This window comes from Ochotona princeps, chromosome 4 (assembly GCF_030435755.1).
Source record: "Ochotona princeps isolate mOchPri1 chromosome 4, mOchPri1.hap1, whole genome shotgun sequence".
Lineage (NCBI taxonomy): Eukaryota > Metazoa > Chordata > Mammalia > Lagomorpha > Ochotonidae > Ochotona > Ochotona princeps.
This window is the reverse complement of record NC_080835.1, coordinates 64,991,610-65,135,788: the sequence shown is the minus strand read 5'-3', so window position 1 is coordinate 65,135,788 and position 144,179 is coordinate 64,991,610. Positions and strand designations below refer to the sequence as shown.

Sequence of the window (144,179 nt, the reverse complement as noted above, 5' to 3'; positions counted from 1 at the left end):
TGGAAAGAAGGAAATATGGTTATCTTCTTAGAATTGTACCCATTTGGGACTGACGCAGTGGTGTAGCAACTTAATCTGCCTATAGCATCAGCATCCCTAGGGTGCCGGTTCTGTTCCCAGCTGCTCCACTTCCAAACCAACTCCATGCTTATGGCCTGGGAAAGCAGCAGAGGATGGCCCACATCCTTGGGCCCATGCATCCGTTCAGAAGAAGCTCCTGGACCCTGGTTTTGGATGGGATCATGTCCGGCTGTCCTGACATTTTTGGGATTGATGCGGCAGTTGAAGATTCTCTCTTTCTCTCTGTATAACTTCTGAATAAATATACAGTTCTAAAAGAATTGCACCTATGAAATATATGCTACCAATTCTCTTTTATATTAAACATTTTAAATTTGACAATAATTAACAATTACAATGAATCTCAAACCTTTGTTTGGCATATTCAAGTAAGTGGGGTCAGCAAAGCAGCCATCTCCAGTTGAACTTGTTTCAGTGAAAGCATTTATTTGCTTCACGCACCCAGACTCAATCTACATATTTGGTTTTACTGATTTTTGTAATAGCATCATGGTGGAACTATCATATCTGTTTAGGAAATGAAGGGTGTAAGACTTACTCATTTGCTTATTCTGACCCTCCTAATATTAAGCATGCCTTTGTAACCTGCTGTTTTTAATGAAATGGGAACAGAAAAGCTGTTGCTTCGCTTTGGTTTCCTCCCTTGCCACAGACAGCAGTGATATACCAAATGGTAGCTGTGTGCCACTCTGTGCCCCGAATGAAGACCACCTGATCTAGAACCTGCTATAGCCAGACATGGGCATGTACTGAGGTTAAAGGGAATCCTTTTAAAATCACTACTATCCAGTTTTTTTAACACCAGGGAATGATCTAATTTGATAAAGACATAAATTTTGACTAAAGATTATATTATTTTAAAATCTAAGATGCAATAGGATAATATGTCCACATAGATACAATTAAATTTGAAAGTCAGATTTAGTAATTATTGTTTAATGACCTTGGATTTTGATTTCTTCTTCTTAGTCTTCATTGATTCCCCTATAAAATAACACTAACAATATTTTTGTTACAGCATTGATGTGACTCAAGTTAATATAATAAGAACTATATCTCTTAGCAAATTGCCAGATACATACAAAGCATTAAGTAAGTATCTTACGGAGTGCGATCCTCTGACATTTTGAATTAGAATCTTGGGACATGAGCTGCAGTCTTAGCAATCGCTTTGGGGAATTCTTCATTGGGTTGGGAAGATGAATAAACAAATGTTAAATACCTCTGTTAAGACATAAATGACTTATACGTGCAGAAAGCCTGTACAAGGTCCTAAGGTTCTTGAAATGGCCTCCAGATGGTCAGAAGAAGTCTCCCACTGCACCATGAATACATCAAAATTGGACTCAGTGGGGGAATTTACAATGCAGTGCACATTTCACAGCAGTGACATCTAATAGAAAAATGTTTGTGTCTCTAAGCATCACATGAGCAGCAGTCTAAGGTAATCTTAGCTGATGAAGATCAGGCGGATCTGGGACATGGAAACGGCTGAAATCAGATGCCTTTGACATCAGATGTCTGTGATTGTCAGTGGCAATCAAGAGAAGAAACACCCCATTAGCCACTCTCACAAGTTAGCAATTGCAACTCCTGGTATTTTTGGGGTGTAATTCTAAGTCAGAAATTTAATTTTTGTTGCTTTCTGCAACAGAAATGCCGCTGGCTCCTGCTGGTGGTTTGCATGGCGGTGAGTGACTTTGCAGCTGGGTTTGTACCTTCCCAACCCCCTTCCAGCCAAGTCACTTTCTCTGCTTGTCTCCTCCTGAGCTTATGTTCACTAGATTTGTGCCTAAAAAGGGAAGTTGAAAATAACCAGTGCTGATGAGATTGACCCGAGTTCCAATGAAGTGACTACACTTTCTCTTTTGAGAGGAAACAGTGCTCTGGTTTCTACTTTTTTAGGTTTGAAGAGGGGAAACTTAACCCAGTGAACCTGGAAATAGAGGCAAGGAAATATAGACCAGAGCTGGTGCTTGTGACCGAGGAAAAGGGATTGAAGGACCACGACGGATGGGGACAAATTGAAGAACTTCAGTAGAAGTAATCAGGAGGGGGCATGTGGCCCAGAGGGTTTAGCTGCCACCTGCAACACCAGACTCACTTACAAGCATTGGTTCAGGTCTGGGCCACTCCACCTCTGCCCCAGCTCCTTGCTTATGTGTCTGGGAAGGCAGGGGATGGTGGCCCAAGTGCTTGGGCTCCTGCTAGCTGTGGGGTGACCAGGACATTCAGGCTTCTGGCTTTGGTCTGACCCACCTATGGCGATTGTGGTCATTTGGGGAACCAATCAGCAGATGGAAGATATTTCTGTTATTTTGCCTACCAAATAAATAATAATATGAGAACAGCAATAACAACAAAGAAACACAGGCCATGAATTTAGCTATGAGGGCCTGGCAGTGCTGGACAGCCGCCTTTCTGGGCAGAGCTAGATAAAGAGACTTCACTGTGGTGCGGAGCAGCAGGGAGAAGGCCACTACTTATTGAGGAAATTCCACCCTGACAAAGGGCAGGGACAGAGACACACATTCAGTGATCCTACCTTTAAACTAAAGCTGTTAATGCCTTAGTAAACCTTTGGATTATGTAAGCCTCACTAACTTCCTGCTCTACCAGTGTATCATTGAAGGGAACAGAGAGAATAATACATGCCAATGGTCTTTCAAATAACTCATACTGAATTTTTTTTTCTTTTACAAATTTGAGTAGGTAGTATCTTCTCAAGTATTAGATAAAAGGGAGAAAAAAATTTAAAAATCAATGTGGTGTTTTTTGCACTTCGAATATTGAAATGTTTGATTATACTTGCCTAAGTTAAATGTTGGTCATCTGGCAGACTCATTGATTTTAATTTATGTGACATAATTGCATAGAACATAAATATTAAGCAAGTCTGTGGGGCAGTCATTTTGCATGGATCTTAGGGAATAGTTGCAAAAGCCATCATTTGTGTAATCAATTATGTTGCAGAGATGTAGGAATCAGTCTCAAAGATGCCTTCAGTTTCCTCCAATGTCCTTTCAGGAATTCATATATGAAACCACAGAGGAATGTTCCATGACCTTCTCAACTCTGGCCCAGCCATGTTATCATTTAAAATTACAAGCATTTTGAAAATATAACCTATGCTTTCCTTGGTTGTTTCTCTGTAGCCGATGTCTTTGCTTCTACCATTCATCACCTCCTCCTGTTCTGGCATTTTTCTTTCTTGGAAACACCTACAGGATTCTTCAAACAACCCTCTTGATTCCCTTCTGAGCATTTTCTTTTCTTTCTTTTCTTTTTTTTTTCCCAAACATTTATTGTTACTGGAAATCCAGAGATACAGAGAGGAGGAGAGACCTTTCATTCCCCCAGTGGGCAGGAACTTCCTCCAGGTCTCGCATGGAGTGCAGGGTCCCAAGGCTTTGGGCCGTCCTCCACTGCTTTCCCAGGCCACAAGCAGGGAGCTGGATGGGAAGCAGGACAGCCAGGATTAGAACTGGTGCCCATATGGGATCCTGGCAGCGTGAGCAAGGGGAGGAATTCAGCTGCTAGCCTACTATGCCGACCCTATCTTGAGCATTTTGTACACCTGCAGACTCCCGAAGGCCACAAGTGACAGGAGTTCAAGTCTCAGGGAGCAGCTTCTTGTCAAAGAGAGGTGGGAATTAGAGGATTACTGAACATCTTCCTTGTCCAGGAAACAAGGAAAAGAGTAATTCACACTGACTCTCAGTTGCTTTCAATATTAAGTTGCTTGGTGTTGCAATTATTTGACTTTTTTCCATTTACTGCCTCCTATTTCTATTTCCTATTGGTGTTTCCCTCTTCTCAAATATGCTATTGGTGTTCAAATGTTTATTTCATGGACTACTTCAGGGAGAATCCAACCAGACATATTATTTTCATGGTAGAACAAGGACGTAATGATAACTTAGTATATTATTAACAGTGAAAATTTAAAAATGACTTCAAACAGCCATAAAGTGATACTGGGCTATCCCTTTAATGGAGACTGCTGACCATCCTCCAAGGGCCTCCATCAATATGGGATATTTAATGCCTTGATGGATTTCCTCTAACCTTGCTGATCTTTTCAGAACAAAGATCCATCTCTTAGGAATAGGCACTTAGAGTCACTTAGTCATAGAACTGAGATATAAATAAAAAAATAACAGTTTCTTGATGTATTGCAAAAAATAATGACCAAGCAGACTGGAACACACAATCTCCAGGAAACCTTTGCATACTGTTGCTAGAGACTGATGTATGTGGGATTCCAGATAAGCATCAGAGCTTGTGTGCATCAAGGGCAAGGGGGAGCCAGCAGCACCAAGCTCTAAAGAGATTAGTGGCAGATACCCAGATTCTCACATCTTTGGTCGAGGATTGTAGTGTCCGTGAAGATAGGAAACTGAGACTCCTATGTAGAAAATCCCTCCAAGGGCTGGCACGATGGCTCATGGATAAATCCTCACCTTGCAGGCCACTTGATGAATGAAGCAGCGAACAGAAGATCTTTGTCTTTCCTTCTCTGTAAATCTGCCTTTCCAAGGAAGATAAGGACATCAAGAAAGAAACAAAGAAAGAAAGAAAGAAAGAAAGAAAGAAAGAAAGAAAGAGAGAGAGAGAGAGAGAAAGAAAGAGAAAGAAAGAAGAAAGAAAAGGAAAACAAAAAAAAAAACAAAGAGAAAAGGAAGGAAAAAGAATAAAGAAGGAAAACCCCTCTAACCTTTGTACATTGGGGATTCCCTCTTGAACAGGACTTGTAGATTATGGGCTAAATGTTAATATCCTCTGGAAAGTGCTTAGACTTGAAATGTGTCGGATAGTCTCAACCTGGTTCAGACACTCTTTCGTCAAATGTTAATATATTCAGTCAGATACAAACTAGTTCTGCTGGACTGTAAATTATTCAAACTTGTTCAGTGATTTTGCATTTGTTAGCTCTAATTTTAATTTCCAAGGGGCATACTAATTTCCCTAGTATTTAGTTCGGGAAGATCTTAGAAACTGCAGTCCCCACATACTAATACCTCCTAATTCTGGATGCATTTCATTTATCACATCAATTGTTGAGACACATGTTATTATCCTTATTTTACTTATAATAAAGCAGACGTTCAGTTAGGCCAAATTATGTTCCAGAGGATTGACCTGGAACTGAAGTCTGAGTTTATCTAAATCTCTAATTCCTGTTTTTCCTACTTTGTCATATCATCTAAACATGACAGTATTAAGCTTCTATTTGAGTTGTTTTAAGAAGGGCTTTCAGTGCTAAAATGAAGTTTGATAACTCCTAGGGGTCCATCCACCTCTAAGAAAGTGTGATCCCAAAGTGCTCCAAGCTTTGTTAAACCTCAGATTTGAGACCTTCTCTCAGTAATTCTTACAGAAATTATTGTTCTTGATTATTCAGGCTCAAGGAACTATGTTTGAATTATCTTCCTAATTGCTTCAGCTTTTTTACTTCACCAACTTAAAGATCGTGTTATAACTCACCATGTCTCCCTAACGCATTTTGCATCTGATATTGATGTTCCACAATTTGCATGTGATACTGATGCTTCACAAGGGATGAGAGTGACTTTCTAAAGATTGTAGATTTGATTCCTGCATTGACCCTGCCCAGAATCAACATCAAATCGCCTTGGAATTAACTGAGTTTGGCTTTAAATGGGAAATAGCTGAGTCATTTTTATTGAACAAGTACAAAGGCAACTCACTAAAACTGATGGTTAATTTGTCATTGGGGACTTGGTTCAATACAACTTTTGGCGTGCTTTTTGCTTCATCTATTTTTTTATTCTTTTACACTTTATTATCTAAACTGTTTAACTTTCCATTGTGAAATTAGATAGATGAAGATCAAAGGAAGTTTTATGAAACAGAAAAAAAATCAGGAGATGATGGTTAGGAAGTGAGAAGAACCAGATAGGTGTGGGTTAGGTATGCCCAGCTAAAGGACACAGACTGTTCAGAAGCCTTCCCAAAGTGGTTCAGTTGGGGTAGGAGCTTGGTCAGAGTTCTAGCACAGGGTCAAGCTTGTGGTAGGGGCTCAATAATATTAATGGAATTAATATGTGGAAAAATAATTGGCACCTTTACATAAGTGGGAAGGTAGTAAAATTAGCTACAGGCTGGGGGTTCTTATATTACCAGTACTCGAGATTAAGTTTCTGGAAGTACAGAGCATAAAGGCAGAATGGCTTAAAAGAAAAAGTAACAAGGTTCTTCTCCTTCAGCACATGGACTCCTTGTCAGGTGGACAGGATGCCGTCAGTGCTCCATGCCACTTTGTACACGCCTCCAGTTATATGTCCACGCATATGTGGTGTGAAAACACTAATGTATACAATAGAAAATTAAACTTCAAAGCAAGCAAAATTTCATCTTTGTGCAATATAAATGTTAAAGCTGATCTTAAAAACTTCAGGCTGCAGGGTTGTTTGACTCCTTGTGTCTATTTAAAATCCAGTTTCTTAAGGAAGTATGAGCAAGATCCAAAGGCACACACATCTTCATGAAGAAGCTTTAATGTACTGTTTTCTAAATCCTTCCTTTCTTTTTCTCCCTTTGCTTCCTTCCTTTTTCCATTTATTCCTTTTATTAAAATAAATTTATCACAGAAGTATTTGAATTTATATGTCTTCTTTAGAGAAATGCCTATTCAAGTCTTTTGCTTATTTTCAAATCAGGTTGTTTGCTGTGCTACTATTGAATTGCTTGTGTTCCTTGTACATTTGGGATATGAGATAAACAATTTACAAACATTTTCTTCTATCTCATAAGATTGTCTCTTCTTAGTTTGATATAATCCCATTTATTGCTGCAGTATTCATGACAACTAAAATATGGAAGCAGTCTAGGCATGGAAATAAAATATGAATGTATAAAATGTGACAAATATATATATATATATATATATATATATATATATATATATATATACACACACACACACACCCACAATGGAATACTTTTCAGCTATAAAAAATAATGATATCCTATCATTTCCAGCAAAATGAATTAAGCTGTAGGACATCGTGTTAAGTTAAATTGCATGCCAGAAAAGGAGTATCAAATTGTTTCTCACATGTGCAAGATTTTTTCAAGTTAATTTTAATGCAGAATAATGGTTACTGAGGAATAGCAAATGTGGATGGGGTTAGAAAGAGGCTGAATTTTTAAAAAAATGTATTTATTTTTATTGCAAAGTCAGATATACAGAGAGTAGGAGAGACAGAGAAGAAGATCTTCCATCTGATGATTGACTCCACAAGTGACCACAATGGCAGGAGCTGTGCCAATCTGAAGCCAGGAGCCAGGAGCTCTTCTGGGTCTCCCACGTGGGTGCAGGGTCCCAAGGCTTTGGGCTGTCCTCGACTGCTTTCCCAGGCCACAAGCAGGGAGCTGGATGGAAAGCCAGGCTGCTGAGATTAGAACAAACGCCCGTATGGGATCCCAGGGTGTGCAAGGTGAAAACTTTAGCCGCGAGGCTAAAAATACAATCACAAAGAAAAAATAAGATCTGTTATTCTAGACACTGGATGGGACTAAATAGTTCACAGTGATCTGAATGGCTGGGAGGGAGAAGCTCAAATGTTCTGAATCTGACGTGTCAGGAAGATGAAGGTGTTGATTAAATTGGTCAGTGCATATTGTGTACTCACACATGTATTAGTGTCTTGATGCGCCTAAAGCATGTGTCATATTATGCATGAATCAAAACCAAACAGAAAAGCATTTAAGAACATGGAAAAAAGGAAGACAATTGAGTGGACATCAAGTAAGTGAAAAATGCTCACCCTCAGAAATCAGGAAAACCTGAGGAATGAACCAGCAGATGGAAGGTCTTTCTGTCTCTTTCTCTCTGTAATCTACCTTTCCAAATATATATATATATATACACACACACACACACACACACTTAGCCTGGCATTGTGGCACAGTAGGTGAGGATGCCACCTGTGACACCAACGTCTAGTATGGGAGTGGGTTCGAATCCTGGCTGCTTCACTTCTGATCCAGCTAATGACATGCAAACAGCAGTGAAATATAATGCAGGTGTTTGGGTCCCTGCCACGCATGCAGTGACCCAGGTGCAGCTTCTGGCTCCCGGCGGACCTTGTCCAGTGCTGACCTTACCCCCTTGTGAAAGCACGGAGGAGTGAACCAGCGATGGAAGAGTCTCTCTTTCTTTTTGTAATTCTGACTTTCAAATAAACAAATGAATAAATACATTTTATTGGAAATGAAATTAGAAGACAGTTTTTATTATTCTGCAAAAAATTAAAAAAATTAAAAAAAAAATAAACTTCTAAGAGCTGGTGTGACGGCTCCACTGGCTCTGCTTGCAAATGTCAGCATCACTTATGGGTTCTGGTTCCTGCCTGGCTGTTCCACATTTGATCCAACTTTGCTTGTGGCCTGAGAAAGCAGTGGAGAATTGTCCAAAGCCATGGGACTCTACACCCACATGGGAGATCCAGAGGAGCTCCTGGCTCCTGGCATTGGATAGGCTTAGCTCAGGCTGTTAGGTTTAACTCGGGCTGTTAGGCTTAGCTCAGGTTGTTCTGGCAATTTGGAGAGGGAACCAGAGAATGAAACGTCTTCCTTCTTTCTTCTCTGTAAATCTGCCTTTCCATTAAGAAATATACTAGTTATTCTCAACTGTTTTTAACAATTTTTCAAGCAAACTTCTCTTTTTAAAGGTTGGTTTATTTACTTATTGGAAAGACCGACATACACAGAGGTATTTTCCATCTGCTGATGCACTCCCGAATGGCTATAACAGCCAGAGCTAGGGCAAACCAATACTAGCAAGAAAGTCTATCTGGTGCCCCACACGGGTGTAGGAACCCAAGTAACTGGACCATCAACTCTGCTTTCCTGGACCAGGAGCAACGAGTTGGATTGACAGCACACCAACCAGACTTGAACTGACACTCTGATGTGGAATACCAGCATTACAGGCAGAACCTTAATACATGGTGCCATAATTATAAGTGATTAGCAATTTGGAATGACACGAAAAAAAATGTGAGAGAGCCCATTTGCATTGGATGCCATTCTTTATGTAAATATTGTAAGAAGATTCTTTTATTTGTTTTTAAAGCACTGATTACTACTATTACTATATAATTTTTAAAATGACAGCATTGGAAGTCTAATTAATCTTTACAAGTGGAGAACTATCTAGAATGCCTACTATACACTTACACACAGATATTCATTGATACAACAATTTTTAATCAGAAGATCAGGTTATTTGGCTGCAGAGGTAAACAAAAAGCCTCAGTTCAGTGTTCCTTTCAGTGTAAGTGCAATTGGGAGGAGTGAGATGGAACAACATAGTAACCGTTTAAAAGAGCTATGTGTATGCCAGCCATTGGATTGGACAGCTCACAGGCATTATTCCTAATCTCACAACCACCTACACCTGGTTTATTATTATTATCCTTCAGACCCTGTGTGTAACTGTCCTTTCTGCAACAGAGGCGTGTCAGAATGAGGGCACTGTGAGAAAATGGATCTGGTAGAAGTGAAGGGGGAAAGAAGCTGCCAATGACAAGGTCATGACTATCTGGTCCTGTGGTCTCCTCATCTCAGCTCCTCAGGACTCCCTGCCCCGAGTGTGCTCATCAGGCCCAGGTAATTGTGTCATTTTACTCGTGGAAGTGTTGGACAGGAAACTTGCCTCTGACCACACAATTTTCAGCACTAACGGTACAGACAGCTCTTCCCATCCAGTCTGCATAAATTCTGCCTGCAGAAGAGACAGATTAACACAAGACCCGTCTGATACTCCGGTAAGAAGAAGCCTGTTAGGGACATAGACTAGGAATTCCACCTTCCTCTTGATGATAGTGTGCAATTCCAAAATAGAAGCTAATTAAAGATGTGCCAATATGGCTTTGTCTTGTTGTAGGGAGACTGATCAGGCATTTCATCTGTTTTTTTAAGATACGAACTTTTTCCATTTACGACCCTGGAGGCAAACAGTTCCTGTGGCAGACACGAAGAACTGGGCCAATAAAAATTCTGGATGCCAATAGCAGTTCCACTATGAATTCACTGTGTAATCCAGGCTGCTCCTCAGAATTCTTTCCTGTGAAAATGATAATGTTTGTTCCTTAATTTGCTTGACCCTTTCCCCATCGGCCTCATCAATATTGGGCCCTAGGCAACCGTCATTTTATGGGGTTCCACCTAGTGGCTGTATCACATATTACAGTTCTAAAGGTTTGGGCTGAGAGATATACGGAGTGGGTTTTTGGTTTGTCCGTCAGGCAGCACATTCAGAAAGAATAGACTGGGGTAGAGGAAGCATGGGTGGATTGTGTAGGGAGAATGCAGGGAGCAGAATGAATACTTTTCTTAGTCTCAGATTTTCAAAAAAACATCAAATTTAGATTAAACTCAGACTTCGATATTATATCAAATTAAGGCAACATAATGAGCTGAGTCAGTGACTGTGTTTCCAGCATTGACTAGTTAAGCAAAAACATTTTATGTATGCCTTCATTTTTGTAGTCAACTTTCAGTATTTCTTTACTGAGAATTAACTAGAGTTTAAACCTTAAACAAAGGAGGATGTTAAAAACCATTATTTCTTCTGAGAAATTATATAAGCAAAGGTGCAGATATTGTGGCAGATTCTTGGAGGGGAGGTTCATAAAGAAATCAGGGGGGCCCAGTGTTGTTGCCTAGTGGCTAAAGTCCTCACCTTGCAAGCACTGGGATTCCATATGGGTGCTGGTTATAATCCTGGAAGTCCCACTTCCCACCCAGCTCCTTGCTGGTGGCCTGCAAAAGCAGTTGAGGATGGCCCAAAGCCTTGCAACCCTGTACCCAAGTGGGAGACCTGGAGGAAGCTCTGGGCTCCTGGCTTTGGGTTGGCGCAGCTCCAGCAGTTGTGGCCACTTGGGGAGTGAATCATCGAATGGAAGATCTTCATCTCTGTCTCTCCTCCTTTCTGTATATTTCACTTTCCTATAAAAAAGTAGGAATTAAGGACAAAATATGAAACAATGACTGCACTTTCAGTTTGTTTATACTTTTTCCTGGGGAACTAGAAGACAGCTGGAAACATGGCTCCTGAAGTGCTCAGTTCAGTAGTAGAGGGACATATTTGTTAAGGCATTCACTATGCTGTATGTAAGTGCATGATTGACAAGGATTTTTATATAATTAGAGTGGTGATACAACAGAGAAACTTCTTTGTTGGGAGAGTTCAGTAATCCTTCGTGCAATAGAAATTACAGACTAGACAAAATAAAGTACAAGAAATTGCTGACGGAATAGGCTCTTACAGAATGATGCAGTTTTCTAGTAGTATGAGGATGAGCTTTTCATAGAAAATAAAAGCGCATAAAGGCATAGGATTAATGGAGAGGACTCAAGCAGCAATGAAGTCAAAGGCGTACGTGTTTAGAGCCTGAGGAATGTACATTTCATTTTTTTCTATTTCCATTTCCCATTTTTTTATGGGCAAAAGCTGTGCCACCATATAACTTTTTAAAAGGACTGAAATGAGTGTAGCCATGGCTACAGAGTATGTTAGAAGAGAGTTGTGAAAAGCATGAAGTTGATGGGGCCAGTATTGTGGTGCAGTACGCTAAGCCAAAGCCTGCAATGTTGGCATTGCATATCAGAGAGCTGTTTCAAGTCCTGGCTGCTCTACTTCTGATTCAGCTCCCTGCTAACACACTTGGGAAGACAACGCTGATGGCAGAAATGCATGGGTCAGTGTTACCCATGTCAGAAGCCCAGATGGAGTTCAAGGTTCTTGGCTTCAGACTGCCCATTCTCTGCATGTTTTGGCCATTTAGGGAATGAACTAGCAAATGAAAAATCTTTTTCTATTATTTCCTCTCTTTCTGTCACTGTGCTTTTGAGTGTGTGTGTACACACACATACACACATGTGTAGGTTGTGAGGTTAAAGACCTTGCTTTAGGTGCTGGCTTCAGTTTGCTGAGTAAATATAGCTAGCTTTCTGAGTCATTTACTCTCCAAAAAAAAAAAAAAAAAAAAAGGAGAGAGAAAGAAAATAGCATTACCTACCATATAGAATTACTATGAAGATTAAATGTTAGCACAAATAACACCAAAAGAAAAAGCAAGTGCAGTATTATCAGATTGTAGAGAAATGAAAATGACACAAATGATACTGGGTGGGCTTCTTATTTAGCAGTTAACACACTGCTTGAGAACCCTAAATCCTATCCCAGAGCACCTGGGTTCTGCTCTTAGCTCTGCTCTAGGGCCTAACTCCCTCCTTGAGCACACATATCCTGAATTGGGAAACTTGTTCTCACTTTGATCTAGACCAAACTGCATTAGATATTTGGAGAGTGAACTAGCAGATAAGAAAAATCTGTCTGTGGGCTCAGAATGGTAGCCTAGTGGCTAAAGTCCTTGCTTTGCACACACCGGGATCCCATATGGGTACTGGTTCATATCCCAACTGCTCCATTTCCCATCCAGCTCCCTGCTTGTGGCCTGGAAGGCAGTTGAGGACGGCCCAAAGCCTTGGGACCTTGCACCTGTGTGGGAGACGCAGAAGAAGCTCCTGGCTCTTTGCTTCTGATCAGCTCAGCTCTGGCCATTGTGGCCACTAGGGGAGTGAATCAGCAGACGGAAAATCTTCCTCTCTGTGTTTCCTCCTCTCTGGATATTTAACTTTGCAATAAAAATAAATAAATATTTAAATAAAGAAATATGTATTTGTTCCCCTGCCTTTCAATTATGCAACTAACAGTGAGAAATTGTAAAATGATAATTAGAAAATTTTATTAAATGCACAAATTACCTTAATACATTTTAAGAGAAATAAACCTCAATAATCTTTTTAAATATCTACAAAATTCTTATGGTGCATTTCATGGTTACTGGCAAAATTTTTAATGCTTAAACTGTAAGATCGAAGATTAGACAGGATACTTATGCATTTAATATTGTATTGGAGTCCTTACTTAGGAAAGATTTTCCTATAAATATATAACTCAATCCTTGTCATGAATAACGTGATTATATATCTGGAAAATCCAAAATAAGCAAGTGAATTTAGTAAAATCAGTACACAAACATTAGTTCACATTTTTTATATACCAGCAAAAAATAATCAGAAAACATTTAAAAAGTCTGTATTTGATGAAAGAGGTACAAAGTTTTCCTGTTCACAAAGCATGTAAAAAAATCACTCAGACATTCAACCATAGTCATAGAGAATCCAGATCAAAAACAAACATATTCAAAGACACTGATAAAACATTAGCACTAATTGCACATAAACCCCAATAAGAAAGAAACACTTATTAAATGCTCATCACAGGATATTTGTCAGCAAACCTCTATGAAAATATTCATTGACTTCAAAACTTCGATCATGTGTGGTAGAAAAGGTTGTGGTATGTCTTGTGAATGTCTGGGACATCAGAGAACCTAAAGCAAACGATATTAATGATTATTTTTAAGCTACATATGAGGAAAGTCAGAAAAAGCAAAGAGCTGGGAAATAACTTCCTCATATATGAGAAACTACCATGAGAATTCAGATAACTAGCACGTCTTCTAACCTCATTTTTCAGGTTTAATGAAGGGAACATATTGTCTATGTTTTGATTCAGGACAAACATATAACCAAATCTAGCCTTTTGAATATTAAATTCATTTTTAGTAAAAAAAATCTGCTTATCTGAATGTATTAATGAAAATAAGACCATCTGATGAAAAATTTATGCCAGTTATCACTGAAAGTGTGGATACATTTTTTTGGTATCTACTGCTAGACTATGGATTTATTGAACACTCAATATGTGTTTTTTTTGGACATGGTTTTACATTCATAATATGTTAGATATGGTCTATGTTTTAAAAATAAGGGAAGAAGACCTGAAGAGAATGTGCAACTTTTCCTTCCCCACTCGATTCTCTAGTTGAGTAATATTGCTGTTTTTTTTTAATACCTACTGGTATGAAAAAATATGAGAATAATTGCACAAAGTCTGGTGTAGGTGTGTTTCCTTCATCTTTTCTCAAATCTGGAGAAAGTAAGTCAAGAATCTGTAAGGGAAGTTTGTATACTATTATTTATATCATATTATATTATATTATATTATATTATATTATATTATATTATATTATTATTATAAATAAGTCAAGACTGTAAAGGAAGTTTGAGCTGGGATTTAGTCAATTTTGTGTATTGGAGCTCTTTTCCTATGTATATTTGCTGAGCAACAAATCTTAAAAAACTGTATCCCTCTTGATTTATTGTGCTGTCAATCACTGCAAATTGGTTATCACTGCAGTGTATTAGTCACCTGATAAAACCTTAATTTGTTTCTTTTTTAGAAACTCTGTAATCACTTCACATTTATTGCTAGTAAGTGAATTAGTCCTTCCATCTTGATTGAGTTGGGTTCATGTGATCAATGGATGTGTAATAAAGGAATCTTTTCGACTTTTTGAGTGTGTGATAAATTAGGTTTATGAGAGACAATGTCATTTTCATACTTGGGAGAACTTTAGAATTACACCTGAGTAGGTATATTTCAGATAGTGGAATTATTATAGAAAACTCTAAATGGTTATCTTAAAATTCTGTCTAATCTAAAATGTTCAATATGGTTAAACAAAAATGTTTGAAATCAACAAAGAAAGCTGGGACTGCTGTTACAGTGGCATATTATGCCAATCCTCCACCTGTCATGATGGCATCCCAAATAGGTGTGAGCTTGTGTCCTAGCCGCTCTTTCTGATACAGCTCCCTGCTGATGGCATGGGAAAACAACAGAAATAGCTCAGCTCCTTGGGCCTTGCACTTGCATGAGCAATGCAAAAGTGCTCCTGGCTTCAGATAGGCTCAGCCCTGGCCATTGTGGCCATTTGGAGAGTGATCTAGCAGATGGAAAATTTCTCTGTCTCTCCTTTCTGTAAAGTTGCCTTTCAGATAAGAATAAACATCCCTTTGAAAAAAGAAAACTGTAAGTTTCACAAATTTGTTATAACAACACATCAACATTATGTGTAATATTATAAACAATAAAAATTTAGCCGAATTTTCAAACACCTATTTCCCCTTCCTCATTTCTTGTTTCTGCCTGTCCAAATCTTCAAACAGCACAAGGCAGAGCTCACCCAGGGGGATTTTTTTTTTTTTTCACGTGACATGAATTCATTTGAAGCCAAGGTATGCCTTTTCTCCTCCTTGGCTAATGTCATGCTGGAAATCCAGTAATGGAGTAGAAAAGGTTGGTGGGATTCTCACTACTGTGACTGGATTCACCTGCTCTTCATAAGAGGAAAACTCTCTGCTCAGCTTCAGGGAATGAGTGTGCTTGAACTGCACCACTGCGATCCAGAGTTAATGCTCCGTGGGTGTGACGGATGCACAATGCCTTTCCTTCCCTCATTTCTGGGTTGCTTGGCCATTTCCCAGCTGGTCATATCTGATGTCCACACTCCTTATATTTCAAAGTCTTCTTTTTCTGATAAAATATTTTGGAGGCTGATTCCTGGAGAGTTGCTTTTTAAGCAAGCTACAGTATGGCTCGTTTTATACAATCTATATTGTATCCTAAATAAATATGCAGCCTGCCATCAGTGGACACTCAGTTGCCTCCCAACATAGACATCATTATTTACTCTGCCGTCAAGACACCAACCACCATATTTCAAATTCAGATTTCTCAGGCATTAGTTCCTAAACTCCAAAGGGCTCAATACCAGGTTCTCCAAGTGTGATCTTTGAAATCGTGTTTAGTAGACTTAAAGCAAGTATATGTTTTCCTTTGAGAGCAGTCGGCAGTGGAAAATATGATGTTCTCAACTACTTTCCTTCCCAAAGTTTATTCTTCACCCTTTTTAGTGAGGAAACTTCTAAGTCTTATTCTTTAAAAAATGCATAAGTACCATTCATCCCTTCAGAAATGTAGGGGAACGGGCAACCTGCACACACTGTCATTTTGTTAATGGCTTCATACACTCAAAAATAATGTATCTTAGCTAAATAATGGTAAGATTATGATACCTTCCCCAAATGAAAGTGAATCGATTAAATGTCACAGCCACTTATTTGCGTTTTGACTAGGAAAGAAAAGAAGAATGAGTCCTTAGTGCACGAAGGATTTCTGGCATCACCTTATTGTGCTTGAGAGATTATTTTGAACATGGCAAGGCCAATGATCACTTTCATATCTGCAAATCAAATGCTGAGAGCCTGTGCTGAAGGGACAGAAGATACAATTCCATATCATGCCTTTTACAGCAGGGTATATACTGCTTTGTATTACACATATGCATGCTGGACATTTGGCATAGAAACTGAAACTTTTCTAGTAATTTAATAATATGAAAATTCTGCCAGTAGGAGAGAAAGTGCTATGTGAAAGGGATATGTGTACATTTATACTTAAGACTAATAAAAGAGCTGATGTGACATAGAGCTATTAGATAGGCTTTAGAAAGTGAAATATTACCATGAATAAAGAGAATAATCACAAAATAACAAAGAAGACTCGCAAAACACCTAATGATCCTAAACACTGGCATTTGGATGGAGTGGTTGGCAAATCTTTGTCATTTCATCATGGACAACTGTGAGAAATCCAGCAATATCCTTAAATTTTCCACATAGGCTTTCATCATTCAACCCCAACAACTTCAAAAGCTGGTAAATGGCTGGACAAAGGGATTTTTATAATGCTTGCTGTTGATCTTTCACCCTAGGGCTTTCTCTGTGTTCTAGCCAACTGAGGCTAAGAAGTTTCCATTTCCTTCCTCCTGGAATCTTTAACATAACTGCCAATCTCTATGCAGTCTCAGAATTTAGGACTATCATACATAAGGACTTTTAAATTCCTGCAAGTTTCCAATTGGGTTACATGATTCCCTCAAACTGGACAAAGGCTTTTTGTTTTCTTGTCCTTCAGCACAAACTATGGGCCTGGACCAAAACCAACCACAGCTGAGTCTCAGACGGAGAAATGAACTGAGACAGAAAGTGACTTGAAATCATCAATGCATTTTCCAACTGCACTCTTTTCTCTGAAATTTTCATCTAATTTGTTCTTACAACCTTTTGATAACTCTAAAATTGAGATTTGTTTGCTTACCTGACTTTCTCTAGGCTTTTCCCCATAGTGGATCCATAGATATGTCCCACTTTGCCACACTGGAGAATGGAAATCCTTTATTCTAGAAATTTTTAAAAACGAGCTGTCATTTATTAAATTAAGTATAACTTAGTTCATGAATCACTTATTGAATTTAGAGGTCCTGTATATAATCAATGAACAGATAGAAATTAATTTCTATCAGTGTGAAATTAAAGTGAAATCTTCCTTCCTGTAAACATAAATTAATATTTTCAGCATTTTAAATATTATAATGCATATATAAAATACAAATAAATAAATGCATATGTATATAATATGTGTTTTTGGATAAAGGAAACAAATGGGCAAATATGAAGTTTTAAGAATTATGGAGTTACTGAGATAGGAGAGTTATGGAGATATGGTATCCACAGTATAGTCATGAGATATATTTACATATTTTATATATGTATATATACAGTCTGAGACATATACTTAGATACAAGAAGATAGGAATAATGTCATTCATTGAGCATATTTTATTCAGTTATTGGCAGATAAGTTATTGGAATTTACAAAAAGTTGCAAAAGTACCTTCTAAATTATAACAGTAAGGCAATTCTGCATGCAAAAGAAGGGCTAAAAATTTTTTTTTCCATGGATTTTTTTTTATTAATTATTTAGCATTATGTGACAGTTTCATAGGCTCTGGGAATCCCCCCATCCCTCCCCCTCCCCTCCCCTCCCCCCGGTGGATTCCTCCACCTTGATGCAGTATTACAGTTCAAATTCAATCAAGATTCTTTCCTTGCAAACATATACCAAGCATAGAGTCCAGCTACTTATTGTCCAGATAGGTTGAACAGTTTCTTGGGGAGACCTTTTCTGGTCTGAAGTTAGAGCTGGTAGAATATCATCCCAGTCAATTAAGAGTCCCAATATAACATCAACAGCAATTTGCAATGTTATGGAATTGACATGGTTTTGAGTAACCAGTATGTTAAAAAAAAAAAAAAAAGAAAAGGAAAACAAGTCCTAACCACAACCTATGATTAGCTCATTGACATTTCAATTTTAGTTTATATACAGGACCGGCTGCTATATACCTTAAAATGGCTATAAGGTACCAGTCAGCTGTCTCGTGTCTATTTCATTTTAGTATTTAGCCATTTGTTGTGTTGAAGTAAAATTTTGCTGATCTTGGCAGATTTTAGGGGAATCTAGACTGGCTTGTAACTCTAACAAGATATTTGTCGACATTTTAGATGCAGAACCTTTTTTTTTGGGGGGGAGGTGTGCAGGAAAATCCTCAACACCATTGTGAGGAGTAACTAATCTTTGTGTCCCACCCAGCGAGGCATGGCTAAGAATTTTATGTTGCAATCAAATGTGTGGTGATTACAGGGCCAGAATTCAAACTCATGACAGTAAGTTCAAACCTAAAACTTTTGAAGTATACCAAAGATCCTTTCTAAAATCATGGACTCATTGGGAAGAAAAATGGAGTCAGCATTCGCAGATTATCTGTGGCCTATTCTGTTACAGTTGTGTGTATTCTAAAGTAATTACCTGGATGTAGAGGGAAGCATTCAGAAAGTGTGCTTGAGTGGTCTTTTTGGTTAGCTATTGATTGTGTATAAACTTACAATTACACTGTAATGTTAAAGAGCAAAGAGGGAAGCAAGATTCCAGCAAAAACCAATTTGCGCTAGTTATAGAGTCTCTCCAGAGATAATCTTAACAAAGTTAGGGATTTTGTTGATGACAGACTGGACATGAGTCCTTGAGGATATAGTAGAAGGTTTCAGATGAAAGGCAAGAAATGAGATCAGAGTACGGACACTTCTTTATATCAGTTGAAAATCTAGGAGACAGCAAATGACCTGAAGTTCTGAGCCTGGGGAGGTTACTGATAGAAACAGGAATAAGGGCGCAGTTGATGGAATTAGTTCTGAAAAGCTTCGATGTAGACAACACAAATGAAACTATGAATGTTGAGTAGCAGGAGAAATTGCTGTAGGGGAGAACTGAAAGTAAATGCAGAATGAGTTCTGTGGGTAAGCCCTCAGTGTTCATATTACAATTGTGTCACATAGAATGGGAAGAGAGTCACAGAGGAAGAGCAAAGAACTCCTGTCAACTCATGAAAGAAGCTTGAATAAGGACCACGGTAATCCTTCAACCAAGAACTCATTCATTTGCATTATCCATTATAATTTTCCCTTCCTTGGCTACAGGAAGATGACTAGTGAAGTAAGTCTAATATACTCAAATGCATAAACATAACTATATTTAGTCTCATTGGCTATAAAATATATTCTTGTTTTTAAAAGGATTTATTTACTTATTTATTTATTTGAGAGTTACAGAGAGAGGAGACACATACACAGAGATAGAGAAGACTGGTCATTCAACAAAAATTCCTTTATTATATATTTACTATTCTATGATCGGTCAAGGTAGTAGTAGACATGAAAAAATAACTGGTCAGTCTGTTGCTAGCTTATGTGCTAAGGTTAGTATTTCAGCAGAGGTCAGTGTGAGAGCATCATGCCTTCATATCATGGCATGAAAACAACTTTCATCATCACAAGCACAAAACTGATTATAACCCAAAGGTAAACCATGGCACAAACATCAGTGGCAGGTTGATTTTTAGATTGATTCTGTAGATGACTCCTTTTCTCTTATGTTTTGTTCCCAGATTGAGTAATGCTGCCCAGCTGTATTTTGGAAGCTTCCATGAAATGTGCTTGGCTAGTGCCTACATTAAGACATCTACTTATTCTAGGTTATTTTTGGTATAAAATGACTTCAGTACGCTCTGAAATCAGAAAAAGGATATGTAGCAGAGCAGCATTTGCCATCAAAGTCTTTTCTGCTCAAATAAAAAAAGGATCCTGAACTTTTTATCATTTTATCAGCTTCTGCTATGTTAGCCAAGAGGTCCTACAGTCCTGTCTTCTCTCTTAGTTCTGACTTGTTACGTGCAATGAAGTAATAATAACCAAAGGAAGAGAGATGCAAATATGGAGAGAAAGTTTTGTAATATGAAGTTGTAAAACATTTCAGGTAAGTGAAAGACTCTTTTCATGTAAGATATCTGAAGAAGCACATTGAAAAATCGGAAATAAATGAGGCTATTCCAATCACACCAATAATGCTGATTAGCAGTCATGTTTTTAGTTCCCCTAACCAGTATTCAGTTCCTTTCCCTTTCCTACTAAACATTGTATGCTTGACTTCCAGGATCAGACACTAGGCAACACTGTATGACAGCTCTGTGAAAAATAGAATAAATTGCTGTTTTCTCCAGGTAAATGTTGTTCAACATCAAGTTGTAAGATTAAGTAAACATGGGTTATATGATTTTTGAATTCTCATTTTCCTTTTTGTTTGTGTATCCCTGTTAAAGACATATCTTGCACAATTATGTGTAAGTCAATGATCATGATTCACTCAATTTTTGTTACATGAACCAATTTAGAGTAATCAAATATGAGAAACATTAATGGAGGCATTGAGAAATAAAAAGTATCTAACCTCTATGGAAGTCACTCAGTCTTTGTCCGACTGTGCATATGTATTTATTTTTGCCAACTGTTTTTCTTTGCAGAACACAGACAACTGACTTTCCATCATGTTCTCACTATACAAACTAACTATAGCTAAACAGTTAAACCAATCCTATAATCTGATATCAATGTTTTAACATAGGTCAACAAATTTAAAAAATGGCTCAGATAGTATAACTTTTCACATAAAATTCAAAGTGGACTTTATCCTTTACTAGGAGTTTCTTTCAACTATCTTGAACTCAGATTTGTTATCTTAAACACAATTCTTCTAAAATTACAATGCTGATCTCTATCAGCATGTAGAATGGGATGGTACAGAGGATCACATGCAGACCTGACATGAAAATACACATAATTTTGCTTACTTCCGTATGGCCATATTAAAATGAAAGTAGACTATGAAATGCGGATAGTCTAGGTTTGGTGTTAAGAAAAAGACATAAAGTTCTGCTGAATACTAATATGTTTCTATCACAGAAACCAATACTGTAGAAGACAGGAGGAAGACTAAATAAAGTTGGATTCCTCTTGACTTGTTTGAGCTACTGGATTGAATGTCACTGTGTTACTTTACTGTTAGCTAATAGAGCTTATTCTACTTTCCAATACTTGCTATACCATACATTGCATTTACTAATTGCAAAATAAATTTTTCTCTTAGCATCAACTAATAAGCCAAACACCCCCTTCTTTTTTCCTGGCATCTCTTTGTATAGAGTACAATCTGAATGTGTAAAGTTGATAAAGAATCTAATACACCAGGCTACATCCTGGGAGATGCAGCTCAGGCTAAGAGTTAATGCTTTAAAATTCTTCAGATAGAAATTGAGAACAGGCTAACTCTGGGTCTGAGGGCATCTTTGGAAGTCACATTATTTGACAATAGTATTACAGTGGGAATGTGGTACATGATAATCCACTAAAGCCTCGGTATCTATGACCACCCTTGAACCTTCCTAGAGAAGAAAATTTACAGTTTGGTTCCTGCTTTTAACTTAATTCCTGTGTTTTTTCCTTGTTGTTTTTCAGATCAGGGGACATCTGATCCCAAAACATACTTTTTGGGTAAAACCCAATCTGAATTCATGTCAACAAAAACTTTCTAAGTGACTTCCTAGGCAAAAATAGGACTGGATGCATTTCTCATAGTGTAACGCGCACCTCTCTTCATTTCCTTTATAAAAACAAAGGCTTGTTTTCCCATTTCCTTCCACTGTTGTTGACAATTATTCATCCATCCATTGGTCACTTTATCAGTAGTTGTTCAATGTTTTCTGTGTGCCCATTACTAAAACAAGGCAGAATACAACAAACTTGAACTGCTTTCATAAACCACAGATGAGATAAGCTCATTGACCCTTCAGATAATTTGGGGAGATGGTTGCATGGTAGCACATCAATGTCTACTTTTGATGATGACCATTCATTCACACACACACACGTGTGTGTATATATATATACATATATATTAAATATTATATATACATATATAATATGTTTAATATAATATATTAAATATTATATATACATATATGTATATATAATATTTAATTTTTATTTGAAAGGTAGATTTATAGAGAGAATGAGAGACAGAGAGACAAAGAGAGATCTTTCACTGGTTCACTACCCAAATGGCTGCAATGGCTAGAGCCGAGCTGATCTGAAACTAGGAATTTTTTCTAGGTCTCCTAAATGGGTGCAAGAGCAAAGGACTTCAGCCACCCTCCTCTGCTTTCCCACTGTATTATCAGGAAGCTGGATTGGAAGTGAAGCAGCTGGAACATGAACCAGTTATGGAGGCCAGTGCTGCAAGCAGAGAATTGGCCTCATATGCTACCATGTCAACCCCTAGATAAATATTTTGGTGTAACTGATGAGAGAGAACTTACACATTCAAAACAACCATCACAGAGGGATGGAAACTGAAAAAAAAAAGGGGGGAGATATTTTAAATGAATGGTAGGAGTGCAGAGATTCCAATAAGATACAGCCTACAACACTGTATCATAAAAATAATATTAAAATCAATATTCAGGTCCATTTTATTCCAATAAGTACCAATAGGTACAAAATGGAAAGAATTTTCATTCTGATTTCATTTGCCGACTGTTTATGTTAATATAGAGCATTCATTTTAGTGCTTTAGAAGCTGAATGTCCTCATATCATTAAGGAGTTTTTGGTGGAATTTCTTTGTTAATATCATCTAAAACTAGATCTTTAATTAAGCAGAACTTGGGGACTTTATTAAGATGTGTGAAGTGCTTTGATACACTCAAGACAAGAATTGCTGTAGATAATTAGATGCAGACAACTTGCATATGCTAAAATTTATTTTGAAGAAACCACATGGATTTTGTGTGTATGTGAAATTTGCACTTTGGAAGAATCCCCAAAATATCTGAATGATTAATTAAATGGCTCACAAAGACTATTTTTATAGCTTTCTGTTTTGTTAAAACAAAGATGTCTTCTTTCCTTTTTTTGCTTTATTTCTTTTATTATTATTATTATCATCATTATATGATACAGTTTCATAGACTCTGGGATTTCCCTTAACCGCTCTCCAAGTCCCTTCCTCATCCCACTGAGATCTCTTATATTATTACTATAGTATAGTTCTTCAAAAACAGTCATATGTCCATCATTGCAGGCATGGACAATGGCAGAGAGTCCAGCATCCTATTGTCAAGATATAGTTAACAGTTTCATTGGGAGTCCATCTTTGACCTGGAAGTAGAGATGCATACCACATTGTATCTTCACATCTGAATATGATAGTCTGCATTATACAGCACTATATATCCCCTTAAATGAAAAGCCACAAAACAAAATCAACAACAGGAAGAAAAAAAGAAATTAAGAATGCCATGAATTTAAGTAATGTCATTCAGTGTCAACATGCTACTGAATGACTAATGTCATTCAGATTGTCATCAGTGTCACTGAAAAATGAAAATCAAGAATCTTCTTGAAGAAAATAATGCTACTGTATGATCTATGAGTCAGTGAGAATTTAATCAGAAGAAAGTGTGTTGAAGAGATGAAACTAAAAAAAAAAATCAAAATCCATGAGATATAGTATCGCTAACCTTTGTTGGTGAGATATGTCTCCTGTAGGCAAAAAATAGATGGGTTTTATGTTTTTAATCTAGTCTACTTGTCTATGATGTTTAATTGATAAGTTTAAGCAATTTAAAGTCAGGGTTAATATGAATGAGTGGTAATTTGGTCCTGTCATTTTAGCAATGGGCTATTCATTGTTTTAGTCTTCTGTTGTTATTTTATTGGGATGTTCTTCCCATTTGCCTTTGGTTTTGATGGGCGCTATTCCTTTTCTCTGTCAAGAGAACATCTTGAAGTATCATTTATAGGGCAGGTTTGGAAGAGGCATATTCTTTTAACATTTCTTTACTGTGGAAGAATTTTATTTCATTTTCAAAGGCAAAAGAAGGCTTTGCTGAGAATGTTATTCTTGGCCAACAGTTTTTTTTTTTTTTTTTTTTTTTTTTGCTTTTAGAATCTGGAATATGTCGCTCTATTCTCTTCTTGCCAGTAGAGTTTCCTGTGAGAGGTCTCCTGTGAATTTAATTGCCATTCCTAAATAAGTCAATTGATTTTTTTCATGTGCACATTTAAGGATCTTTTCCTTTGTTCGATTGAAGCGAGCTTGATGATCATGTGTCTTGGTGAAGACTGCTTTTGGTCAAGCCTGTTGCAAGTTCTATGCCTCTGCTGGATTAGGGAAATTTTCTTTTATTGTTTCATTAAATACATTTTTAAACCTAGCTTCTCTTTCTGCACTTTCTGGGACTCACATAACTCTTATATTTTGCCTTTTAATAGTGTCTTTCAATTCTTGAATACTTTTTAAAGCATGACACAGCTCTGCTTCCAGCTTTTTTGTGTTGTTGCTTCCCCCTGTTGACAGGAAACATCTTCCAATTCTGAGATTCTTTCTTCTGCCTCCTTCATTTTATTTTGGAGCCTCTCCACTGTACTTTTAATTTGCTCCACTGTACTCTTCATTTCTGATATGTCAGCTTTCATTTTATTCATTTCCAGTGTGACATATTGTTTAAATTCCTTAAGCTCCTGTATTACGTGTTTCTCATTGTTGATAAGAAGCTTTATTTTAAGTGTTTTGAGTTCTGTATCCCCCATTTTCTCAATGTCTTCCTCAGTGAACTCTAAGGTTGGCAAAATCTAATGGCCAACAGGTTCTAGCAATATCAGCACCTCCAACAACCTAGCTATATAAACACCTGGTCTCTTTGCTCCTTTGCAGGGGAGTCTTCAGTAATATTCATTGTGCCTTTGTCTCTTCGTTTGCTCTTGGCCAATGTACTTCTGGTTAGCAGATTCATCTTATTAGGGGAGGTTTCTAAGCTGTGTCACCCACACATTTACAATTCAAACTTACTTATTGTGATTGGTACATGGGTTCTTTGTTTGTAGTCACTTGTGCCACACCCAACAGCAAGTTCCAGGTCTGGATTCTTATTGTTAGACTTGCACCAAGGTCTCCATCGCCCCAGCCCCTGGCTCACCAGTCTCTACCTCCTGCTATTCCATGCTGAGGCTATATCACTCTCTGTACAATCTTTCTCCCACTTACAGTTAGAGAAGTTCCCAGGATTATCAAAGACCAGGTGTTTATATAGCTAGGTTGTTGGAGGTGCTGATATTGCTAGAACCTGTTGGCCATTAGATTTGAGGGCCATGTGGACCTATTTTAACCTATATGATGCCAAAGTTGGTATTATTTTCCCTGTGGGACCAGTGCAATGCATAGAGCTCAGTGAGTTCTCACCAAGGTCAGTGCATACATAGCTCACTGTTCTCCCTACAGTCTTACAGCCTTTGCCAAGCTGTATAAAATGGTGCCTGGTGTGTCACTACTAGAGTTCTTGATCTGCTAGCTGTCAGGTTTGAGGGCTACTAGGACCTCTCTTGGGTGGAACCTGTAGGATGCCATGTTTTGGCAGAGACCCAAAACCGAGCTCGCTAACAGCTCAGTGCATGCACAGTCCTGTCCCATAACCTCTGTTTCCCTACACAAGATGGTGCCTGAGTCAGCTCGAAGGAGTGGACTGGGCTGTGATATCCACCCTGTTCCTTCATCACCCCTCTGGGATCTGCTGTTCTGTCTCTGTTTCTGGTCAAATCAAACAGACTAGCAGGACAGGTAGTTCTTTGTCTGGGTTCACTGCCTGAGCTCCTGGTCAGTACCCCTTCCCACCTTGATCCTGGTGGAGTTCAGGCTGCCGGTGCAGTTCAGATCCCCGCTTGCTGAATGCCACTGGTGTATCAGTCACTGCAACACCACACCATTGTGTCAGCTCTCCGGTGCCCTCTGCTGATGTTTTGTCCTCTCCTATTTCCTGGAATGTGCCCTTTCTGCTTCACACTGGCTAATGTTTATCCATCTTTTAAAACATGTCCTTACCTTTTCAAAAAGATGTTTTCTTATCTTTTTAGAAAGATAATTATTTTTCCTAAAATGCTGTTTTCTATGATAAATCACTTCACATGTAACATGTTAAAAATACAGGAAAAAACTCATTAAGACTCTAGTGATATCCTATTTAAAATCTTTTACTGGATTCAAAAATCATAATTTGCTGAGCTTTATCTAAGTACACTTTTAAGATCAATGGACTACAATTGCTGAAAAATGCACTGCATAGTACGTAGAACTAAGGAAATTGCCATAATATGGGGGTATTTATTATTTTAAGTGCATTTTCATATAATTATATATGCAAATACATTACCAACAATCCTACAAATAACCAACAAAACAAAATGCAACAAAATGTTCCCAATCTTTGTATCTGATGATGAAATTAATTACATACATTTTTTTTTACTTTCTAGATTTTTGATATTTTTTGAAACTCTAAGATGTGTAATAAAGGCCAAAAGAAAAACTTGGTGCTGGTGCAGCTTAATTAGCTAATCCTCTGCCCCAAGTGCTAAATCCTATATGGATGCAGTTAATGTTCAAGCTGCCTTACTTCCTATTCTACTCCCTGCTTGTGGACTGGGAAAGCAGTGGAAGACGGTCCAAAGCCTTACATCCCTGAACCCATGTGGGAGAGACCCAGAAAATTATCTTGGCTCCTGGCTTTGGATCAGCTAGCTCTTTGGGTGAGATAATCTGGGAGAGTGAACCAGCCGACGGAAGATTTTTCTTTCTTCTTCTCTCTCCAAATCTGCCTTTCTTTCTAATAAAAACAAATAAATCTTATAAAAATCTGCCTTTCAATAAAAGAGAGCAAAACTTCCTGTCAGTCTCATAATTGCAAATAAACTTTGCATTGTTGAGCAATTCTTTTTGTAAAAATTATTTATGTGGAAGGAAGAGTTATAGAGAGGGAAAGATGGAAGAAAACAGAGAACGATCTTGAATATATGCACTAACACAAGCAGTCATGATTTAAGAGAAACTCTCCCCCACATTATTTTTTTTTAGGGATTATACTTTGTATATCCTGAAGCGGACAGTAATACACTATATTTACATATCATGTTGATAAAGAGAAATCCAGAAAATTTTTATTATTAAGCAAGGATGGATCATATTTGTTGAGCATGTACTCTAAGTACTTAACATGTACTAATATCTCACTCAGAACAATTACACAATGTATTACTGCTTTTATCTCCATGTCAGAGGGAAAGAAAGTGAGGACAAATTAAATGGCTTGCCAATCAGCACATATCTAGTTAGTGGCAGAGCCAGAGTGAACACAGGTAGCTTGGCTTCAGGGCACACATTCTGAAGTAGCATCTCATGTCTGCTCTTACCAACTGTTGTGTGCCTCGCACTTTTTGTTATGCATCATTGGTTTACAGAACGATGGATACCATTAGATCAAGATGGTGCCTGATTTGAATTTTAATTTAATAAATTCAAGAGATCTATTGTACAACATACTCACTACAACTGATAATAATGCTGTTAGTCTTGAAAATTACTGAGTAGATTTGAGGTGTCCACAACAAAAAGAGAGAGAAGTATATGAGGCAATGCAATTGCCAATAGTTAAGTGTAGTCATTGTATGATGTATACATATTTCAAAACCATTTGCTGTATGTGACAAGCATGTACATCTTGGTAAAGGAATAGGTAAATAAATCTCAATGTTACTATTCAGAGGCAGGTTGTACATCATTGGAAAAGGGACATAGATAGTCTCCTAGCCCGAATTTCTACGCAAATGGCAAATATTATTATTTGGTGAAGGAATGCATTTTAATCACATGCTAGCTACAAAAATAAAATCTCCAAAACACATTGACTTACTAAAGATCACACAGGCAAGAAATTGTAGAGTTACAGCTCAAATTTTGGGCAATGCAGACTAGCGTTTGTTACAGAATTTCAGAAGCATAAACAGTCACCTCCAGACAGTAATGTTCAGTGATGCTTTTTAGAGGAAGTGTAATCTTCTCAGCGTTTTAATTGTATAGCATCAAGTTAGAGTTCTTTTAGTCTTATTCCTTAAGTCTTCTATTTAATCTCAAAATGCTCAATCCTCGGTACTTTTGTGCTACCATTATCACTATTAGGGTGTTCGTCTTACAGCGGGGTTCTTCTAATCTTACAAAGTGGATAATAGAAATAATGGGAAATTGTTACTCACTTTTGTATAGTGATCTCTTCAATTTCCTAATTGCTCATGTGCCTAACTTGATTTTAATAACGAGTGAGGACAGATAATATTCATTGTACTTTATTGCTAAAGAATCTAAGACTCAGAGATGTACAACAGCTTCCCAAAGTCAAAGAGCTCAGACTAAGCCCAATAATTTTTTTCCAGTGGAACTTGAGGATTTATGAATTGCAATAGCTGTCCCCTCAGTACAATGCATTTCAGAGACCTTCTCTTGGTGTTTTTTCTTTCTCTCAGCCAAGGTGATCATCACTTGTTTTGCTAAGACCCATAATTACAGCCATTTCTGTAATCCTCATCAGCCCAGTGTTTCAAATCTTGTTTTTCCTGGTTCTGCTAACTTTTCTGTATAATAAATGCCAGGCAGCACTGCCTAATTAACAAACAGCAGATAATGCATGTTAATACATAACTCTTACTCTTCAAAGACCGCTACTTAATACCAGTGACTTGTGACCTCACTATGAACCCAATGGAAATAAAGCTACCACTGTGATTAGGGTTAGAATATATATAATCTTCTTAGCCTTTCCTGAAACTGTGAAAATCTCTTTCATCTTCAATTATTATTTATTTGGCCCGTTTCTCTGGAGGGCAAGGGGCTGTCTAATCCCATAGGCTGAGCCTTAGGAGTCTTTCCCAGCAAAAAGAATGCCAACCTTGTATATCAGGAGCTGGGAGACTGGGCCCTGAATTTGAGAGGCCATGACCCCAGTAAGGGCGGAGATGAAAGTGTATCATGAGTTTTTCCGACTGGTGATCATTCTGCAAGAGAGCTGCTTTCATAAATGGTCAAGAAGTTTTATCACTACAAGATTTTTACAAGTGCAGGACGTTGAACAGCTTTTAAACCTTTTCTTTTTAAAGTATGCATAAAACTGAACTACTCCATACGGACTCAGGAGTGACCCCATTGAGGGAGCTGTTTTCACTCACTAGGGCTCTGGTGTCAGCAAACCTAGAAAAAAAATTCTTTGGAGATGAGCTTTGTCCCAAAACAGCTGAGAGTGTTGAAAAGTGAATTCATTAAGATCATATGTTCAGATTGAATTACCGTGAAAGACCTCAGCTTTGATGTGTGAATAGTGAAGGTGTGGTTGACAAAAAATGTGTTTCATCCAACAGAGGAAGCAGCAGCAAGCAAAAAAACCCAAAAAAACAAAAAACCCTCAACAGCGGCTGTCCTTCAGTTTACCATGCAGAGTTGTTGGCGTGGAGGAAGAAGCATTAATAGATAAATCTATACATTTAAGTTTTAAGGATTTACTGTTTTTAACAAGGGTAAACATAAATAAGTCTGAAATTTTTAAAATAAATGCAATAGCTAATGAACAGCATTCAATCAATGACTTGGAAAATGAATTCAAGAAAATTCTCCAGCAAGTAGAATGAAGATGTATTTTAAGGAAGAATTACATGTATCTAAGAGTATTAATAATTACGATCTACAAATAGAATAAATTTTTGGAGGTTATTAAGAATAGACAGGAAGGCAGAGAAAATTATCAAGGAAAAGTATAAGAGTCCAGTAGGAAAAGACTATCAATATTTAATACAGGTATATTGCCATTACATTTCAAAACACAGAGGCTAATCACTGATTGTCTGGTCTGAAGCCAGGAGCCAGGAGCCTCTTCTGGCTCTCCCAAGCGGGTGCAGGTCCAAAGGCCTTGGGCCATCCTTGACTGCTTTCCCAGGGAGCTGGATGGGAATCGGTGCCCAAATGGGATCCTGGCACATACAAAGTGAGGACTTTAGCCACTAGGCTAACACACTAGGCCCTGAAGTGACCCTTCTTGCAGAAGTTTATCTATAGGTAGCTCTGATAAGTTAAAGCAGTGGATACTGAGTCAAGCAGACATTGAGTCACGGAGTAGCTTCTGGGTATAATATTAAGAGGGACTGAAACAAGAAGGACAGAATGAATGGGACATACACATGAGAGAAAAATAAGCAAATTGGTGACACAGTGGAAAACCGTGACCAAAGCAGGCAGGATGTACAGATGATACCAGGGCTTAGGTAGGGTGCCCCTGGTGGGGTCTTTGACCTATGGGGAGCTTGTGGGGATGGGTTCTGTCGGCGCTAGGTAGGCTAAGCTGATCTGCAACAGTAAAGTCACTCCAGGACAGTGTGGACACCTTGTATGACTGGTTCTGGGGCGCTGACCTGATTATGCAACCTATCAAACGGTGCGCTGGTTCCCTTGGGAAGGTAGACTTCTCGACACAGATGGAATCATTGGGATCAGGATGACAGAGGCTGGCCCTGAAAATACTGTAAGCTGAGCCGCAGGGGAAGAGCCTGGCAGTGGGATTTCAGACGCATCATTGCCATTGTGCGCTGACTACGGAGACCTGGAACTGTAGTTTCAGCCACTCTAGGAGTTACTTGCTGCACATCTTTTTTTCAAAGCTTGGTTTTCTTTCTTTTGCAACACATAATATTTTGGGTAAAAAGAAAATACAAAACTGAGAAAAGTACAGGAATATGAACAAAATACTAATCATCCAGAGGTAAACTGGTAACATATTAGTGAATAATTTTCTATACTTTTTTATTCTGCCAACAATGTGAATGAATAGAAAATATAAGTGCATGTATTTTATGTCAGGTTGGTGATTTTAATATTTGTGATTTTTTTATCAGTTGTAAAATGAGAACTATTGTGAACATGTTTTCAGCTTCAGCCATTTTGTAAGATTTATATTTTAAAGGCTGTCCATTACACCACCAAAATATTTAACTTTGTGTTTATTGAAGAAGCACTGAAGTTTTTATATTAAAAACAACATTGAAGTAGGCCCTCTCAAAGCTAAATATTGACACATCTCATGATTTTTCTATTATGAATTTGTAGAGAAGTAACTATTGGACAAAATGGTGCATTTATTTTCAGAGTTTTTTAAATCAACCAAATTTTTCTCTTAAAAGCTTTTTACTAAATTATAGTCTCACCAAGATACCTATTTGCACTTTATGAATTTGCAATTATTTTTATATCAAAAATAAATCTTTAGTTCAAAAAGCGAAAATCTTATTATTGCTTAATGTTCATATTTTTATTAACACTGAAATGTTTACACATCATTATTGTCCTTTTGTTTTCTTATGTAGTCAATTGTTCATTCCTATACTTTTTTATCTCAATGTGAATATTTTAAAATAATTTGTAGAAGCTTTTTGACATACAAAGTCTATTCCCATCTTATCTTAAATGTTGCAAAAAAAATCCCCATTTTTCATTTATCATTTGTCTTGCTGATTATAACTAATACTTGCACATTTAAAGGACTTTTATAATTTATACTTTTCAGGTAATCTTATAAATTAAGATTCACAATTATAATTTTTAAAAATAACAATAATATTTTATAAAAGCAATTTTTGTCCTACGAGCTTTTTTATGCAGTGGAGAAAAGACACTTCGGAGTTTGTGTCAGGCAGAATCAGAGGACGTATCGCTTCTCGGTCTTTCGGCTCAGATCAAGTGTAGAATCGGAGGACGCAAGTTGCTACAGGTATGCAATAAGAGGTTGAGTGTGACTCAGCTTTTAGAGTTGGTAGACTGCAGCGAGGGTGGAACCACTCACCAAAACCAGGGATACAGGAAAAGGAACAAGTCTGCTAGGGCAGATAATGAGTTTAGTTTTGCACGTATTGCAGTGGAAATGTCTGCAGAGAACCTGGTAGAGATGCCCAACAGGCAATCTGCAACAGGGGTATGGAATGCAGCAATATGCTAAGGGTTTGAAATGTGGCTATAGAAATCAACAGCCAGCTTAGCAACACTTTGTTCCTAGTGCACATTCTGGGCCAAGCACTATGCTATGCACTTCACTGTGTTATTTCATTTAGCCTTCCCAACAACTGAAGCAAGTAGAAACTATTGCTCACATTTCATACATGAAGGGCCAGGCATACATAAGTTATACTATTTTACTAAGTCCTACAACTTGTTTATAGTAGAATTTGAATTTGAAATTAGATAAGTTGATCTAATTCTCAAGTTTAATTTCTAGCTTAGTTTGCAATATTGTCACAGGAGTGAATGAATGCAACCAAGGAAAACAGTGTTCCTACGGTGGGGAATAGCATACTTTCAACTGAAGAACAGAGAAGAAGAGCAGTTAAAAGTGAAAGAGTTTGGACCCAGTGTGGTAGCCTAGTGACTCTAATTCTCGCCTTGCGCCTGCCGGGATCCCATATGGGTGCTGGTTCTAATCCTGGCAGCACCACTTCCCATCCAACTTCCTGCTTGTTGCCTGAGAAAGTAGTTGAGGACAGCCCAAAGCCTTTGGACCCTGTACCTGCGTGGGAGACCTGGAAGAAGCTCCTGGCTCCTGGCTTTGGATTGGCTCAGCTCCAGCTGTAGCGGTCAGTTGCGGAGTGAACCAGCAGACAGCTTTTCCTCTCTCTTCTCTCTGTACCTCTGACTTTCCAATAAAAATAAACAAATCTTTTTAAAAAAGTGAGAGTTTGAGAAAGAGATCATGGGGTAGGTAAAGGATCTTATGCATGTATATTGATGTTCTAGCTAGAAGTAAAGCATTTAGAAAATTTCATAGCTTACATATCTTTTTACATGAATACAGATTCAATCTCTGACTCTTAAAAAATGTTATTACCATGCTCTGCACATAAATGTTTCTTGATTAATACTTTCTCTTGCATTATCTAAGCTGCACTATGCCACACCAGTCCTTGGCTCATTGCTTGTTACGGACTGGGGTTTCACTCACTGGACAGCTTCAGAATCAGGCATTTCCTGTGAGCACCAGAAATAGACTTCTTGGAGTATGTGTGCTACAAATATTGTATCAGATAACTTTCACAAATATTTATGTAATTTTTACTAGCGTTAATTTTTGCCTGACTTGTTGAGTAATTGTGGGATCTTTCTTATCTTCGAACTACAGGGCATTGCAAAACAGCTATTAAACCAAGCCTTTGTATTTGCAGCCTAAATATCAAGTAGTAGAGTAGCAAAAACCCTTGAGTAGATGTAGAAATCCAGATTTTATCCCATGATCTAGGTGTGTGACATATTAGAAAAAGTGTGAATTTAGGAATTAGGGATGGCAGTTCTCACTCTTTTGCTTCGTGTCTGTGGCCTTTGGAACATTATATAAGTTTGCTGAGACCTCTATGTGTTTTATAATCAAAAGAAGTTAGGAGGATTAAGTAAATATACTAAGGTAAAGGTTCTGGCTTAATGTATACCTCCAGCATAGCGAAGTTAGAATTCCTGTACACATAGAATCATTTGCTATGCGTTCTTTTCAGATACTTGCCTTTACCCATTTTGTATCTCCTTTTGCATCATCCACTTTAGGGAGGTTAGGATGAAAATGAGTTCCAACTCAGACACGGCCCCAATTCACATCTAACACAAGTTTAACGTGTACAGCAGTGAAGCCTAATTTTGCATGGTGATAAAACTGTTGAAAATTTGGGCATTATCTATTTTCCTTGATGCACACTAATGCTGAGTCCAAATATTTACCTGTAATCAGTTTCTGATGACAACAAGTATGGATCCCAATACAATCCTTCCTTGTAGAGAAAAAAAGGAAATCTTTACTGAAATGCTCATAGACTGACATGAATTTGTTTCAACAGCTTCCCACACTGAATTCATCTTGGACCCTCTCCAATAACCCGAATGTTGTTGCCCGCTTCCAGACAAGTGCTGAAATCCTGAATCGATACAGGGCGTAACTCTCATTAGAAGTTAGCACAAGTTTCAGACGAAGCCTGCTGAGTAAAAGGGAAAGTCTTTGAAGAAAAACAGAGAAATGAGCAGCAGCCTTAACCTGACAGGTCTACTTGTTCAAATGTGATTTAGGAAATCTTTCAAATACAAATGTAAGATGTAGATCCAATTTGGGATCGCTAGGCCCCTACCTCAGGATGAATATTCCTTAGGACAGTATGGTTTATTCCTGTTGTTTGCTGTAATAATTAATAATTCCTCATCGCTCTCAAGAGTGCCAGCTCAAGTTAAAAATTAAACAGCTATCTTAAACAGGCCACCTCCAGGGTAAACTTCATCTTTTTAAAGATACACATTCTCACATTTGGCATTGGGATAGCAGTTAAGATACTGCCTGGGATGCCTTCATCCCAGATTGAAGTTGGTTTGTGTTCTGGCTCTGCTTCTGATCTGCCTCTGTGAGGCAACCGTCGACAGATCCAGGGGTTGAGTCCCTGAAACCCACATGGCAGAGCTGGTTGATTTGAGGCTCTTGGCTTTGGCCTGGCCCAGTCTTGGCTGTTGTGGGCATTTGGCGAGTAAAGTAGGAGGTGGAAGATTGATCCTCTCTCCACACTTTTCAAACAAAAATAAATAAATAAATAACTATTCTTTGATTTAATGTAAGAAAATAAGCTTATATTTTCTGAGTCTTTGGGACCCTATCGTGTAGTCATTTAGGAATATCTTTGGTGCGGTAATTGAAAACTCACATAAGCTAATGAATAACTCCCTATGGCTCTCTTACTGGCCAAAGCAAACAAGGTTACTTCACAGGAGTTCACCTGGTACAGCACCTCTGAGAGGGAAATACGAGGGTTTGTTCTTTCAAATTTATATTTGCAAAGCAATTGCCAGAGATTTCAATGAGTTCTTCTGTTTAAAAAAGGCAAACATGTATACCCGCATTAGGCAGCAAGGAAGTAGAGGCTTCGAGAAATCTTAACTGTGCCTTCTGGGATACCATTCCAGACTTTAATTCTGTGTGGTTTGTTGTCTTACATACTCCTCACAGGCTCGAGTCACGTGCATTTCTGTTCTTCAGGAGGGAGTGGGTATGCTGAAGTTTAGCAATTTGAGCATAGTAAGATTGTCAAAACATTGCCAGTGACTCTTAGAGAGTAACTGCAGAAAACTGGTTTCTATGGTGCAGTGCGGAGGAGCTACATGGCACAACCTCCCCAGCGGAGGGGAGACTGGCTCTTTGGTAGCTTCTGGAAGGAAAAGGCTGGAGTACACCTATGGAGTGTCATGAGGTATTTTGGGCAAGTGGATTTCCAGCTTGGGACAGATGGGCTCTTTTTTTTTTTTTTTTTTAATTAATATTTAGCATTATGTGACAGTTTCATAGGCTTTGGGAATCCCCCCACCCCTCCCCCTCCCCCCTGGTGGATTCCTCCACCTTGATGCAGCATTACAGTTCAAATTCAATCAAGATTCTTTCCTTGCAAACATATATTAAGCATGGAGTCCAGTTACTTATTGTCTGGATGGGTTGAACAGTTTCTTGGGGAGACCATTTCTGGTCCGAAGTCGGAGCTGGTATAATATCATCGCAGTCAATTAAGAGTCCCAATATAACATCAACAGCAATTTGCAATATTATGGAATTGACATAGTTTTGAGTAACCAGTATGTTAAAAAACAACAACAACAACAACAACAACAACAACAAAAGAACAAAATAACAAAATAACAAAAAACAAGTCCTAACCACAACCTATGATTAGCTCATTGACATCTCAATTTTAGTTTATATACAGGACCGACTGCCATATACCTTGAAAAGGCTATAGGGTACCATTCAGCTGTCTCATGTCTATTTCATTTTAGTATTTAGCCATTTGTTGTGTTGAAGTATAATTTTGTTGATCTTGGCCGATTTTGGGATAATCTAGACTGGCTTGTAACTCTAACAAGATATTTGTCGACATTTAATGTGCAGAACATTTTTTTTTTTGGGGGGGGGTGTGCAGGAAAATCCTCAACACCATGGTGAGGAGTGACTAATCTTTGTGTCCCACCCAGCAAGGCATGAGCCAATCCATGCCAGCTCTTTCCTGTCAGATTTCAAGCTCTACTTTCTGTTGTTTGTCTATTTATTTTAGGGTTTTTTTTTTTTTTTTTTTTTTTTTTTTTTAGTTTGTATGATTGTTTGTTTGCTGTGAGGGGTTTTCGAAGCGATCCCGATGGTCACTGCGAGGGAGGGCAGGGGTCCAGAGGTGGAGCCAGGCTCGGACCAGAGAAAGCTCTCCTCCCTGGTCCCGAAGGACGTTTATTGTTCTTCTGTTTCTGCGGACCGCTCAGGGCTTCTGGTTGTCTTTCCGATGACGTTGGTTTCTGTGCGGTGGTGTTTGGACCTCTTCCATCCCCTGCGGAAGCTCCGGTTGGGGGTGGGTGACCTCAGAGTACTCGGCCTCCGATGGCATCCAATTCCCTGTGGCCTCCTTGGCAGTTGGGGTATAGTCCTTGTTGCTCGTATTAGTAGTTTGTGTTGAAGATCTGGGAGTCTTCGTGGTTGGGATCCAAGCCAGATGGGCTCTTATAAAGCACCATCACTGGTAAAGGGAGAGGCAGAGTGGAAGTGAAGGCAATCTCCCATCAGATTATTGCTGCTTCTAGCAGAAAGCTTGTTCCCACCCTGTAGCTCTCTATCTGTAACCCAGTCCTCAGAAAAAGGAATATATTTGAAGCAAGGCAGGGAGCTCAGAAAGGTTGCTCTCTGAAACATGAGTTTGGAGAGGCTTTTTGCTTGGAAAAGTGTACAATGAGGAAGGGTTTGTTCTGAGCTGGTGCTTCCATAGTACTCCTGTTAAATGTTCTAAATAGGTGCAGAGCAAATTAAAAATAAAAAATCTCATTTTGGGTATTGGGGCCATTGTGGGATGGCTGCAATTGGAGTACTTCCAGGTTCAGAAACCTCAAGTCCCTTTTACAATGATCCCACTGAACTGCTAGATTGCACTGCTCACTAAGTCATGTTAGTCAATGAGATTTAAAAATATACCCTGCAAGTAATTTCTTCCCCTCTGTGAAGAATTAACACGCGCTCTAAAAGAATAGCCCTGGAAACAAATTGCAAGACTTCCTCCTTTTCCAGGGGCTTGCTCATAATAGATGACCACTCTCCTGGAGTACTGTCCCCTGCCCCCACACGGGCAGTGAGGCAGACCTTTCAGGATCCCAATTAAACCTCGGGTCTAATTCTGTATTTTTTGCTGCTGTTGTTGTTTAAACATCTCCATCTCCACAATTTTATAAATCTCAGATTCTATGAAATCTGTGGGGACCTTGCCAATCCAACATCATAAATTTAGATGTCTGAGTTCTGATATACCCCTATCAAAAGGGGAGATAAGTGTGAGGAAGATTCAGTTGGGACCATAATTTGGAAAACAGACTGGAACATGTGATCCAACAGCCGGCTTATGCTATGACTCAAACCTCTATCCCTCTCCTTGTTTCTTTTGCCATCAGCTGCTAGCCCAGACTGAACTTGCCTTTGAGATCTTTAGATCTTGCATCTGATAACATTCTTATTTCATCATCGTCCCTAATTTCACAGGTGCCACAGAAGGCTGAAGCACCTCTAGTTTCGGAACTTCCCCCCCTGCGAAGTGAAGTCACAGTGTTGGCTAATTCTTGCAAGTCCAGAAAGCTAGTCTCCGTTGTTAGATACAATCTGCCTGCTGTGTACCTATGTGGGCAGAAACCAAGGAATGAGGCCTATCTCTAAGTACACAGATAGGACACAGATCAATGTAATTCCACACACCTTCACTTAGTACCCTTCAAGCAAAAAGCTTCCCCACTACTGCCTGCGGGGATACAAGGCTGCACTAGAAAAAATTGTCAACAGTGTTTGAAGCTTGTAATGCATTCAAGTTAAGAGTCCTGGTTGGTTCAGCAGCTACCAGGAGCCTAGCACTTTGTTACACATTTTATCTATCCTCTTCAACAACTGTTATCACATGGCTGTTACAATTATCCTTGCTTTGTTGATTTGGAAACTATGGTTCAGAGAACTTGTACAATTTTGTCTAGTTCACACACTTGAAGGGCATCTAGTTACTTCTGGGTCACTGTGGAGGCTGAAGGCTCAGGTGTATCACGTCGCAGGAGGAGGACAGAAAACTTTCCCTTCCCTGTTTTACACGGGGCTGTGTTTATGTTTTGTAGCAATGTTTGCTTGTAATCTTGGTTTCCTCATTTATAAACTGAGCAGACAATCCAATTTCATAAGGGAACTGGAAAGATGAAATGAGATAATGTGTCCAGAACTTCATTCTCAGCACACTTGAATATAAAAACCTTGTTATAAATAGAACATGCGTCCCCAACACCCGCATGTCCCTTCAAATCTCTACTGAACTCTCACTCTTTCTAAAAGGCCAACTGTTCATATCCCCTTCTCTGCCGTATACAGAGGCAGCCAGGAACCTTTGCCTCAGTTATTATTTCTATTGTTCCAAGCACTCGGCTCTTCACGACAAGTAGTAGACACTTAATGTGTGTTGGTTAAATAAATAAATGAGAAGAAATCCCAAATGAAACAAAGTGGCTGTACTTCTTGCCTTGCCTAGATGCTTCACAGGGCTTGGCCAGTGTCCCCAGGACAGCCTTCTCTTGCCCTTAGGGAAGGCACCTGAAAGTTCCAGCTAGGTTTTAACTTTGAGCTTAATGAAATTTTGATCCTGGGTACATTATTTACAAGGTTAATACCTAGCTCTTACAATGGTGAAATTGAAATGAGAATGGTACTTGTTTTTGAGATTGGGAGTGGTGGTGGTGATGATTAAGTAAAGCAAGCTGTAAGAACTCTGTCAGGTAACAAGGCTGGGATAAACGCTCACTATTACTTATGCAATCAACAGAACAATTGTTTCCACCCTTAGTGTAGCTTAGAGTCTTCATGAGAGAAATGGCTAAATATCATGGCTGCCCTCAGCAATTTCAGACCAGTTGTCCTTCAAGGTTGGACCATTCACAACACAGTAGAAGTGAGTGCTGAGTTCCCCAGTCATAGCTTTTGGATAGCTAATATTATCACTTCAATGAAGAAGAACAGAACCAAGGGAAGCTCCGAAGGCTTGCCGAAAGTCACTCAACTCAAACCTAGAATGTTTAGGACCTAAACACACGTGTCATGCCTACTGATCCAGCCATTCCCATTGCTTTTACAAGTTCCTCTCAGGATAGAGTGAGGACCTGCCGGCCTCCAGAAACAGAACTTCCGGACACTGCTTTCTCCAAGCAGGACGGGGAACACAGAGCCACACCTCACAGGTTTGTGGCCAAGATCGCAGGAGAGAAAGGCTCTTTGGAAACTATAATGCGCTGTACAAAGAAGTGGTGCAACAGGCACTAACATGCAAGCCCTTAGCTTCAGCCTCTGGAATCGCTCCTCTCTCCACCCCTTTCCAAGACCGCAGAGTAGGAAGGAGGATTAACCCCAGGGGGAGGAGTTCCGCCCCTCGGCCCCCGCCCCGCCGCTGTCTGCTCTCCCTTGAGCCCACACTTGCGCTCCCTGTCTTTCTCCTGCGCCGAGCCCAGGCTGCGCTATCCTCCCCGCCAGGCACCGCAAGGCGGGCAGGCAGCCAGGATGCAGGCCCCGCACAAGGAGCACCTGTACAAGTTGCTGGTGATCGGAGACCTGGGCGTGGGCAAGACCAGCATCATCAAGCGCTACGTACACCAAAACTTCTCTTCGCACTACCGGGCCACCATTGGCGTGGACTTCGCGCTCAAGGTGCTGCACTGGGACCCGGATACAGTGGTGCGTCTGCAGCTCTGGGACATCGCAGGTGAGCGGACACAGGGTGCGAGGGTCTCGCAGCTGCCCTCCCCCAGGCGCGGCGGCTTGCAGTCAAGTGTGAGCTCCTGCCCCAGAGCACTTTCTCAGCGGGAAGCTTTTTCTGACAGGTTGCAAAGTTGGTTTCGAAGAAAAAGTTTCTAGCTCTAGCTGGAAGTTCAGGGGCCTTCTCTGGCACTTTTACATTTCCTTTAGCGCCCTCCCACGCGTCTTCCCTGGAGATCCCTCCGCCCCGTGCAGGCCTCCCAGGTGAACCAGGGGGAGACCGCACAAGTTCAGTTCTCCACTTTGGGCGCGGCCAGGAGTGTCAGGGAGAGCCTTGTGTGCCAGGCCAAGTGAGGGGAAGCCCCTTGCCACTTCACAGCGGAAACTGGGAGACCCAAGATAGTTGGAGCTTGTCCATTTCTGTTTCCAACTCTCTAAAGTGTCTAACAGGGGCAAAGTTTCTCTCTCTTCTCTCCCTCTCTCTTCTCTGTTCGGTTCACCTTTCTAGCTCTGTGGATCTCTGTCGCCTATCAAGAGAAGGTTGTGTGCATGTCTGAAGGCCGTTTTTGGCTAAAAGGCTACTGAATTTGGTCCTAAAGTTTTCAATGGATAATCTGGAAAATGAGCACGTTTACAAGGGTTGAAAACTGAATTTGAGTCTGTGCCAGGAGTGAGACCCAAACTAATACTGGGTCCTTGAACTAAGGCTGTTGGGACCTGGGCATGTTGGATCCTTTCTTACAGGTTCAAGTCTTGCCTCATGTTAAGCTGCTCCGTGCCTCTGGGCAAGTCCCCTCACTCAGCCGCAACCCTGCTGAGTGCACAGCGTTTGCCCAATGAACGCTCAGGAATCTTCCTGCTTGGGAGTTGGAGGGTCCTTGAGATTCTTCAGGGGCAATGTACGTCATCTCTGGCCATTTAAGGATCTGGGGCACCAGAAATCTTTCTGTATAAGGCCTGGACCTAAGCTAACCAAACCCTTTTCTGCAAATAGATTCATTTCAGCTACCACTTGACTGGAAACACTTTATCATGGCGTGAAGCAGCATGTGGATAATGTTGAAAGGGCATTCTGGTCTGGAGAGTCTAGTGCCTCTTTGATCACAAGCTGCCAGATCTTGTGATAAAGATCTTGGCATGCGTTTGCAGGCATCTTCAGCAGTGCCTTCAGCGTAGTGTTTGCCAGGCCGGAAGGTTTCATTGGGCACTGCCTTACTGCCTGAGTCTGTGCACTTTGTTAGTGTGTGTTTCAGTGTCTGAAAAGTTCTGCCGGCTGCATAAATGTTTACAAGGCTTAGCTTAGACATCTCTTACTCTTTAAAAGTGAGCGTATAGAGCTGCAAAGTGTACTTTTGTGCTAAATCTAAGCAAGAGTGGACCGCAGACACAAGACCCCTATGCATGTGGGTACCAATTTCCTCACCTAAACAAGGGAGATTAAAGAGCATACTAGTTGAGAGCATAAACTTCTACCTCTGAATCACCATTTCATTCTATATGTAATGGGTAATTTTAGGCAAGTTCCCTAATCTCTTATTTTCAATGTCTTTATCTGTGAGCAGTGGGAATACTTTCTGCTAGCAAGCAAAGGCGGACAGCCAAGTCGGAAGTGATAGAGCTACCGGTGAGGAGATGTTTGGGGAATACTATTAGCATGAGCTACCAATTTTTTGAGCATGTGTGAACAGTATGCAAGAAGAACATGATACACACGTGCAGATTAAATCCTAATACATTATGATGCTATAATATAAATATTCTGTTCCCAAGCACTCAGCACCTTTTTTTTTTTTTTTTTTTTTTTTTACTTTCCCCATGTTACAGCATCCTTTCAGGAGCATCTGGTCTCCAAAGCTTAGAAGTACTTTCTGAGCACCATCGTAGACTCAGGCATCATGCAGACTGTAATCACAGAAATGTGTGTAAAAGAATCTGAAAGTACTAGGGAAGGGATCAGGGTTGTGACACAGCAACACCAGCATCTGATTTGGAGTGCCAGGATGAGATCTGGCTGATCTAAATCTAACCCAGCTGCCTGCTAGTGCGTGTGTGGGAAGTGGCAGAAGATGGCTGAAGTGTTTGGACAACTGCCACCCATGGAGGAGATCCTGATAGAGTTCCTGGCTCCTGGCTTTGATCTGACCCAGGCTCAACCATTGCAACTTTTTGGGGAATGAAATATTGGATAGGAAGATCCCATTCTGTCTTTCTTTCTTCTTGTCATTCTACCTTTCAACTAAATGAAAAATAAAAGCTGGAAAGCAAAACAAAGAAAGAACCTAAAGAGTCAGCGATGCAGATAATGTGGTGGTCAGCATCTCAGTAGGAAGCTGCTATTGTCCAGAGCTTTGAGACGTTATGGGGATTTTTTAACAGCCTCAAGTCCAAAGGCCCTATCAACTGAGTTAGATGTTAACAGACAAAGCTAGTTGGGAAGAATCTGGGCTGATGGACCCAAAGGGTGCTTGGAGAATACATGTTTTGAGCTGCATAGGGCAATCTGTGGTTCATGAGTTGGTGTAAAATCCAGCCTCACCTGCACACTCGGACTCCAGTCAACTCTGTGCACTACATTACTTCAAACCCCATCTTATATTTCCAAAGACATGAAAGCTTTTCTCTCTTTCTCTTTGGTGCTCAACTGTGATATGTGTCTGGAAAGCACATACAGTGAAGATGAATGGGCCTTGCTGGAAAAAGGTGGGGTGATCAAAGCAGTAGGGAATACGGGCTCTGTCTTTTCATGCCTGCTACAGGGGAAATCTATCCTCAGATTTTTGATATCCATCTGGCTCATTACTGAACTGACCTCTAGTCGTCCAAGAGTCCCGTGATACATCCTTTTATCTACTTAGATGGGCAAATCTGGCCCCCAAAGTCTCCAAAAAGCACCTTTAGAAGCTTGTAAAGTAGATCTTGAAACAAGATGATGAGTCCTACAAGCCCTAGAGAGAATAGCAGTTGCCCTGGGTTGCAGGCATTTCACTGGAGAGGAGCAGCTGGCTCAGCTATGTGTTTAGAAACTCTTTGTAGAGTCAAAGTAAATAGGTTTGCCCAAGGCCACCCCGACCATGGTGGAGGAACCAGATTTGACCTAGTTCTGCCTGACTTGGAACCCAGCATACTCCTTGTGCCCAGAAGTCTATGAGTGCCTGGCACACAGTCAGCCCACAAGGATCATGCTCTTTTAAAGGCATTGCTCCCTTATTAGGCAGGGTATTTCTGCCTTATTCTAACCTGTTTTGGGATATTACTCAGTTTCACTGTGCAAAAATAAAAGGGAAGTAAGTAAAGATCTATTTCTGAAAATTTTGTTCTTGGTTATAATGTGCATTCATAGGGTTTTTTATTTTATGATTTATCAAGAAATAAAGGAAAAGTAAGCTCACAATTGGGATTATTTATTTCTTACTACTCTCCAAAGCCAGATACTATAAATGCTCACTTAGTTCTTTCAGAGAGCACCGTGCAATTTTGTTGAGAATGCTTGATGTGTTTTGGGACTCAGCTATAGGAACTGGAACATTTATAATAACAGTAGTTAACATTTCTATGAAGTACTTCAGAATATTCTGAATTAAAGATATTCTGAAAATGTAGTACTTGACATTGTATAAACTTGAAAACTTTGCTAGACCTTAGTCATTACCCATCTATAAAATGGTGATTATTTTATTTTCCTGTGATAAAACATTTATGCTATGTCATCTCTTGCAGATTCTGTCACATTTAATATCATATTTTCACTGCCTTGATGTGTACATTGTGTGTTGCAGTCTATTTCAACTTCTTTACCTGTGACTTGTGCAAATTATTTAAACTCTATGGCATGATTTCCTGTTTGAAAGAAAAGGAAAATAACAGGACATACATCTTAGAGTTGTAAGAATTTATCAAATCAGCACTTGTAAAGCCGTGCCTGACTTATCATAAGTGCTGCATAGGAGTGGTTGTTTGTCACAGCAATTAAGACACTGCTTGGGATACTCACACAGCAAATTGCAGGTTCTGGTGCACACCCTGGGAGGTAGCCTCTGACAGCTCAAGTACTTGATCCCCTGGTATGCACGTTGAAGACATGGGTTGAGTTCCTGGCTCTTGATTTTTTACCTAGCCCAGCCATACTTTTGTGGACATTTGGTAGGCAGACCAATTGGAACGTCTCTATCTCCTTTACTCTGCCTGTCATATAAAAATTAACATTTTTGGGAAAAAGTCGCCACTGTTTTTGTTGTAATTGTTATTATTATAAAAAGACTATTTTCATATATAGTTGCCTGATTGATCTTCCCAACATTGCTGAGGATATAAACAAAATACATGTTGTTAAATCCATTTTGTGTTATTAGAGAAGACCAAGGATCACACAGGTAATAGTCTTTCCAAAGGCCACAAGTGACAGAGAAGAACAGAAACAGTCTAACTCCACTACATGCATACATGTGGGGGAAAGAGGGAGAGAGAGGGAGGGAAGTGATTAAATCTCTTACTCATCAGAAAGCCCAACCCTAGATTTAACAAATACAGTAGAAAAGAAATTAAGCTGGCAAATCATTTAGAGAGCATTTCTTTAACAGATTAAAGCTTCACTATGGGGCTCTACTAAACTAAACTAAAGCAAAACGCCTTCAAGCTTAGAAGGAAAGTATTTCATATAGAATACATCCACACTAACTTTTCTACCTCACATTAACTATTTGACAAGGAAGCACAGGAGTATATTAACTATCTCATGGGTAGAGTAACAGGGTGAGGGCAACTTGGGCACAGAGTCAGGAGGCCTTGGTAGCTAACTGATGGCATACTAGGGGCTGTGACGCTTATTTGGGTGACAGCAGTAGGTTGTCAGAGAGTTTGTAAAGTGCTTTGAGGCTATGAAATTCAACTAAAGGAAGGATTTGGAGTTCACCATTTCTTCAATACCTGTTTCCAAAAGAATGTATTTCTCCATGGAATTTTATCTTAAAGGGTAAGATACAGGATTTAGAAATATAGAAAGAACTAAATTTGGCAACCAGTATGCCAAGTCCTAAAAAAGGAAGGGGGGAGGTGGCAGAGATAAAAAGCATGTCAAGTCTGGGTCACTCTCTGCTGGGTAGCTTTGCGCTTTTCACCTGGCTAATTATAGATTTTTTTAAATATTGTATGGAATCACACGTTGTATGCTTTTAGGTAAATAAAGCTTCATGTTGAGCACAAGTGATGAATGTTTGAATTCAGTTGAGGGATACGTGAGGGAGCAACCAAAGGGGGGCTATCAGGGCTGTTGTCAAAATCTGCATCTGTTACAGACAAGGGCAATAGACACAGAGGGCATGCTGCACCATCCGGTTCTGACAGGAAGGCAGGTAGTGATTTGACCAAGAAAAGCTAAGTCTTTTCCAGAGGAAGGAAAGAGTAGCCCTCACCTGAGGGGTTTGTTTTCTGCAGTAAATATATTTATTAATGCCTGGTATGTGTTACATGTCGTGTAGGCAAGAGTGAAGAATTGAGTAGAGCTTACATCTTGACTTTAAGAAGTTCACAGTGGAGTGCAGGTGAATACAAGGAAGTAAATCATTGCTTCAGCAAGTGAAAGTGCATAGATTAACTGAGATTCAAAATACGTTTTGTGCTAAAGGGCTCCTGTGAACAGCATAGCTTTCCGCTCTGAGACCAAGCTGCTGCACTGTTTCTTGCACTCTTTCCCAGCTTCAGTTGTGCCCTGTGAGGGATTTCAAGGCTCTACAACTTCAGAGACATTTTTATCCCCTGACTCTTACTACTTCTGTTTTCTCTTGAGGAGCTCTTTCATTCTCATGGTTTCAAGCTATGTGTAGATAACTCCAAATCTATGCATGCAATCTTGACTTCTCATAAGTTTCACACTTATAATTTCATTTTCTTGCTAGACATCTCCTTTACAGTATTTCATAAGCAAGATCAATATGACACATCAAGATATATGTAAAAAGCAAGAGTGTATGTATTTTTCATTAACTATTTTGTGCTCTATGTAGTGCAATTGAAGAAATATAAAAAAAAAAGGTGAAAGAAATACAAACTGAGAGCAATAATCCCTTGCTACTCACATTTTATTTTCAGTTTCAGTTACACATGATCACCACAGGCCCAAAATTATTTGATGAAAAATTCCAGACATACAAGCCTTGAGTTGTAAATTGTAAATTGCTCTGAGTAGCATTATAATGAAGTCTTCCTCTATTCTTTCTGTGGCTTGAATCATCCCTGTGTTCTGCGTATTCATACAGTGTATTCAATAGTTGCTTCTAGTTATCTCTATTATCAGGTTAATTTTTGTGATATTCCAATGCTTGTGTTCAAGCATCCCTTGTTCCACTTAAGTATGGGTCCAGAGAGCCAGGAGTTGATGCTGGGGGTGCACATTCAGTGTAGTGGTGAGGATGTTGCTTGGCACCTACCTACCTTCTACATTAGAACCTGGGTTTGAGTTCTGGGCCTGCTTCTCATCTCAGCTTCCTGTTACCCCAGGAAATGGCAAGTGACAGCTCAAGTATTTGGATTTTGGCCAGTTATAGGTGTGTTCTGGTTTGAATTCTGGGCTCCTTATCTTGGTCAAGTCACAGCTGTTTTGGGTATTCAAGGAATGAACCAACAGCTGGAAGACATCACTCTCCATTTGTGCCTCTCTGCCTTTCAAATAAGTTCTATACATAAATAAATAAATACTTTTTTAAAGAGCAGTGATGCTGGCAATTCAAGTATTTCAGTGAAGCTGTAAAATTCTTTAAGTGAGAAAGTGAAAGTTGTTGATTATTAAAAACAGAAAAAAATTGTGTACTGAGATGGTTAAGAGCAATCTGTCTTTGAAACCGTAAAGAAGGAAAGGGAAACTCATGCTAATTTTTTTCTTACCACAAAATGTGATTAATTCTCATTTAAGGTTGAAAAGAAAATAAATTATAGGGCTTCATGTTACCTGCAGTTTTATACATCTATGGACATTGTTAGATATCTCTCTGAGATAACAGGAGACTACTTATGTATTCACAACTATCTCCACTCAATGACAAATAGTAAGTGATGTTATTTGTAAATCTAATGTTTTGTGTTAACTCACTTTTCCACCCAGGCACTTGGGCTTGAAACCAGTGACCTCTTTCTCCTTCTGCCTTGACCATGATATGCTGTCAATCTCTAGCTCAGGGGATTATGCCTTTCCTTGCACTTCCCTGGACCATGGGCAGCTCTATTTTATTACGTATTCTGCTCTAATAGCCTCTTGACTAGCTCTAATCTTCCTCCTCCAATTTTCACATGTACCAAAGTCAAATGTGTCTTCTTAGAATTTCACTCTGGTGGCTTTCCATTGTCTATAGATTTTATATATTCTGATGAGAATAGCTAAAGTGATGTGCTGGTAACTAAAGAGAGGACAGATTCCATGTCAGAATAATTGAGGGAGGAATGTCTGGGATCTTCACAAGTAAGAAAGGACTGGTGTCCTTTCAGGATGGTGTTGCAAGAAGAAAATGTAGAGGATCTAACTTGTAGTTTTCTAATTTTTTTGGTCAGGAATACAGAAACTCTAATTGTAGGCTAAAGTACTAGTGAATTTTTTTACTTTACTGAATCTTATGTAAAGACCAGCTTTATACAGTTTGAAGATTTGAGAGGTATAAGCTCTTGCTTCAGAAACCTTATTCATTTGATAAGCAGAAGGAATTAGAAATGAGTGTACTGGATTATTATTTGCTTTTTTTGGACTGCTGGAATCTGCTGGAACATAATGATATTTAAATATAACCATGGAGATTATTTAATCACCGTTTTTAAAAGTGCACTGAGAGGGAGTGTCAGTTTCAATAAGAAAGCCAACAAGGGAACTTACTTTAGCAGGACATGGAGGTAAGAAGACAAAGTTCACGTGTGAGGAGGGCAATGACAATCGGGAAGCAGATGAGAAGTTAGAGAAAGATGTGTGTGTTAACTTACAGTTAAGAGCAGTACTGGTGACCAGTCCTTATATCTATCGATTTAGCAAAGCAATGTTTGCAATGTAACCATCACGTTGAATCTGGAAAACATGTCTTCTTGTTTCCCATTTTTATAGATGAGCATCTGGTGGATTAATTAAACTGGCTTGGTGTTAAGCAGTCACAGGAGTTGATGATAGGATCATCACTCACCTAACATTTTCGTAACTAGGTGTTTGAGGTAGGCTTAGAGTCCCTTGTTCCCCTCGGTGTGATAATTCACTTTGGGGAATCCTACAAAGTTGTAAACCTCGAGGACACACTTTATTGCTTTTACTTTTATTCGATTGTAGGACACATATTCCCAGTTAGATAGGGTGGTTGTGTTTTTTAGGGGTGGGGCCAAGTTTATTCCTTCAACTTAGTGATCTCATTTAGCTTAGTAAGACTAGATCTGAGACTAATGGAATTCTAAATGGGCTTTTAGCTGTTTGGGGCTAAGAAGTCTCCTCACAGACTGTGATGTGTATACTATACCTATAAACAAATACTGATGTGCTAATGATGTAAATTACAATTTATATCTTGGAAAAAAGTACAATCATGACATCTTGATCAATTCAAATACCCCTGCACTTTAAATGTTCAGACAGATGGGAAGATGGGGTAACCTGGAAAACTTTCTGATAAATCAAATATTGGCTCAAGTGATATCAACTAAATGAGACTATAAATGCACAAAATCCTAAGATTAAGCTGGTCATGTTCATTCTTTAAGGAATTTTAAATTGCCAGAGTGTCAGGTGACTTCTGACAGCTGGATTCTACAGAACATGTTACCCTCTTTATGCAATTACTGAAAATCCAATTGCTAAAGAAAAAAAAAAAAGCAAAGGAAACACAGTTAAAAGGTGAACATGGATTGAAAGAAGGAGGGAAACATGAGGATAATTTGGTTTCTGGCTGAGGTGCACTTAGTTTTATTCCCATGCGGGGCTTGGCTATGCTTCTTGTCCTTGAATTTCATTATAGGTGCTAAGATTTGTCTTCGTTATGATCATACTTATGCTTTAAACAGAGAGCTACCAAAAATATGGTAACCGATTTTCCAGGCCACAAGTAGGGAGCTGGATGGGAAGTGGGGAAGCTGGGATACAAACCAGTGCCATATGGGCAAGGCAAGGACTTTGGCCATTAGGCTACTGCACCAGGACCCAATGTTCTCAGTTTATCCACCTCCATTAAGCTGTGGATAAATGGCTTTTCCTCTTAGAAAGCTCCTGTGGGTTCTTCACTCTGTCATGTCACCTTCAGAAAATCTCTTTGGACATTATGCAACTGGGGAAGACACTGTTTCTTTACTCCTTAGCATTCCATACTTGTCCCACATTAGATATCTCTTACTGCTGTATTTGGAAAGTAATTTTCCTTCAAGTTTTTTTGCTAGGTACTAACGTAGTACTTAATATGCAGTAGGTACTCAATTTGTTCAGCAAAGTGTTTTCATTCAACTGTTTCTTCATGGATGTAATTTTAAGCATAATTCACCTTAAAAAGTCAATGAACCAGTTCCCCCAAATCCCCTGAAAATTGTGCTCATTTTTGAAAAACTTCTATATTTTATAAGTATTGACAGTTAAAACTATGCAATTTAGAACTGAGAAATACAGTGATCAGTTTTCTTAGGACATGCATTCTATTTTATTTGTTTACCATAAAACCTCAAAGGTGGCCTTATTTGAAAGCTGTGTTTCTCTATTTAACAGTTTCAGTAACTTGAAGTAAAATATTAATTTGGAGAAAAAACTGATTTTCTTTCTGAAAGTTTTTTAGATCCAATATATGGAGTAATTCATTTTTTTGAAAAAACATGTTTATCCATTTGAGAGAGAGAGAAAAAGAGAGAAAGAGAGAGACCAAACTTCCATTCACAGGTTCTTCTCTGAATGGCCTCAACAGGGATAGACCAAGTTGAATCAAAGTCTGGAACTCCAACTGGATCTGCCATGTAATGACAGGGATGCACTACTTGGACCATTATTTGCTCTCTTCCAGATGCATTAGACAGGAACTGGATCAGAAGCAGGGCAGCCATAACTTGAACTGGCATTGTGATTTGAAATGCCACGTTTCAAGTGGTGCTCATAATTATGGAGATGGGGTAGGAACCTCTTGAAAGATAATTCTACAAAGTTAAATTTTTGGGGATGCATCAAAACCACATCAGTTATTTTACAGAGGAGGAAGCTGCGATCTGGAAAAGAATTGACATCAGTTTTTCAGCCCAGCTGTTTGAACTCTTGGTTCTTTCTTGTTAACTCTCATGTTTGTGGCCTCTATGCCTTTGCTTCTGGTTTTTCTGTGGTTTATGTAACTTTTCCTTTGTTTCATTCATCCAAATCCTGTCTAAAAGAGCAATTCTTCTAGCGGGATTTCCTTGCTATTCCTATCACTCGTCACTTCTTCCTGCCTTTAATCACATGCAACTTTCCTTTACTTCCAATATGCCACTTCTCCTAGTAAGCTTTTCAGCATTTTGTGCCTGTCTGGATATCCTTCTTGATTTTTCTACCACAAATTATTTTAAGTGATCTCATTGATTCAGCGGAGAAGTAGAGAACAAGAAATTCCAAAATTGGAGGAGAATCAAGAGTAGGTTTTTGGAGAAACGACATGGACAAGTTAAGGTAGTCAGTGGTTTCAGATGTCATTACTTGCTGCTGTGCATCTGTTTACTGATGTATTTTTTTAAAAAATAGGTTAAACATTGATTTGTACAGAAGGGATGAGGGAAAGGAGACAGAGAGATACCATCCACTGATTCACTTCTCAAAGGCTGCAATGGCCAGGGCTGGCCTGAAGCTGTGAACTCTGAACTCAGTTCAGGTAACATTTGCAGATGGCAGGATCCCAGTTAGTTGAGCCACTGCTGCTGCCTCCCAAGATCTGCATTAGCAAGAAGCTGGAGTCAGGAGGCAGCAGCGAGTGTTAAACCCGTGCACTTTGATATGGAATGTTGTGTCTTCACCTCTAGGCCTGCTCTCTTAAAACACTGCTTAAAATATTATTCTTCACATTTGGATTTAACTATTAATTGCATCTGGTTTAAAACTGCTCTTTCGAAAACGATGAACCATTTCTCATGTAGTTTGTCAGTGTAATGCAAAAAAATAACTTTAGTGTTGAGTGAATCAAACAAATCTTGTTTTATTTTGTAGGGTAAAAAATACAAATAAATTAAATTTCTTTGTAGGAAGACTGTTTAATGCTACTAAGTCATATGTTATTAATAACCATTATTTATTGCCCATCATGGTTCTATGCATTTATATGCATTAGTTTATCCTTTAAAATATTTATACTTAGATGATACATAATGTGGTACATATTATGGAGTACTAAATGATGTTTTAATGCATGTATACATTGTGTAACATTCAAATCAAGGTAAATATCTATATATCATCAGTTATCATTTTTTCATGATGAAACATTCAAAGCGATTTTTTGTGTAATTGTTTTTAAAAATGTGCATTAGATTATTATATGCTTTGACGCTGCTATGCAATAGAATACCAGAATTTTTTCTACTATCTATGCATATCTTTTTTTTTTTTTTTGTATCAAGGGAATTTTATTGAAAGAATCACAGAATAGTTTCTTCACATTTCGAGTTGATTTCAGCTATAAGATCTAGAAATCTTACTAACAGGCATTCTTTTTTTTTTTTCCTTTTTTTTATTTTTAATTAATATTTAGCATTATGTGACAGTTTCATAGGCTTTGGGAATCCCCCTCCCCCTCCCCCTCCCCTCCCCCCTGGTGGATTCCTCCACCTTGATGCAGCATTACAGTTCAAATTCAATCAAGATTCTTTCCTTGCAAACATATATTAAGCATGGAGTCCAGCTACTTATTGTCCAGATGGGTTGAACAGTTTCTTGGGGAGACCATTTCTGGTCTGAAGTCAGAGCTGGTATAATATCATCACAGTCAATTAAGAGTCCCAATATAACATCAACAGCAATTTGCAATATTATGGAATTGACATAGTTTTGAGTAACCAGTATGTTAAAAAAAAAAACAATAAAAAAAAACAAAGAACAAAATAACAAAAAAACAAGTCCTAACCACAACCTATGATTAGCTCATTGACATCTCAATTTTATGCATATCTTAATAGCTACGAATTAACCCTTCTCTAGCTCTACATCCCTGGATTATCCCTAGGCTTTTCAGCTTCTCTGATATCAGTGTTTTAGAGTCCATATACAAGTGAGGTCAATTTGTATCTTTTCACTGATTATGTACATGTGCTGAGAACAGAATCTGGATCTCCCAGGTGAGTGACACGGACCTAGTCCTTGCACCATCACTACTACTTCCCATGAAGCTGGAATTAGGAATCAATATGATACTGGAAATTGGGGATGGATCTGGAATTTGAATCCAGGCATTCCAGTATAGGATGTGATATATCCCATGGGGTCTTAACTATATGTCAAATCTATTTTGCCCTCCTCCCCCAAATCTGTTTTGAATGACTCTGTGGTTGTATTTCCTAACGCATGATACCCAATGCAGTAGTTTTGTATCTCCTAAATTGATTAAATTGCATATATTTCACAGGAGTAAATTACTAACTTTTGAATCTTTACACTTGTGAGTAGCGCTGATAATTGAATGAGCTTAATTCTTCACACACATAATTTTTGAGACCATATGGTTGATTTGCCATAATAGTGTCTGTCTTCACATCTTATTTCTATGCAGGAAAACTAGAGCCTGGGATACAAGTCTCTAGTTAGAGAATTAAAGCTAAGAATAGCAACAGTATTTGCTGTCATAATAAATATTGCCTCATGCTGTTATTGGGGTCGGGTAGTACGTGTTGTGTGATATGTGTTTATGTGTTTTAAAGAAAGCAATAGACCAAACTCTAGAAGCTGTGGAAATCCGCAGACTTTCTCATTTTATCAAATCCTTAGAGTCAACAATTTATTTTCATCACACCTGTAGACCTAAAGAAATAATAATGTTATTCATTAATCAGCACCAAACAAGCAAAGAGTTGTGTTCCAACAATAGCTATTTTCAAAACAAACATATGAAGTAAAAAATTACTTTTATTTCATTAGTTTTAAAAAATTTATTTGAAAGGCAAGGGACAAAAGAGAAAGGAGAAAAGAGAAAGACTGTCTTACAGCAGCCGTGGCTGGGCGAGGTCTCACCTAGAAATCCAAGTGTCACATGAGTGGCAGGCACTCAAATACTTATTTCTGTACCTGCTGCCTCCCTGGGTGTGTATTAGCACATTCACAGTAATCTGAGATTGGGAAGACATCTGGGACTTGAACCCAGGCACTGTGATGTGGATTATTATGCCCCAAGGGCTGTCTCAACTACTGTGCCAAACATTCACCCTTTATTTCATTTTTAATATCTACAATTTTCTACATGTGTATACAGAACTCTGTCCGTGGAGCTGCTCAGATCTGTGAATCAGTGTGGTTGGAAATGTTCTGCACACAAAGTCACCCAGATTTCCTGCTCACATTGATTTTCACGTGCTTCTTGCTTTTGATCACAGTAACTTCCCTAGTTTCAGATTTGCAATGATATGAGGACATCCAAAGGAATGTAGCAAGTGATCTGTGAGTATCTGGGCTAGAAATCTGATCTTCAGTATCCTTGTGTTTGCTTTGAAAAGTTTTAAGACATGATTATGCCCTGAGTCTACTGTGGCATCTCAGAGGACTTTGACATACCTTTTGGCATTAATGTCCCTCAAGGAATGTGGGAAACCCTTAAGAAACACACCTTTGCAGCCAGAATCTCTCAGGGGCTGTTTATAATCATGTCATTGAAGACTACTTAGTAATGTTGTCTTAGCCTTTAATAAACTAAGAGATCCCTCTTTTTTTCACATCTGTGCTTAAACTTCAATGAAAATGTTGTTCAGGTATTTACTTATTTTAAAGCATGATATACTGATCTTTCTACCTTTTTGTTTGTTAACACTTGAAATAATTCTAGTTTCAGGCCAATGTTTGATTTGGTTTCATTGCTTGCTTTTATCTGTTTTTGGGCCTTTGATAGCAATGGAAGTTGATGTTTCAACTGAACCTGTTATTTCTCTTTAGCTAGTAACATTGGAGTTCAATCTAAAAATATTTTGGCAAAAAATTTGCTAAGGTATTGTGCCAGTACTCATTTTCACATGCATACTTATAATAATATCTTGCATTAGATTTAAGTGTAAGTTCAGAATAAAACAGTATAAGCGGAGGATATTTTTAGGATGTATCCGTTACTTATTCCGTTACTCGCATAAGACTATTGTCTTTGGAAACAAAGCAAAATTAGCATTTTCTCAAGATTTATTTATTTCTATTTGAAGGTCAGATTTTATTGGGAAGGAGAGATAGAGAAGGTCTTTCATTGCTGCTTCACTATCCAGATGTTTGTAGCAATACAAGCTGACCTGAACTGGGAGTGAGGAGCTTCGTCTGGATCTCCTATGTGGGTGCAGGATCCCAAGGACTTGAATGAGCTTGGACCACCCTCCGCTGATTTCCCAGTGCATAAAGAGAGCTGTATTGGAAATGCAGTAGCTGGGACATGAACTAATGCCTGTATGGAATGTTGGTGTCAGAGGGCAGAACATTTGTGTGCATGTCACCGCAGCAGACCGCAGCAGCTCCAATAGTTACTGATTTTTGTCTTTGTAAGAGATTTATTTTATGTGAAAGACAGGAGAGAGAGAGAAAGAGGGAGAGAGAGAGAGAAGGGGGGGAGAGAAATAGAGAGAAAGAAAGAGAATCTTCCACTGGCTTATTTCCACAATGGCCAGAGCTTGGCCAGCCTGAAGCCAAGAGGTTCTGGGTCTTCCATTTAGGTGAGGGACTGAGGCACATGGGCCATGTTCTGCTGCTTTCCCAGGCGCATTAGCAGGGAGCTGTATCAAAAGTGGAGCATCCAGGAATAGAACCAGTGCCCATATGGATGCAAGCACAATAGGTGGTAGCTTTACTCGCTATACCACAGCACCAGTCCACAGTATTTACTTTTTGAATACTGTTACTTGCTTTAACATGTTCCTAATATGTTGCTTAATGGAGACAAAGAGGGATTGCTTAATAGAGATTGTAATCAGCAGTAAGATGAAATGAGAACCATATGTTTATGGCAGAGCTAAAGAAATTCTGCAAAGAGCTTGCAATTCTTAGCTGTGAAAGATTCAGACTGGCTCTTGGTAAAGGACACAACAAAGTAAGCAAATTGTGTCAGAACTTTATCCAGTCTGTCCTCTCTTGGCTGGTGTTCTCTCTGTTCTTCATCATGTAAAATGTGCTTTTATTATCATCCTATTCTGCAAGTCCACTGTGAGCAGAGACCAAGTGGTTCAGAGTGTGTGGACACATGCGTAGTAATGGAGTAATTCAACAGGCTGTTCAGGGAGTCTGCAGTGAAATTGGGAACACAGGTTGTAGAGTTTTGCAACACATAAAAAGTAGTGCAAGTCAGAACCTGATTAAATACTCAAGCTAGGGCTGCACTCAGCCAGTGCTATGGGAATATGTGTCTGAGTCCAAAATGCCTCCATAAAGATGAAGTTGAGTCCAATTTGAAGGTGGAATATAAGGGAAAATTTGTACTCAGGGGAAATGGTGTCTCTGTGGAATGATGGTGTGTCAAGCAAATGGCAGAAATTAGCAAAGCTAACTTGCAAATCAGAATGTCCAATCTCAAAATTCTCTTAGGAAGCCAGGGAGTAAGACAAATGAACTCTTCTCTGTATCTGATCAACCCTTGTTCCTCTTTCAAGAGCCTCTCTGAAAAATATTTTCCCAGGTCTGTGGCTCCCAAGCCACCACCCTTGTTTCCCTAGGAAATGGGAACAAAACTCCCCTTACAGTCATAACTCCATTTTTCTCCTCTACAAACAGCACGTACAGCTTTATGAGTGCACTGGGAGCAAGCCAAAACATGCTAGCCTGTTCCGTAGCAAAGCAATCTCAAGTTTGCACAAAAGGATCTCAGCTGCTCATTTCCAACACTCTTTCCATAAAAAGATGGATCAATAGCAATTATTTATTTAGATAATAAAATCATGTAAGTTTCACTGATTTCTAAATATTTTGTTACTTTGACTATTTTTGAAAGTTTTCCTTCCAGGAAGAGATAGCTTAAGCATTTTCCGTTTGTTATTTTGTATTCCCAAACTGCTCCTAATAATTTTGTGTATACTACTTTTATTGAAATTTAAAGCTACATCTGTGTAATGACCTGAAACTGTCTATAATATGAACCCTGTGAGGCCTCAATCTTGTATGACAAGAGTCAGATCCTCACTTAACCTTCCTCTAACCCAGCCTGCCTTTTTTTCTGTTCTCCAAGCAGGTTCCTTATTTGTGTATTAGAATCCTTGTCCTTGCTGTTTCCTTTGAAATATTCTCCAAAATATTCATAAGGTTTACTACTGTACCTCCTTCTTATCTTTGTTCAAATGATATCTTCCCATGGGTGCTTTCACTGTTCAGCCTGTTTAATTCTACTTGTAATACCAACATAGCATTCTCCTCTCCTATTTTATATTTTGCATATTCTTCACCAGTGAACATAGTACTATTTATATATTTCGACTGTTATCTGCAGTCATGAAGGCAAAGCTATATATTTTTTCTGGTTGCTAGGACATTTCCTGGGTCTAATTTTTGTTGTTGTCGTTAAATGGGTAAGATGAGATGAGAGGATCTTAGTAGAGTGACTGCAGTGGGGGTGGAGAGAAAGCAATGGATGTGACAGACATAGCAAACAACTCTCACAGTCTTGGTAAGCCTGCAAGTATTCATTGGGAAGAGTAAAGGCATTTAGTGGTTAGTATACAGAGTTCAGCGCTTGTCATACCTGCTACAGAATCTTGGTTTTGCCTATCAGAAAACCTATAATTTTTTCAGTTAAGATTGCACCAGGTTAGTTCCAGGATACATGCCAAAATGACTTGGAAAGATGATTAATTGGCACATTCCTGTCACTGATTTGGCATTGTGAAGTCATGAAGAAAAAAGATGAAAGAATCTCAAAACCACCGCCAGAATGTGAGATGGCTGTTTTCAAGCTAAGGAAAGCCTTGCTCATGAGGTGTCAGCCTGACTTAGATCCTGGTGGGTAAATTTCCCCGGAGCCTTCAAAATCAGCATAAGTCATTAAGGGTTCGGTCTCTTTTCAAATTTTGCTGCAGTGATATACTTAGGTTTATTATCTTCCAGATCATCACACAAGATTCATATTTAGTTTCAGTTTTATATTAGCTTTATGTTTTTGATATCATCACTTCAAGAAATGTAGAGAACATCTTCTTGCCACCTGTGTCATTTAATTATGCCAGGACTCAAACATTTAGATGATTTGGGATAGAGTGAATTGAGTCCAAAGGACCATTTCTTAAGAAGATGGGAACAATTATGAAAGCAAAACATTACAGTCTAAGGCTTGTTGCAACACATATGCACATAACACTGGTAAAATAACATTAATTGTCCCCTCCAATGAATGTCTATTGATTATATGCTAGAAATTTAAGTTGAATATAGAATAAGTACATTAGTATGCCATACTAATATATAAATATATAATCATGTATTGTAGAGGAAGAACTCATGGTCTCAGTTTATTTTTACCAAGTACATTGAGCTCTTACCATATCCAAAAGTGAAGAAATAGGCTTCAAATGAAAACATGATCAACCTGCTCTCCAGGATTTTAATGCGTTGGTGGAGCATGACTGCACAGCATGATATGCCCTAATGGTATGGGGTAATGAATATGCTGCAGGGCTCTGAAGTAAGGGATCAATGGTTTTTGCTGCCAAGATAAAGAAGGCTATACCAATGCAGTGAGATTTCAAGGTAGTTGTGGAGGTAGCTGGGAGGAAAGGTGGGGAAGGCCTTCATGCTTTGGAAGAGAGATATAAAAAAGGAAGAAAATCCAGGGAATAATGAAGGATGTGTTTTGGGAAGGATGAGATTCACCCAGAGTGAGTTGACCATGGGGCACTTTGTGAAGGAAGTGACCGAGAGAAAGAATTTAGAAAAACAGTGACAAAGATACATACATAGCAGCATACAACTGGAAGCTTTAACATTTGAAAGATTATCAAGAAAAACACTGGTATAGCGGTGGGGCCACTGCCTGTGGTGCTAACATTCCTTAAGGGCACTCATTTGAGTGCCACCTGCTGCATTTTTAATACAACTTGCTCTGATGCTCTTGGGAAAGCAGTGGAAGATGGCCCAAGTCCTTGGATCCCTGTACTCACTTGGGAAATCTGGAAGAAATGCCTTTGGACTGGCCCAGCTGGAGCTGGGCCATTTGGAGAGTGAGGCCCAAAAAATGGAAGATCTCTTTTTGTCTCTCTGTCTCCCCCTCCCCCCCAAACACAGCGCTCTGTAACTTTGCGTTTTAAATCAATAAATAAACTTTATTGTTTCGAAAAAGGAAAGAGGATTCTATGCTATTAAAATGTTGAAGAAGAAATAATTCATTTACTATCTAGGGAGTGCTTAAAAATACAAATACCTGGGTCCCACACAGATACTACATAATATGAATCTTGGAGGAGCCTGGCTGAGGAATGGATATGCTATAAATACGACTTCAGATGATTTATCATGCTGCTAAAATGTAACTGTCTGAAGACCTGAATTGTTTGAAATAGAGTAAGTTGATCCAAAAAGATTATTTCTTGAGAATGTGAGCGCAATTCTGAAAGCAAAACATTTCCGTCTGAAATTTGTAACCCAAATGCACATAACCATGGCTGAATTTTATTATAATTTTCTGCTCCAGTGAACATCAATGGATTATTTACTGGATTATTTACAATTTCTTTCATATTTGTATCTGGGCAGAGAGGGGATTACAAGAGTATAGAGTCTGACAGCCCCAGTTGGACAGCTGTCAGGGGCCCAGGAGAGGAGCAAGATGAAGCTGAATTGAAGCATTGGCAGTGCTGATGGAGGATGGGGCGAGTTAAGAGCTTCCTGTGAAATATAAGTGTTGGCAGGATGTTGGAGTTACTTTGAGGATGTCTGAAGTTGCAGCTCTGGGCAATTGTGTTGATGGTGGTGCTATGAACACAGTGAAGAGTGCAAAAGGAGTTGGGGAGGATTTTCCTAGAAACGATAACACATTTAATTTGAAATATCCAATCCAGTTTCTTTATTTCACTGACAAAAAAAGGAGCTGAAAATGGTAATATGACTAATCTGAAGTCACAGAGTCAGTTGGTTAGGATTAGAGTGGTAAAAAAATGTGTCCTTTAACAGAAAACCGACCACATTTCCTGTTAGTTTCATTTCTGTCTAGAAGATTCACTGCTTGATTATGCCTACTGAGAGCATCTATATGGTACTAATTGCAAAGTGAAAATATCATTAAACACCCATTATGGCTGTGAAGCTTGTATGTATTTTTAGCTAAGACTGTTTTACCAAATGAGCCATTACAGGCTATTGTGGCTGGGTGGGGCATTGCTTGATTTAATCTAGGCATCATAGTAGGAAAGGGCATAGATATCTTCGTTACCAACACCATTTGACAGATAAGAAAACCACAATTTAGGGAGAGTTGTAATTTTGTCTAAGTCTGTTCTGGTAACTGGTGGTTAGAGTTAAGGTCTGTGTGTTTCTGATATGCTCAAGTTAGTTCCTTTTTTTGTCACAAAGTTATTGAAATTGTTACTGCAGCAATTGTATTAACTTTCATGATTTTTTAAAACACTTTTCAAAACTGAAAGTGAATCATGAGCCACATCAATACCACTACTATGTGTTTATTTAGAGTTTAAGAGAAGTGGGTCTCACATGGTATACTGGGTCATTTTCAGTGCAGGCTTCCAATATGAAAACACTCCACAAAACTATGTATAAATCATATATAGCCCAGACCAACATTAGCTATTCAGTAAGTGTGTGTTGAGTGATTCATCTAAAGCCAAAGAAAGTTTGTCAATGGTAATATTTTTAATTTTTTTTAGTGATCAGTGCTTACCATCTCTACTTTGGCTGTAAGTAGGCACTCACCAGGAATCACATGGGGCTCATTCCTTTAATCACCAACAGCAGAGGGACTGTCAGCTGACAAAGGAAAGATGAAATGTGAGTGTTGGAAACACTCTGATCTGAATGTGACCCCTTGCTGGAATGCCAAACATACAAACCTTCCAAGTGGGCTGGCCCATTGACCTCAATATACAAAGATCTTTTCTTCCTAGAAATAAACTCTTTTTGACTCTGATCTGACACACATGTGCACCCAGATTCAAACACACACACACATACACATTTTCTTTTTTGTATGCTTATAGTTTGTCTTTTACGATAGTTTCCAAGTAACCCTTTATGTATTTGGAATGTTAAATCTTTCTCTTTAAGGGTTTCCTCACTCTATGATGAAAACCTATGGGCAAACAAATTACTGAATAACCCATGACTTCTCTCTTCATCTGATTAGATCCCTGAAAGAAATCATGAGACATCCTTAAAAGACCCACAGGCCTTTGGAGTTCTTAGTGGTCACAGAGGGCTTTCTTCCCCCTATCTTCCTCAAATGTCATGGCCACCCTGAACAGTATCAAAGGAAGTCACTGTTTGCAACAAGAATTAAAAGAGAAAAGAAAAGTTGATACTCATTCAGGAAACATGAAAGTTCATCAGTGGGTTGTATGTCATATGAAGAGTATTTTACCCATTTCTTTCATTGACTGAATGACTGTGGGAAACAAGAAAAGAATATTCCATAACCCAACCCCTGTAAGAAGTGTTTTAGGATGGACATGTGCTGCTCTTGAAAAACAATGCCCCCTTTCCTCCACTGATCCTCACTTGAATACACAGGCTCACTCATTAGGTCCCAAGTCATTGATCTTCATCTACTTTGAGTAAATTCTGAGAGATTCTTCTCCTCTTTGATCTAATTATCAATCAACGTGATCTTCACTTATCAATAGTTTGTTAATTTGAAATAAAATGCACCATCAAAACTGTTGTGTAAATATTTCACTATCGTGTTAAGCATTTTATTAGATAATTCCATGTTTTAATACTATATTTTTAACAAAATGTTGACTTTTTAAATGCACACATAGATTTCATTTATATAATTTTAGAAAAGTTTTTACAGAAATAAATTATCATATTATAATAAACACCTTTGTCTGGTTACATACTTCCGGGATGTTAGATTCAGAAAATACATACAGAGATTCATTAGCTGCCCTCTTCAGCAACAACTGGTAGATGTAAGTGGTATGATTTTGTTTGATTACTTGGTTGAAAGAGCTACACAATTTTGTGTCATGAACTCTTATCTGGAATAATTTCATAACCCACATCACATTTTCTTTCATATGTTTTTAACATGTTAGTGTTGGCATTATAACATAGAGGGTTAAATCCCCACCTGCAAAAATGATATCCCAAATGGGTGTTAGTTTTAGCCATGGCTCCTCCACTTCTAATCCAGTTCCCTGTTAATGTGCCTGGGAAAGCAGTGGAAGATGGCTTGGGCTGCTGTACCTACACAGAGATTCAGAGGAAGCTCGTCTGGCTCCTGCCTTACATCTGGTTGACCCTCTTGTTGTGTTGGCCATTTGAGGAAAAGTGAAAAAGCAGATGGAAGATTTCTTTTTCTTTCTCTCTTTCTTTCTCTCTACTCATGCACTAACACTCCTCCCCCAACTCTGCCTTTCAAATAAATAAATGAATACATCTTTTTAGAAAAAATGTGCTGGAAAAATAAGGGGAACTGTAGAAATCTGATAAAATTACTGTTTAAAAATAAAAAAGAGGTTATAATCAAAAGCTTTCTTTGACATTAGAGGACTAGTTTATTACACATTTATTTAATTGTTAATGATTTCTTTAAAAACAAATATTTACTTTTATCTATTTGAAAGGCAGATCACAAGCAAGGGAGAGGAAGGGAAACACACACACACACACACACACACACACACATGCAAACACACACACAATTTACTGGTTCTCTCCCCAAATGTTTGCAACAGCCAAGGCTGCCCCAGGCTGAGCCTTGAGCCCAGGGTGCCATCCAGTCTTCCATGGTGCATTTATGGTCCATGCTGAGCCATCACCTGCTACTTCCCTTGATACATCACAAGGAACAGGATTAGAAGTGAAGTAGGCACTCTGATGTGGGTTGTGGACTTCCCAAGAATCACCTTTACCTGCTGTTGCGTTGAATCAGGCTTCAGTATAACGGGTGTCTGAAAATATCTGTTGAGCTGTATTAGCTGGAAGCTCTTGTAAAGAAATGATGTGAAGCCATGGTGCAGGGGAGGGAGTGATGAAGGGTGGAAGGGGAAATCCCTGAGTCTAAGGAACTGTATCATAAAAAGTAAAGAATTTTAAAAAAAGAAACTCTGGTTTAGTAGTGGAGAATCTTCTGTTTTGATAAATAATGGTTGGCTCTCAAATCAAACAGATCAGATTTTACTTATATAATTTGAGGACATTCTTAGACCCAGTAAGTCTCAACTTTCTCATTTTTTAAAATGGGAATAATAGTTGTATCTTCATGATTAATTATAGAAATTACATTTCTAATGGTTAGTAAACATAGAATAAATGCTAGCTGTTATTACTACCTTTGGCTGGAGTAGACAATAGATGCATTTTTAACATACTACATAATTTAGCTATTATGTTTAATATTATTTATATTCAATCTTTTTGCTCCATTGAGCTCCATGGAGGTACAGATTTTGGTATTTTAATGACTGAACCCCAATCCGAAGTGTTCGAAACAGTGTTTTCCAATAGAACATTCTCTGAGGAAAGGAGTGTTCTATTTGTTGTCACCTTATTCAGTAGCCAGATGTGACTGCTAAACCTTTGAAATATAGCTTGCTAATGGGGGAATCTCAACTGAACTTGAGCTGTGGTTATGCAACAAGGTGGAGGAACCCACCATGGTGGGAGGGTTTGGGGAGGGGTGGGGAGAACCCAAGTACCTATGAAACTGTGTCACATAATACAATGTAATTAATGAATTAAAAATAATAAATAATAATAAAAAAACAAAAAAAAGAAATATAGCTTGCTAATATGAAGAAGAAATTAAATTTCCATTTTATTTAGTTGAACTTAATTCAATTTGAATAATAATATGTGGCTAGTGGGGGTACTATTTTAGTACAGTTCTAGAACATTACATAGTACACAGAAATTTCTCCACAAATATTTGTTAAACAAATGAACTTCCTTCTGTACTCAAGTATTAATTATTCATTATTATACATTTAGTACTCAGTTTATATTTAATAATTCTTGTCACTCTTTAAACTTATTTTTAATTTTATTTTTATCTTCTTGACAAATAGAGAACAGAGAATGAAAGAGAAATAGAGTTCTTTCATCTTCTGGTTCACTCCCCAAGAGCCTGTAACAGCTAGAGCTGTAGTAAGCAAAAGCCAGGAATGCATAGTTCCAGCAAACTATCCCACATAGATGGCAGGGCCCAAGGGCTTCTGCAGTCATCAGCTGTCTCCCAGAATGCAATAGCAGGAAGCTGGGTTGCAACCAGAGGAGCCAGGATTCGAAGCACCTCTCCAAAATGGGCTGCAACAGATTAACGTACAGTGCTTTAATGCTTGCTCCCTAACTAACTGCTTAAAGATTACCAGTGAAATATTTTACTGAATTGCCTGCTCATATTAGAGACCTTATGAAGCTCTAATGTATAATTCAGTGCACAGTTTTAATGAGTTTTTTAAGATTTTTATTTCTTTTTGTTGACAGGTCAAGAAAGATTTGGAAACATGACCAGGGTCTACTACCGAGAAGCTATGGGTGCATTTATTGTTTTTGATGTTACCAGACCAGCCACATTTGAAGCAGTGGCAAAGTGGAAAAATGATTTGGACTCAAAGTTAACTCTCCCTAATGGAAAACCAGTTTCAGTGGTTTTGTTGGCCAACAAATGTGATCAGGGGAAGGATATGCTTACGAACAATGGCCTCAAGATGGACCAGTTCTGCAAGGAGCATGGTTTCGTAGGATGGTTTGAAACATCTGCAAAGGTAATGAGACACTCAAGGCTAAGCTTATTATAGGCACTATTCACAAAGAAAATGGTAGCTAATCATTGTAATCATCATCATAGTAATAATATGTGTTTGCCTAATGATTAATAGTTTCTGAATTGCTGTAAGCTTTTTCTCATCTCAAGGCAATGAGTGTGCAGGACAGGCGTTATTGTCCACAATTTCAGGTGATTGTTGCTAAGAGAGGAGAGCAACTTACATTTGGGCATGGTTAATAACTGTGTTCACTTTTTGTGTGCTTCTTCATTTAGTCCTCACAACAAACTTAATATGATTTTATAGCATGTAAAAGAAACAAGTCTCACATTCAGTGCTATTGCCTCATTCGTGAATATATACTGTTACCATTTATCATGGTGACCTGTTCATCAGGTATTGTGCTTTACCCTAGAAAATAAAATATGGTCAGAACATAGAACTTCCTTATTTTGAAAAATGGAATAGTGAGATGAGAGAGTAATACAAATGTGCAATGGCAGAGTAATGCCAGGAGATGGGAGGCAGAGGCAAGACTGGAAAGTAAAAAATCCCATGTGGCTTGATGAAGGACTCAGAGTTACCATTTGCCTGATTTGCTAAGTGCTTGACTTTTTGTTCCATTTTCATTTGCTTGTGTTTTTGTATCTTGGTATCAGTGGGGAAAAACTCCTCATGGTATTTTGAAAATAAAAAAGAATTTATAAAAACTTTTACTGTATTTTAAGATATTTACAAATATGTTTGTATTATTATAATTGAAATCTGCTTATAGCTTTGTACAATCATTTTTCTGCATTTAATTCCTTGTGTACCACAAATATTAAGTGTACCAAAAACATTAAGTAATAATTTGTGGTCCACAGGAACTATGCTATTTGGAAGAGTCAGCTGTAAACAAGATAACTGCTCTCTCTATATCCTTGGCATTCATGTTTAAGCCTTATTTACATTTAACACTATGTATGTCATTAGAGGCTAGTTTGGAATTGTAACTTGAGTTAACATCATTTGAAGAGGTTACAAAGTAGCCACTAACAGGCTTTACATGGGAAAGTGGAATGCTCCGATTTGCCCTGGAGATAATGGGAAGATAGATGAGATGAGATAACCTTATTCACCATGCATGGATATGGGTAAGTGATGAGCCTTGACTGAGTAGTGGTCAGAGGATTGAGAAAGAAAACCCATATTTAAATACCACTAAAGTGCAACATCCCAAAGAATTAAACATTATCTTGTGCTGGGAGATGAAGAAAGAAGAGAGGGTGACAGTGCCATGTTTCCTGTTACAGTTGGGATGTTCTGTTGTCGCTTTTATAGAAATCTGAATGTCTCTCTGTGCTGCCATTGTCTGACCTGCATTTGGAAAGTTGTTTCCTCAGATTCTGTTATTCTTGTCTTCCTTCTAAAGCTCCAGTATACGTGTGTGCTCCTCTTAGGAGAGAAAGTTGGCTTTGGAAAACCTGACTCAGTTGATTGCTTTACATCCTAAGGACAAGGCTGAATACATGGCGAGGGAACTCTTTGATTATTCATTCATCCAACAAATATTACTGACTACCTCTTATGTGCTGGGCAAGTTATCCAGGCATTGGGGATGCAGCAATTTCCAGGACAGAATCCTTCTTTGTGACTAAGTAATAAGTAGATTACATAGTGCTTAAGATCCTGATCAAGTGCTAACAAGAAACTAGGTGGAAGAAATGAAGTGGTCTGTGAAGTGAATTTGCTGTAGGTCAAAGGATCTTACAGACTGTTTTTCCCCCGCATTACTCTGAAATTCCATCTTCAACCACAGAAGTGTTCAGACTCTTTCTACTTAGGGACATGATGTTCATTAACTTAAGGCCTGGATGACACCCCCTGACCATACCCCTTGCTATCCATAGATGTTGGCTTTCTAATCCTCCAAATCCCCAAAAGTCTTGACTAGGAAGAAAAGTTTTATACAGTGTGGGAGAGGCCGAATGGAATTTCACATGCTGAGGTAACTAATTCAAGGCAAGCCCTCATTACAAAAGGTAGAGCCTCATTCAACATCCTCACTCCCTCCAAACACAGTACTATTTAGGATGTCTTTCTGAATGTTTTGATGGAAAGGGGTTTCCAGATTCAGGTGAGTATTCAAGTGAATAACCAAAAGCTCAGAAACTACAATGCAGCATTGATAAACTGGACTGTCAAACTGTTCTAAAGTCTCTTTAAGGATCTTGATAAAGCTGTACTAACCTTGAGTGCAGTAAAGAGCACTTGCAAAACTAAGACCTAGATCAAACTGTTTGCCTGCAGCTCAGATAGCAACATTTGGGGATAATTCATTCATTCTAGGTCACATTGGGATCAGAGTAATTTCCCATTGTGGTTTTTCTCTTACAAACCAAATCTGTTAACATATAGAGTCCTCTTGAGTGATGTCATAATCTGATGAAAGGCATCTGTTCTACTCTTTTTTTTTATATCTCCAGAACTCGTGGGTCAAAACTTACATTCTCTCTTTGTGTTTACCGCCACATCTAGTGTAACCCCTTGGGTATCATCATCAGTTAGGCTGAAACGCAAGTTGGAACTACTGGGATGTTAGAGGAGGTTGTCTTTGAAATCTGCCTGTACCTTGCTATCAGGGCTGCTGCTGAGGATCTTGTCTCTCAAGCTCTTTGATCTTCTATAACGTTTGTATGAGAGTTTCCATGTCTGTTGGTGGTGTTGAAACAATCAGTGTTAACACTTGAATGGCCAGTGAAAAGAAAAAATAAATGAATTCCAGTGAATCTGATTTTTCAGATCATCTCTTCCAGTATTAAAATCAAAGGAAAGAAAAAATAGTCTCTAAATCAAACTTTCAACCTTTGTATTCTTTTCCTTTTCAGCCATGTTTCCTTGAATTCCACCTGTAAGCTCTGTAGGTAATGTGTAACTAGAGTTGTCATAAGTCTGCTGTATGTCAGGAGTTAAATCTGTTTTATGTTATAGATACTGGCTACTTTCTTTTTTATAAAAATATTTATAAATAGCAAAATCTGCGTTTTAGTGATATATTTCTTTTTAGAAAGAAAGTGAGACAAAAAAGAAAGATAGAGATAGAGATAGAGAGAGAGAGAAAATTAATTTCTGTCTGCTGAGTCTCTCCCCACAACAGCCAGGGGTCAGGAACTCTATCCAGATCTTTCGGTTTGCACTCTAATAATGCAATGGTCTGTTTCTATGTCTCATTCCATTTAATTCTACTTCCTTTTGCTGTAAAAATGATCATTTGACACATGTTTACGATGTGTGGAAACCATTAGATCAAGATTAGTTAGCATTTCTATATTCTCACACACTATTTATGTCTCAGCATTCAGAACCTTTGAACTCCTGTTTATCTAGTTACTTTGAAGTCCATCTTACATTGCTGGGTTATGAACTTTTTCTTTGATTATGACATACACTTGTTATTCTTTTATACATCAATATTTCAAATTGAAGAGGCCAACAGTCACTTTGGATTTCTGAAATGATTGTATGTCCAATCCTTTAAAGAAAATTTCCTCCAATAGAAACTATGGCATGCAGTAGTTCCTAAATGGTTTTGGCCATGTCAGATATGAACAGAATAGTGGAAAACATATTCAGGAAATGCTTCCTTGGAATTCTTTGCCAAGGGGAAATTATCTGTGTCTCATTGAGTTTAGTGAGCTCTTTTATTATTGCTATCTTTAAATTGTTCTGCAAGCTGAAGTATATGACAGGTAAGAATTGGCTATTTTTAGAGGAGCTGCTTTAAGAGTAGATTCACACATCATTTATTTTTATAGGCTTCCAGAAAATATATAGTGAGAAAACATAATGAGGTTATACAAAAAGGAAATACATGGATAACTGCACTTGAGTGTATGTACATAGTTATTCTAATTTGTTTTTAATGAATTTTTAAAAATTCAATGCTTGGTTCATCTCTAATCTTTCCAATTTTTCAAATGTCAAACCAAGAAAAAATTTTTGGTTGTCCCATTTGGATTCTTTAACGTGGTTTATCATGAGTGATTTGCCTTTGGATTTGTGCCTTAGATAATATGTTTTAAGGTACTTCCATGTTCAAAGAAAGGTGCTTGCTTTTTTTCTTAACATGTTGCTGCAGAAAATAGACATTTGAGCTTTTAGGTATCAATCACTAAAAAGTTTAAATGTAAGATGTACCTGTGTTAACTTATACAGCCACAGCACATATAACCCTTTGTTTTTAGCTAATTTGATTACAGCTACTTGAACTTTGAGACATAAAAAGAAGCGCGTATATGGACTCTAAAACCAAAGCAAAGTGAGAAGGCATAATTTAAAGGAAATTATTACTATACGTTACTAATCATGTTAATTTCACATAATGTCCACCAGTGTGTAGTACAACTATTTGATTCATTGCTTCTGACAGGTTTCTAATGCCCTGTGTGAAAAATGGAAATGGTTCCCAGAAGTGGAACATAGCTTAGGTATAAAAATCTCGAACTCAAGTCACCCATCATAAGCACAAATAAATTATGCCATATTTATCTTTAGCTAGTTAATTCTCTAGCGATTCGCTAGGTCAAAGCTTATGATCTCCTATTCTGAGATCCAAAAATAATTGAGACATTACAAGAACATAGAAATGAATCATCAAAGGATATAACTATAGCATGACATAGAGGAGGCCAGGTGTTGCAAATGTCGTTCTATCCTGCATGATTCACATTTTTATGACATAATTCTCTAGTACTTTCTGTCTTATGCATGCACAAACATGGTAAGTCATTCCCTCACTTTGCCCATAGGAATCTACTAGGTGTTGCAAAATACTCAGCCTGTCTAAGGGACTATTTTCATTTAGTCTCTGCCTTATTTGAGAATGTCCCACAGGCTTTACTTGTTAGTGATTCAACTTTGGACACCTTGGAATGGCAAACCAATATGACATTCACTCTACATTGTAAATGAAGCTATACTGAAATACAGCCTTGCTTGTGGATTTACATTGGCCTTTATGACTGGTCTCCTGCTGTAACGAGACTCGAGTACTAGAATGGGGGCTTGATGGCCTACAGAACACTAAGCATTTATCATCTTTTCTCCTTTTTGAATTATACTACTAATATATGAGACTAAGAATAGCCTTCTTTATTCAGGGACTGAGGCACTAGTGGCTTTGTATTCAGAACATACTTGAAACTACCTTGTAATGTAAATCCTTTTAGTGTTCCTGTTTACCACAGATGGTAAATGACTAGTTCAGTAGCTCACAGCTGATCTGTGATGGAGTTGGGGTTCCAACCCACATGTGCTCACAGAACAGAACTTAGCTGCCCAACTACCTCTTGGAACTACTACCTCACATCCTTTCCTATCTCATGGAATTTTATATAATATATTACCATTTTTTGTAGGAAACACAGTAGACAAGAGCTTCAAACAAGTAGATGAGTACGATGTGATCCCTGGTCTCTGAAAAAGTCAAATGAGCCACAAGTAAATGTGTAAAGAGGTCTTGTAAACAGAAAATGGTACAAAATGGAGTGATATGAATAAAATTGAGGGGAGATAAATAGAGAGGGACTTCTTTTTACTTTTTTCTATAGCCATCACCAGATACGTGTCTTGTCTTTGTTTCTGTGTTTTTACTCATGGCGTTCTCCTCATATGGAGGGCAGTTGATATTTTTTGTCTATACTGAGATACAACAAAGTCCATGAGAGATGAACTATAGAAAGACCCCTACTTTAGCAGTAAGGAGTCTTCAGAAATCAAAGGTAAGTGGAGGCAGAGATTAATGATATCATCCCAATTGTTTCCTTCCTCTCTCTGCAACTCGTGAGACTGGGTCTATAAGGAGAGATTCAGTAGGGCACCGAACAATGTTTTAACAATTTACAAATTTGTATTTATTTATCTATTTAAGAGAGAGAGAGAGAGAGAGAGAGAGAGAGAGAGAAAAGAATCTTTCAAGCACTATTTCACTTCCTAAATGATTGCAATGACCAGGGCTCTTCCTTCTGCCAAGAATACTTTGTCCTTCCCAATTCTGCTTTTGGAAGTTCTATAGATTTTGTAAATGTGTGTTTTTCTCCTACTTACAACTCATGACTCTTCATATTTCCTTAAAGAGATTCATTTGTTCCACCTGTGTACCTGGAACTAGGTAGGAATTGTTTATTTATAGAGCCAGTGTGGCTCAACACAACTGAAGGGTGGACATTGCTTGGAGACCTTAGGACAACACTTGGAGGTCTCCCTTTCAGAAAAAATAAGTGCTCAGCTGGACTCAGGTTGTAGTATCACCACAGAATTCTGTGGAAGAACAATGATAGGTATGGAGAGACCCTCTTACATAATGTGGAAAACATGGAATTTATCTTAGAATATACAGATCAGAATCTTAACGCTAACATAAGGTTGTGTAGCTTTGGGCAGGTCACTTAATCATGCTTAGATTTTGTCTCCATGGAAATTGGAGATAATACTTCGTAGGGATGTTGTAAGAATGAGCGATAATTGACATGAAATGTTTAGAAGATTGTTACCATTTAATAAATGATGGTCTCTAAAAATATCCACATACATGAAAAATTGCACACATAATTTCAGACGATTCCTTCATCGGTTTTCTCACTGACAAATGACTCCTGTTCTACAACTAGACTATTGTCACTTGAGTCCTCTTCCAAGGTGAATTGAAAAGAAAAAGATATTCAAATTGGAGAATTCTTTTTTTCTTCTTTTTTATTTTTAATTTTATGATATAATTCCATAGACTCTGGGATTTGCCTTATTCCATCAAAGTGGGGAATTCTTAAAGAAAAGGTTATTTGTTGGATCAGAATAGGAGAATGAATAAAGGACTATACTATTTTAATAATAATATAGGGGAAATCAGTGGGGGGAGATTTGGGGAGGGAAATTTCAGAGCCAGTGAAACTGTATCATAAAATAATACAGTTAGTTAATTAGCTAATTAAAAGAAGAATATGAGAATCAAGGAGGAGAAAGTAGGAAAGTTTTAAAACAAAAGTCTTTCCTCAGATTACGCTGCCTTGGTGGCGTGTGTGACCACTCTCCATACTTCCCCATTGAGTCACTGTATGGATTGAGATATGGTGATCATGGCAGCATGCTGCACTTCTGTATGGTTTGGAAAGGAATCCAAATCTGGAAAATCATGTGTTCTGCTAGAGTGAATATTAGAGAGTGAATAGCAGAGGTAGAAGTTGTAACCCCAAAAGGCAGAAGAGTTTCGAAGGATGTTGTGAGCTCCCTGGTGTCCTCTCAGAGGAGGCACTAGGGCTTATAAACCAGAAATAATAATATATCTGGGTTTGTACCTTTCGTCAACACTTTCACAGATCACTATTATAATTGTTACTGCAGAAATCCTTTGGAAAAAGTGATTGATGTTCAGTATTTTGGAATTTCAAGGGATGTGGCTAATTCTGAGGCTCTCTCCCATCTTGGCCTTTCACAGGACGGTGAAACTTGTGGGTGATGTGAGGTGAGAATAACAGGTGGAGCACTGGGACCTGCAGAAATGTGAGCATGGCCTGAGCATGGCTGGGAACAGCTGCATGGAGACCAGGACTGGATGATATCTGTGGCCTTCATTAGTAGACCACATCTATTTCCATAGGGAAGCAGTGATTAAATACATTCAGATTCTATTTTTGTAGTCAGTAATCTCCCTGGATTTTAACTCCAGCCATAATTTCTTTCTAAATCTCAAGATTTCTATATTTACGATTTCTAAGTGGGCATCGGAGAGAACTTTTCTAACCTAACGTTACTGGAGAAGAATTCATCAGTTTTTCTGAAAATATAATCATCTTGATTTAGAGATCTTACAACCTCAAGCCTGAAGCAGTATCACCCGGTACTCATCCCTCAGAAACCTCTACTCAGAATATAGAAAACCCTAATACTTACACCCTTTCCTGTCTCTTCGGGACAATTTCCACTTCATCCTTATGTTCCTCACCATGTCCCCATTTCCCTTGGTGCTCCCTTCGGCAGGACCGTGCTTCCCACTTTTTGCACATGTCCTTACTTTTCCGCCATAGTTCAGCTTGAGTGTCATCTGTTGCTGACTCTCTTATCGTCTCTCCTCTCCCTTAGAATATTAGGACAAAATGAGCTATTGTTGGTTCTGATTCTTGCTCTGCACTCTGAGTCCTCCTAGTGAGCTCCCATCACATGCAGTGCAGAGAGAGGGTGAAGCTTTTCTCTGCACTGCCTTACAAGTGCTCTTTTTGGAAGATTCCTTTCCTCTGTTATATTTCCCTTGCTCTTTGTAGGATAAAGCTGCCCTTAAAAAACCCTATAGAAGCAGAAAAATTAATTTACTGATGTATTTCCCAAAACTCCATATTATATAACTCCTTTCATCCGGAAAATCTCTAGATGCTTCTGGTACAGAGAGATTGTAGCATCCTGTCATATGATGGGGAAGTAGAGAGGAAAAATGGAGGTGAGGAAGGCAATCCCTATTTATGCCTTTGGTGCAAGACTAGGAACTGCAGTTTTTTTTTTAACTTGAAAATACCACATAACATTCCATAAGAATCTTTTGAGTAGCTGACAAATTCCTCCCTCATGTCTCAAGACCAGAATATAGCAGTTACCCTGTTGTTGAAATTCTCAGAATCTTGTTTTACACCTGGTTCTCATTTATTTTATGCATACTGACATTTGAACCATACAATGGCTGCCAGGTTTTGTGTTTTTCCCCCAAAATGATAACAAAATTCCATGGAGGGAACCCTTGGCTTTTGTTTGTTTGTGTAAGACAGGCTTTCATTTGCAGTCTAAGTTATCTAAGCAAGAGTGTGTGAAAGGACTTCACAAAGATTCTTGACAAAATATACTCCAAAGATAAGTTGATTTTGGTGAAATTCATATATAAGTTTTTCATAACACATGTTTTTCTTTAACTTTTTCAGGACCCTTTTATCTGTAGTTTCAAAATTTTTGCATCAAAATATAACTTATGTTTTAATTACATTTCCACAAATTTCCTGAAATATTCTTGTGTGTCTGTTACAGTATAACCTAGTTTTTATCATTCATTAGAAAGTTGTTAAGACAACAAAAAATCTTACTAATTCAAATAATAATAAAAATTGTATTTGTAAAGTACATTCATATTTTTAAACTGGTCTATGTCTTTAAAGCTCTATTTATTTGTTTCTCACATCACTTATGTCATTGTAAATATTATTACCATATTCATTTTACATATGAAAAAGCTGAAGCTTAGAAAAGTTAACTGATTTCCTCAAGATCATATGGTTAATAAGTGACAGAACCAGAAATAGAAATTGATTTTTCTACTTAAATTTCTTCGTCTCTATTTTTTCTACTCCATATGTCTAAATAATTATCTTATGATACTTTTTCTTTATTTAGTAGATTTAGACATACTTATTGATAACTTGCTCTACTAGATGAGGATATAACTTTGTTATCTGACGACTCTCCCTATCCCCCTCATTCTGCTAGTTGTGGTTGTTTTTTCTTTAAGATGTAGTTATTTATTTGAAAGTCAGAATTACAAGGAGTGAAAGAGGAAGAAAATGAAAAGAAAGATGAAGATGGAGAGAGAGAAAGAGACCGATTTTTCTATATGCTGGTTCATTCCCTAAATGGTCACAACTGGGAGATTATTTTGGGTGTACCATGTGGGCAGCAGGGTCTTTATCTCTTGTGACATCTTTCACGACTTTCCATTAAGGTAATGAAAGGCCGTTAATAGGAAATGAATGAGCAACAAAGCAGGCAAGACAGGAACCAACAGCCATATGTACACTGTCGCTTAACTATCTCTACCACAATGCCAGGTCCTTCATGCAAAACACATGCTCAAGAGATATATAGACAAACATTCAACTTGTAGTTGAATTATATAAAAATAATGGCTTATATCATTAGATATGAAAAGATTGCTCACTCACATTATATGCCATCCATGAACAGCATCAATGGATCTTTATTCCTTATATATATTTAAAAGTTTGTATCGTATTACTATCCTATTGAGACTTGATTTGTCCTGGTGGTCGCCAGTTTTCCTCACTCAGTTTGTTTTGAGTGTCCTGTAGACCATACAGCTGCACATAGCTGCAACCCTGGGGCTTTCTTTGGACCTTCCTCTGTGTAGTATCTCTCTGGATCCCAATTTAGGGTGTTTTTTTTCCCCTGGAACACTATCTTCTATGCTGTTAGGAATAGTCTAGTCACATGGGCATGCATTTCTGAGTCCTTGATGTGACTTCAAGTCTGTATTTTCTTTTCCTTTTTTTTTAAATAGGAAATTTCTCTTTTATTTTGTTACTGATAATAAAAATATGTACTCTTTTACAATTTTCCTGCAGTTTTATGAACTTTCTAAAATTCCAACTTACTCTTTTTATCAAAAGCTTCTCTTTTTGTCTGTAAATTTATATATTTTATGATAAAGTTCCCTAGGCTCAGGTATCACCCTCCCCCCCCAATTTCTGTAATCCCACTTATTTCTCCTACATTATTACAATAGTGTAGTCCTTCTAAAAGAGTCACAAGTCCACCATTCTGTTATTTAAGTGTATCCAGACGTTGTAAATATGGAGAATGGCAGAAAGTCCAACATCCTACTGTCCAAATATATTTACCAGTTTCATTGGGAGCCCATCTTTGATTTGGAAGTAGAGATGCATACTGCTTTATATTACACATCTCAATATGCTAACTTCTATTATACAATTCCTCTAGATGATTATATATACATGCATGTTTATCAATATAGTTATTTCTCTTGTGTTTTGCATGAAGGTTACCTTAGAGAGAACATATGCCCTTTTGGGATTGATTTATTCCACTGAGAATAATTGGTTCTAGTTGGGACCATTTCTTCACTAATGGTAGAATTTCATTCTTTTTAATACCTGGTTACTATTCCATAGAGTAAATGTACAACAGTTTTCTCTATCCTCTTCTCTTTTGATAGGCATCTGTTGTTTCCATGTCTTTGCTATTGTGGATTGTGCTGCTGTAAATACAGGATAACAGGTCACTTTCTCACATGCAAGTTTTATAATTTTTTGGGGGGTACGTTTCTACAAGTGGAATAGCTGAGTCATATGGCAGATCATTTTTCAGTTCTCTTAGCACTCACCATCCGGACTTCCATAGTTGTTGTACTAGCATACACTCCCAGCAACAGTGAAGTATCATGCCTTTCTCCGCTCATCTACACCAGTAGGTGTTGTTGGTAGAGTTCTGAAAGTAGGCAAATCTAATTGAAATTAGCTGGAACCTAAATGTGGTTTTTATTTGTACTTTCCTGATTGATAGGGAGCCTGAGCATTTTTTCCCATATGTCTATTAATCATTTGAATTTTTTTGAAAAATGTCTGTTTATTTCCTTTTCCATTTCTTCATAGGGTTATTTTGCTATAATTGAGTTTCTGAATCTCTTTCTAAATCCTGGATATCATCCTCTATCAGTTGTGCAGTGTGCAAAGATTTTCTCCCATTCTGCGAGTTGCTTCTTCATTTTGTTGATTGTTTCCTTTGCTGTGCAGAGCTTCTTAGTGTAATGTAGTCCCATTTGTTCATTGTGGCTTTGACTACCTGTGCTTTTGGTGATTTTTCTAAGAAATCTTTACCAGTGCAAATATCATGCAGAGTTCTTCCTATGATTTCCTCTACCAGAATGGTTTCTAGGTGCAGATTTAGGTTCTTGTTATAAGAGTGACACAATTTTAACTCTCTAGATGACTTTAGAATTCAGTTTTATAATGATTTCCCTTTGTATCTTGAAGGCATTGCTCCATTGTTGCAATGTAACATGTAGCATTATTCTTTAAAGCACTCATTTTGATTCTTAAAGTTTGGTGTGCAAGCTGTTTTCTTTGATCTGGCAGTTTTGAGGACAATGTCTTTATTCCTGGTAATCTGTAATTGCATACTCCTATGCTTTGTATGAATGTTTGTGGAAGGAAGGGAGTTCCGTGAGCCCTTTCACCAGAGAACCAGTATTCTAAAAATAATACTGCTGATAGTTTTGTACCATTCATTCAGTTTGGTCTTTTGAACCTCCTGGTTTGGTGTAACTTTCTGAATAAAATCTGTGAGCCTACTGTTTGCATATTATTTTCAACACTTGGGAATTTTTGTTTTATTCTGCAGATATTAATGTAATTTTCATTTCTTGCATTGCAATTTTAAGATTCAGCATAATCTGAAATTTGAAGAGCTCTTTTCTATGCTCTGATTATTCTTTCTTACACCATCCTCTCTTAACACATGCCTTTTGTTCTGCTTCTGTGAGGTTACTAACTTGTTTATTTCTATTTATTTCACCATCTACTTCATTGGAGTTAGCTTTTCCAACTTTTTTTTTCTTTTTCTACTTATTGTTGATAGTCTACCATAAACACCTGAGGATTTTTGGCAGAACATTTATATTTAGAAGTGCTACCTTCAACATCAAATATTAAGCTCTTTGTATACTACCCTTAGTATGTGAGTCATGGACATCTAGATTCTGTGGAGATGAATTAACTCTGTCATTGTCCTATTTCTTTCCACATGCTCCTCAGACCCTACTATGTACAGCCTGATAGATGCATTGCAATTTCTCCATTGCTTTCTGATTTCTAAATGTGTTGAAATTTCTTCTTGTACATTTTCTAATTGTCTTCCTCCTTAAGATTCTCCTATATTTCATTTCCTTAAAATGATTTTCTAGCTTTGGTAAAGAAAGGAAGTCAAAACCTTTTTCCTTCCTTTTATCCATCATCTTTAACTGGGAGGTCCTTATGTTCTTTGTTGAATGTTACTTTATTTCTAACTCAATGCTAGTACTTTGTATTTTAATTAACAGTTTCTTTTAAAGTTTGGGTTGTTTTATTCTCATTTTATAATGCAGGAATTAAATACAGCAGGATTTAAGTACCTTACCCAAAACAATGCAGCTAGAGAATATCAGATCTTGATTTAAGCTCAGTGATTCAGTTTGGATTCATTTGATGCTTTCTGTTCATTTATTAAATTTAAAGTGAAACTGATGGGCCAAAGTCTTGTCTCATCTGTCAGACCAACATCACCTTCTGTTGATAGTGTCTTATGTTTCACCCTGGAAGGTGTAGCTTCTAGTCCGTTACTATGACGTGTTTGACTTATCCTTCTCTGTGTTACTTCATTTTTTCCAATATTGATTTTGCTTGTCCCCTGTTTTGTGGCTATGTGCCACCTTTGATATGTCTTGTTTGCCATCTTAGAAGCACCCTTAGTTTTGTGGGCCACAATCCTGCTCTCTTAGACCTTCCATTTTATCTCTGTCAGCTTGGCTGCAGGTGTGCTATTGATTTCTTGGGAGAGCTTGCTGGGTTTGGGGGAAATCAATATCCCATTAGATACAAGTGTGGAGTAGCAGCAGCTTGTTCACAGACCTAACATGCTGGAGCAGCACTCAAAGGCTGGGCTAGCCTGCTGAGTCCAGAGAGTTCTCAAGTGATTAGAATGTGTTGGGGATAATGTAGAAAAGCCAATGACAGGACAATCAAGAATTGTAAATACATTTCCTTGAACTAGGTGGAGTCACTTTTTTGAGAATAATTTTGCCTCTTAAAGGTTGTTTCAGTGGAAACAAATTCTCTCTCAAAGACTTTTCCAAGTTTTTGAAGCTTCTTGAACAGGAAAAAAATATTGTCAATTTAATGTAAATTAAATAGATTTAAGTTTGGGTGTTATGAACACATAGATTATATTGAAATCTCCAAAGGAGTAACTAGAGATAGAAAAGGAAAAATAGACTGAGGACACTCCCATGTATAAGTGGAAAGTGAGACCGCAGTATGGGAAATAAAAGAGGTAGACCAATTACATAAAAACTCTGAAATGCAACTCCTGAAACTATCCTCAGGCCATGACCCTAGCAATACTATTTTTGAGTTCTCTGACTTTTCACTTTCTTTTGCTGTGTTGTGTATCTCAAGAGAGAATGGTGGTGATGTTAGACAAGTCATATTCCAGATTACACAGCATTGTTTCTCTCAGGCATCAAAACTGAGGTGACCAAGAATTTACAGCATTTCTGCGAGTAAGTGGACCTAAACATCAAAGTGGGTAGAGGGTGACTAAATGATTGTTTCTGTGCACCTTTTTAAAAGTCAGTGCGAGTTCTGGCATAGGGAAGCAGTATCTAAGGTATGGTAGGAACAATGTTTTCATTTAAAAACATTTGAAAATATTTGTTAGAAAGGCAGAGAGACAGACATAGAGTAGTTAGAGCTCCTACCCACTTGTTCATTCTTCGAAGGTTTTCTTTTAAAAACATTTGAAAATATTGATCGGTAGATTGATTGATTTAGGAAGGCAGAGAAGCAGAAATAGAGGTACAGAAAAGAGAGAGCTCCTACTCACTTGTTCTTTCCCCGCATGTCCACGGCAACTGAAGCCAAGTTAAAGTTGGCAGCGGAGAACCTAATCTGGCTTTCTCATGTAGGTGGCACAGACCTAAGTATAAGTACTTCATCTACCACTTACCATCTCAAAGGATGCACATGAGCAGGGACTTGAAGTCAGGAGTGAAAGCAGAACCTGCTCACTCTAAATGTAATGTGGAGATTGGAAGCAGCATCGTATCCACTTCACTAAACATCTGCACCATTTTAGAAGCAGGTTCTGACAAGATTTGTAATAGCTACAAATATAGTCTAACTTAGAAGGCATAGTTTGCAAACTTGTTACATATATACAAAAAACTACAAAATATTCTGAAATTTCAAATGAGTTAGTAATCCAGGTTAGAAGTCAACATGTACTATTTTATCATGCTTCATAATAATAATAATATTCAAAATAATAATGATGAGCAACAGTATTAGTTCTGCTCTCAGTGTGTCATCTGTCAAATCTGCACCTGTAGTGATCATATTTTTGCTTCAAATAAACCGCATAACTATCCTTTCTGCAACTAGGATCGCCCATAAGTTTGTTTTCATACTTAATTCTTGACCCTGTTTGATTGAGTTCCGACCACCCTTGAGCCTGTTGAATTCATCTCCTTTCTTCTATATTTTATACATGTTATTTTTTAGCTTGGTATTACCTGACCTGTTCCTGTAGTCAAACTGATTTCTTTCAAATCTCTTTCCTTTTTCTTCTTCTCTGGATTACTCATGATTATATAGTTAGAATTTCTGTTTTTGAACTTCCTGTCCTTATTTTTCCCTAGACGTAATGTTATGGTCTTTTTCCATCTTTGAGGAAAAAAAAAAAACCTATGTGGTTTTCAATTTAATCTCTTATATTGCTATACTCCAACTCATGTAATATTTATATATTTGCTATTTCCTTCCTGTTTTCTGGTCTTCAGCAGTAAAAATAAAAATATTAGTAATTTCTTATATATTCATGCCTTGAAATTTATCCTTGAACTTTCTTTGTCGCACACCTTTGAACATGAATATTAAAATAGTGTGTGTACTGTACAGAGAACCTAGATAATAGCTAGAATTACAAAAATAGAAGATTAAGGTTAAATGTAATCAAACCACTAATTCTTTAAATAGAACATTTTTTTATTATCTCTCCTTTGTAAAGAAAATGTTTATATGTATGTATTGAAAATAATACCATTCTACTTTTAAAGCATATTTGTCCCTAAAATTAGTTCATCAGCTATGGATCTCTTAGTAGCAGCTAGATCATGGAGAGAAAAAATGGCAGGAACCTAGAATCTTCAAAAAAGTGAATCTTCTGAGTGTTAGAAAGCATGCAATACAGTGCAGAATTTCTCAGCAATAAAGTTAATGACACTGAAGTTTAAAAACTGAAAGCTGAACAGAATCTGCTTTGTCTGGTGAAGATACCATCCTATTCAGTCTATTTTAGTCAGTGAAGTTCTGAAAAAGTAAACAGGAAATAAAAAGTCAGGTTAGTTTCTATGCATCAAAAAATATTTTTATTTCTTCTTTTTCCAGGAAATTTGTTTAAGAACCAATTTATACTTTTGGTTCAGAGGTAAACTTTTCAGTTAATTTCTGTTTTTAACTTTATTTTCCTCATCTTTCCTTTTGGCCTGTCTTAGGTAATGACCACATTTGTCTACTTATTCTGCTTATGTTAAAGTTATCAGGAGTCACTAGATTTGTAACTGTTTAATAATCTACAACTTTATGAAAAATATTTTTCCATTTTTTCCAAAATTAATCTATTATTGATGTCCATCTAAAATATAAAATATAGACATACATTATTTACATTGATATGGAAAATATAAAACCCCATAAAGTGATGAAACAAATACAACAGAGAATTCACAGATCCAAAATGCCTCACCCATATTAAGCCATTTTCTTCCTTTTCCTCCACTCACTATCCAAATGAAAATGATCACTGTTACATTTTGTATCTCTTGCCAGTGCCAATGGTCACTTGTGTCCACATGACATATAGTGTTGCCCATCCTGGTACCAGTATCTTCTGGACTTCTTCTCGTCTTGAGTTTGAACTTGTTACTCAACAGGAATTCAATAGAGTCCTTCCTCAGATTTCTCAAAATAAAATTGAGCTTAGAAAAAGGCTTCTCTCTGGGCTCAACAATATCAGCATGTGAGTTCAGCGAATGGAAGTTCCTTTATCCACAAAACCCTGCTGGCAGATGGAGAAAATGAAGTTGACCTGTTGGTATTTGAGATCTAATTTTATTTTCTAGGTTCCTCGAATAGCCAGTCTTTCAGCAAATCTGTCACTCCTGGGAAGAATCCTCCAGATGGCTCAGGCAGTTGAATGGGTTTCTGATTTTTGCAATGAAAAACTTATGGCTAATCAAGTTGATAGAGTGTGCTTGGCGTAGTAAACGATCGCTTAAACAAATGCCTTCTACTCAAACTCTCAATTTGAGAAATCTTTCCCATTAACGGAGTATTATTCTCAGATCTCCTGCAAGTTTAACTACATTAGTCAAGAGCTGAGGATAGTCTCAAGGGTCACCTTCAATCCTGTTTGGTAAAATGCAGTGTATAAATCCTCTCCTTTCCTAGCTGCTGAAATTGATGGAAGAGGACTGGATTTCTCTCTAGTGACCTAGATAGTTCATATTAGCATCATGGCTAAAACTTAGGCTCTTTAACTCCCTGTCCTACGTTGTCTTGAATTTCAAGGAACTTCAGTATAATGAATATCAACATAGAGTGGCTCACAGTGTTAATTTGTGAGTTTTTATTTAAATTAGAGTATTTGCCATCTCCCTTCACAGGACAGTTCACTCATAAATTACTTTTTGAATACTTCAAGCCAACAGATCCTTCCTTAGCTGCTAATGACACTCCAAGTGTGTAAATGCCATTTCTACTCTCAAAAACTTTATTATCTAGTGAGAAAATAAATTTCTAAAAGTAATTGCAAATCTATGTGATAATAACTGTGGTTGTTTTAGAAGACTGTTAGGAAACACTTCGCCAAGACATGTAACTTTACTCTACTTGGATTGAAGGATGGGGAACATTGGTCCATTAGACTGAAAAACATCATCATAACCCATCAGACCCGTTGTTTCCAACCCTATAACACTCACTTCCCTCTGCTATAGCCATGTTTTAAGATGTATTTCATTTTGGATTTCTCTTCAAAAAAGGAAAAAGGTGGTAGTTTGAAAAAAGGATGGTAGCATCATTTATGTAAGGGTAAAAAGGTAACTAGAGTAATGCAACATCAGTTAATAAACATCTCTCCCCGTCTATTCAGCTTTTCAGCTACAACCATTACCACCTATACCAGTTACTATGCCAGAACAACAATTGGCAAATATGTCAAGAGGGCCACTAACCCTATAAGAGGGTTAGACGAGAGTTTTATTGTAGAAAGACATTCAGAATCTTGGCTGTTATGGGAGACAGAGCAAGTAGAATCTCCTTTGAAAGGCTCAGGAGCAGTTGATAAGGAGATGAATGAACATAAAGCACCCTGGGTGTGCAGGTTTGCATAAAGGACTTGGTAGACAACTTATTGTGTACTGGGGAGCTGTCTCTTGCTGATTGACACATAACTGCATTGGACACCCCTCCCCTTATGCCTACGTGACCATCAGTCTTTAAAAGTCTGAAACTGTTACTAAGCTTTGACTATCTTACCATCACAGTAGTCCATGTGTGTTATTATACACTCCATGCGCCAACTTCGTTGCTATAGGACAGTGAACATTTTATGCTGAAGTTGTGATTGCTGTACACTCATTTCCTGCACTGAGATGGGGAACAGAACAGGTGGTGATGGAGACTGCTTGCTTCTCTTGCCCTATGCTGAATCATTCCTTTTCCTGATTCACACATTATTGATGCAAATCTTACGCTCCCGGGTCTGTTGTGTTGCCTGGATTCCCTGCCTATTCTCGCAGCCCAGAATGCTAAACCGCTTTTCTATTTAATGAAAATAGTTGAATCACATGCCACCTTCTGTGATATTCTAAGACTAAGGAATTTCTGTGATTATAAAATATTTTTAAATAATTTTAAACTCTACTTTTTGTAAAATCATTGCTGCATTAGGTGCTTTTTCTGCCCATGTCTTCCAGCTTCAGAACTTACCTTGAGACAGCTCACTCTGACAATAAAGTATGTTTGCTCTCTAAACATTTGCATTTAAGGGTAAACAATAAGGATATTGTTCCCAAGTGTTCTGTTTTTAGTGTCTCTTGTACCTGAGTACTGCTGCTGAGTTCTTTTACATATTGTATCTTATTTGATTATACATCACAACTTTGGATGTTGGCATATTTTAAAGATTTGTTTTATTTTCATTGGAAAGTCAGATATACAGAGAGGAGGAGAGACAGAGAGGAAGATCTTCTGTCTGTTGATTTGCTCCCCAAGGGGCCACAACAGCTGGAGCTGCACTGATCTGAAGCCAGAAACCCAGAGCCTCTTCTGGGTCTCCCACACAGGTGCAAGGTCCCAAGGCTTTGGGTCATCTTCAACTGCTTTCCCAGGCCACAAGCAGGGAGCAGGATGGGAAGTGGAGCTGCCGGGATTAGAACTGGCACCCATATGGGATCCTGGTGTGTGCAAAGAGAGGACTTTAGCTGCTAGGCTACTGTGCTGGGCCCGAGGTTGGCATTATTTTTTATCACAGATTGTGCATGAAGAAACTGAAGCTCAGAGAATCATTATGGTTACTTCCCTTAGGTTAGGCCTGGGATAGTTCTGATCCTTCAACATCAGATTTCCCTGTAGCAATAAAGATTACAGAAATTTCTAAAGCCGGGGAATACACCTGTGCTCCATTCAAAAATTCAAAACAGAGTAGAAAGGAATTCTGGTGAGTCAGTGAGATAGTAGCAGCCAAATACTTTCAGATAAAGTAAGTTTGTTTTGTGCAGTTTATTTTATTTATTTATTTATTTATTTTTTAATACTTGATTTTTTTTATTTTTTTAAAAAGATTTATTTTTATTACAAAGTCAGATATACAGAGAGGAGGAGAGACAGAGAGGAAGATCTTCCGTCCGATGTTTCACTCCCCAAGTGAGCCACAACGGGCTGGTGCGTGCCAATCCGAAGCCGGGAACCAGGAACCTCTTCCAGGTCTCCCACTCTCGATGCATTGGGCCGTCCTCAACTGCTTTCCCAGGCCACAAGCAGGGAGCTGGATGGGAAGTGGAGCTGCTGGGATTAGAACCGGCGCCCATATGGGATCCCGGGGCTTTCAAGGCGAGGACTTAAGCCGCTAGGCCACGCCGCTGGGCCCTGTGCAGTTTATTTTATGATAAAAAAATAGAATGAAAACAACTCAAGAAAGTGTGCTTTGAGAGAAGGATCTGTGGTCTGGTTTCTTTGGTATCTAGTTGTGTTAGGAAGGTCAGAGATGAAGCAGGGAAGTCAATGTGTGGCTGTGTTATTTGGCCTTTTGTGTAGTGAAATGGGCTGAGTCCAAGGGGGTATTGTTGGCGAACGAAGTTTATTTGAACCATAGTTGTAATTGAGGCATGAATGTCACCGCTCTTTAGTTGGTCAAGAGATGGTCCAGCAGAAATATGGAGGATGACTGCCATGCAAAGAAACTGAAGGTATGTGATCAGACAGGAAACCATATGGTTCATGAACAAGGGTGAAATGTCACATGCCCGCAAGAAGAAAGCACACCATGTCCTTCAGCATCGTTTCTAAGCAGAAGCAGAGGGACTCTGGACTAATAAGGTAGTAATACAGCAGTGAGCTTTATGGTATATCGAAGCAGAGTGCAAAGCCTTTCATGAATAGTGCCTGGTGCAGGGAAACTGCTCCATTGCTTGGTGAATAATAAATCATGTTACCTGACATTTCAGGTATTATAAAACTCCTAAATGAATGTAGTTCTTTCTGTTTTTTTCCTGTTATAGGTTTATGGAATGAAGAAAAAGAACATGTCATTTCATATCAGAAAAGACAAAATATTACATATGCTAAGTACTGCCTCAAGAGGGTGGCCCTAGACTGAGAAGGATTTAGGATCTGACTGGGGAATGTAGGTCTTAAACATCAGTAATTTGGTAAGGTAGGGTAGTGTAGAGGTCAGAGTTCTGATAATTAACTGTTCTTAATTATGTTCCAAATATCAAAAGGTGGTTTAGAGAGTAATCTTTGTCTTGATGACATCCATTTTTGCGCATAATCCTTATTCCTATGCATTTTCCTTCCAGCTCCCATTATTCCAATAGTGGTGACAAAAATAGTTACATTTATGCCATCTAGAAAAGCCAGACAGCTAAAAGTTATTAGATGGCTGGAAAATGTATCCATATATGTAAAACTTAAGGACAAAAGTGAAATTGCTAATGTTAAAAGTGGCCACTTACTCAGTTTTTCACAGTCCTCAAGAAATATTAAAATGAACATATAAGGCAATATATGGTGATAAACTTATATAGTAACTCAATGTCTATTTTTGTTCTAAATATAGTATTTATAAGCTTCATAATTCTGTAGGTGATATTATCTCTATCTTACAGGTAATAGTCCCCCCCCCCCAAATTAAGCATTTTGCTTGAGTACATCTGGTTGTTAAAGAGCACACTTCATGTAAAATAACTTTTGGAATAATAGCATGGGAAGAATGCATTTAAAGAATTTTGTAAAATTTATTTGAAAGGCAGTCAGAGAGACAGAGGGAGAAGGTTCCGATCTCCTGTTTTATTCCCAAATGCCTGCAAAGCCAGGGACGGTAGGAACCCAATTACTGAAAAGATTACTGCTGTTTTGTGGGATCTGTGTTTGCTGGAAAATGAAACTGGGAGCCAGGATAAGGGATGGAACTCAGGTAGTCTGTCGGGATGCTGATATCCTATCTAGCATCTTAATCACTATGTCAAATACCACCCAAACAAATTATTTTCAAGGTAGTAAAATATCAGCACTTTAGCCTATGTCTGTTTATCATTTAAGCCTGCAGTAACCTTGGTCAACATTTGTAAACTGACTCATTCAGTCTTTGATTTCACGTAAACGTAGGGTGTTAAATTATAACTGGAAAAATTACAGATAATTCAATTTATGAAGTAAATTCTGTTATGAATATAATTTCTTTTTCATGCTATAAATATTACCCACATATAAAATTATTTTCATGTTGAAATCTAAACTTGTCAGCATTCTGAGGACCTTGTTAACCCATTCATTCATTTGGTCATTCAGTTAGTCCAGCACTGTGTCGGAACCTGGGATATAGCCCAGTGTAGTGGACCCACACAAGCCAATACATATTGGACAGAGATAGGTACAATGAGTATCCTCAGTTTACAGGGTGGAGACTCAGACTTTCCTTATTAAGTGGCATGACCAAGTTTCAAATACTTTGCATATATCATTTTTGTCCATAGCTAGTAGCCAATAAAATGCTACTTTAGTTGCAATTGAATTATTCCACAAAATTCTCTTTATTTGTAAAATGGCATTACTGACATGGGGGTACTTCAAAAATGTGTGAAAAAATAGAATTAAATAATACTTTTATTTCATTTCAAAAAATTTGGAATCCACACATAGTTGGTTGACAGTATGCACTGTTCTAAACTGTTGGGAGATCCCATAAATGCTCACCTCTCATGGTTGCTAAGGACTAAATGAGAATATATTTGTGCTATAAATGGCAAGGAATTCGAGCAGGTAGTCAATGGTAGGTATTCAGTAATTATTAGCAATTATTATTTATATTTTGTGTCTGGCGGGCCATGTATTATTTCAAGCTGATGAATGAATGAGTATTTTAATTATAAACTGTTATTCTTTATGAATGGGGTATATTAAGTCTGGCTTAAAGGTAGTTTTATGCTTAATTTTCTTTTCAAGATGTCTTAGTAGGTGCCCAAGCATTATTTCAATAAGATGCTCATAGTAAGGAGAATTAAAATATTAACAACTTGGAAACAGAATGTTAACAAAGGTAAAAATAATCAACGAGTGTCTCGATCAGTAATGATCATTTCTGGCTAGCCATACATTGCAAATTTCATTTGGCAAAAGGATCTCAAGAGCAGTGAAGTCTAAATAGACTGGGAAGCCGCTTCTGACTAGTATGAAAGTCGTGGTATTTCACACAGGCAGAAATGGTGAACTGAGAGTTTTTTCAGGAACCAGGAATTTAGTTGAAATGAGTAATATATTTAGGAAGAACAATTAGGGAAGAGAAAGAAATAAAGAAAATAGAAATTGAAAAGGAGGAAGGACATCAATTTATGTACGTTTGCAAATGATATGATGTTTTATGTGGTAAAAACTAAACACGCCATTGAAAATGTTGGAACTGATAAAACAACTGATAAAGCTTCAAGATGCAAAACGGACATACAAAAACTAGAATTTTATGCAATAATTATAATGTTGCTGAAAATGAAATCTCATTCATAATACACACAAAAACAAAAATACACCAAAACAGGAAAGCTATTTCTTGCTTATAGATTTAAAGAAAAGTATCATTAAAATGTCTACAACATCTAAATAAACCTATATTACAACACATCCCTATCAACATATCGATTACATACTTTTCAGAATTAGAAAAGGCAATCCTAACATTTGTATGGTATCACAAAAGGGTCAAAATAGCTAAAATGGCTCTCTACAAAAATATCAAGTTGTAGGCATCACAATAGCTCATTTCAAATCATTCTACAAAGCTGCACTAACTAACAGCATGGTGCTGACTTTAAAACTCACATGTAGATAAATGGAAGAGAATAGAGTGCTGAGAAATGAATCTTCAGACATTTAGCCAATTATTTTTTGATAAAGGTGCTAAGAGCATACCTTGGAGAGAGTATTTTTCAGTAGATTGTGTGGGCAAAATTCCATCTATAAATGTAGAAATGGTAAATACATATATGAATAAAGGTGCTCCTAGCCATCAACAAAATGCAAATCAAAAGCACAATTGAAATACCAGCTCACCCTAATCAGAATGACTGCTATTCAGCCATAAAATGGAGAACAACAAACGTTGCTGCAAATGTGCAGAAATGGAGTTTTTAAGAACTATTTTTAAAAACAAATACTCAGGTTTTAAAGGTAATTATGGAAAGAGAGAAATGACCATAATAGCCAGGGATAGGCAAGGTTTAAATCAGGAGCAAAGAACTTTATCCAAGTCTTCCACATAGGTATAGGGGCTCAAACACTTGAGCCATCCTCTGCTGCTTTCCCAGGTTAGTAGCAAGAGCAGGATTGCAAGTTAGCAGCTGAAATTCTATTCAGTGCTCATATGAGACGCTGGCACTGTTGGTGACTGTTTAAGCATTGTGCCACAGCCCTGGCCCTGAAGTGGGAACTTATATACACTAATGGTGGGAATGTATAGCTTCTGTGGGAAACAATACAGAGATTACTAAAACAAACAAACAAACAAACAAAAAAAAAACAAAACAAAAAAAGCCTAGCACTCCACTACTGGGAATATATCCAAAATATGAACTTATCATATCCATAAGATATTGTCTCCAACATATATGTTTGTAACACAATATTCACAATATCAAAATATGGAATCAACCATTACATCCATCACATGAGTAGAAATTTAAAATTATGATAGCATATACAATGGAATACTATTCATTTATGAGAATAAAATCTTATCATTTACAGCAAAATGGATAAAACAGGAAGGCACATTTTTGAGTGGAATAAACTAGACACAGAAAAGTGTAGTTTGTTTTCCATCTTACATGGCAACTAAAATAAAAAACAAAAACCAAAATAACTCAATTTGAATATAGCATTCTGACTGCTAGAAGTTTGGGAGGGTGAGTGGGATAAAAGGAACCAACAAGTAAAATAAAAAAGAACTGAGAAGCAAAGTTCATAGGAGTCTTGAAAAGCTCCAGGATAGAGTACAGATAATCACACACCCGGGACAGCTTAAGCAGAGACCTCATCAGGGTGTAAAGTGTCTCTTTGAGCTGGCCTCAAGACACGCTGTAGGTAGAAGTCTTAGTGAGTGCAGAGATGTGGACCCTACATGTAGAGCTGCTAGCAAAGACCAAGAGATTAAGGATTTCCCCTTAATAATAGTAAGAAGTAGGGGAAACTGTGTATGGTGAATTAATTTGACAAATATGCTGATATGAGATGCTAATACTAGGGGAAGTGTGTAGAAGTATTTGGGAACTCTTCGTATGACACCTCATGTTACCTGTTTTGTAAATCTAAAACTACTCTGAAATTAAATGTTAAAAAGGAGAAATGAACACATGTGCTATTTAAAAACATTGGAACATAAAAATTAATCATGGCCAAATGTAGCATATTGTGGACTGCTCATGCTTGGTTTTTTTGTTGTTGTTTTTTTTTATTAATTATTATGCATTATGTGACAGTTTCATAGGCTCTGGGAATCCCCCCACCCCTCCCCACATCCCTCCCCCCTGGTGGATTCCTCCACCTTGATGCAGTATTACAGTTCAAATTCCATCAAGATTCTTTCCTTGCAAACATATACCAAACATAGAGTCCAGCTACTTATTGTCCAGATGGGTTGAACAGTTTCTTGGGGAGACCATTTCTGGTCCAAAGTTAGAGCTGGTAGAATATCATCCCAGTCAATTAAGAGTCCCAATATAACATTAACAGCAATTTGTAACATTATGGAATTGACATGGTTTTGCGTAACCAGTATGTTAAAAAAAAAAAAACAAAAAACAAGTTCTTAACCACAACCTATGATTTGCTCATTGACATTTCAATTTTAGTTTGTATACAGGACCGGCTGCTATATACCTTAAAATGGCTATAAGGTACCATTCAGCTGTCTCGTGTCTATTTCATTTTAGTATTTAGCCATTTGTTGTGTGGAAGTATAATTTTACTGATCTTGGCAGATTTTAGGATAATCTAGACTGGCTTGTAACTCTAACAAGACATTTGTCAACAATTAAGGTGCAGAACATTTTTTTTTTGGGGGGGGGGTGTGCAGGAAAGTCCCCAACACCGTGCTTGGTTTTTAAAGTGTAGTAAAAAGTATCAGCCAGCAAGTAAAGATATTTGATTGCATATTTATTTAAGAAACGATTAGGAAGAGGAATAGATGAAGAGCAGGGTCTCTAAGCTTGAGTCTGACGTGCCATTGTGCAGCATTGCGACATCCAGGGGACAAATGAGCAGTGACAGAACAGTGGCTGCAGGAACACTTTCTGAAAGTTTGACTTGCTGACTACGTAGCCCTGGGAAAGCTGTTGAATCTCTCTGTACTGCAGTGTTCTCACCTATGTTTCTGTGTGGTTCAATTTAGTTGAGTAAACTAACTGAGCAATACCTGGATTATCATAAATTATCATAAGGGTCAGCTATTTTTGGTAATAGTATAGTTTAGACATACCGTGTGTATTAGGCACTGTGCTGGAAGCCAGGAACATTAATACAGTAAGATATAATCTCTGTTTTTGTTAACACAAACAAGGAGTATTTAGCATATAATGTCAACTGTCAATGGAGGTTCGTACCAAGTGCAGCGAATATTTAAGGGACATTTTGTATTGCTGAAGGAAGGCACCTCAGAAGAGATAACCGCAAATACACGTAGGTGTGCAGGCAGCAAGAGCATAGAGGTGAAATGTTTTCTACCTTTCTAGAGCATTTGCTGTGCAGTTTGATAGCCTGTGTGATGCCAGCCAAGTCACTTTTCCATTTGGTCTTAATTTCCTGGTGAGTGAAAGAGAGAGGTTGAATTAATAGAGTGTATTTTCCTTCTCCTTTTTACAATTGGCGAATTTCTATAGGCATGAGAGTGTTTCATGACTGTCTGCAAATCCCTTTGCAAATAAGAGGAGAGAGAGAGAGTAAGAGATCATGGAGGTGCAGCAAGCAGGGAATAAAGGAAATTTGAAATGGACTTTTGCATCAGACTAATAAAGCAAAAAGGCCAGAGCATAGTTACGATAATGGCTAGGGGAGATAGTGTCAGAAAAGAAACAATCCTTAGAACTGACTGCAAGCTTTTCTATTCTATACTCTACCACCCCCCCGCCCCTGCCATGCTGACAGGGTGACTGGCCCATGTTAAAATCAGTGTGAACCCAGCCTGACCTGTCATCTTGGAACATGTGAGATTGAAGTTTTGTATTTATCAGACAAATGGGCATCTTTAAGGCTTTGTTTCCCCACATCAGCCTCCACCTGTTTCTCTTAAGGGGAAAACATGGCAAAGTGCAGAACCATGGACTTCAGAATAAGGACGACAAAAGATTGGTTGTAGACTCTTAAGAAGACAACAAGGAGATGAAAATGAAAATACAGGAACTCTGAGGGTGTTATTCTAGAAATGGGGATGGGCTGATATTAGGGAACCTAGACAATAAAATTGTCTTTAAAGGTGCAACTATTTTGAGCCAGTGAGTTAAATACTGCTTGAGACACTGTCATCCCCTATGAAGCCCAGAGGAGTCCCAGCTGCTCCACTTCCAGCACAGCTCCCTGCTAATGTGCCCGAGAAAGCACTGGCCCTTGCCAGCCATCTGGGAGATCCGGAAGAGTTTTATTCTCCTGCCTTCTCTCTGACCATCTCTGCTGTTGGAGGGATGGAAGTTTTCTGAGTACAGTCATTTGTACTCCCTCTCAGTAACATTCTCTTTCAAATAAATAAATAAGCAAGTAAATCTTCAACACTGAGAAAAATCACTTTGAAGATAAAAACACAGCACATCAGTGCTTAAATCAGGAGTTGGCAAAGGCAAACAAAAAGCTAGAAAATGTTTGACATTTCTGTGCTCGATAAACAAGTGCCAAGTCTTCTCAATGGGGGGTTTAAAGTCTTGTTCTGTGGAGGCTTCTTCCACAGGGCTGTTATTATGAATTCCTTATCAGCTTCTAGGCAGATGTGAAAGTTTTCCGCTTAAACTAGGGGTCAAAGATTAAAGAGCGTGCCTTCAAACAGGTGTTCTGAAGAGCTAATTAAAAATCTGACAAGTATCCAGCACCTCAGATGGTAAGATTTATATGCCTCCCTGAATGGAAAGATCTGAATCACCACAGCCTAGGATTTCTGTGTGAAACTGTATTTCTAGAAAGTGTACAATTCAAATAAAAAGGGGTGATTTATCTAAAAATTATCTCAAAATTTTATGAATATAATTGTATATTTACTGTACATTCTAAATGAGTGGAGAAAACAATTCTTTTTTTTCAAAGATTTATTTTCATTGGAAAGTCAGATATGCAGAGAGGAGGAGAGACAGAGAGGAAGATCTTCCATCCACTGATTCACTCCCCAAGTGGCCACAGCAGCTGGAGCTGCACCGATCTGAAGCCAGGAGCCCAGAGCCTCTTCTGGGTCTCCCACACAGGTGCAGGGTCATCTTCATCTGCTTTCCCAGGCCACAAGCAGGGAGCAGGATGGCAAGTGGGGCCGCCAGGATTAAAACTGGCACCCATATAGGATCCTAGTGTGTGCAAGGAGAAGACTTTAGCTGCTAGACTACTCTGCCAGGCCCGACAAAACAATTCTTAAATTCCATGGTTGAAAAAAAATCTTAAATTCCCATGCTGGGGCCCTATCCCCAAACAAATAGATGGATGGCTGGGAGGTTGGACTTCATAAAACTTTTTTTAAAACTCTTTAATGTTGGGCCTGGCGGCATGGCCTAGCAGCTAAAGTCCTCGCCTTGAAAGCTCCGGGATCCCATATGGGCGCCGGTTCTAATCCCGGCAGCTCCACTTCCCATCCAGCTCCCTGCTTGTGGCCTGGGAAAGCAGTTGAGGACGGCCCAATGCATTGGGACCCTGCAGCTGTGTGGGATACCCGGAAGAGGTTCCAGGTTCCCGGCACCGGAAAGGCACAGCACCGGCCCGTTGTGGCTCACTTGGGGAGTGAAACATCGGATGGAAGATCTTCCTCTCTGTCTCTCCTCCTCTGTGTATATCTGGCTGTAATAAAAATGAATAAATCTTTAAAAAAAACTTCTTTAATGTTATGAATATTCAACCAGAATTGAGAACTACCGATTTGGAAATAGAACTATTTTAATATGTGTTTTGAATCTGGAATGTGTGCTTATGCATATACAGGGAAGCAAAATAGGCCAGTCTTGGTTGAAATGACAGATCTGCTAAGATTATGGTATCCTCTGGGTACATTCCTTAACCTTATTGTCTCTAGCTTCCTTGCCTTTAAGATACGATCATTAGCTGTTTAACAGATTTTTGTGAGTATTACATGTGATCATTACTAAATAAACAAAGTACCTGGTTAACTCTGGTTGTTACTGCCATTTGTTTTTGATCAAAGACTGTTAGGAACATTGAGCCTGTTTCTCAGACTGGCTTATTAATATAAATGAAAAGATTCTGAGCAGAGGCACAGAGATAAAAATACATCAGGCTAACAGTCAGTCCAATAGACCGTCCTGTCATATTGCAAATTTGTAAATAAGTCACAGCCAGATCCCATCAATGTGTGTATAAATTTTCTTTCCAGTAAAAGATGCTCCTGGGGATGTCATTATTAATCTCGATAATAAATGCAAATAAAACTTCCCAGGTAATATTTTACACTTGAGCCAGAAGCCCTGTTTCTATGTAGTTACCCAGAAAATGTGGGCTTGACTACGCTTGCTTTCACGCCAAATAGCTCATTCAATTATACTGCTACTTAATTGCTCAAAAGTTCAGGATCTGCGGTTCCAATCAGCAGAGACAGAGAGGAGAGAGCTTTCTCTGCATTTCTGTTTCTTCTCATGTAGCTTTTAGGCTTTTTTTTTTTTTTTTTTGCTATGACATCAATAAAGTATAGGAGGTCAGAAATACTAGGTATGTTGGGATATGTGCTAGTAATCCAAACAGTCTTTCTTGAGGACAAGATAGGATTTTAGGCCAGAACAGTTTGTTCGCTTACTTATTTTGGAAAATATTTTGAGGGCATTTACAAAAGGATCTGACTTCACCTCGTGCATTAAACCTTTTCAGTCATGATGTTGTCAGTGAAGTAGCTACTCTTCCACCTGAGCTCCCACGTGGCTCTACCCCTTACCCTTGCATCCAGACACGTCATTTCTCAGGTGCAAATTGAAGTAATAGAATGTACACATGAATGCTTTATTCTCTTTATTAAATATGAGGAGGATATAGAAGTAAACAAAATTGTGAACTCTGCAAGCTTCACTAATTTTTTTTTACAGATCCTCAGTATTTATATGTATTTGTTTACAATCACCTGTGAGGTTGGTTTTTCAAATCCTCCACGTACAGATAATGAATCGAAGGAGGGAGTGGTTTCATTATCTTTCCCAAGGTCATAGGACCAAAAAATAGGAAAACTGACATAAGCACTTAGCCTCAACGTCTTGTCTTTTTGTAGTATGCTTGCGGAAAATACAGGGGCCATTAATAGTGTTTACTCTCCTCCCTGGCTTCCTCACAAATTTTCTAACTTTAAATATGTATGCAGTGGCAGCCAGCATGCTGGCACACATAATCGGTAGTTGATAAACTACTCGCTGGTAGATCACTTGCTAAAACAGAGTGCTAAAGGTGTGTACAACCCATCTATAGATGCGTACTGTGCTTTAATTATTCACATTTCACCTGGAAAATATCCTTAATGACTCCACTTAGCAGAATTCGTATTCAGGGAGTAACAGTGATCTGGCCCTAAGATGCTCTAGTCAACATTTGTGTGCCTCTGCTGTTTATATGAACCTTGCTAGCCATAAACTCTGTCAGAAATGGGACTCATTTTATCATCTTAATCTTTGTAGATTTGGCACTGAGTGGCAATCTAAATAATAGTAAACGAATGAATAAATGTGGCTTTGTGATGATGACCTGATACTTCCTCTGGTACACGCAGTCTGCTCATGGACATTTTTCCTCCACATGCCCATCTTTTCCGTTACCTAGAGCACACCCTCCTTTTTGTTCTTGGTTCACCAGCATCGTCTTTTGCTAAAAGTATCATACTAGACTACCACTAACTGGGCTTAGGTGTTTGTTGTTTTTCCCATAATAATGATAAACTTTAACTGATTTACCTAAACGAGCATATATTTCTTTTCATTAGTACTTTTTGCCAAATTGCAAACTAATAAAAGCAAACTCTATTTATTGGGCAGATTAACATATGAGTAAGGTATACAAAAATACTACTGACAAATCGAATGTGATATTTGAAGGTGCATAATTTTTAACGTTTAAGTTGTTTTTCCTGTCAGGAAAGTATTTTAATGTATGAAAGTGAAAAAAGATTTATTTAGCACCAACTAGGTCTAACACTGAGGAAAGAGCTTTATCTATTATTGTATTTGATCTTCAATACAACCTTGAAAAAAGGAAAATGGCTTAGAAAATGACAAGTTTTATTGTTAGAAAGACCCGATGTAAGTTCTAGCTGACACCCAACTTTTTACGTGGTTATAGGAAAGTTTCTTAACCTTTCTAAAAGATAATCTTTGTGCAACTATATATAATGGTATCTCATGTTTGATAATTTGGGATAACATTTTGTTGTCTCTTTCCTCAAAATAAAAGAAATATCCAAATGAGAATGAAAATGTTGGCACATTAATGACTGAGCAGGTTAACTTTAAACTACCTCTATGTTAATCTCTTATAATGAAATGTGGACAAGGTGAAGTGGGACTATGTATTAACTCTTCCTAAATGTGAGATCATTGTTAAGTAGGTATCTATTCTGTAGCATACACAAGTGGCTGGAATTAATGCTAGCAATTGAGTTGGGCCTTTCCCCAAGGCCTCGGCTTCACCTAGGTCAGAGTGTTGCTTGGGAGCTGGTCTATTGAGTATGACTATGACATTTGGGCATGACTGTGGGATGAGGAAGAGTGGGAGAAGGAAGGAGAAGCATGAAAAATGACCCCAAGGCATAGTAACCAGCTCAACAAGAAATGGAAGCTACTGCTCTATATGAATTGGCTTCCCTGAAATAAAGCAGATACATGAGGCCAAGGTAGAAATGCCATTCTCATCCCATCCCAAACAGTAGCTCTAAAGAAAAAAGAGGAAAAAAGCTCTTATTTTAAAGGATTTTAAAGATTTTGTGTATGAAGTACTTAGCAAGTTCATATATTTATTATGAAAACTTATTTTGTCCTAAGTTACGGATTTATACACAGAGGACATTATCCCTCCCCACATCCTCTCCCCTTCCTTTCTCCCCACAACAAATTTATATTTTGAAAGCATCAATGACCATTATATCTTGGAAAGTACTTATTAGCTAAGTATTATCATTAAGGTCACATTAGAGTTACAGAAAAAAAAGATACAAAATCATTAATGCTGATCTGGTATAAAAAACAATAAAAACTGTAATTACAAACAAACAACAAAAGCAAATTAGCCTTCATCTTTTTTTTTTGAATTTAGAAACACTGAAATGTACTTTGATGAATGCTTTATAGAAGGGAGATAAATAACCTTGCAATTGGTTATGTATCTGGGACTCTAACGTTAATCTTTCATGAAGTAGGTGAATTTGATGTTGGGCTTGAAGAATAGGAAACATGCTAATGTCATTAGCCATGTCTACCATTTGGAATGTATTACCAGCTCCTACATGTCCATGTAATATGTCTATTTTCAATAATTTCAAAATGCATCAAGAACTTTGAAATATGTTGAAAATTTGATACAAGTAATTCTACTTTGGATAACAAAGTCTGGCAGTAGAACAATTTGGTAGAAAGTTCTTGTCACTTTAAATTGAATATGAGGAGAATTTATACAAATTAAGACAGTCAAATTTAACCTTATTGGGGATCTTCATTTTGCATTTTTCAACCTGAATAAGAAGAACAATGTTCAATTATTCAATAGTTATAAACAAATATCTCAGATTCAAAACGCTGGTTGCATTTTCATAAAGTCAAAGCTTATTTCATTTTTGAAACTTGATTTGTATTCCTGATTCCTGATTTTCCTTTGAATAATTACACACACATGGATTTCCTAGATTAATACAACATTATTAACCTAGATAACAGTGCCTTGGAACATCAAGGTCATGTCAATGCTGTCCATAGGACCTGGGACTGATTGGGACAGTCGCCTCTGCTTGATCCTCATGTGCGGATGTAGATCAGGAGAATCCCCAACTCTGGGCTTCAGTGATAAAGCAGAACAGTAGAAAAGAATACAGATAAATGAGAACTGGCTCACATTTCTTCCTTAGGAAAGGAAGGTGCATCACTTCCTTCACATTTGTTTTGACCCACAACTGCCACAAAACTATGTCTGATCTCAAAGAAATCAGAACAGCATACTTCTTCAATGCTACTGGAGGTCTGAAAATAGGGTTGGTTGAATCCAGAGTGATCACTGTGAAAGGCTTCCTATTACTCCTATTTTGCATCAAGACCACCAAAGTCATAAGTAGCACAGGACAATTATCAGATGAAACACTTACGTTCTTCTAAAATATTATCCTTTAACCTGGTAAGCCCTACTTCTTTGACACACCCAAATAAATATTTGTACTTCTCTGAAAGGTAGAGATTTTTGAAAGAATAAATGAGAGTGAAGGGAAAGGAAAGAGGATGCAGGGGCAGTGCAGCAGAAGGGCTATTTAAATATAGCACAATGTTATTTTAGAATGTTGAATGCAGAAAGGTGAATTCTTGGCACAATGGCTGAGATATCACTTGAGATATCCACATCTGATATTGGAGTGCATGGGTTTGAGTCCTTGCTCTGCTTTTGGTGGCAGTTTCCTGCAGATGTGCACCCTGAGAGGCAGCAGGTGATGGCTCAAGTAGCTGGTCCCTCACCATCCAAAGGGGAGACAAGAACTGAGTTCTGGACTCCTGATTTTGGCTTGGCGTTCTCAGGCACTGGGAGGCATTTGGGGAGTGACCCAACAGGGGGGAGGATATCTGACTGGCTTTCTGTGTGTCTTTCAAGTGAATGCAAAATTTAAAAATATAATTGAATAAAGAAGGTCATTTTTTTCTCCCAAGGAAAACATAAACATTGAAGAAGCCTCCAGATGCCTGGTGAAGCACATACTAGCCAATGAGTGTGACCTCATGGAGTCCATCGAGCCCGACATCGTGAAGCCCCACCTCGCGTCAACCAAAGTCGTCAGCTGCTCCAGCTGTGCCAAATCCTAGCAGGCCATTTATTTATTTTTATTTTTATTTTTATTTTTACCGGCAGATGATAGTAATGATCCCATCATGCCATACATTGTGCCTTGTTTTTGTTTTTCATCATTTTTCTAAATGTCAGAATAGGGAAACAAACTAGGCAGGGCAAAGATCTGTGCCTCTGTCTTCCCTATAAGAAACAGCAAGTGTTGTTTTTCCCCCACTATCAGCACAGTGTTTACATGCTTTCTAAAAAAAATTTTTTTAGTCTGTTACAGAATTCTGTTTTATACCTGACCGAAATTCTGCAGGAACAGAATCAGCCTTGTTATTGCCTTTTTAAAATCAGCATATGCCTAAGGACTCAAGGACACTAAGAGAAGAACAAATTAGCCGTCAGTTTTATCATTGACTGCTGCCTTGCCCTTGGTGTCTTTGTGCAGGTTTCAATACGTCTCTGATGGTCTGACAGGCCTATTAGGTAGAAGAGCCGTGTTCACCTGAGATGACCTCCATTCGAGGCAGAGCTAAGAGCTGCCTCTGATGTAGCTCTTCAGAGTCATGTACACAGGCTTCCTGTGCTTTTGTTGCCTTCATTGTCACTTGCCATGCCTTGAATGTCGCTTTAACTGAAAACGGTATGAATGGCTCTGTCCCTTGTGCATGGCCCTCTGTTAGCTTTCTCTGGCTCAAGCTGTGGGGCTCTTCTGTACATGTAATATATATTATATATATATATTTTCACATGTGGAAATAAAACATTAAAAGATGCTGTTTCCCTAACTGAAAATGTTTCAAGTTCCTTATTTTGATGATTATTTTATTATTATTACTTTTTTGCAGTGTAACTTTGGTTCTCAAGGCATGCTTCTAAAATCTTTCAGGAAGAAGAAGGAAATATTCACTTAAAGTTACTGCTGGACATATTAAACTTGCTTGGTTATTCCATTGACTTTCACTACTTATATTGACATTCAGTTCAAAAAATAAGAAGGGCATATAAATTTGGGGGTAATCTGAGGAATATACCTTTACATATTTTGATAAAAATTAATGCTTAGCCTATGAACAATCAAAGATATAACAAACAGCCCTAGTGCTGTCCTGTTTGGCACAATGGCTACAGTCCTGATATATTATAGGTAGCTCCTATTTTTTTGATGACTCTTTCTCTCTCTTTTTGATATTCACAGTCTATTCTTGGGAACTTCCTTTTTGTCGCAGATTTTTTTTTTTTTTAGTGTTCTACTTATTTTTTCTTAACATTCACTGTTTCTATAAGCACCAATCACATGACTTCTTGTAAGTGTCTGTAAACTTAGCCCTAAAGACAATCTGTGGACCTTGGAGCATTTGGCCCATGAGGCAGGCTAAATGGAGATGCCAAGGAGTTAATGACTTCAGGAGTAGCTGTCAAGCAACCACAGAAACACAATTTGGAGGCTTACTGAATGTGGTATTTCAGAAGTTCCCCAAGTTCCCATAGGGATATCTTTCCATGTTATCCAACCTTTATTAGTTTGCTGGCATGCCATCCTATCTTCCCTCTTTCCTTGTTCAACATCTCTACTGGCCATCCTGGCTATATTTACCAAATAATCTACTTTCACTCAACTCCTTGTATCAGGGTTTTCTTCCAGGAGTCTCAACTCAACTTAGGATGGAGGTGGTTCTAGGAAGTATATCATGATTAAAAGCTTCCTGGTTTGGATTATTCACCACCACAAGATAGTCTGGACCTCATGCTCTTGGAATGCAGTTGCAGGCTATAGTTTCATAATTACAAAGACATTCATCAGATGGATAGAACACAGTTGGAAGAGGTTTCTCCGTTCCTATGTTTTTAACACCCAAGAGATTGTGGAATTATCTACTGTCATAGAAATCCTGAAGGAAGAAGAGATTATGGACTCAGGTCTGCTGAGGAACATAGGACTAGTTTGAAAGCAGAAGCCAACAAGCAACAATCAAGATGATTTTCACTTGTTTCACTACAGGAAAGGCCATGCTAAAAATTAGGCTCCAGGTTTGGTTTTAGAAGAGGGAATTGTAAAGGAGCCTGAGCTCACAGAGCCAACAAGCCTTCTTCAATAAAGTCAGGACCTCTTAAGGAAAGGAATGGAACAATATTGGAGAAGACATTTGAGTAGATATCCTTCAGAGTCCTGCTAAACTCTTTGAAATGCTGGCTTAAAAAATATCCCTTTGTGTTTCCATGGATAAAAGCCATTTGGCCTACCAAAACCAAATTGTAGTAGGATATTTTAGATAGCTTTCCGCTCCTCAGATTCAGCTCCCATTTGCCATCATTATTTCTAGAGAAATTACTAAATCCAGGTTTTAGGAGGACCTGAGTGGAAATAAATGGTTTATGTTGCAAGAGGAAATGAATACTCATTAGATGAACTATAGATTTGTGTAATGGATGTTAGTAGTAATCTGGAAAGCATCCCTAAGAACTTCATTCTAGATATTGAGTTATTGGACCAGCAAAGACAGAATATAAGATGATACAATAAATCATCTGTTTATGTGAGGGCATTCTTTGTAAATTACCTTTTACTCTTATGACATATCAACTCAAAGTTGATCTTAATGTGCTACTGAATAGCGCCCTTAAAACAGCAACAACAACAACTTTATTTATTTGAAAGGTAAAAATACAGACAGAGAGGGGCAGATAAAAGTATTTTCCACCTGCTGGTTCACTTCCCAAATGACCAAACTTTTGAAGCTGAACCAGTACGAAGCTAGAAACTTAAAACTCCAACTGCACTTCCTACAAGGGTGGCAGGACCCAAACACTTGAGCCATTTTGCATTGCTCGGACAGGCTTGTTAGCAGGAATCTGTATCAGAAGTAGAGAGCAGTGGGACAAAAAAGGTGCTCATATGAATGCAAGCATCATGGTAGCTTAAATCACTGCAGTACGATGTTGGCCTCTGTATCTTTGTTCTTTTGCCTCAAGGAAGCCCATTAAATTTCTGTGGCACAGGATAACTTGCACTAAACACCAACTCCAATGTTGGGTTCAAGCCAAATCTCTACAAAACTCTGGAAGGATGGTGTCTGGACATTTACATGTTTTAAATGCATGGTATAACTACTTTTCATTCCCCTTTGTTCCCCATACTTTGGTGTCTTTGAAGTTATTGGGAAATACAATGCTACACTGAAAAATAGGTGCTTGACACTGATTTTGCACTATCAGAGGTCACTGAGTCTGTACTTTGCCACTGCATCTTGAACCCTGATCGAGAAAGAGGTGAGCAAGTTGCAGCCTGTTCTTCCATGAGCCTTCATGATGTATTTTGTGCTGAAGCCCAAGGGTTTCCTAACCCGGTGCACCATCAGCTGGGCATTTAGAATTTATAATCAGATATAGTGAAGTTTGACTTGAGAATTTTGTTTAATATCTGTATTTGATTGTAGGTATTTCCTAGCTTTTATAAATTATTATTTGTTATTATTTGCATGGTAGGATTTTTGTAGGTATAGGGATTCCTGCTTTACCCTCCTCTCTATCTTTCTGCATACTCCTCTTCTACCTTTCCCTTTACATTATTACAGTGGCATAGTCCTTTTGTAACAGTTACAAGTTTAGCATTCTGCTGTTTAAGTGCATCACACCATTGTAAGTTTATCCAAAGGTAGGAAATCTAGTATATTGTCAAGTCAATATGATGAGTGCTCAGACAGCTGAAAATTGATCTCCTTATGACCCAGCTATCCTACTCTTGGGAATATATCCAAATGAAGTGCAATGCGCATATGAGAAAACAACCTAAACCCTGTAAATATAGCAATACAATCTATAGTAGTGAAGATATGAAAACAACTCAGATGTCTGTTGAAAGAAGAATAGATAAAATAACAGTGATACATCCACTTCATGGAATATTTCTCAGCTAGGTAAAGAATGAAATTCTATCATTTGCAACAAAATGATTCCAATTGGAGACCATTACACTCAGTGAAATAATCCAATCCAATCCACATGTTCTCTTTATTATAAGGTACCATACATGCAAAATACAAAGCAAATAGATACGTAGGTGAGCAATTATATAAACATATTCTCATAGATGAGCTGTAAAATGGAGACTAATATACCTGGAAGAGAAGACACATTGCAGTAGCTATCTCCAGTTTTGAATAAAAGAACTCCCAATGAGTCCATTAAATAAACCCTGAATAGTTCCCTAAAGCTTACAACTGATACTTTTTCTGAAATAAATGGTGTGGAATTCCATAACTCCCTTGCAAAATATTGAAAGAGATCCAATATCTCACAGAGGTGGGAATGTTAAACTATATTTTTAAAGGTCACAGAAACTTTGAGATGATGATGTTCCCCAAGGAACCTGGAATACGTTTTCATCACTAAAGCAAGATTTTTCTCTCAAAAACAGTGATGTCTCTGTTATTAGCTCAGTGGTGGTTATTCTCTGTAAATCCCATTTGAGATTATAGTGATACATTTTAATAGGAATGGCACTTATATGAAGGTTCAGGATATGGTACTACTATTAAACAATATTAGAATATTTGATTCTGTGTTTTAGATAATTAGGACCAAAAGACAGAAAAAGAATTGAAACCTCTCACTGTCACTTTTAATAGTCCACTTAAGAAATGTAAGTCCCCCTTGCCACAAGTTTAAAATCTGCAGCTGGAGGTCTGGATACTTCTGCCAAGGGACACAGAGAAGTTCCCAACCAGTTCGTAGATTATTGTTCTGCTTAATTATTTTTGGTGCCTTATGTTCATAGACCAGCACTCAAAGAAGACATTTACTGTACTGGCAGGGGAGATTTATCTTGTCAATCAAGTGAAGGGAGAGTGCTTCAAAGTAGCCACACAAAGAACAGTGTGTCTGAAACTCAGGGTTCACTGGAGTGTCTTTTTATGCTTCCATTGCTGATAAAAATGGGAAGAGCCATTTCTACAGCAACATATCACATGGACAGATTATCAGTGATTTATATTCTCAGCATTAAAAATCTGAGTTATTGTATTATACAATGAACTGGGGCGTGGTGAGGATGATCAGTGATATCAATTATGGTCTCAGACTGACCATGTCAGAGAAGAATGTTAACTTGTTCTACCCAACTCCCATTGTAAAGTTCTCTTTCTCTCTTTGGAATTACTATTGGCTTGAAAAAAAAATCAATGAAAGGACATGTAACCTACAGAGGTGTGAATCTGAGTGTGTATGGGGTGGGCTGCATGTCATTGCAGCTTCCTGTTACAATCCCCAGCAACTCTCTCGGAAATATTCCTTTGAATCCATTGGTCACGTTTATCTTGACTGTTGGTGAGGCCAGAGTTAAAACCTTTCAGTGCAGCATCATGCAAACTGGACATAAATTATTAAATACTCTGACTGCCTTAACCCTCCAGTGGGATAAATCTGAGGCTTAATCTCCATCCTCCCTCAATGATTTATGGTAGGATTAAAGCAGACTTTGACATAGTGGCAACCTCATTATCACAACTTTTTCAGTTTCCTTCATATCCCATTCCATTTCTCTATTCCCCTACTAGTACATCCAAGAATTATATCCCAATTAGGGTTTTTTCCCCATTTTTAAAAATTGTGCTGCAAATGCAAGTAGTTCTTGGAATACCAGGGATCCCAGGCAAATAATTCCAATACTACAGATTATAAAACTCTCTGCTTTTCTTTCTAAAGATCCACTGAATTAGGGTGTCTGAGATATGTAGCATAAGAGCTTTCTGTTCTGGGAGACCTTCCACGTGTTTTAAGCATTCTTTCTCCCTGTCCTTCCCCTCTGCTTGCTTCTCTCTGTGTTCCTGTCTGTTTCTCTGTCTCTCTCATTAACTTCCCTCCTTGCAAAGCAAAGCAAGGATTCCAACCAAGATGGCCTCATCACAATGTCCATGCTCCTAAATATTAGACTAACCTGTCTCTTCTTAATTTCTGGAGGAGACAGGATTCTGAGTGTTAAACACAATACTTGGCTGAGGAATTGATACCAAAACTTAACTTATGCCTGACCCTGCTAAGCACTTCTCTTAATAAGTGCAAACAGTCATGAGGTAATATCAGTGTCTAATACATAGCAAATAACCAATAACCATGGTTATTATGATGTTATTCTATCTCCCTAATTAGCTGTTACACTGAGCTGCAAAGCCATCAATCAAATATTGGTCGATATCTATAAAGGTGTCAAAAAAATAGGACCCAGAAACAAACTTATGGATATAGAAAGTAAATTAATGGCTGCCCTAGCTTGGAAAGATTAATAGTGACAACTAAGAACTTAGATTTTTTTCTGAATTATGAGAATTTTCTAAAGCTGTTTTGGTGCTATCCAACTTTGTGAATATGCTAAAAATTATTAGATGCTGTAATTTAGAGGGGTAAAATCCATTTAATTTGCGAATGAGTAATGATGAGCTGTGACAAAACAAAGTGGAACCACAGGAAAAGGAAGCATGGTATTGGTGCTCTCCCAATATCATTTCAGCCCAGGCATGGAGTGTCGTCCTGGTGTTTTGCCACAGGAAGCCGTCTCTGGAGGGGATTTTTTTTTTTTTAACATTTACTGTCATCTGCTTATGTAATCCTCACTTCTGAAGTCATGACTTGCTGTCAGATGGAGCTAGAATTACGCATGGATTTAAATTCAGCTGCATCTCAGTTGCTTCTGTCTCAAAATGTTCTTAGTTTATAAGGTTCTCAAGCACGGAAAAAAAAAACACCACCTGACATATGAAGAAAAATCCCAATGTAAAAATAATACCAGAAGTCAAACCAGTGCCGTGGCAAGATAGGCTAAGCCTCAGCCTGCAGCAGCCAGTGGGTCCCTGCACCCACCTAGGAGATCCAGCTGAGTGATCCTGGCTCCTGATTTTCAATGAGCCCAGCTACAGCTGGTGCAGGCACCTTGGAAGTGAAACAGCAGATGGAAGGCCAGCATGATAGCTCAACTAGTTAATGCTCTACCTAAAAGTGCCGGCATCCCATAAGAGCAGCAGTTTGTGTCCCAGCTGCTTCAATTCCAATCCAGCTCCCTGTTTGTGGCTTGAGAAAGTAGCAGAGGATAGCTCAACTGCCTAGGCCCCTGCTCCTTCATGATAGACCCAGAAGAAGATCCTGGCTCCTGGATTCAGATCAGCTCTGCTCTGGCTGTTGCAAAGAGAACTATTTGGGGAGTGAACCAGCAGACGGAAGGCCTCTCTTTCTTCTTCTCTCTATTACTCTACCTTTCAAATAATAACAATTATAAATTAATAAATAAAATCAAATAAACCTTTGGAAAACAGGAGAGAAGCACATATAGGCTTCTGGAACATAGATCTCTCTTTCTCTTTTGCTCTGTAAATATACCTTTCCAATAAAGCTAAAAATAATACACAATCTTAAAAAACAAAACAAAACAAAAAACCTCTATGTTGCCCATGCTATATTTTCCATTAGAGCAATTTTTTCCTTCAGAAGCTCTAAAAGAAACCTCTGGAGTTTTAAATAGCAAATATCAAAGAGTTGTTATTGCTTGTAATACAATACAGTGTGTTCTGATTTTTAAGAAGTTAGGTCATGCCAGATGTGTAACAACCAATCAATTTATATTTGCTTTACTGAATGCCTTAAATATCTGTAAAATAACTATTCTGAGCAGGCTGCTGTATTGGTGCATTAAATAGGCCATACCAAGGGTCTCTGCCAAAATACGTACTCTTTAATATATGTTCATTTCTTTCTTTCTCTGTGATAGTTGTCATGGAAACATGAGGGATGAAAAAGTCAAGGGTCTCTGCTCTTTAGGTTTGGAATTTCTCTGGAGGGAGGAGTGAGTTAACAAGACAAGCACAAGATTCACTGGAAAATGAAGGGAAACATTGCCACTTCTACTGCGTGATAATCCTCATTTTTATTATGATAAATGTTTGCAGCTATTATTTATTTATCAGACCTTGCTTCTATCTTTTCCAAACATAATGTCATTTAGTCATGACTAGTAACGCATGGGATGATAACTGCTGAAGATTTCATAAAGATGAAAGTAGGTTGATAGAAGCACTGTTCTCACAGGTCACATGATTCTGGATAGATTTCATCAGTATATCTTCCCTTGTGGCCGTACAATGGGCTAATCATACTACTTCCTTCCTTTGGGCCTACATGACTATCTAGGGAGCGTGCTTGAAACTTTATCTACACAATGCAGCCTTCTCCTGTGCCATTTCCCAAAGCTTGAAGAAAGCAGGTTTTGGGGAAATAGCTATCATTTCCTCACTTCATGCGGTAGTTGAGAGAGCACACATACCAACAAGAAGAGTAAGCAGAAAAGATGATGCAAGGCAGAACGAAGACCTCGTTGGAGACTTGGTCCAGCTGTGTAGGAATAATGATTTAACCTTTAACTTTCCTATTAAGGGTGCAATAATTCCCACTTTAGTTTTTTTGTTCAGTTGTGTAGGACAGATTCAGCTGCTTTTCTGCCGCATTTAACTCAAATACTTCTAAGTAATAAAGCCACACAGCCATTAAAAGTTGAATTAGACTTGTACTTAGTTTATCTGAGTACACAGTCCACAACACCCATGTTCTTAAACATCCTGTTAATTTATAATAATAGCTCCTACTTAAATGAGAGCTTTTCGTAGGCAAAGGAGTAGACTTCATTTTAAATATTCCAGTAGGAGGGAAGAAGGGAAAAGCATGTGTTTATGCTGATACAAATAAAACAGTCAGTATTCCCAAATTAATGGGAAAACACTGGCATGTAGTACATAAAACATACACACACACACACCCCCCAATATGTCTTGGAATTAAGTTGCATTGAAGGGTTACTTTAGAGGACAGTATAATAGATACATGATACTACTTGTTCAATATAAGACAATAATTAGAAATTAATATAAAAATAATTAGAGCAAGTGTTGTGTCACAGTTGCTGGAGGTAGCCATATTCCATATAGGGATGTCTAGCACTGAATCCCATTTCCCAACCATTATCCTGCCGATACATCCTGGGAGACATCCAATGATGGCTCAAGCATTTGAGTCTGTCACCCCTGAGGGAGATGTAGATTGAGTTTCTTTGATGCTGGCTGCAAGCCTGACCCCAGTCTGGCTATTATGGGCATTTGGGAGTGAATCAGCAGATGGAAGCACTCTCTTATATCTCTGTCTCTTTCACATCTCTGTGTATCTCCCTTTGAAAAGATAAAAAGGTGCTTTAGGCCAGATTGTTTTTTTCACACAAGAATAAAGAAGTAGTTATTTTTTTAAGGGGTGTAAACCACGTTTGGAATTTCTATTTTAGAAAAGCTTAAATGATATAGAGAATAACCAACGAAAGATGAGAAGTACAAATTTTGTGAAAGTATATAATTATGTGAGGTTACAGAGTCTTACTAAAGAGCATGAGATTCATTTCTGAAGTACCTCCTTTTTAAAAACAGACTTATTTATTTATACGGAAGAATGGTACAGATGGGAGGGTGGGAAGAGAGAAAGAGAGTCACCTTTCACAGATGGATTTGTCAACAAATGGTTGCAGCAACTGGTTCTGGACAGGACAAAGCCTGAGCCAGGAATTCCATCCTGGTCTTGACTCCAATGGGCACCCTACATGGGTTACCAACACTGCAAGTGGCTGTGTCACTCACTGAACCACAATGGTGGCCCTTGAAACACTGCTTGTCTTTAAGGAAGACCCCATAAATAGGTACTCCTTATACAAGAGATTAGAAAGAAACGTGTAAAGCTATTGTGGAGTAGAAAAAAATGATAAAAATAGAATAACATGTTTTTAAGATATAGTTGTTCTTTAAAGAAAAAATAGAAAGAAAAGTGCTTTGCAGCTGTTGTCTTTGGCAAAAGAAATGAAATAAGTGGACAAAAGATATGCTTTGTTCAGAAATGCTTTGTTTAGACCTAAGTACACAATGGACAAACACTGAGTGCATGGGAACACAGTCAGGCTTTACTTGAATATGACAAGTAAATGTAATCATGTGTCGTCTCAGGAGCTTAAAATCATGATAACAAGTTATTGCTTAAAATACTAATATCCATTTAGTACAACCCTTGTACCAATTGCTCCATATATGCTACTTTGTCTTCAAAGAAATATCACAAGATAATCATTATTACATTATTAACCTAATTTAGAAATGCAGAGACTGAAATGAAGAGATTTTTAGAGACTCTCCTAAAGCTATATGGCAAAAAAGTGACTGAGGCAGTGGTCACATGATTGACCTGCTGACTTCGAAGGCCTTCAACACAGATTCAGTCCAGTGCTATGGTATATGCAGTTGAGCTACTGCCTGCAGTGTTGGCATACCATATAGGTGCCAGTTCCAGTCTCAGCTACTGCTCCTCTTCTAATCTAGCTGCCTGCTAATGTATCTGATACAGCAGTGAAAGTTGACTCAAGAGCTTGGGTTCCCACCCTACATCACCAGAAAGAAGCTTCCATTTCCCGGCTTCTACCTGGCCCAGCCCTGGTGACTGTGGCCATTTGGAGGAGTGAACCAGAGAATGGAAGATTCTCTCTCTCTCTCTCTCTCTCTCTCTCTCTCTCTCTATCTCTGCATTTCAAATATTAAGATAAATCTTAAAAGCAACTATGATTCAAAAGACTCATTTTATAATAATTCAGATGACAATAGTTTTAAAGATTATGTATTTATTTTCTATATTAAGGTTCAGTTAAGAGAGACATTATCCAATCAACTGGACAATAAATATTAGTTATAGGTACTTGGGGAATGCCAATAACGATAATAATAACAATGGATAAACTACAGGTAGTCGAAGAGACTCTAAAGCACACAAAAATAGCAGATGGGGGAGAAAGCAAAGCCGAAACAGAGCATCCAAGAGGAGAAAGCCTTGCCAGAGCCTCCCCACATCCCATTGTTCCTGAGGCTGATTAGTCAGTCTTTGTTGGGCAACCTGTAGATGAAGGCCGCTGGATGGTGAAATTCATTGGTGCCCACGCCAGGGAAGATGAGCATGGGAGGTCCCTACTGAGAATCTATAGATGGTGTGGCCTGGGTCTCCTGTCCTGACTGCCAACTCCTTCTGACCACAAACACACAAAACAAAACAAAATAAAACATTTTGGTTTTGGTAAGAAATATATGCACAAACAAGGTAAGCCCTGCATCCCGGAAGAAAATCCTTTCTTCTGAAGTATCTCTTTAGTGCCCTCTACCGACAGGGCCTTAAGTTGTGTTTGTGAGGAAAGGAGGACCCAGCTCCAGAGTCACACTGTAGGGAATACAAAGATTCACAGAAGAGAAGCAATAAATTGATAACTGGCTTAGTATGTCAATTAATGTTGACCATGACAACTGTAAAAGTGGATTAATGTAGTAAAGACTTTCTTCATATTTAAACGGTGTAACTGATTCTTTTTAGGTTATTCTCTTACAAATAGAAATCCAACTGTTTAGGTTTTGTTTATTGTTGTTTTGTAATGTGTCTCCATCACCTTGAAATCTTTTGTCTCTGATTATGCACAAGATTAAGGGATCTAATTAAAAACCAGTCCTGAAAGTTAAGTATTATGTAACACTTGCATTTAGTGGATATAGTAGAAGTTAGAGAGCAAGTTTATGAGCAAGGTAGTTTTATGGGAAACTAATTAATGTACTAGAAAAAATGAAATAATCAGCAAACATATACCCTTGTCACATTGTATTTCAAGTGCCTTTTCTGAGTTTTAGGATTAAGAAAATTAGTATTAATTAACACATACTAATTTCAAAAGAAAATGTATTTAAACACAGTGCTATAGAATTTAAAGAAATATTGTACAAATCACTGAGCAACAGAACTTCTATATACTTAGAAATGCAATAAGCATTTGATTCCCTAACTCAGAAATGATCAAGTGTGGAAGAGGAAATAGGATAGCCATATAAATCTCATGGGTTGACTATATGGAACATATTCAAAGTAGAATTTCATAATTTTTTATTTTCATTTAATTGAGTCGTGTATGTGTGTGTGTGTGTAAATTCATATGCATTCATTCTCCAAATGCATGCAACAAACAGTGCTGGGCTGGGAATGTAATCCTTGTCTGCAATGTGGGTGTCAAGAACCCAATGACTACATCATCACTGCCCTGACCCATTGTCTGTGCTAGTAGCAGGCTGGCGTCAGGAGCCTAGCCACCCTAACCAATAGGCTAAAGGCTCATTACAAGCTGGAATTTAATTTTACATTTGGGAAGCTAATATGCCTAATGTTTTGATAATACGAAATTCCAGAAGACTTGAAAATGGGAGTAATACAAAGAGGATGGTCCAAAACGCACTGGATTGAATAACACATCAGTAGTTCATGCTCACCGAGACGGGAAGAAGGAAAGAGAAGAAGGTGAGGATGCCATATTATTTAAGAACGTGTGCTTTCAGAAAGATTGAGAAACGTTACTGTAAATGCTTGCTAGCTTCTTGCTTGAGGCACTTGTGCCCTCATGTCCACTAACTTGCATCCATCCTTGGCAGACTTAATTTGCATACTTGGCAGAAAATTTAGGGGCATAGAAATTGTGTGTTTTGCTTCTGGAGTGAAACGACCTTCATTCAAATCTTAATATTTTTACTTAATAGTCTGTGACATTGAGCAAGTGACTCAATATTTCTATAGCAGGAACTGCTGGTTGCACCTGCCAACTGTTTCTGTTTTATATCAGAACTTAAGTTTTAGTTGTGTACTTAATCGTCCAGCCAAATTGTACATTTCTCTGCCTTCTTTGCAGATTTGAGTATGATCATGTGATTAAATTTTAGCCAAAATGAAGTCAATAGAAATTCTGTGTGTGAATTCTGAGTTTTGGCCTTCAAAGAAAACATTGTGTTCTCCCTTTCTTCTTTGGGATAAGCTGTGGGGAGCTGGAGCAGTAATCTTGAGATACAAAAATGGAAGCCTTATGTTGAGAATGATGGAGTCTTGGCTTTGTCCAGTATCCAGTTGGCTGCCTTATGAATTTTCAATTTGCAGAATTGAGATGTTGATTATAGTATCACATTTTCCATTTTTATAAACGATTTTTTAAATTTGGAAGTCAGTGTTACACACACACATACAACTCCTATTTGTTCACTCCCTCAAGAGGCCACATTGACTAGAGCTGGGCTGATCAGAAACCAGAAGCTAGAAGTTTCTTCAGGGTCTCCCATGTGGGTATAGAAGATCAAGGATTTGGACAATCTTCTACTGCCACACCAAGAAAAATTGGCAGAGAGACGGGTGAAAGTGTAGCAGGAAGTACATGAACTGGCACCAATATGGGTTGCTGGTGCCACAGGTAGAAGCTGAACCTACTTTGCCACAGCTCTGGCCCCTCCAGTTTTTATGAAAATTCAACAATAAAAAGGTTGACAAGAGCAATTTCAGATGTTTACATGGCAGGGACCTACTTGGTGCCAGGCACAGTTTTGTGTACTTAATTTATAGACAAACATATCTGGCACATGGTAAGTATTGGTCTTTAGTATCACAATTTCCCTACTTAGTTTATGACCTACAGGAGAACTGTTCTAATTCATGTCTCATTCCCTCATCTTTTTTTTCATGGAAATTTGAATATCATTGTTCATGGTGTCTAAATATTTTCATATGGATACATACAACACGTAAGTACAAGATTATAGATATGAGTATCACAAAATGTAAGTAATATATTTATACACATTATTCAACATATTTGTTACTCATGTGTAACCAGCTATTGAAAAGGTTTTCTGCAAGCTTTATGAACATGCAAATTCAAATCAGCATTGTTTGTAGTATGAAAAAGAAGCTTTGGCATAGCAGGTTATGTTGCTACTTAGGACACCTGTCTTTCATATTGGAGTGCTTATTGAAGTGCTGGCTACTGTTATTCCAATCCAGCTTCCTGCTACTGTCCTTAGGAGGTAGATCATAGCCCAACACTCTGGGTCACTGGTATCCAAATTGAGACCTAGATTGAGTGTCTGGCTCCTGACTCTTCCTTGCCTAGCTCTGGTAGTTGTATTAGGGTAAAGAATCAAAAAACAAAAGAAATCTGCTGTGTGTCTTTTCTTTCACTCTTACTTTAAATGAGTGAATGGATAAATACATAAGTAAGTAAGTAGATCTTCAATATAGGATCATTCAGATCGCCCTGGAAAGTTAGCTTAAAAAAACCAAACCAAAATAAAACCAACCAACCAAACAAACAAAAAACACAAAAAAACAAAACAGGGCCCAGTGCAGTAACCTAGCAGCTAAAGTCGTCACCTTGAACTGGCCAGGGTCCCACATGGGTGCTGGTTTTAACCCCGGCAGCCCCGCTTCCCAGCCATCTCCCTGCTTGTGGCCTGGGAAATCAGTTGAGGATGGCCCAAAGCTGTGGGACCCTGCACCCGCATGGGAGATCTGGAAGAGGCTCTGGTCTCCTGGCTTCAGATCGGCGCAGCTCCGGCTGTTGTGGCCACTTGGGGAGTGAATCAGTGGATGGAAGATCTTGCTCTCTGTCTCTCCTCATGTCTGTATATTTAACGTTCCAAAAAAAAAAAATCTTTCAAAAAAAAAAAAACAGTAGCAGGTCTTTACAATCAATTTGCAATTGTGACAAATATACAGCACGTGTATTATAAATCAGTAAAACTAACAGAAAAGTCATGATTGAGTTCTCTGTTCAAGTTAGTCAGCCATTTCCCCCCTCCTAATACCAGAGATCTTCCAGGACCTATTTTCTCTTTGTATAACAAGCATCTTTTTAAAAAAAGGATATATTTATTTTTATTGCAAAGTCAGATATACAGAGAGGAGGAGAGACAGAGAGGAAGATCTTCCATCTGATGATTTACTCCCCAAGTGACTGCAACAAGCATCTTTCTAGTCCATCAAAAATTTTTATGGCATAAATTTTAAGGTAAATAAAAACTGATTGTACACACACACACACACACTATGGTGTATCCAAAATGAAGTCACAAATGTTCCTCTCTGCAGTGTCAATAATCTGCCTTTAAATAATGCTACAAAGGTTTGCTTCTTACATTTTTCACAATTAGTTCCTTATAATAAATACCTAGGAGTGAAATTACTGAATTAAATGTTATGCAAAATTTAAAAGATATCTGAAAATTACTTTCATAAGGCTTGTACAATTCCTATCAGGGATGTTGGAAGATACACAAAGAGCACAGCAGTGTGCAATCATCTATCCTACATGCACACACAAGCATCAATCCCTGCAGTAAACCTTTCAACGTGTGCGCTTGTAAGGCAGCAATGAATTTACAAGCAGAAATCTTTGCAGACAGGCAAAAGCATGATATCAAGTTACACTTTCAACTGGAGAGCAGATTAAACTTAGATTTTTGGGTCCTCCCCCTTCTTTGTCAGCATCTTGAGAAAGATCATTTTGCTGTGTAGTAGTTGGAGAGGAGAACTGTAGAAACTATAAAAAGAAGTCTAATTAAAAATAGCTTCTTAAGAATGATCTTGTTTTCTTGGAAGATGTAACCTTCAAGCTCCTGTAAATTCTTCTTGCCTGTAATGTTACTAAATGTAACAAGTCGATTTTTGTATTTTGTACTGTTACAGAAAAATTTTTTTCCATGAAAGCTTTGAATTATCAATAGAATTACTATCTTTGTTTTAACTCCAAGGAAATAAAATGTACTTGTCACAATTATTGAGGAAATTTATATATTAATTTATACAAACTAGAATTCTAAAGAATGAATAAACACAAACATGGAATTTCCTCCAGAAATATTCACTGCTATGTATTTTTTTTAATTTTATTTTTGATGATGTTTACATTGTTGATTAGGGTGGGAAGGGTTGAGGATTAGGGAAAAACAGATGAGACCATTGTTTCCAAATTTTGATTTTCTTCTTCATGTATCTGGCAGAGGGAGAGAGATGGGGAGAAGCTGCAACAGCCCCCCAGGAATAGGAAACTTTCACCCAATGTCATCCCAGGATCCTTGACATGGAGTGTACTCTGAGGGATCTGTTCAAGTGCTTTTGATAGTTCGGAAATGCTGACAATCTCGCTGATCCAAGGATGAGCAAATCTTCCAAGTTCCACTAGCTGATATAGTCCACCTTAGAGTCTCCATTTGCCCTCACCTGCAGGTGCTACAGCGTAGATCAGCCTGGCCTGTTCCCAACACCAGTATCCATAAGTGTCAAACGGTTCCATGATCATGCCCACCTCAGCTTGTCACTATCCCCCGTCTTTAAGCAAACCAGCAGAAATTGCAGTTCCACAGGGGTGGGCCCACATATACCCAACAAAATCTGCCCCCAGGACTGAGTTCTTTCACATGCTCATTACTGTCATGGCCCAACCTAACATTACCCATCCACTGTTCCAACTGTCACTAGTGAGTGATGTAATAAATCCCTGCCATGTAGGCCACCAGCCCTAGCTTCCGTGTGCACTGGAAAGTGGTGGTCAGTGGTGATCCATGCTGACTAACCCAGCACACATCTCCCAGGTGGGTTGCTGCATTGCTCTGACACATAGAAGTCCTGTGTCTTCTCCCCTCCAAACCACTCAGTTTAAGCTCCCTCACTCATCTGCAAGTACAGCGGGCTTGTCAATGGAAGGCTTTTCTCACCTGAAACATACTCCCTCAGCAGTTCTCTCTCCCATAAACCCCTTTCCCTGATCAATCAACCCTCAGTTCCTCAGCTGGGAGCACGTAAGTTTCCCACACCAGCCTTCTGAGCTTGATTTTCTGGTGTGGTGGTGTCCTGAGCTGGAACTCTGGCCACCCACTATCATCTGAAGCTCTTGTTATCAGTGCTGACCCCTCCACACACCCAAGATCCAGATCCATTCAAAGTTCCCCATGCCTGGTCCACCACAACAGGTCAGCATACTAACCTAGGGCTATTCCTTCCCCTCCCCCTGACCCTGTCTGGGACCAAGCAGTGTGGAAATTCCCATGCTCACCATGTCCGTTTGGATGTGAGCCCCCAGATCCCTGCACACCCCTGCCAGTGTTAGTCCCCAGGCCTCTGCAAGCCTACACCACAAGCTCCCATGAGCCCTACTGTCTTTGCACCAGCACACCTGGGGAAGACACTCACTGCTATATTTTAATCACAGGGACTCAGGTTCTTTGCAATATTTCCTTGGTAAAATATGAAATACAAAGCATAGAACTGCTGCACTATAAATCAGTTTCAATATGCCAAGTCTTAAAATACTTTCCCCCATTTTACTTAAAAGTGACAGAGAGGAACTGAGATGCTACAAGAGAGAGCTCTTGATCCACTGCTTCATTGCCCCAATTCTCTCTTCAGCCAAGGTGAGACCAAATAACAGCCAGAAGCTGAGAATTTCATGTGGCAGGCAAGGACAGGAGTACTGAGCCAGCACTTTCTGTTTCCATAGTGCTGATTAGCAGGAAGCTGGGATTGGAAGTGGCAGTGAAACCCCAACCCAGATACTCGATATGGCATGTAAGCATTCCAAGTGGGATTTCAACAAAGACAAGTCCCTTCAGATTTTCTTACATGATTTTCTGGTTATTTCAAGAATACAGACAATATCATCATGCCTTTTTTCTTAGAACACTAGCTCCTATAAAAATTATTCCACAAATGTTTTTAAGATATCTAATCTTGGTTCAGAATTCATGACATTGATCAATATTGATTTTTTTAAATTAAATCTGGCTTAAGAAAGAGGTGACTTTTTATTTTAGAATTTACTTTCTTTTTATATTTATTTATTTTTAAGATTTATTTTTACTGGTCAGTCAGATATACAGAGAGTAAGAGAGACAGAGAAGAAGATCTTCAGTCCGCTCATTCACTCCCCAAGTGTCCGCAGTGACTGGAGCTGCACTGAGCTGAAGCCAGGAGCCAAGAACCTCCTCTGGGTCTCCTATACGAGTACAAGGTCCCAAGGTTTGGACCATCCTCAACTACTTTCCCAGGCCAGAAGCAGGAAGCTGAATGGGAAGAGGGGCCGCCAGGATTAGAATTGGCACCCATTTGGGATCCCAGTGAAAGCAAGGTGAGGATTGTTAGCTGCTGTGCTATCCCACCTGGCTCCAAATCTTTTTTTTTTTTAAATCAAATCTTTACTTTTTTGAAGTTCCTAAGCATGGATTGCTAATTAAATTAAATGAAAATCTATTCAAAGCAGTAAGAAACTCCCTGGATTCATGAACTGAGAAAATGTTATGGATCATCATAACTCTGACATGAATTGTAAATCAAATGGCCCTGTGGTATGTTCTGAATCACTATGTATTTAATCTGAAACAGATTACACTAAATTCTCTTCTAAGAAAATAGCAAGAATGCAGGTGTTTGAGGTACACACTGAATGCATTTTTAACATAATCTCTTTATATCTAGTCTCCTTTTAATGGAATTTTCTGGTGTGTATGAGTACGTGCAAGTAATCAAACAACATACACCTTTGTATTTTCATTCAGTTATGTTTATACATTGGATTAGTTCACACTTCCTGGGAGATTCTAATATATAAAACTGGAAAGTCAGCGTGTCAGAAGATGGATTTCTATCTGTGACCATTTGGAGTTTTATTTTCTCTTTTGTCCTTTTGATTTTCGAAATACCACACAAAGAAAACCTAAGAGGCTCAAGAAAAGATAACAAACTCTGTGAAAGATGAAAAGCAAGTAGCATAATGAGGAAAAGGATTTCCTTGAGCTCTAGGGCACAGAATTCTTTGAATATTTATTAACAAACCAAGCTTGGTTTTAATACCATAGTTTACTTTTTATAATCTCAATATGTTCTAATAGATTACACAAAAGCTATCTAAATAAGAGAAAATGATATAGACAAACTTTAATTCGGCCTAGGTTGCTTGATTTTTAAAATATCATATGTTATTTTTGTATTTCAATGAGAGTTAAGGTAAAAATGTTTAGAGATTTTGTTGATACAAAACAAACACGAAGGAAACATGTTTATTTTGCTCTACTAAAATGCTCAACTAAAATATTTTAAACATTAGGATAATTAGTAACAAAAATGAATATATGAAACTGAAATAGAGAACAAGGACTGAAAACCACATCTGCACTATTCTAATATCTTGTTAAGGAAAGACTACAGGATATGGTATTCCACTTATAATAATATTATTTAACTGGCTGTACATAATTAAATTTCCACTTGGCAAATTAGGAAATAAACGTAAAGAGGTTAAGTTATGTGTAAGACATCACACAGAGTAAGGGCAAATTAAAGTACAGGTCTGACCTTGCGTCAGTGTCCTTCTGGTATACTGCCCAATCTCTTTCATACTAGTCTACTTCACCTTGGTCTCTAGCACTCAATAGCCTTCACTGTGTTCTGATATGATTTGTTGTGCATTACATTTCTGATAAGAAGCTGGGAATCCTCTATCAGAAAGAAATGTATCTATGTATATACATATGTCTGATTGCATCTTAACAGCAGTTCTGTCTGTGCTTGCTAAGAAGAAGTGGGGTGTTTAGCCTTTTCCCTGGATAAATAAAATTAAAAAGAAAGCTAATTGTTTCCTGGAGGAATGGCTTTTCTTTTTTTTTTCTTTTTTTTTTTTTTTAAGATTTTATTCATTTTATTACAGCCAGATATACAGAGAGGAGGAGAGACAGAGAGGAAGATCTTCCGTCCGATGATTCACTCCCCAAGTGAGCCGCAACGGGCCGGTGCTGTGCCAATCCGATGCCGGGAACCTGGAACCTCTTCCGGGTCTCCCACGCGGGTGCAGTGTCCCAAAGCATTGGGCTGTCCTCGACTGCTTTCCCAGGCCACAAGCAGGGAGCTGGATGGGAAGTGGAGCTGCCGGGATTAGAACCGGCGCCCATATGGGATCCCGGGGCTTTCAAGGCGAGGACTTTAGCCGCTAGACCACGCCGCCGGGCCCAGGAATGGCTTTTCTACAGAGAAACATGAATGGTGGAGTAGTGATAAAGTGATGCTATTTTTAAAGCTGACTTTATTTTTAAAGTTGGTCTTTCTGGGTTCACCTCTCACACCACCTATTTGATTGATGAGGAAACTGGGGTTATGAGACTTTAGTTTATTCTCTAAGATCTTGGTTATCCAGAAACACAATCAGAATATATCCTTTTTCTTCAGTAATCCTATTATATCTTAGTTATGAAAATGTGCACCCAATAGAAGAAACTAAAATTCTTGGTGAAACAGTGAATGCATTTGGACCTGGAATACTCATCTGACCCCAACACAGCTCAGTTGTGAGTCACAAAACTGAAGCTACTACATAGCACACAGCATTGTGAGATCAAAACAACTCTGAGGTACCATGGCTGTGTCTAGGAGAATGCTTCATTTTGATCCCTGGCTTCGCTTTCCCTGTGTTCCTACAGAAACAGGTACAGATAGTATAATCAAAACCATTGTATCCCCATACACAGATTCAGTGTTTCCCTCCTCATCTTTCATAAACAGGACTGTGGATAGAGTACTGTGTTTCCTCTGTATTTAGCTCACAGTAGGTGCTTGCTGGTCATCAGACTGAGCGTTCCAAAACTGTGCATCTGGAATTGAACCTGAAACACTCTGTTTCCTAAAAAATGCAGTCATTTCATGACATATTGAAAAATGGCCTGAAAAGTCATGGGGATTGGGGGATAGAAAGGAAAGTCTGTTCTTGAGTTGTGAAACTAAGTTTTCTTTCACGTAGACAGTCTAGTGTTTGAGATTTTACATAGAGAAAATGAATGGGAGTGAGTGTCTGCAGGAGTGACTAAGCTTCCAATTGGGATGCCTGCATTCCGTGTTGGAGTGTCCAGGCTCAGGGTTTGGCTCTGCTTCCTGGTAATGAGCACATAGAGAGCAGCAGGCAATAGTTCAAGAAGTTGGGTCCCTATGAACCTTCTGGAACAGCCAGGTGGTGTTCCCAGTTCCTGCCTTTAGCCTGGCCCACCTGTGGCCTTTACAAAGAGTTTGTGATCTCTCTGTGTCTTTCTCCTTTCCAAATAAATTAGGCAAAATTTTGAAAGGAAGAAATATGTGGATACACATTCCTTGTGAATTTCTTCTTATTTCTCTTAAGGCTTTTTGTTTAAAATCTTTATTGTTAGAAAACTAATGTTTATTCAAAAAAAGAAAATAATAGCAAAGAAAAAGCTCTTTTCCCCTTTTAAATAGTAGCTAGCATAAAGCAGTATTATAATGGAGATTGTACTGCAATCAAAATAAAGGTTTCTGTTATTTTTAAAAAATCATTTTCATTTGTTTATATGTTGTCTTGTCTTAGGCTGTGAAATTTATAGCATATTTGCATATATACAAAAATAAATCTGGGAGAAGAAGGGAAATTGACAATGCAAGAGAAAGAGCCCATTTCTTAATGAGAAAACATAGGATTTTGGAAGAAAATAAACTGAAGTAATGGTTGTTGATCCATATTAGCAGGCACAGACAGCTGTCAGAACATGCCCAACAAAAAATTGGGGTGACAGATATAAGGTTGGGGACCTGTTGATAAGAAGTTCCAGAGCCCGGCGGCGTGGCCTAGCGGCTTAAGTCCTCGCCTTGAACGCATCGGGATCCCATATGGGCGCTGGTTCTAATCCCGGCAGCTCCACTTCCCATCCAGCTCCCTGCTTGTGGCGTGGGAAAGCAGTCGAGGACCCCCCAAAGCTTTGGGACCCTGCACCCGCGTGGGAGATCCGGAAGAGGTTCCAGGTTCCCAGCTTCAGATCGGCACAGCACCGTCCGTTGCGGCTCACTTGGGGAGTGAATCATCGGACGGAAGATCTTCCTCTCTGTCTCTCCTCCTTTCTGTATATCTGACTTTGTAAAAAAAAAAAAAAAAAAAAGAAAAGAAAAAGAAAAAAAAGAAGTTCCAGGAAAAGTAGGCAAAGAACCTCTTGCCCAGAGTGCATGCTGCCCCGGTGAGTCCTTGGAAGTGTTTTTCTACTTTCTTTTGTAAAGGGCAAGCATCTGTGCTCCGTCTAGTCAGCTAGCCCAGGGCAGACAGTGGTTCGTATCAACTCCCCATTTCAATAGTGCGTTGACTAAGGTGACTTGTTAGCATTTATTAAACTCCATGCTTACAGTCATGACCTAAGTCTGAGCTGTGTTGGAACTATTGTTTTTGCTGAATGTATGAAAAGTGGAACCCTGGAAATAAACTTTTTCAGTTGCAATCAAGAGCACCATCCCCATTTTATTTTCAGTCACTCCCTTCCCAGGTTTTTTCTACAAGCTAACTTGCAGTGAGCATAAGATTTTAACATAGTTTATTTGGTTTTTGCATTTAAATTTTTTTATTTTAAATTTTGAACTTTATGGTACAATTCTGCATAGTCTGGGATTCCCCTTCCCTCAATTTCCACCCCTTACTGATTTTCCCCATATTCTCACAACAGTACATTCCTTCGTAAGGAGTTACAACAATTCCATCAGTCTGCTATGTAAGTGTGCCCCGATATTGCTGGTACAGATAAAATCAGACAGTCCATTATCTCATTTTCTAGATATGCCAACACTTTCTTTGGGAGTCCATTATTTATTTGGCAATAGGGATACATGTTGCATTGTGTCTTCACATCTGGATATGGTATTCTCTATCACTCCACCACTATACATTCCAACTTGCATGATGGTTTCCTTATATTACAGAGAACATATGGTATTTGTCTTTTGGGGATTGACTTCATTACTAGTTGGTACCATCTAGTTGCAAATGGTATAATTTCATTCTTTTTAATGGCTGAGTAATGCTTCATGGAGTAGATATACCACAGTTTCTTTAACCACTTCTCTTGTGATGGACATCTGGATTGTTTCCATGTCTTTGCTATTACAGATTGTGCTGCTGTAAATATAGGATAGAGATCCCCTTCTCTTATGCGGTTTTCATTTCATTTGTGTATATTCCTAGGAGCGGGATAGCTGGGTCATAGGGCAGGTTTATTTGCAATCTCTAGGCACTCTCCATACTGATTTCCATAGTGGTTGTAGATTTTAATAGAGTTTAAAGATTCCTGACACTTCGTAAGGTTGTAAGTAATCACACAGTATAGAACTCAGGTGCTTGTGGTGATATTAGTGTAATTAAATTCACTATAGAGCTGGTTACATCAATTATAGCACATATACTTACAATACATGAAACTTCATAATAGCAATATACTGATTTATATGTTTTTATACTATATTAATCTTAGAGTATACTTCTACTTATAACAAAAAGTTTATGTGAACAGAATGCTGTGTCACACCAGCAGCAGCCATATACCTCTTCGGGTTGCCATTTCTCTTGATCATGTTATTTCTTCTAAGGCTTTGTTTAATCTTGGATTACTTTATCTGTTATGACCCTTAAGAATGCAAAATCCACTGCTGCTGCTGCCACTAAGAACCCACATTAAATATTTGAGATGGGATCAAAACTAGAAGTGATTAAGAGCTATGTATGTAGAAAATCAGTGACAGTTATTGCTTGCCGGTCAGTCACATCCTATTCTACTAGACCATGATCCTAAAAGAACAAAGCAACAGGGGCATTGCACTCTATGTGTGCACTGCAAAAAAGCAGTGAAGGGCACACTTCTCAGAATGTGTCCCTGTGGTTAAGCAATGCATGGTGACATAACTGTCTTGCAGCATAAAGAACACTCTTAAAGTTGGTGGTTCTGAATTTAAAGTGAGATCAATTTATATGTGTATGTTTGTGTGTTTAATGTAATCACATTCTGTCTTATGGTCTCAGGTTAAAGCAAATACAGAATTATAGTCAATGTGAGTTTATGATTTAATAGTAAGTGCAATAAGGGAAAAGTGAGACAACAAGTATGATGATCTGTTGAAGTATCCAGCCAAATTAAATGAAAAAGAGAAATGAAAGCACAAAAAGTTGCGAGATGATGAAAATGTGATAAGATCAATGCTTTGTTGATTGAGCTAGGTGCAAAGGACTGCTTATGGAAAGTCATCACTCTCCCTCACCTGTGCGATCCCCCAATTTCCCTGCAAATCCTCAAACCCAAGTTCCCAGAGTGCACTGCCAGCCAGTCTGAGAGTTGCACCCTGTTGCCGTTGGCACCTGGGCCATCCAGCCCAGAGCCACCCCATGACGCCACCAGCTGGGTGGGGGCAAAGAGACCACAGCAGGCCCCTGAATTTGCCCACGGCTCTTGAAGAGCACTTGGGCTTAAGGTGACTTCAGGCAGGCCCAGCCCAGAGCCACCCCTCCCCATTGTCCAGATTTCTTAACACATGTTGTTTGTATGTGTATGCTGCAGGGGAAAGGCGGCTCCTCACTATGCAATATAGTGAGTTTCCTGTATGGGAATTATATTGTCCTCGTCAACACTTCTTTTTGCCTTTTATCCTTTCTGCCTGCAAAGACCTCACTTGGACCTTGTGATTATGGCAGTCAATGCTGTATATGCTGAATAAATTAACATTGACACCTGAGAAGATGGAGAGTGGGGAAAAAAACTGGGGCAGAGGAGAGGAACTGTGTATCAGCACTTGGCATGCAGACAGCACCACAGCTGTGTTGCACAAGGAAAAGAATATCTTATCAGTTCTATTTTTAAAATTTCAGTACAATACAATCTATTCAATCCCATATGTTATACATTCAAATTTGAGAATATTCATGTCTTAAAATCCACTTAAAGTAATTATACAACCATAGTTTGTTTTCTTTCCACAACATTGTTAATATAAAGGTCTTCTTAGTTCTTATTGGGTCTGTGCCTATTGCATACTTTATTTTGTATTGTTTTATGAGCACGTGGTTGTGAACTCTAGTGGTCTAGTTACTGTTTTCAAATATCTGTTTGTCTACTAAAGAATATTGACTCTAGGTAGTGGTATCTCATGCCATTTTCTTTCTAGGTAGAGTGGGGGTGTTAACCCAGTCATAGCCAATCCTAAGTGCAAGCTGAATTGCAGCCCTGTAACTGCTGTTAGTTCTTCCCATCCCCTAGAGTTTTTAGCAGAATATCTAACACATTCTCTATTCTTTCTCCCTACCAAGTATTGCAATCTAATCCTTCTTACCTGAGATAGACACTCCTGCACAGTTCTTTAGAGCCTTTCTTTCCGTTTTAGTTTCAGCCTCATTCCCCATGTAGCACTACTATTCAAACCAGGCTCAGAAGGCAGTGCTGGCAGTGTGTTTGAAGCCCCAGGAGTCACCTCCAAATACTCTGCCGGTTTTTGTGTGTCCTCCACAGATTCAGAAATAGATTTTCAGCCTTGTGAACATGCCCAGATACAGCAGATGCTCCATAAAGTAAAGCAAATAACAAGGTTAGCCCACACATCTGAAGCTCTTTCTCAGATTTTATCATGTACAACAGTTTCAGTGTCTAAGCTACTTTTACATAGGTATTTTCTATATGACCTTTTTAAAGTTGTTCTATTACGGAGAACTGTTTCAAGTAGTCCATTGTACCCTGAAATGGAAGTTTAATGAAATGAAATAAAATTTGATAGGAAAAAATGTCTATAATTAAAGTACCTTAAATAATTGAGCCTGGGATTTAGGATTTTAAAGATAAATTTAATGAGCTTCCTTTTTTTCACAAACCAATAATTTATTGGTATTGATATAAATAATACCATTTTTAATGATATTTATTGCATGCCAGTTAGTGAGTGATGCAAGAACTTCATCTACACAATTTCTTTCGATCTTCCCATTGATATGATGGGATGCATTAAACATCCTTATTTTAAAAATAAGATTATTGAGATGCAGAGCTTTCAGAACAAATGAAAAGGAAAATAGATTCAAAAGGAAGTGTCTCTCAGCTACTAAGCAAAACTAATTCACATACAAACCACTTTAACAGTAAACTGAATGAACTGCCTGCTATATGATTTGTGATTAATTCCTCTAATGATGGAGTGAACCACCTTGGCTCATTTACTTATTCTAAAATGAAATCAACTCTTGAATTAGAAGAAAGGTGTATTCCTCACCTGGAATTCATTCATCAAAGAGCAGTATTGCTAGGAAGAAGAGTTCTGTTTTCTTGATTTTCTATTGGGAAATTGTAATTCTGTTTCTGTAATACAGTACTATGAGTGAATTCTTTGCTATCCCTGGATGCTTTGTAGTAGAGGAGCAGGAAAGCAAAAAACAGTTGTGGAGCTGCCCTGGCAGAGGCATTACAGAAATTTTCTCTCAAAATTAAGATAAATCAGCTGTGTTGAAGCTTCCAACTGCAACACCAGCATTCCATATGGCCACTGGTTCCTATCCTTGTTGATTCACTTCCCGTCCAGCTCCCTGCTTCTGCTGGCCTGGGAAAAACAACAGGATGACTCACTAACACGAGAGACTCAGATGACACTCCCAGTTCCAGCGTCACCTGGCCCAGCCCCAGTTATTGAGGCTGTTTAGAGGTGAATCCATAGATGAGAGCTCTTTCTGTGTCTCTCTTTCTCTCTCTGACTCTAAACCAGATAATTACATCTTTAAGACTAATGCATGCTGTTACATGTTTACTTCATCCTAGGAACTGGGGGTTTAGTAGACTTCCCAGTATTTCTAGAAAACTGAGTTAGCAAGAAGTAAGAAAATGTCCTATGATTATAGTTCTGAAGGTACAGGATTTAAAGTCACAATCATCTCGAAAGAGGATATCAGAATGGCAAAAAACAATCCTACATTATCCATTTATTATTTTGTAGTTCTCACTCACTTGACACCAAATCCACAGACTGTTTCCAATTTTGTTGAGGCAGTTCAAACACAGATTGGCTATTTGAATGATTGATCTCAAAATTGTGACTTAAAATCTTGACCAGGCTTACATCTTAGTCCTAATATTCAGTTCTTTGAAAGACCTGAAATCCGGCAATTGGACCAGCATGTGCCAAGGCTAATCAACACATAATGCACTGGGAAATATTTACACATTATGCTTAATACCTTAGCTCTTACAGCACAGCCTACTGTGTGAATAAACCAGACAGCAGCTGCATGGACAGTGATAAGATTATTTTACTCCACACTGAGATTTGGCTTATAAAGCATGGTGTGGCACTAGTAACTCTCCATGGATTTGCACAACAATGGCCAGCTTCTTTAGGCAAAACGGAAGAGTTGATGTGAAAAAATAATCTCAGCATGGAAGATGTACACAATTAGTCCCAGTCCATGATCAAGGTTTTATTTACAACAGTAACTTCGCTTCCTTTTCACTTTCTGGACAGTCAAATATGTTGTTTTCTTCACTTTGGTGAATTCACTGATAAGGTTATCATAATAGGATACTATTTATTTTGTCTTTTTCAATATTTTTTGTAACAAAATACAGGAGCATTGTAATTCTATATGGTCTTATAACTTGGTTAACTGAGAAACTAAAACTTCTTAAAAAGCAATATTTCTTATATTTCATGATTCCATAATTTTGTTTTTTATTTCTTCAAATTTTAAAAAAAATCTTCCTGGCGGTGTGGCCTAACAGCTAAAATCCTCGCCTTGAACACATCGGGATCCCATATGGGCGCCGGTTCTAATCCCAGCAGCCCCACTTCCCATCCAGCTCCCTGCTTGTGGCCTGGGAAAGCAGTCGAGGATGGCCCCAATGCTTTGGGACCCTGCACCTGTGTGGGAGATCCGGAAGAGGTTCCGGGTTTCTGGCTTCGGAAAGGCACAGAACCGGCCGTTGCGGCTCACTTGGGGAGTGAATCATCGGACGGAAGATCTTCCTCTCTGTCTCTCCTCCTCTCTGTATATCTGACTTTGTAATAAAAATAATTAATATTTAAAAAAAAATCCTGAGTCACAATGTCAAGATATAACATCACTTAGTCCTCTCATTATGACTGAATCACTTTTCCAAAAAAAGTTATCTCTTAGAAAGATTGAATTATTTATGCAGGTCACATAGTAAGCAAGCTGTGCAACTGGGATTCAGTCCAGTCGACCACTGCTGGTGGCCACAGACTATACTAAGATGCCCTCTTACTCTGAACTTCATACATATAACTACCCAAAAGACATGTTCAGTAATAGCAATAGTTTCAATCCTTCTACTTCTGTGAATCAGGAACTATGAAGCTGTCTCCATAAACAATCAGATAGCAAGCAGTACAGACTTTGCATAACATTTATTTATTTTGAAAAAGCAAAGGAAAACTAGGATGTTGTATGTAAACTTCTTTTCTAGAACAAGTTGCCTCCTGTTATTCTTTAAAACCATTCAGGTAGATCTAACATTTTTTTTTCCAATGGCTGAACTTAACAGTTCATGAACTTTTCCTAGGCCACATTAAATGGTTAGCCTCAATACAAAGTTTAGCATCAAATATTCGACATAATTGTAGAGGAAATTTAATTAGATTTGGAGCCAGAAAAACTTGATTCTGAGTCCTACTTTTGTCAATTATGAGTTAAACTATTCTTAAAATTCTCCTGTCTTTTGGGGTATTTTCCCTTTGTTTCTTGTGGTGTCCCCATGCTTTCACCAACTCCATGTCCTAAAAGACCTACCCTTACTGATTGCATCAATGAGCTTTTTTTTACCTTGTTACCAGGTGGCATTGGTCAGTCATGAGCATCAGTAGGAGATAAGAGAGGGAGGTTGACCTTCTCCCTGCAGGTCACCACTTTCTGCAACATAAGGTTGTTTTCCTCTTATTAAATTCTGTCAGTTCTGTTAGCCATTAAGCCCTAGTGTGTGCTCTATCCCTGTGCTTCTCTTGTATCTGTTGATTTTGTTATAAGAATTTTGAGTGTGTTTTTTATTCTACTGGGAACAGAATGACAGAATGCTTTAGATCTTCGCCAATGCTTTCTTCGCAAAGTAGGACGAATATCTGCCTCACATTGCTGTTTGCTTTCTAATATTTTATTTGCAAGTATACATTCCATGATATCATGTGCCAGGCACTTTAAGCACTAGCTATACAGGTGGCCGAGACATGGTCTCAGCTCCAAGAGACTCCAAAAGGCCAAAAAGAATGAAACAAAATCACAGTCACAGATTAGTGTGCATGGTTATAAGGCTATTATCACAGGAGGATGAGGGCAACCCAACAGCAGAGAGAACTGTTGTGTGTGTTGTGTGATGGGAATGAAGGGAGTCAGAGAAGAGCACCATCACCAAGCCTGGCCTTGAAGAATACAGTAAGCACTGACTAGTCAGGGAATGACCTCACTAGCCAAGCAATCTTGCCTCATTTAATTTTATTGCATTTTTCAAAGTCAATGTCTTACCCCTTTACTAAGTCACGTTCCTTCAGCTTCATAGCATCAGTGAGAGTTAAGCTTTATTTTAACTTTTTCCTTTCTCTCTCTCTCTCTTTAAGGATTTATTTTTACTTTTATTGCAAAGTCAGATACACAGAGGAGGAGAGACAGAGAGGAAAATCTCTTGTCCGATGATTCACTTCCCAAGCGTTCACAATGGACGGAGCTGCAACGATCCAAAGCCCGGAGCCATGAATTTCCTCCAGGTCTCCAATGCAGGTGCAGGGTCCCAAGGCTTTGGGCTGTCTTTGAATGCTTTCCCAAGCCACAAGCAGGGAGCTGGATGGGAAGCAGGGCTGCTGGGATTTGGGGCTAGAGGTTTTGAGCCTGGATAATGCCAAATCTATATTAGCTATACCAGCATGCCAGCAGTTGCCAATTCCAGTCGCCTGGTGCTGATGTAGTTTGGCAGCAAGAAGCAATAAGCAGGTCCCTCCCTTTCTTATGCTGGAAACATAGGTTAAAAAAAAAAAGAGAGAGAGAGAGAAAACAGCTGAAAGATTTATCCAATCTGCCTTTCTCCACACCTGGAACCTTCTCATCTTAACCAAAGGTCTACAAACCTGTGTTCCCCTTTCAAATATGCGATCAACATCAAGAAAAAACTTTGATTAGATCATACAAAAATGAGAGGCAGAAGAGCTCTCTGGGCCAGTGCCGTGGCCTTGAAGTAAAGCCACTGCCTGGAATGCAAGCATCGCACAAGGATACCAGCTTAAGTCCCAGCTGTTCTGCTTCTGAACTAACTCCCTGCTAATGCTCCTGGGAAAACAGAGGAAAATGGCCAAGTCCTTGGGTCCTTGCACACATTTTGGAGACTCCAAGGAGGTTCCTGGCTCTCAGCTTTAAACTAGCCCATCTCTAGCCATTGTGGCCATATGGGGACCTCTCTCTGTGCCTGTCTCTTTTTGTCTCTCTCACTCTGCCTTTCAAATAAATATGTAAATCTTTAAGCACACACACACACACACACACACAGAAAGAGAGAGGGAGAGAGAGAGAAAATCTAGGGCTAAGCCAAGCTGTGCTGGACCTGTAACGCTGTTTCTTTCCACAGGACTGAAGTACCTGCTGCTTCCCAGACACACATTAGCAGGAAGCTGGCATCAGGAGTTAACCCAGAATTCAAATCCAAGCATTCTGATATGGGATGCTGGCACACCAAACATTTCAGCTTGTAAGCCAAAGCCCATCTCTTTGACCATCTTTAATAGCAGAGATTTTAGGGCATAATCCTCCACCTGCTAATGTTGGCATCTTGTATGGGTGCTGGTTTGTGCCCCAGCCATTCCACTTCTGATCCAGGTTTCTGCTTATGGCCTGGGAAAGTAGCAGTGGATATAGCTCATGTCCTTAGGCTCCTGTACCCGTGTGGGAGACCTGGAAGGAACTGACTCCCAGCTGTGGATCATGTCAGCTCTGGCCCTCTGGTCATGAGGGGAGTTAAACAGTGAATGGAAGACCTCTCTCTCCTTGTAAAAATCAGCCTTTCAAATAAAAATAAATATGCAAAATATAGTAGGGGGTTTGGGAATTTAAATTTTCTTTCAGATTTTCCTAAAATTCATATACCTTGTGAACTATTCAGTAAGGACGAAGGGGGATTGTAAGTAACATTCCATCATACTGCATAAATCGGTTTCTTTCAAAACAATCACCAAACCGTAAATGTTTTTTTGTGAACAAATGTATTTGTGCTTTTTTTTGCGGGGGGGGGGGGAAGAAGAAGGCATACAGTTGTAAGCATCCCTCTTACACTGTATTTTATGAGGCAGCTGACAGCCTCTGGCCGCCCTACCCACTGCTAATGTGCAGTGTGTGGCAACATGGTAGGCTTTTAGCTGTCTGGCCTGCCCTACCCTCACCAGCTGCACTTTCACTGCGCTCACTTTACTGGACTTCTCTAGTGGATTCTGTTACTAACCGCAACACTGACCTCAGTCAGTTGCTTTCTATGACATTTCTATTCACTATTTGATCATATGTTCAGAGGCCTAAGCTCTGGAACTTATATTAAGATTTATTGTCACACTATTACTCACCATCTCTCACATGCTGCACCATGCTTCCTCTGCAATAGAAATCATTCACCTAATATTCTAATTCCACATACATTGGGTAAATATGTATCAGGGGGTTAATATTATCTAGACCTGATTCTGGAAGGTGAGAACATGAGAGTAAAGAAGAGAGGCAGAGACCCTTCACATTGTAGTCCACTTGTGCTTTTAAAATAAAACAACAAGGCTTGGAAATTTATAAAACATGCACATTTATTTCTCAGGAAGTCTGAGATCGAGGTCCTGGCTATTGCGGTGTCTGGTGAGAGCCCAGTTCTCTGATTTCAAGATGGCATTGCGCCTTCACATGGCAGGAGGGAGAAGAGCAAAAGTGCTTAATTAGCTGCTTCCAAAGTCTTGATAAGGCATTAATCCATTCATGAATGCAGAATCCTCATCATTTGCACACCTCCTGAAAGGCCACTCAACACCATTAAAATGGGAACTAAGTTTTACCATGAATTTTGGCAAGAAACAATAGCATCGTTGTTAGAATCTATATTCTAATGAAAACAACAAACACTTTGCTCTGTTTAATGGAACATTTAATTAAATCTGAGCTATCAGTTGTTTTAAAACACATCATTGGTTTATGCATTACGACAAAAATGTTACCAATTAAAATAAGAATCTATGCACTGTGAGGTATTTTGAAGATAGATACTTAAATTTGGTAGAATGGTGAAGTTTTATGCCTTTGAATCAATGAAATTCGATAAAATATAACGAATCTGTTCACTCAGATGGTGAGAGATGGAAAAACTAAAATAAAGTTTGGAAAATGGATAAACAGAGTGTGTAATCAGGTCTACAATTTCAGGGCTGCACCCCAACCAGAGCTTTTAAGATGTGTAGAAAGTATAGAGATGCAATTTTAGCAAAAAACTGAAGGAAGCAAGAGAATGAGACTTCCAACTCTATAAATTAAAGGTAGATCAACAAGGAGAACATCAAATACAAAAGTTCTTGGGCAAGGATATCTGTTCATGCCCTGAGAACCATGAAGTGACCAGTATGGCTGCAGGAGATTACACTAGAAGACATGCGGTGGCCTAAAAAGTCAGACCTAACTTTGTTGTTGAGTTCCTAAGCTATCTTAGGACTTTAACTTTTATGAATAAGACAGGAAGTCATTGCAGGCTTCTTACAATTTTTTATTTCAGCTGTAAAGGGAGAGAGAGACAAAGAAGAAAAGAGCAAGAGAGCAGAGAGATAGAGAAAGAAGGGAAGGGAGAAATGAAAGAAGGAAGGTAAGAAGAGAGGAAGGAATGGAGGGACATTGAGACAAGATATTCCTGAGTCGCTTGCATTTTTTTCTTCTTAACAAAAGAATGCCTACACCTACGCTCAAAATATTAATAACTTCCCATGCTTATTTAATTTAATAGGCTGTTCTTAGGCTGAATACTAATGGACCTAAGCAACTGTTAGTGTTAGAAAATATATGCAGATGTGTAATAATTAAAATGTTCACCATTCCCTCCACCCTAGAAAATTCTCTCTTGTGTCGATTACAATCTCCTATTGTAAACTCTGACAACTACTGATCTGTATTCTATCCCAAATTTTAGCTTTACATGATATCACAGAAAGAGCCTCTTGGAGTATGCTGATTTATATGCGTGCAATTTTTCTGTTAGCATAAACCTTTAGAAGTTACTCATTCTATGACTTGCATGTGATGCATTCTTTGAATGATACAGTTTCACCCTGCTTTATTACTAAGTGGTAAAGCATTCCACAACTTTTATTCCTTCACCAGTCAATGGATATCTGGGATTTTATAGAACTTGGTGCTTTGACATTCGTTATGTTTTAATGTTTAATGACTTTATATTTAAGGTTGTATAGCTGGTTGAATTATTCATTTGTTTAGTTCTATACCTGAGATAAAACCCTGTGTGTGTGTATAAGAAATTGATGTTTGGGTGTAGTGTTTTAAGCACTGCCAATGATTTTGCCATTCCATTTAATCAACTGCTTTGCTTCTGATCCACCTCCTGCTAATATGAATGGAAGGGCGTGGGACATGGTGCAAGTACTTGGGCCCCGCCAGGCATGTGGAAAGCTTGGTTGGAGTTTCTAGCTCCTGGGTTGGCCTTGCTTGGCCCAGTTCTGACTACCATGGCCTTTTGGAGACTAAATCAACAGATGAAAGATCTCTCTCTCTCTCTCTCTCTTTCTCTCTCTCTCTGATTGTGTGTGTGTGTGTGTGTGTGTGTGTGTGTATAATCCTGCTTTACAAATAAAAAGTCTTTAAAGACAGAGAAAGGAATAGCAGAATTTAAAGAACATAGCTGCAGCAGTGCATGTTTCTTGAGCTTAACACGCCTATCAGGATGCACTGTGCTGAAGTGCTTGTGTTAAAGAGCTGTGGCTCAGCTCCCAGTCCAGATTTCCTTAATGAGGAGCCTGGAAAGTGGAAAATAATGACTTAAGTGATAAAGTTGGTGCAACTTACAGGAGAGATCTGGACTGAGTTTCCAATCCCCATCTTCTGTTTGGATTACAACGTCAGCTATTGAGAGCATCAGGGGAGTGAGGCAGCAGACAGGAACTCACTGTATCTGTTTATCTCTATTCTTACCAAATAAATAAGTCAATAAAACATTTAAAATAGTTGCAAAAGTCAGGGCATACCTAAATTACCAATAGCTGCTTCATACAAACTCACACATGAGTGAAAATGTGTCTACAAGTAAGTTTCCATCAGCCTAGACCTGATATCATACCATATTTTTCATATTTTGATCTCATGCTTTAACCAGTGTTGAAATGTTGAGATTTCAGCTGGATGCCATAGAGTGTGGGATTTGAGATTTGGGGAACTGGGAAGTCCTAAACACTCTTTTTAAAATCTTGACTTGATGAACAGTGGCAAGTGTTGCCATTTGACGTTAGTCCACAATCAATTCTGATGCCCAATTTCTCTGTATTACAGATTCCACAGAAATACAATATGAACAAAAGCATCTTGGAGTATTGGATGGAATATATGAAAAGAAAAATATTTAATGCCTTTCCACTTTTAGGATAAGTTAATATTTTTCTTTATGTGAATCTTAATAGAGGAGTTATGATGATCTGTTAGAGTAAATATGACTCTGGAGTTGGAAAGAGGCTTATATTCCAGCTCTGTTACCTTGTAATACTCTGTGATATTAAGAAACTACTTAAGTTCTCTGGCCTTGTATATTTATTTTCTTCTTTTACTAACAGAGTGTAATATATATTTTAGAGAATTGTGGAAATTAAGCACAATAAATTCTTGGCATAACACTGGCTTCTACAATGAATCGTCAAAAATGTTTGTGGATATGCATGTTATGAAAAGTTGTGCATACATTTAACTCATTTTTGCACACAAATAACTCATTAACTTGTTACAGCCTGTCCAAAAAACAATTTGGTTTGAGGCACTACAAAGGATAATACATCATTTGCAAAGATCAAATATTCTGCAAAAATTAAAGCAAAAACTAACATAAAATTATGGTGAAGCTTAGGTTGAAGAATGGAGATATTACTGCTTTATGAAACATATAACAATAATGTTCTCAAAGAAATCAATAGTTTACAAATAAATAGGTCATTTTAGGAAGAATACAATGTAGAAGGTAAAACCCATAGGACATATTATCCACATCAGCTTGCAAGGACTAATGCTCATTTTATTGGAACTCTAAATCAAGAGGACAAATGCTCACCAGCACTAACAGTACCAAACTCTACAAACATCTGAACTGGCCTAGCTAACATGATTTTGATGGAAAATAATAACGGAACAAAGTGCTTATTCCATGAGTACCCAAATGTTGTGTATCAATCAGCTACAGACCAGAGCAGAACTTTATAGGGGACTCTTAAACAAATATTAGCAAGATCTTGAAATCTTTGAATTCTTCAGAGAATGGTAATGAGATGAAACATGGCTTTACCACGTTGATCATGAACACAAATCACAATCAAGCAGTAGTTATCAAGGGATGGAAGTGGTCAAGATAACGGCAAAAAGAATTAGTCGAAATCAGTGGTCATTGCAAAAATTGGGGGGGGGGTGCTCAGGTCATTTCATTTGTTAGTTTTCTGGAGGGTCAAAAAACAACTTCTTATTGAAAGTATTTTGAAAAAAAAAATAAAAGCCAAAACTGTAGCAGAAGAAGATCAAGGATAACTTCCTCATAGCATCCTTCTGTCCCATGATGATGTTCCTGCTCACTCCTCTCATTAAACAAGGCAAATTCCCTGACAGTTTTATTGAGAAATGATTAGATACTTATTTGTCACTCTTGATTTGACTCTATCTGACTTAAATGGCTGCAGTGTCTGGGGAGCCCAGCCTGAGGCCAGGAGTATGGAATTCTATCTGGGTCTTCTACATGGATACAGGGGCCCGAGATCTTGGACTGTCTCCTACTGCTTTCCCTGGAACAGAATTAGAAATGGAACAATTGGAATTTCAACAGGAACCCACATGTGGTGCTGTGCTTCACGTAGAGACTTAACCCATTGTGCCACAACACCAGCCCCTGACTTTCAGGTTTTTAGAAATGGAATAACTGACTTGTATCATCAAAACAGTTTTGAACTTTGTGGATCTTAGGCTGAGAAAAAATTGTATGTTTTATTTTTATTTTTAGTTCAATTTTTCATGAACTTTTTGAAGTTTTCCTCTTCACCAAAAAGGCATTCAATGACTGTTAAGTAATATTCTCCTTTTTACTTTCTTCTCTGGTATTTCTCATTTCTTAACTCTTACCTACAAATAATTCTCTGTAAGTTGGCATGCTTACTTCACATTCTTCTCTAGTGTTTGAGCTAATGCTCTTGTCTCAATGGTAACTGTTATACCATATGACTAATAATGATTTACATATTCTATACTGAATACTTATCAGATATCAAAAAATATTTTAGCCATTTAAATACATTGCTTCACTGAGGGCTATGTCCTCTTTAAAGAAAAGTGAATTTCTACTAAATGAGATGAGAACGATGATGGCCTCTGCAATCAGGTTGGCAGCAAATGATTGGGAAAGGGCTTCAAAGAATTCTTGGAGAGAGTCAAAATGTGCTGTATCTTTACAGGAGCTTGCAGACATCTTAAAATCTCATCAAATGATACACATACAATATGGATATTTTGCTGTCTATAAATTATATCTTAATGAAGAGGGGAAGAAATTAATCTTAAAATATGCAATGGAATGTTTTGTCCCATATCTGTTTTTCAGATAAGTAAATGAAGAAGCTGAATATTTGGGTAATGCATGTACCTTCACACTCTTTGGCGGTTTTGCCAGAGTCAACCCCAGATGTTTTTTAGTGCATGTCCTATTCATTTAATTACTAGTTTCCACTGTCCCTAGTAAGACTGGTGCATCACAGGTCACACTCTAAAATGGATATTGTGAAAGCAGGTGTTTGCTTTAATAATTGGATGTTAGTTGGTGTTGGGAAGGAGGGCGGTTATATTGGAGCTGTGGCTTAGCAAGCTAATCTACAGCCTGTAATGCCAGCATCCCATATGGATGCCAGTTCTGTCCTAGCTGCTCCACTTCTGATCCAGCTCCTTGCTAATGCACCTGAAAAAACAATGGAAGATGGTTCAAGTCCTTGGGCCCCTGAACATATGTGAGAAACCTGGAAGAGGCTCCTGGCTTTGGACTGACCCAGTTCTGGCAGTTGTGGCCATTTAGAAAGTGAACCTATGGATGGTGCATATTTCCTTTTTTCTTTAAATTTGCCTTTCAAATAAAAATATACAAACATTTAAAAGAAGATGTTGGTTGACGTGACTAGATACCGTTTTGGAGCCCCTAGGATTGAGTATCAAATCTACTCCAACTGTAGCATTTCACTAGTGAATATAAATGGTGATTCAATAGCTAGATCCTTACCACCACCCTGAGACCCAGACTGAATTCCTGACTCCGGGCTTTGTCCTGATCTAAACCGGGTTGTTGTCATTTGGGGAATGTAGCAATGGATGGGTATATGTTCTCTATCATGCTGTGTCTCTCCCAAAAAGCTTATTCTTATTTATTTTTTCTTTATGTATACTGCATTATTTTAGCCTAAGTAAACATATTAAACAAATTAAGGCAGGACAATATATTTTGAAACACCTTGACTTATTGAGGATACACAGTTGTATTTTGAACAAAACTCTGTTAAAGGAAAATCCTATCCAAAATGTTTAGCCGGGATGATGAAGCCCAGAATACATAAATGGAATCAGTATGCATTTCTCAGATCTTTGGAAGGCTTTGAAGGTAATGCTTCTGTTACAATAACCCAAGGCAGTATATTCAAACAGCAGCTCAGTAATCCTTTGCTACTGAAACTGCATCTGATGTGTGTTGTGCAGCGAACCAATAAGGAGTCAGAAGTTTCTCCAAGACAGAGATTTAGCACTCAGGTGAACCCAGTATCTATCTATCTAATCCTTCATTATAAAGCATGTATTTAAGTTGCAATGAAAACATGTTAGCAAATCTTCTTTGCCATTTTGAGAATTACTCCATGCCTTTGCAGTGCTGCAGTCACTTCAGGATGATTTCTTGCTTGAAAGAGGCTGTAATTTCTAAACTTAAAAACTGTCCTTGACTACTATGCCAAACTCCCCATAAAATTGTCCGTGAATGTACAGAACACTAAATATAAATTTGAAAAGAATGTTTTGATCAAAGCAAAAGGACATATTTCTCTGTCAGGATGGACATATACTAAGAAATGTCTTGCTGAGCTAAAAACTGTGAGCTCATACCCTGAAGTTCAATGTTAATATTAAGCACTTCGTATGCGCACTGAATTCTCACTGCAACTTTGGGAGAACTTCCTTATGAAGATGCTCACTTATAGATTAATAAGACATATTATTTTAGTCAGTTTCCTCAAGGGCACACATGACGCAGATTTTATGAAAGAACCAGGATTCAGACATCTTTGGCCACTTCCTGTACCCTTACTATCAAATTCTCTCCTTGGTCCGCACCAGCAATATTCTGCTGCTATGTTTGACTCTATATACTGAGCCGCGTTAGCTAGTTTTGGAATTAGAGCTAGGCACTGATTTCAGAACTACAGGTAGGAATTTTCACTGTCCCTTTCAACACTTTCTCACTCTCAACTATTCTTTAAAACCTTGCGTAGGCATTGTAAGCTAAACAGAGTATAATAAAATTGGAATAGAAAGAGGAAAAAATGTTGATGCTAGGATGTGTCATCGGTGTATCACGTTCTATATTTATCAAAAGCTTCTAAGTAATGTCTCAGTTTCTGGTCAAATTTTAGTGCATATTATTATGGTGTTGGCTATAGGAGAGTCCTTATTGGTGAAGCAAGCCTAAAGCGGAGCCTCATATATGGCACTGGAAATAAAACACAAAACTTGCCCTTCGATTATGGATCTTAGAGAAAAATGTTGTGGGCTTGTTGAATTCTGCCCTTGACTGAATTCTCCCCATATAAAAATTACTGAAAAAAGATGGTACAAAGGAAAGTTGAGAATCATAGCATACAGAAACTGATTAAGTAACATAAGGTCAGCAATCTTTTCCCACAGATGCAATATATTATTTTTAAAAACCAGAAAATGTTCCAGGAGATTGGAAGCATAATATGGGCAGGAGCACTGACTGTTTCCAGAAAATTATTAACAAAGAGCAAGAACTCAAAAGTGTTTGTTTAATGTCTATTGAGCAGACATCTGAGAAAAAAGGAAAGAATTATATGTAATAGTCAAGTGCAAAAATAACTTCAATTATACAATAACTCAGACTATATGCTGTTTATGTTTTTCCTTGAGAAAGTCACATGAAGTTTAGACATTGTTCTCAAATGTGCTTCAAAGGTAATTAATATTAGCTGTTTAATAAGCAAGATCTAAATATCAGTGGCTCCCAGCATAAGGTCTGTTTTTCCTATACATTATAATCTGGTGTGAGTAATAGCTCTTTTGTGCCTCTTTTCCAAGCAGCTCTCAGAGACCTCAGCTATTTTTTTTACTCCAGTTGTAGTAGCAAGGATGAGTGAGACACTATGTAGAGAGGCTCACATGATTATAGCAGGCCAGCCCTAGAAAAGGCATCCATTGCTTTGTCCCATTTGTCATTCGCCAGAGGCCAGACACACACATGATTCAAGTTTACTAGAAGAGGGACTGGCAACGTCATTTTCCCTATTGTTCTGGTAGCAACAAACAGAATTTGCACTTAGCTACTATCTGCTACACTACAGCTTCTGTGTTTTTTTAAGATTTATTTATTTTTGTTGGAAAATTAGATTTTAACAGAGTGAAAGAGAACCAGAAACAAAGATCTTTCATCCATTGGCTGTCTCCCCAGCTGGCCTCCATGGCTGGAGCTGAGCTAATTAAGCCAGGAACTTGTTTCTGGTTTCCCACATGGCTACAGGATCCCCACGGCTTGGATCGTCTTCCACTTGTTCCCAGGACTCAACCAGGGTACTAGATGCGAAGTGGAGCATCCAGGACATAAACTGGTGCCCATGTGAGATACTGGTGCTTGCAGGTGGAGCACTAGCCAATCGAGCCATTTGGCTGGCCCCAACGCTACAAATTTTTTGTTGCACTCTTTCTGTAGCACATAACATACAGTAACATATCCCTAAAATGATAACTCAAAGAGCTGTTAAGTCACTTAACACACTGTGTCCATTCCAAAGTTTAGGATGGCCATTCTGTCTCTGGAACCCTGATGTGGCTTCTTACAGACATTTGCATTGGTAGAACAGGCCCAGAATAATTGAAATGAAGTTTCATTGCTATATTCAAAAGGCATACAGAAATCACTGATCTAAAGCAGTTGTGAAATCCCACGAGAGCTGCCTATCGTAGGTTTGGGGGAAGGTCCTTGGCTTCACCCGGCCTTGATGTCCAACAGAAGTCCTCTGCTCATTTGTTCAGGATTCTCTGCAGTTCCATGGAAGGGAGGTGTCATGCATTCTTGTTCTTGACCATTTTCAAAAGGGTATGGGAAAGTTACTCTCTTTGTGGGAAAAATAGAAACTTCAAGCTCATCTGCAGATGAAAATTTGGAAAACTCATGAAAATTCCAAAGCTTAGATGATCTGTGTTTGTAGGAAGTAAAGGGAGATAACATTGACAAATAATTTCTATAGTAATGCAATCACCTCAGAAACTTAGTAGGTTCCAATCTATCAGGCTCAAAGATTTTCTCTTTGCTTGTAACCACATACATATAAACAGAGGGATAAAAATCTGCCTTGTCATTTTTTTCCTGTTACCTCCCATTATGATTTCTTTTTTTGATATAAGTGGAACCACCTTTACTAAGGATAAAAGTATATATCCTGTGAAATTGTTTATTCAACTGAGATATTTGTTGGCAATTCTTCATTTAATATCCATAGAATTATAAAGGAAAATGTTGACCATATTAAAAACAAGAAAGCATAATTTAAGTACTGAATCCCTTGTTCATGTTCAATAATGTTGACAAGCAATCACTAGCCCTACAATTCAACACTATTATTTGGAAAGAAAGCTTACACAACAGATCATTCTGCTACATGTATTTCAGGATGCGTCATGAAGAGAATGCCCTTTAAAAAGTACAACCAAAGATATTTTGTGTATTTAAAAAGCAATTCCTTCTTGATATTACCAAATAATTGATAAGTGAAATGTTCGTTTTTCTGTTTGTTTAATTCAAGGTCCAAATGAACTCTATTCATTTTAAGTGATTAATATAATCTTTGAAACTTTCCTTCAACTATTCAACTTTTTCTTTTATTCCTCATAGTTTGAGAACAAAAGGCAACTGATTCTATATAATTTTTAATATATAGCTAAAAGTTTGGTGTTTCTAAATCATAGTTAATGTGTTTCCCTGCTACCTGGATGTCTTTCATAGTAATTGTATTCCAGATCTTGATTCCAGATCTTAATTCTCTGTTTTGGAAGGAATGCATATTGGAAAGACCCTAAGGTAATTCCCAATAATTCTCAGCTCTTCATTGTGTGTATCAGAAGTTATAAGATATTATTTCTGTAAGCAGATGGCGTTGCGTAACAAAACTCTGTCATCATCACCTGGATTGAAACAAGCTCATGTGTAGTAAAGTGTGGAAATAAACTACAAGGGGTTTCCAGTAGCTCAGGTTAACCTGTAACTTACCAAAGGCAGCCTCCAGTCAAAAGCCAGCAAAAAAGTAACTCTAATGGCCACAGGCAGGCAAATTTTTCAACAATCTGAATTGTATCAGATGTAAATTCTTTCTAAGTCAATCCTCTAGATAAAAACACAACCCAGGGGCCAACATGGGTGCTCAATAGGCTAATCCTCCACCTGCAAATGCCAGAATTTCATACGGGTGTCAGTTTGTGTCCTAGCTACTTTACTCCCAATCCAACTTCCTACTTCTGGCCTAGGAAGTGGATGACACTGCACCCACATGGGAGACCAGGAGACCTCAAAGAAGCTCTTGACTCCTGGTTTCAGATTGGTTCAGCTCCAGCCATGATGACCATTTGGGGAGTGAACCAGGGAATGGAAGATCTTTCTCTACCTCTCCTTCTCTCTGTAAATCTGCCTTTCCAATAATAAATAAATAAATCTTTAAAAATACCACCCAGCTGACACCAGGACTATAGTGTTGGAAGATAGTGAGCAGAGGATTCAACAAAGCCAAACCCAAACCTAAATTCCAGATACAAAAAGATATGGGTTGTTCTAAGCTATTATATTTGTAGGATTATTTGACACAGCATAGAAAACCCCACAGGGTGTTTCACCAAGTGCACTGAGTGCTGTCATCAGAAGCACAAGCTGTCTGGTATCCTTGATATAGAACAACCCCTGTAATTGGTTACATAATTCGTTATAGAACATCCCCAACTGGATCCATTTGTCTGACATACAGAAAGCCAATTAATAGTGTCAGGGTGGTGGAACAAAGGAGACGTTTACCTGCAGAGTTCAGAGCAAGCAATGAGGCAGCTAAAGCTTAATTGTTAGACTCCACAACAGGTAAGGACTGACGTGTCTCATACATAAAAGATGAGCCTGAGAAGTACATGCTCAGCTCACATTGAAGTTCCTGTCCTGTCAGTGGTGCTGACAGCCAGCCTCCCTCTGATTTGCTGGCCATCCCATGCTTTTCAGGGAATTTTTATGATGATTAAGTGGGCTTCAGTCAGCCTGGGGGGTATGTGTACGGACTGGCTACTGTTCTCGACCTGGAATTCCCCTAAGAATCTAAGATAATACTGGCCATCAAAGTATTTATTACCTATTGGAGAAGTAAATGACTTTTTGAGTCCAGTGGTTAGGACATCACAGGTTCACCTGTCCTATATCATTGATTCAGTAAAGTATTTTTATAGCTCTAACCAAAGGCAAGGCAAGGACGCTTTAAGCTAAGGGAGGGAATGCAGGAAGCCTAGAGTCAGAAGGTATGTAGTACATCTGCATTCAAGGCATTGCTTAGGAGCTTGGTTTCAGTCTCTATGAACCTAGCAGCCAAGAACACTTTTGAATAATAAAGTGAAACACATTTTAAAGAGTCAAAGATGATCTGCTCAGTTTTTCAGAAACACGTGCTCACAACTAACGTTGTTGATATGAAGGAAAAACAACAGATCTACGTCATTCTCCAAAGCATTCTTTCCCATAAATGAATTTTGAACATATTTTGGAAATTGATGCAATCTTTAACTTCCTCATATGTTTCTCTTCACACTCTTCACCAGAGGAGCTGAGATATTACTAAATCAGTAATAGTGATCAGTTACAGATTTTCCAACCCAGAGCTTCCACAAACTGTTTAGTTCTCCTTTGAATAATAAACTTCATTCCCTAATAGAATGAATTAAAAAAATGTATTGTTTTCAAATTCTCTAGAAGTCTAAATGGATCTATTTTCAAAATTTGTCTTAGTCTTCAAAATTTCATGAATAATGTGTTTATTAAGCTATTCTTGAATTTTAAAAAATATTTACAATAAAATAAGCATCATTACTATTATTTGAATGGAAGAATTTGAGAGAGAGTGTGAAGGCATTTCTATCTGCTGATTTGCTTGCTGAATACTCACAATGCTGAAACTAGGAGCCAAGCACACTGTCCTTGTGAAAGACAAAATCCCAACAACTTGAACCATCACCACTGCACCCTCCCCCAAGTTTACATTAGTAGGATGTAGAAACTGGAGCTGTGAATCAAACTGAGGCAGTCGGAAATGGGTCACAAGCACCTTGATTGGAGTCCTAACTGATAGATCTAACACTGGCTATCACATCTCTCTTTTAATTCCAACTTTCAGGCCTGATTTGAAGTCCTTTTGCACTAGATGGAAACATTGAGACCCATAGACTTCTCAATCATACTACTAGTATTACTACCATAACATTTATTATGTTACATGTGACAACTTTAAGCTGTATGTGATGCTATGAGCTATTGACACGTAACTGGTGAAAGAATTAGTTGCATGAGTTAAAATAAAGTTCAACAAGTATGGTTTGACTAAATTCAGTGATTACTTGGTGTTCACATCATTGTAGACCTAGGGAGAATAGATTGTGACTTTATTGTGAATAATTGAGAAAAATGAGATACAATCTGAAATACTTGCTGAACATTACAAACACAGTCTGTTAGAACCTTGGAAGTAAAAAACAAAGTCCCTTAACTTTTAGTCTAACAGTTTCTTCCACATGTCTTTTTTTTGCCTTATTCAGGTTATTTAAGGGGATGTAAAAACTTTTTAATTAGTTATATTTATTTTTGATGATAGTTGATCAGGGTGATTAGATTCAAGGGCTACAGGAAGGTGGGTGAGATCACCATTTCAACATCCTCTTTTTTTTTCTTCTTTTATCTGGGAGCAGGGGCCGAGGGAAAAGTAGAGAAGCCACACTCAGCCTCCAAAATGCCTCTGCACCCTGGGATGGAGGACAGCCACCCGACACCACCCCAAGGTCCCCCATATGGGGCATGCTGTGGGTCCTGCTTATGAGGTTTCAGTAGTTCAATAGTTCTGAGTTACTGCCAGTCTCCATGCACGATGATTCCGCTCCAGAATCTACTGCCTGACATCGTCTACCCTAGAGACTCCGTTTGCCAAGTATTTACTGCCAGCATTTGGCTGGGGTAGTTGATCAATGTGTTCTGTCCTCCATCCTTTGTTATGGTATCAAGTGTCCTCTGCAGGCTCCAGTGTGCTGCCATCTCCTCGATGTGCACCTGCATATGCTATACTCTGCTCCATCTGAGCCACTGAGGGGGCCCAGCTCTGATCAATGTATTCCACAGTCAGACCATGGAAGCAGCAATTCTCTTCATGGATGGAGTTCTGAGTCCAGGATTCAGTTGGAGGAATCCCCAAAGAAAGTTTATCTGAGGTGATCCCCCACCTGACTCTTGTGTCTGTTTGCCAGTACAGGGTCCGATACTTTCCATCGCCCACATCAGCTAATGCATATGCTGATAGTTGCAATTGTGGGGTCAGTTCTGCCTCAGTCCTGTCTTCTACACAAACCAATGGGTGTTGAAGCCCAGCTCGATCCTGTCCACCACACGCAAACCAGTGGAAGCTGTAGCCTAATTAGAGCGACCCGCAATATCCCCACCAGTTCTGCCCCCTGCACTAGTTCCTGTGGCTGTGAGTGTGTACAGCAGGCGGGTCCAGTCTGTTCCACATGATATTCAGCTCTAATATATGTTGATGGGCATTGAAGTCTAGTTCAAACCCCACTATCCAACCCATACACTCACTGGTGGGTTCCATTCTGTCTAGTCATGCCTGCCCAGTTCCTATTACCATGCTCACCAAAAGGAGTGGCAACCCAAGAGGGAGGTGCCCACTGTTTCCCTTGGACCCACTCCCACTCCCAGATTCTGGGATGTAGAAACTTTTAAGTAGCTACTATCAGTTTGCCAATTACTAGGAAAGAGCAAGTACTACCTTCCATATGGAGCACATAGATATATTTGGATACATTTGGAGTGATGAAATTTATAAAGTAGAAATAATTACAAACTAGACAAATTAGAGCTCCAGCAAATTTATTTTTTCAAATACTTTTCATTTTTAACTTTTTAAAAATATATTGTGTTTAGCAATTGGAGCAATGACCTTATCTATTAGACTATTCCTAGAAGATATGGTTGGGAAGCCTATTGAGGTGCAAAATTGGAGTCCTAAGGATTCTGTGCTTCTGATCCAATTTCCTGCTAACGTGTCTAGTAGACAACCGATGAGGCCCTCAGTTCTTAGGTGTGTGCCACACCTATGGGAAACACAGCTGTAGTTTCCAATTCCTAGCCTCAGTCTCACTTAGCCTTGACTGTTGTGGGTATTTGGGGAGACCCAGTGGATGGTAGATTCTCTCCCTCTCACTTCTTCTCTCCCTTCCCTTCCACACCCTCGGTCATTTTGTTTTTTAAATAAATAAGCAAATCTTTAAGAAATTTTCTGAAAAGGTAACTTATTGGGTGGCACTTCTGGATAAGACAGTTAAAAGGTAAGTCTAATTTTTTTTGCAAAGGTTCTTAAAATCTATGCATAGAATTTTCATAATATGCACCATCCATGAATATTTTGAAGAGCTCTCAGGTTTACAAGAAAATTTTAAAAAGACTTCACTTTGAAATGAAAAATAATTTCTAAAATAGCAAATTTTAACATTACAGTGAAGAGATCCAAAGGCCTTGTTTATAAAGTGGATTGAATCAAGTCTTCTTGTACTCAGTAAAGCTTTACAGGCATTGGAGGACAATGGCAAGTTGGGTGTGATCATTTACTCTCCCAGAGGTCCCTCTGTTTGGTGCCATCTGGGGTTGCAGAGAAGCACATTGGTGGGTCTTGCTGACATGCTGAGTTGATTGTGTAATAGGAAATCATGTTTCACAACAATTTTAAAGCCTATACAGGCAATTCTTTAGTGCCAATGGAGAGAAGTATATGTATTTGTTATGGGCAATGAAAGCTATATTAGAAAATGCCTTTTTTCTTTAACTTTGTTTTATAATCTTAATTTTCTCTAGTATATGTCAGTACTCAGAGCAAACCTTTTGTTTTTGAGAAAAATGCATATTGTAATTTGATTCATAAATGATTATTAAACAAAGTGATACGCTCACTTATGATGCATAAACAAACTAATGTCTCCAGACATCTGGGATGCCTTTTCCAAATATGTATGATTAATATCTTCATTTTGTTCAGTACTGAAACTCATGCCTAATTTGTGATTTCACTTCATTTCTGTCGCTTCCACCAACATATGTGACCATGTACAATTTGTCATACCCTGAATACTGGTGGGAACAAGA

The 144,179-nt window shown here is 38.3% G+C and overlaps 1 protein-coding gene across 1 annotated transcript; it reads left to right on the top strand.

Moving 5' to 3' along the window:
• The first annotated feature begins 39,551 nt into the window (after window positions 1-39,551).
• RAB38 (RAB38, member RAS oncogene family) lies at window positions 39,552-97,818 on the top strand. The gene is made up of 3 exons (XM_004589819.3): window positions 39,552-39,989; window positions 63,741-64,021; window positions 97,437-97,818. The coding sequence occupies exons 1-3, from the start codon at window positions 39,788-39,790 to the stop codon at window positions 97,587-97,589; spliced, it is 636 nt and encodes a 211-aa protein (XP_004589876.1). The 5' UTR covers window positions 39,552-39,787; the 3' UTR covers window positions 97,590-97,818.
• The last annotated feature ends 46,361 nt before the right edge of the window (window positions 97,819-144,179 follow it).

What these genes read in the sequence shown, in the direction of transcription:
- RAB38 (XM_004589819.3), top strand. Translation starts at nt 39,788, where the DNA reads ATGCAGGCCCCGCACAAGGAGCACCTGTACAAGTTGCTGGTGATCGGA. An exon ending in GCAGCTCTGGGACATCGCAG is followed by an intron (nt 39,990 to 63,740) that starts GTGAGCGGACAC and finishes TTTTGTTGACAG; the next exon opens with GTCAAGAAAGATTTGGAAAC. An exon ending in GGTTTGAAACATCTGCAAAG is followed by an intron (nt 64,022 to 97,436) that starts GTAATGAGACAC and finishes TTTTCTCCCAAG; the next exon opens with GAAAACATAAACATTGAAGA.